The sequence below is a fragment of the Mytilus trossulus genome, chromosome 14 (genome assembly GCF_036588685.1).
Source record: "Mytilus trossulus isolate FHL-02 chromosome 14, PNRI_Mtr1.1.1.hap1, whole genome shotgun sequence".
NCBI lineage: Eukaryota > Metazoa > Mollusca > Bivalvia > Mytilida > Mytilidae > Mytilus > Mytilus trossulus.
Genome location: NC_086386.1, coordinates 66,053,964 through 66,154,923, shown reverse-complemented (window position 1 = coordinate 66,154,923; position 100,960 = coordinate 66,053,964). Strand labels below are relative to the sequence as shown.

Sequence of the window (100,960 nt, the reverse complement as noted above, 5' to 3'; positions counted from 1 at the left end):
ATTTTCTCATTGATACATATTTTATATTTACATTGCGTGGAGGTGTAATTCATACAAAATTATTAACTCAAGCTATTAACAATTAGCTTTAATACTATAAAAGTTCTTAACAACATTATGTTTGCTTTAAATGAATGTTCAAATCATACATATCGCTTATTCCAGCTACACTTACAGTACTAATGTCTGTATCATTACTTTTCAATGTATGTTCATCAGTGTTCATAGTTACAGAAAAACGCAAATCGGAAGTCTAATCTGACTTAAAATTTCGCCCAATGACGGAAACATATCCGGACGTCTTTTTTCTCGTTTTTCACCCAAAATAACTCAATCTGAATAATCATATGAATAGATGACAAATGCGATTATGCACTGTACCCATAGGACACAGAGGCATGATGATTAATTTATTGTGGAAAGAAGAGAAGCGACCCCAAAATGAGGTCTTCTCGTTTAATAGTATAGATTCACACGAAGCACATTCTGATCATATCCATTCTCTTTCGTGGACCCTTCGTATCATTGACCAAATACGTACAATTACTTTAACCACTTTTGGTCTGTCAGTAGTTTTTTCCTTGCATACGGACATATAGACAGTCATTAAAAAAATGTAAAAAGACTAGGGGACACATAGAAAGACTGTTGATCAGAAAGCCGACAGACTTGTTGACTCATAGACAGACTGATTTTGTGTTTTTATAAATAAATCTAATTCTAACACTGTTCAGTTTAATTTCCAGACTCTATATAAACATAGTGAAATCCATAACGGGGAAAGATTGGCATGGGGGGAAAGTTACTATATGTATACGTATTGTCAACTTTCCGCAGGGGAAGAGTCACAATGATCCAAAATTTCCCCGGGGGGGAAAGATTGGCTCATGCCAGTCTTTCTCCCGGGGGAAAAACTGGCATTGGGGAAGAATGACTATATAACACCGGCTTAATAGCAAATTTGCTATTTTGCCGGTGCCGGTCAAATAGCCACTGCCATATGATTATTATTCTATATGAATCGATCATACGTCCCTTGTCCAACAGTACTACACTGTAATCACCATATTTAAAGAAAGATAAAAGGAAATTCTTAAAGATCTAATTCTCTAAGAATGTTAAAGATTGAGAGCCTTGGGCCCTCCAACACTTATCATTTGGTGTGGAACGATTCTTCAACTGCTTCCTCCTACGCTTATGATGGTGCTCCTTAGAAAGATGCTTATTCAGAACTTACAATTAACGATCTTTACATTGATATCTTTCCAATACACCTACATGCCCCAAATTTGACCTGCAACGACGTCAAGAAGAAGATAGTTTGACAGGAAACTATCCATTTGTTTAATATTGTAGTTTACTTTTAGCGTAAGATTTATAGCATCAGGGAGTAATTTTAAAAGCTTTGGTATTAAACCGATTTTACTAGGTGTTATTCCTATGCCATGACAAAATTCATTGATATTGTACAGGTTTAGACCCAATAAATGTGTCTCTTCTGTGGCTCTAGTCCTATAACATATGACCTCGGGGCATTATTTACTATTTCTATTTGCTGTTATGATTTTTTTTTACAATCAATGTGCCACCTGAGCATTAGACAAAAAATAAAAAATGAAAATATCAGCATGAAAATGTTGAATAGTGAATATATAATGCGAAGGCATATATAGACGTATTTACACTTGTATGCAAATTTGTCCGCCATTACATAACATCACACAGATTCCCTTAAACTTTGACTTCATAATTCAAAATATTTGACGTCAAAAATAAAAAGTGATTGTTGCTTGACGTCAAAAGGTTATTCAGAGGTGATTTAAGGTCATTGGAGGCAAAATACAGCTAAATACCAAAAGTGTAAATACGTTTATTATAGGACTAGTGTGGCTCCATTTGTCATTTCATATTTTCTTTTTATCATTTGGCTATTTATTATTATATTTTTTCGTGTCCAAAATGACAAAGTGCTACCGTATGAACAAAAAAAAAATTAAAAAAAATAAATAGCCAAATGATAAAAAGAAAATATGAAATGACAAATGTAGCCACACAAGAGACAGAGTATTCTGTCTAGTACAGGTTAAGCACAAGCATTACAACAGTTTTCTGTGGTTATATAATCCCAGTTAACAAGGACTTCCTTTTTCTATTTCATTTTATGGCATGAAATTTACAAAAGCACATGTTTTAACTGTATCAGTAGTATTTGTAATACTTGAAGTACTTCTGGAACAACATCACATGTTTTAACTGTATTCAGTAGTATTTTTAATACTTGAAGTACTTCTGGAACAACAACACATGTTTTAACTGTATCAGTAGTATTTGTAATACTTGAAGTACTTCTGGAACAACAACACCTATAGTGAAGCCTTGTCATTTCTTGAACTCGAAAACATTCAAATTTGTTGTTGAAAAAACAATCTTAATCTATCAAGCTGCATCATACCTGTCAACTTATGCAAATGAAAATCCATTGCATTGAAGAACGAAAACTCAGGTCATAATACATACATGTACAACCTTTTTCTAGCTGTACTTCAGGATTTAGGGGACATTTTTCTTATAATTTAAATCAAACAGTTTCCAAAACATGTTCACATGGTCAAGTAATTAAAAACTGTACATACTATAATTTCATTGCATTTGAAGGACATGGATTGATTTGTGTTTAATACACTGCCAAAATTCTGTTTCATATTTATACTATAAAACTGTATAATAATCATGATAATACCATGAAAGTAATATTGAAAGGAATAAGTTCAAATGTCATCCCTTCAAAGGTTTCATCTGCGTAACCGCTCATTTTTCGATAACTCGTTAATTGGTTTAATATTTGGCATGGAAGTTGATTTTTCGCATGTGATTGATCAAATCACTGACAGACACTTTTCAGTCATTTTCATGTTCACCCTTAATAGTTTCAAATGACAACTATCACATATGAAATTGGAGAACAAGGCTGAGTCATTATCAATTTTAATATTTACAGACAGTTTAAAGCCTTTCCATAAGTTAAGAAGAGAATTGATTGTACAAAAAATATGTTTGCATGTAGTCTAGTCAATTTAGCGAACAACCTGCAACTAATTGCAACACAAGGTTTTTCTCTGAAAAACAAGTGTGTTACTATCTATAAACAACATACTAAAACTATACAAAAATATATTTTGCGGAAAGTGGTTTAATTCACGCAAATATTTTGTAGTAAAAGTAAGGTAAAATGAGTTACTTCCCCTTATTTGCCAAAATTGAAAAAAATATTTTTTATTCAAAAACAGATCTTTATTTTTTAAAACAGTTCAAATAATACAATACAATGCATAATTATCTAAATTCAAAAGAATAATATTACAAATGCATCATTTTCCCATCTCAAAATGTGTATATTTAAATAAAGATATAGACCAAGATTGTGTTCTGCTATTTTACAATTCGAAGATCTAATTCTGCACAATAGTGATGGTATGTAACCTATAACAGAAGACTATTTTGAGTTAGATTAACCAACATATTCACAATCTTACTAGGTTTTTGAAAGAAATCTACCCCTGTGTTTTAAGTTTATTTTACTTGGGGGAGGTGTTCTCGAAACACATGTCTTTGGCCATTAATTTTTTTTTTTTGCAAGACTAAATTTTGAAATTCAAACTTTTCAATTTATTTTTTTACCACAACTTTCACATGTTTTGAAAGAAAACATTTTTTTTCTTTTTCTTCTTGAACAAACATGTTAAAATTTAGAATTGAACAATTTTTTTCAGAGGAAAAAAATGATGAGTGTTAAATGATTATATATATATATGTTAGAATGAAAATTCCAGGCTCCTGAAGCAAATAATAAATTACTCATGTAACTAGCAACAATCTCAATACTTCCACACCATATAAATAGAGCTTTGGTTGTAGCACTGAACCCTTAAGAGTGCCATACCAGGAAAGTTGCCTACCAAAACATCAATATAATACATGTATATAATAACACTGAACCCACTTTTCACTGGTTAAAGGTTTATAATTTTATATGCTTAGTAAAAACTTAGACTCTGAAGGAGTATACTCCTGGTTTACCTATGTTATAAATATTTTAAGTGAACTTAATATAGATATAGCACAAATTCAACAAAATACGAGTTCAGACAAAAAAATAAATAATTCATTTAAAGTTTATATAAAAACAAGCTCTAAAAACTTCTTTGAAAATTTGATACATGATAAGATGCAAAACATAGATGAAAAAAGTAAACTTTATTTATATAAGAATCTTAAACAAAATTTATGTTTTGAAGACTATTTAAGAACATCAAACTTTACTTATAGAAAATTAATAACAAAACTAAGAATAAGTGACCATAATTTAAATATAGAAAAAGGCAGACATACAAATATTCCTAGAGAGCAGAGATTATGCCTTAAATGTAAAATATTAGAAAACGAAAAACATTTTATATTAGATTGTAAATTAAATATGGAACTAAGAAATAACTTTTTTAACAACTTGGATTTTAATTTTTCTGTTAAAGATTTATCTGATGAAGAAAAGTTGATTTCTATACTCAATCCATCAACACCATCACAAGTAAATAAGTTAGGGTCCTACATCAAAAGGTCATTAAAACTGAGGACAGGGGGCACTGGAATAGTTACTGTAAATGGATGATTGTGTATATATATATATGTGAAATATAGTTATATTGTTTATTATTTTATATGTCACAAACTTAATGTTTCAAGTTTATATGGCAATAAATATTTGAATTTTGAATTTTGAATTTTATAATCGGATGTATACAGATTTATATTTTAGTTGGTGCCAAGAGTATTTATTCATCAACTGTAATTAGCTTTGAACTAGCTATTATAACTCAGTGTCATTTTGTTAATTGGTTTAGTATATACTCTGTGCTGACTTTGTGAGTTTTACAATTTGCACTTATGTTGTTTTCTATTTCACAACTGTTCCTTATTATGAGAGAGCTGAGTGCATGCTCGAACATGGTTAACCCTGCACACTATGAATATGATTATCACAAGTAAGTGACCCTTGAGTACATGGTGGTTCTTGTTTGCTGTCTGTCATATTTATTTTCTATTCATTGTCTTAACAGTTTTATATTTTAACGATGAGCTATTGTAGTTGTTAACATCCACACACTCATCATTATTATCTCTTGTGGACATTTTTGTCATTGCCAATCATACAACATCTTATGTTTTTAGCATGTGGAGATTTTACAATAAATCATGGTTTCAAACATAATACCAAGAGATCACTGATAAAGTTTAGTGGACCTTAAAAGCTTAACATTTATATTTTTTAGGCATTAGGTGTATTTTATTTGAATATTTTTTTAGTTTCGTTCAAATGAGAAATATCTGAATAATTATGAATAAAGAGAGGTTTGAGATTTTTAAAGTCAATTAGAAAGCAACCTTAACAACTAACAAAAATTTCAGATTGGACAGGACTATCTTTGGCCAATAAAGTCGACAACATTTTTACTGTTCTTATGCTTAAGCTTATTTCCTTTTAAATTAATTTAACGAGATATCTTAAAGAAAGAACTTGATAATACTTTCTTTTATATGTACATATATATCTTTGACCATAATATTTCATACAGCAGACAATCCATGTTAGTTCTTTGTCATTATCAATTGGTTAATGTTTCAGACCACCACATACAGGTTTACAGGGTACACACAAAAGGCGCTGCAGGGACGGATTCAGCCATTTAAAAAATGGGGGTCCCAACCCAGGACAAAGGGGGGTGTTCCAGCTATATGTCCCCATTCAAATGCATTGATCAGTCAAAAAAGGAGGTACCAACCCCGTAACCCCCCTGGATCCGCCAATGCGCTGTTACTATTAACACTTCCTCCAGGAAGTGATCCCATCAATTCATTCAACAGTCAGCTTATCTCATTTTCAACATCTAAAATTTGACAATTTTGGTACAATTGCTATTTAAATTTAAGCTCTTGAGGTAAAATTATAATCATATTGACAAAGCTTCTCTTGAAATTAATTGCCTTCAGCAATTTCTACATTTCATGCTGATTCAGTAAACTAGTATATGTTTCAAAAAATTAAAAAGCTTACATATATCAATCTACTTAAAATGAAATCTCTCACTCGCTCATTTTTAATGCTTAGTCGCTGCGAGTGAGAGATTTAATTTTAATTAGATTGTACATATCTGAAATTACAATGTAAACCTGGATATTGATAGAGCTTACTAAGTAAAATTGGTTTGTGTTTAACTGTGACTTTATGCAATTCAAATGTTGAAAAAGTAGCTGATGAAAAAAATACACAAAAAAGGACTACAATCAATGACGATGCAAAGACACTAGAAAAATATCTCTCCCAGCAATTAACATGACAAAATCAATTTACGCAGTAACCAAACTGATCCACAGTTATTTTTAACACAATCATAATTTTTGGTTTAGTATACCTACATATTTAATTACTATAAATACATACCAGTTATATAAGATAACAATTTCAAACTTTCACAAAATGCACTTCTTTAAAACTGAGTTTTACTGTGTGTTTATTTATTTTACATTGCCTAGAGAATCTATGGGAGGGTTGAGTTCTCACACAACATGTTTTTCTCCCAGATACATTATTACACTTTCACTAAGTCAGGAACCCCTAGCCTTAGTTTGTCTTGCATTTATGGGTTTTTTTGTTGATAATTTTGGTTCATGTGTATGTATTGGAGTTTCAAGAGTGGTTTCCATTTCGCTGAACTAGTGTACACAGTAATAAAGGGGGTCAGCTGAAGCCCACCTTCGTGTGCCGAATTTACTTACTATGTTGGAGAACGATAAAAGGGGCCTTGGTTTCTCTTTGGCACATTTTCTGTTTCCATTCTCAATGTTACGTTTTTAAAAATCAAGCTGGAAGTAACCAAGATTTTAAAATGTTCATTTGTTATGCTTCTCACTTAGGGGTACTATGTTTTTCTGTCTGTGCGTCCGTTCATTCATTCTTCTGTATGTCCTGCTTTTATTAAAGTTTTTGGTCCAGGTAGTTTTTGATGTTGAAATTGAAGTCCAATCAACTTGAAACTTAGTGCACACGCTTCCTGTGATATGATCTTTCTAATTTTAATTACAGTTTTGACCCCAATTTCATGGTCCACTGGACATAGAAAATGATAGTGCGGTGGGGCATCCATGTACTTTGGACACATTTTTATTTTGTAATTAGTTTGTAAAACAAAATATGTTTCACACAACAAATTGGTTATTATTGATATCGATAGCAAGAGGAATACATATGCATATAATTATAAGATAATAAAGCCTGTCTATAAAGATCCTATGTTAAAAGTTTTCACCATGAATAACCATGAATAACCGAGCTTTTTATTTCTGTACACATCATATTTTACACAAGTATGTTCTTTTTTCTATGCAGATCAAATTTCAAAAATATTAACCACTAATAACTGAAATTTTCTGCATTTCCAGTTTTCAACGTTTTTTCACTAAAAATCACTCATTTCACCTCAAAATTACTTCAATATAAATAATAATAGCTGATGGACTACTTTATAGTCTATTTAGATAAGATTGAATGTCTTCCACAAGCTTTAGGTCTAAAACTGCAACAATAGATAATAATTTTTCTTCTTTTCCAGTTTTCAGCATTTTTTCTCTAAAAACCACATATATCACCCAAAATGACCTTTTCCGCAAATCATATCAATGGATAGTTTTAGTATGTTGTTAGTACAAGGCTATGTTATAATTTTCACTAAAAAAAGCTTGTGTTGCAATTAGTTGGAGGTTGAGTGATTTTAGTGCTAGATTGACTAGGCTAATGAACCTCCTTTTATTAAATACGAATAATCTTTGTCTTTCATGTATTAGACAATTAGAATATTCACAATTCTAAACAGTTCTTTCCTTTAATTTATAGTTCTTTATACATAAACTAATTTGTTTTCTCCTTTGAATTGTTTTACATTGTCTTATCCAGGCCTTTTATAGCTGACTATATGCGGTATGGGCTTTGCTCATTGTTGAAGGCCGTACAGTGACCTATAATTGTTAATGTTTGTGTCATTTTGGTCTTTTGTGGATAGTGGATAGTTGTCTCATTGGCAATCATACCACATCTTCTTTTTTATAATTTGTGTAAAATTAATTTGCCGTAAGACATATAGCGTCAAGCTCATTTTGTCTATTTGTTTTAAATTTGCTGTAGCTTGTTATATTAATACAAGTATTCCACAATAAACACTTTTTAAAAAAAAATATATTTACGAACATATTATCCCAATTTTAGTTGTCCAGTTTCAATAATGTACTCAATGACATTTATCATTATGACATATATACATAAATTTAGAATACTTTAAAGTAAATATATCCTTTTTAAGCTCACCTGGATTAAAAGGCCATGTGAGCCTTCTCATCACTTGGCGTCTGTCGTTGTCGTCGTCTTTTGTCGCCGTCTGTTGTCGTTAACAATTTTTCAAGCATCTTCTCCTCTGAAACTACTGAATGGATTTGAATGAAACTTAGCATGATTGTTCCTTAGATTATCCTGCACAAGATCCGTCAAAAAACATGGCCGCCGTTACTTAAAATAGAACATAGGGGTCAAATGCAGTTTTTGGCTTATATCTCAAAAACGAAAGCATTTAGAGCATATCTGACACGGGTAAAAATGTTCATTAGGTCCAGATCTATCAGCCCTGAAATTTTCAGATGAATCAAACACACCATTGTTGGGTTGCTGCCACTTAATTGGTAATTTTAAGAAATTTTGCAGTTTTTGGTCATTATCTTGAATATTATTATAGATAAAGATAAACTGTAAACAGCAAAAATGATCATCAAAGTAAGGTCTACAAATAAGTCAGTATGACCAAAATTTTCAATTGACCCCTTAAGGGGTTATTGTCCTTTAATGACAATTTTTCACAATTTGTTCATCATATTTGCTAACTTTAAAAAATCTTCTCCTCTAAAACTACTCAACCAAATTCAACCAAACTTCAACTGAATGATCAATAGGGTGTATAAAAATAAAGTTTGTGTATTATTTTCTATTTCTTCAAAAAACATGGCCGTCAAGGCTAAAAATAGAACACAGGGTTTTTGGCTTATATCTCAAAAGCTCTAGCATTTAGAGCAAATAAGACAAAGTATTTATTAGGTCAAGGTCTACCTGTCCTGAAATTTTCAGCCGAATTGGGTAACTGGTTTTTCAGGTATAATGCCCCTGAATTGATGATTTTAAAGAAATTTTGCAGTTTTTAGTTATTATCTTGAATATTATTATAGATACAGATAAACTGTTAATAGCAAAAATGTTAAGCAAAGTAAGATCTACAAATAAGTCAATTTGAACAAAATTGTCAAATGACCCTTTAAGGAGTTATTGCCCTTTAAAGACTTTTTTTCACAATCTGTTCATCATGTTGACTTGCTTTAAAAATCTTCTCCTTTGAAACTGCTGTATCAATTTTAGCCAAACTTATTCTAAATGAGTTTCAGAGTATCTAGTATAAATTTTATATTTTATTTCCTTGTATGTCAAGAAACATAGCTCCTATGGCTAAAATAAAACATAGGAGAAAATGATTTTTTTTTTTTGCTTTTGAAGAAAATAGGACAATTCAAAGAACATTTAAATAAATTGAAAAGCCAAAATAATCATTGATGAGAGATTTAACAAAAAAAAATAAGGTGAGCTATTCAGGCTCTTGAGAGCCTCTTGTTTAATTCTCGAACTTTGCACAGTTCAACGGTAACAAAATCTTTGTCTAGATCTGTCTACATTATTTTGTTAAACATCATGCATATGAAACCTGATCATTTCATCAGTATTCAACTTTTACTCGAGATACGCTTTTAACAGGAAAATACTTTTAGAACAGTTTAAAACAAACAGTAAAAGGCAAAAATATGCTAAATTAAATACAATTTTCCATGCTAAACTGTTTTAGTTTGAACAATTCTTGTCTGTTTTTCAAGTTTTTTAACATCATACGACTTCTTTCTGAAGGTAGAAGTTTTATATGATACAGCGCCACCTTGTTAATTAATAAACCTCAGATTTCACACAGGCATGACAGGTGCTATATAATTACCAGACTCGATAAAATCATGTGACTGATAAGAAATTTCAGATGCCATTTTACAACCGAGGTAACGCAAAGTAACCAAAGGGAAAAAGGGGTAGTAACTCAAATTGTTTTTAAAACACCTGAAATACACAAACTATTTTGATTCTGATTAGGACAATTAAGGTTATTTCTATGTCCGATGTGTATATGTGTAGAACTTTTGTGCAGGGTTTTCCATGAACCTTCCATTTTTGTTTGTTAAGAAACAAAAGACTGGCACTGATTTTTCAGAGGAAGGAGTTTTTAACAGCCAACATGAACGGTTTTCGTATCTACATGTAGGTCAAATATGTCAATTTCGAAATGCAACACATTACAGTCATACATGTAATAAATGAATAAGAACAACATGTGCATCCTTCAAGAGTTTGGAAGTGTTATAAGTTAATAAAATATATTAAATGCATGCCAATTTGATATTCTTTATTCTGCAGTAATCAATATGCAAACAAATTTTATTAGATTTAGAACATAGGTTTATTCATAAAGCAAAAGAATCACATAATACTAGAATGTTTATTTACAGTGTGTTTGACACCAAAGCTGTCAAGTGAAGACATGCATTGAAATGGGTCACTTAATTTGAGTTTACACAACTTAAGTTGAACTTCTTGTCCATGGAGAATTACCAATTTGCCAGTTTTTAAGGAGAATCACTTATGAAATTTCTAATTCTTATGAGTTGTTTATTCATTAATAAGTACACTGTATTATTTTTTTTAGAAAAAAGGGAATTAATTATGAAAATCCATATATTTTTTTTTTTTTTTTACAATACAGAATTACTGAGAAGAAAATCTGAGTATACACCACATAAACATGCAGTCATTTGTAAGAGTAGGATATGATGCATGTCAATCAGTGGCAAGACAAATGACCAAAACACCAAAATTCTGCAAATTACAACATATCAGGGTAAGTGTAGCATACTGAATAACATGAAATAGAGAACAAATGTCCAAACATTGTACAAATACAGAAATGCAGCTGAAAATCCCCCTCCCCCCCTCCCCCAACACACACACACACACACAATTAATGACTTTCAAATAGCGCATTTATCTTTACATTTCCTATGTCACAATGCTTAAGTTATGTATTCACTTTGAAGTTCTGTAAATGAAGTTCCTCCCTCATGCTAAAAATTATGATGAAAATATGTACATTGTAAGATTTTAACATTCCCCTTTTAGTTGGACTGAAATTGCTTATACTATTAAGTATACTGTATTGAATGTTTATTAAAATTTGTACATTGGAAAATTCAATCATTAAGATATCATTTTAGCCAACCCGATCTATATACATATGAAGCACTGTGAAAACCTGGGTTTTATTGGGCAATACTGGGTGGTAAAGAATAAAGTCCTCATATTTGAAGATGATTGGTGATTGAACGAATACAAATACTATATATGATGCCCGACAAGCAAAAACAACCCTTATGGCAAAAATTATGTATCATCAGATTTTTAAATAATTATTGGTAAACAGAAAAATCTAATGCCAACTCAATGTAAAAGATTTGACAAGGATCAGTGAAAAACTAGTTGAGAAATTTTAATTTTAATTACGCATGAAAATGTGTTCTAACGTAAAATTCAATATAACGTTGGTACTAGGCTTATTTTCTTATACTGTCCAGTTAACCAGTTAACACACACAAAGCAAGATAGTCAGTCATTTAAACATTTTTTTTCTCCTATAATAACAGAATAATAAATATTGAAATACTTTTATTTGTTGGATTTTAAATATAAGTATTCTTTTTATTTTGGTAGCGATTTCATTTATTTTTCAGTTTTAATTTTAATATAACAAAAAAACACTGAAGTGTGAAATCCTGATCCTTCCAGGACACTATCTGTTTTTCATGGGCTTTGTGACAAAGTTTGTGTTGCTCAAATAAAAAAAACTCTTTCTCAGGTTCAGATTGAAATACTTCAATTTGCCAATTGAAACAGTTTGCTCATTTAAAATCAAATTCACATAAAATTGGAACTGAAATATAATACATGTAGTAAAGGAGCTCATTGTTGGTATTTGTGGTCAGTGTTTTGAATCTTTAATTAATCTAAAGGAATGGAATATTTTGTTAATAGGGCATTTAAGTAAAACTGGTATAAATTTTCTCAATTTAATTGTTTCATATTTTTCATATAGGGGTCTTTTATATCTGACAGTACGGTATAATTTATTTCATGGTTAAAGGTCTGTAAATGCTTACATTGTACATCAACTTCATTTTAACTTTGGTGAAAGTTATCTTACTAGCAATCATATCGTATCTCCTTATTTTCATATTGGTAAGAATTTATTATTAAACGCCACCAATCAACAGAAATAAAAGTGAAAAAACCCCGTACCAGGATAATTATAACAAGGTATTCAGCCTCAATCAGACCTTATTACTCTTACTAGTATGATCAAACATAGTCATTATTGTGTTTGGACCCAGCTTTGTATCGGCACAATCTATTAAATCTTTATCAACCAAATAGTTTTATTGTTTCCGTTTTACTTCCATAGATACACAAAAAACTTTAACCTTTCTACAGGATAAATAACATATTTGTCAAGCTTGATCGCTATGAGGCGGCAAACTAATAATTTGATCAAATTCAAGTGTAAAGTGAACATTTAAAAATAAAATCGTTATTGATTATAATTTCTATATTTTTTTGGCACTCCATTTTGACAACCATTCATATGTTCATTGTACAGCTCTTGTTCTTACATATGTGGTATGTAATTTTAGGAACTTTCATTTTTTTTCTCATCTGTTTGTGTCAATGTAACAGACTCATATTTTTTTTTACAACTACAACACACATCAGAATAATAACATACATTTTAGATGCAAAAAGTATGTGTGGACAACAAGGCAACCAGATATTTGATCATTCTGTTAAGTGGACACATATAGTTTATAAAGGCTCCATGTTGAAGACCGTACTTTGACTTATAGATAGCTATAAGGGTTAACTTTTATTAAATTCTCCCTCGCCCTGCTCGTCCGAATTTCAAGCATTTAATCTCTAATTCAATAGGGTATGAACAAGACAAACACAGATATAGGATTAGTTGCTTGCAGTAACATCTTATTTTATCTTGCGATACAATATTTTATTTTACTTTATTGTACATATTTCTTCAATCGAAACAATATATAAACACATGACATATAACATTGTTCCTCTTTCGCATCGTTTCTTTTTCCCCGGCTAATGCCTCCAACGCCTGTACGTACAATTAGCATAGCAGCAACTGTACATATACCTATGTAACCAACTTCAATCCGACATAACTGCGAGCACCTTCGATACTAAAACATTTAAATCCCAAACTTTATATAGTACCTTTAAACCCCACCCATAAATAAATGCAAAACTTTCCTCGTGCCTCCTGCACCTAACATCAAACTTATAAATAGTACATACTGTTACAAAAACAGTATCCGAACTAGTTATACTAGTTCCCATCTATAAATAATAACTACAAATAGCAAACGGGAAAACCCTATTTCAAATGAAATAAAATACATTAAATTGTGACTTTTTAATTGCCACTCATACCACATCTTCTTATATCTACATCCAGTTCCATTTGCCTGAAATGATGATGCATGTGTCAAAACCCAACTGTTTAAATTCACAATTTGAGGTTCAGAGTCATTTCTGTTAGGAGGGAATGTTTGTGGTAAACTGTGTAGACTAGCATAATCACAAATATTGTACCATATTTGAAATTTGCTCAAATCGGCCTCAAATGAAAATGCATTTTTCAGATGTGTATCAAAATTTCCCTATTTTCTTGGTAGTTTTATTAATGTTCATGTGTTTGCTCAAATATTTTAAATGCAATCTCTAATCATGGGTAACAGAAATACCTTTGACAATCTTATCTGTCGTCACGTCAAAAGTATATGTAAATTGTGTACGCTTTCACTCTCCTATCTAGAACGGGATTTATCTATGCCTTTTGATTTTAATTGAACCAATAAATACATGTCTTTGCCTTGTTTGGATAGTTCACTTTTAGAGAGCATATGCCTTATTTTTTCATTCTGATCCAATTGGTTGATACAACAACAATACAACCCCATGAATCTCAAGTTATTTTTGCCATATTCAAATGTTAAAGTTATTTATATATGTATTATCTTCAATTTTAATGTTAAACTAAAGCTGCAGCTGTGTGTGCAATAACATCCGTTTTAAACATATTTCTTGCAATAAACATATGCATGTACCGCATGTAAATGTTTACAGATCAAACTTAAATGCTGTTAAGCTAAAGTGATTTAAACAAAAAATAACATTTGAAAACATTATTAAATAACATTACATATATATCTCGAGTGCAAAATCTCAATCTCTCCATGTTCCTCATAAAAATCGACTACGTGTATGTATGATTATAAAAAGTTTCGCCTGGATATCCCTTATTAGTTAAAAATCATTCGAAGTCAACTTGAGTATTTCAATATTATGCAAAAGTAAAATAGATTGTTTTTTAATATCTAAAGTATGACATTTCAGGATTGAAAAAAAAAATATAAAGAACAAAAAGATAACTTGATGTGATCTAATTGTACATTTTTCAGCCTATGCTGCCTCAATTAGTCATTGCCACCTATTTAAAGATATTTTTTTATATCCAGTGTCAACTTTTTGAAAATTAACTCAACATTGCATTATTGCTGTTTTTTTCTTCTTTTTAGCTCACCTGGCCCAAAGGGCCAAGTGAGCTTTTCCCATCACTTGGCGTCCGGCGTCGTCGTCCGGCGTCGTCGTCCATCGTCGTTAGCTTTTACAAAAATCTTCTCCTCTGAAACTACTTGGCCAAATTATACCAAACTTGGCCACAATCATCATTGGGGTATTTAGTTTAAAAAATGTGTGGCGTGACCCGGTCAACCAACCAAGATGGCCGCCACGGCTAAAAATAGGACATAGGGGTAAAACACAGTTTTTGGATTATAACTCAAAAACCAAAGCATTTAGAGCAAATCTGACATGGGTTGTTATTGTTAACCAGGTCAAGATCTATCTGCCCTGAAATTTTCAGATAAATCGGACAACCCGTTGTTGGGTTGCTGCCCCTGAATTGGTAATTTTAAGGAAATTTTGCTGTTTTCGGTTATTATCTTGAATATTATTATAGATAGAGATAAACTGTAAACAGCATTAATGTTCAGCAAAGTAAGATTTACAAATAAGTCAATATGACCGAAATGGTCAGTTGACCCCTTTAGGAGTTATTGCCCTATATAGTCAATTTTTAACCATTTTTCGTAAATCTTAGTTATCTTTTACAAAAATCTTCTCCTCTGAAACTACTGGGCCAAATTAATCCAAACTTGGCAACAATCTTCTTTGGGGTATCTAGTTAAAAAAATGTGTGGCGTGACCCTGTCAACCAACCAAGATGGCCACCACAGCTAAAAATAGATCATAGGGGTAAAATGCAGTTTTTTGCTTATTACTCAAACACTAAAGCATTTAGAGCAAATCTGACAAGGGATTGAATTGTTTATCAGATCAATATCTATCTGCCCTGTAATTTTCAGATGAATCTGACAACCCGTTGTTGGGTTGCTGCCCGTGAATCGGTAATTTTAAGGAAATTTTGCTGTTTTTGGTTATTATCTTGAATATTATTACAGATAAAGTAAACTGTAAACAGCAATAATGTTCAGCAGAGTAAAATTTACAAATAAGTCAACATGACCGAAATGGTCATTTGACCCCCTAAGGAGTAATTGTCCTTTGTAGTCAATTATTAACAATTTTCATAAAATTTGTAAATTTTTATTAACATTTCCACTGATACTACTGGGCCAAGTTCATTATAGATAGATATAATTGTAAGCAGCAAGACTGTTTAGTAGAGTAAGATTCACAAACACATCACCATTACCAAAACACAATTTTGTCATGAATCCATCTGCTTCCTTTGTTTAATATTCACATATACCAAGGTGAGCGACACAGGCTCTTTAGAGCCTCTAGTTTAGCTCACCTGGCCCAAAGGGCCAAGTGAGCTTTTCTCATCACTTTGCGTCCATCATCCGTTGTCATCGTCGTTCTGTCGTCCTTAACTTTTACAAAAAGCTTCTCCTCTGAGACTACTGGGCCAAAAGTAAACCAAACTTGGCCACAATCATCATTGGGGTATTTAGTTTAAAAATTGTGTCCAGTGACCTGGTCAACCAACCAAGATGGCTGCCATGCCTAAAAATAGAACATAGGGGTAAAATGCAGTTTTTGGCTTATAACTCAAAAACCAAAGCATTTAGAGAAAATCTGACATGAGGTTAATTTGTTTATCAGGTCAAGATCTATCTGCTCTGAAAATTTCAGATGTATCGAACAACCCGTGTTTGGTGTAGTGGTTAGTGCATCGGACTTCTATCACAAAGGTTCCTGGTTCGATTCCCTTTTGGGATGAAAATTTTAGGAACTCAATTTTCGGCTCTTCCTTGACACCATTTGCGATTATGGTCTTGAGGAAACGATGATAGTCTGTCGGACGGGGACGATAAATGGCTGACCCATGTTAAGAGAGAGCCACATCTCTTGCACGTTAAAGACACCCTTGTAGATTTCGAAAAAAGAGTAGGCTAATGCCGCTACAAGGCAGAACTCCCACCCGCAAAGTGGAGAGGGATTGATATAAGTTGCAAAACTTGTTTCCCAATCCACAATAAATAAATATGTTTAAACTAAACCGGTTGTTGGGTTGCTGCCCGGAATTTGTAATTTTAAGGAAATTTTGCTGTTTTTGGTTATTAACTTGAATAATATTATAGATAGAGATAAACTGTAAACGGCAATAATGTTCAGCAAAATAAAATTTACAAATAAGTCTACATGACCGAAACGGTCAATTGACCCCTTTAGGAGTTATTGCCCTTAATAGTCAATTTTTAACCATTTTTCGTAAATCTTAGTAATCTTTTACAAAAATCTTCTCCTCTGAAACTGCTGGGCTAAATTAATTCAAACTTGGCCACAATCATCTTTGGGGTATTTAGTTTGAAAAATGTGTCCGATGCCTTGGCCATCCAACCATGATGGCCGCCATGGCTAAAAATAGAACTTAGGGGTAATATGCAGTTTTTGGCTAATAACTCAAAAACCAAAGCATTTAGAGCAAATCTGGCGGAGTTAAAATGTTTATCAGGTCAAGATCTATCTGCCCTGAAATTTTCAGATGAATCGGACAACCCTTTGTTGGGTTGCTGCCCCTGAATTGGTAATTTTGAGGAAATTTTGCTGTTTTTGGTTATTATCTTGAATACTATTATAGATAGAGATAAACTGTAAACAACAATAATGTTCAGCAAAGTAAGATTTACAAATAAGTCAACATAACCAAAATGGTCAGTTGACCCCTTATGGAGTTATCGCCCCTGTTAGTAAATTTTTGACAAAAATCGTCTCCTCTGAAACTATAGACAAATTTAACCAAATTTGTCCACAATCATCATTAGGGTATCTTGTTTAAAAAATGTGTCCGATGACTGTGCCCACAAACCAAGATGGACGACATGGCTAAAAAAAGTACATAGGGTAAAATGCAGTTTTTGGCTCATATTTCTGACACAAAAGCATTTAGAGCAAATCTTACAGAATGAAATTGCTCATTATATAAAGATCTATCTGCCCTGAAATTTTTAGACCAATCAGGCAACCCATTGTTGGGTTGCTGCCCCTGAATTGGTAATTTTGAGGAAATTTTGCTGTTTTTGGTTATTATCTTGAATACTATTATAGATAGAGATAAACTGTAAACAGCAATAATGTTCAGCAAAGTAAGATTTACAAATAAGTCAACATAGTTGACCCCTTATGGAGTTATCGCCCCTTTTAGTCAAATTTTAGCAAAATTCTTCTCCTCTGAAACTATAAAGACAAATTTAACCAAACTTGTCCACAATCATTATTAGGGTATCTTGTTTAAAAAATGTGTCCGATGACCCTGCCCACAAACCAAGATGGCTAAAAATAGTACATATGGTAAAATGCAGTTTTTGGCTCATATTTCTCACACAACAGCATTTAGAGCAAATCTTACAGAATAAAATTGTTCATTATATAAAGATCTATCTGCCCTGAAATTTTCAGACCAATCAGGCAACCCATTGTTGGGTTGCTGCCCCTGAATTGGTAATTTTAAGAAAATTTGGCCGCTTTTGGTTATTATCTTGAATATTAATATAGATAGAGATATACTGTAAACAGCAATAATGTACAGCAAAGTAAGACCTACAAATAAGTTCACATGATCAAAATGGTCAAATGACCCCTTAAGGAGTTACTGCTCTTTATAGTCAATATTTAACAATTTTCATAAATTTTGTAAATTTTTGTAAATTTTTACGGAATATTTTCCACTGTAACTACTGGGCCGAGTTCATTATAGATAGAGATAATTATAAGCAGCAAGAAAATTCAGTACAATAAGATCTAAAAACATATCACCATCAACAAAACACAATTTAGTCATTAATTCATCTGTGTCCTTTGTTTAATATGCACAATGACCAAGGTGAGCGACACAGGCCCTTTAGAGCCTCTAGTTTATATGCCTTGTTTTGACTGCACCATGCTGCTCTTTTAGTGTTACCTTTGACCATTGTTGGAAATGTCTAAACCCTGTCTACCAGAACAGGTGTTGCCGATTTGTCTTTGTGATGAGGAATATTTTCTGCTTGATCTGCTGCAGTTATTGTGGAGCATTTTTGCCCAGTCTCGATTCCAGCCTTACTGATTTTGTTATATTTTGAGTCTCTGAGAGTCGTTTTAAGTCTGTCTTTGATACCTTGTATTTAAAGTTGACAAATTTTTACTGTTCTAGAGTAATGTCCCTTTACAGATGGAAAAATTGCTGAATTTTTTGTTTCCGTTTTTTGTCGAGCCTGCAACTTTTGTTGCAGAAAGCTCAACATAGGGATAGTGATCTGACGGCAGCAGCGGTGTTAGCTAACTTCTTAAAAGCTTTATATTTTAGAAGGTTGAGAACTGGATAGTTCATACTTTGAATATATCCCATTGTTACGAACTTTCCTTCAGTCACATGTCCAAGGTCCTTGACCTCATTTTCATGGTTCAGTGACCACTTGAAAAAAAAGTTCAGATTTTTTGTAATGTAATATTCTCTCTTATTATAAGTAATAGGATAACTATATTTGGTATGTGCATACCTTGCAAGGTCCTCATGCCCTTCAAACTGTTTTCACTTGACCACGACCTCATTTCATGGATCACTGAAGTTTTGGTGGTCAAGTCCATATCTCAGATACTATAAGCAATAGGGCTAGTATATTTGGTGTATGGAAGGACTGTAAGGTGTACATGTCCAACTGGCAGGTGTCATCTGACCTTGACCTCATTTTCATGGTTCAGTGGTTATAGTTAAGTTTTTGTGTTTTTGTCTGTTTTTCTTATATACTTTATGCAGAAGGTCTACTATATTTGTTGTATGGAATGATTGTAAGGTGTACATGTCTAGTTGGTAGATGTCATCTGACCTTGACCTCATTTTCATGGTTCAGTGGTCAAAGTTAAGTTTTTGAGTTTTGGTCTTTTTATCTTATACTATAGGTAAACTATATATGGTCTATGGGAATATTTTATGGTCTAAATGTCATTCGCACAGGTTTTATTTGACCATGACCTCATTTTCACGGTTCATTGCACAGTGTTAAGTTTTTGTGTTTTTGTCTATCTTTCTTAAACTTTAAGTAATTGGTCAACTATATTTGTTGTAAGGAAGCATAGTTAAATGTACATGTCTGTCTGGCATGGTTCATCTGACCTTGACCTCATTTTCATGGTTCATTGGCTTTTGTTTAGTTATCTTGGTTAATGTTAAGTTTATGTGACAGTTTTAATAAAGCTTTAGACTATCAACATAATATCAATGATTAGTAAAGAAGGCGAGACATTTCAGCGTGTGCACTCTTGTCTAACTAAATAATCAAACTTTACAAAATTTAAACACAATACTCATTTCCACAAAACTCAGATCAGGTACAAATTTGCATAGCATTACTTTTACCATTCTTCAGTTATGTCCCTTTACAACTTTATATACTATGCAAGCTGGGGCATCATCGGTGTCTCATGGACGCATTCCCCATTTATTTTCTATGGATTCGACTGTTGTTGCTGTTGTTACCGTATTCGGCCGTGTATTGTCCGCATTTGTGTATAGTCCACACCCCTTCATCATCCCCAAATATTGAGGAAAAAGTCTAGTTCGCTTGTATAGTCCGCGGCAACTTTTGACAAGATCTGTTATTTGCTACTTCGTACTTTATTTGGCCTTTTTAACTTTTTTGGATTCAAGCGTCACTGATGAGTCTTTTGTAGATGAAACGCGTGTCTGGCGTATACTAAATTTAGTCCTGGTATCTATGATGAGTTTATTCATAGATGATAAGAAGCCATGGCTGCATATGATAGACACTTTAACTAGCAAAAAAGATAAGCAAGACAATATTTACAAATGACTAAAATTTGTAAAAACCATTACTAGACTCTTTTTTAGAGGTGACTGCCCTTTAGTGACTTTTTGTTTCCCCTTATGTTTGTTTTGGACAAAAACTAAAAAAAGATGGAGAGAAACTGTAATTCATAATTGTTTGCTTTCATATTGTTATCATGTGAGATTTTTAACTATTTTGTATTTCAGAGTACCTGTGTTTTTGATCATGAGAACTACACACCTGAGCGTAGAAGGGGAAGTAATCCAATTTTTGACCAAAAATATGATGTGATAAAACTGAAAGAAAACAAACATCAGATTCCACTGCCTGATATAGAATGCCTACTGACTAAAGTAGTTGATGGTAAGTCATACGATTAAGTCTGACATCTTAAACTACAACACCAAATCTTACAACTAAATCAATGATTATTTGGGGACACTTTACCAAAAAAATATCTTGTTTTTTTATGGTTTATGTGTGGCAGTGGCAGATAACCTTTACTGTCAAACTACTGATTACATTGGGCAAGTGAAAGTAACCTCAGGACAACAAAAGCCCATTTCAAATCATGCTTAACTTTTACTTTAACATGTTTAACACTTAAATAGAATTATTAAACTTTTACTTTAACATGTTTAACACTTAAATAGAATTATTAAACTTTTACTTTAACATGTTTAACACTCAAATAGAATTATTAAACTTTTACTTTAACATGTTTAACACTTAAATAGAATTATTAAACTTTTACTTTAACATGTTTAACACTCAAATAGAATTATTAAACTTTTACTTTAACATGTTTAACACTTAAATAGAATTATTAAACTTTTACTTTAACATGTTTAACACTTAAATAGAATTATTAAACTTTTACTTTAACATGTTTAACACTTAAATAGAATTATTAAACTTTTACTTTAACATGTTTAACACTTAAATAGAATTATTAAACTTTTACTTAAAAATGTTTAACACTTAAATAGAATTATTAAACTTTTACTTTAACATGTTTAACACTCAAATAGAATTATTAAACTTTTACTTTTAAAACATGTTTAACACTTAAATAGAATTATTAAACTTTTACTTTAACATGTTTAACACTCAAATAGAATTATTAAACTTTTACTTTAACATGTTTAACACTCAAATAGAATTATTAAACTTTTACTTTAACATGTTTAACACTCAAATAGAATTAGGATCAGGCCTCATTATGATTGTTACTTAAAGTCACTGGTCTGTAGATTATTATAGTACTACCTAGGGTTACCTGGGTATATCTTAAAGTCACTGGTCATTTCTGTAGATTATAGTACTACCTGGGGTTACCTGGGTATATCTTAAAGTCACTGGTCGTTTCTGTAGATAATAGTACTACCTGGGCAAGGATCCGGAAATTTTTTCACCTAATTTCGGTCATTTTCATACAACTTAAAAGTTGATGCCCCTTTTCAAAATATGATTGTCAAAATCACATTACTGCATGAGACTCATTATGAGTATGCTCATACTCGATCGTCATGTTCGTAGCATCAACAAACTTGTTTCACTGTTGCATCGCATTTACTTCATGATTTGTCCTACCATTTTCCTAAAATCTTTTAAGAGCAATGAAGGGAAGGCAACAGTTTAAAAATAAAATGATTTTAATGACTCGAAACGATAATATTCTCAGTTATAGCTCACGTTTCCTTTGATTCTGAAGTCAAAATTCAAACCGGATGTACTACGACAATACTAAAACGAACAATTCCTGACTCATTTCCGGGATTAGTTTTGTTTATCCAAATCACAGGAAATCATCAGCTTTTTAATATTTTACCTTTAATAGTGTAAGAATATTAATTAAAATAGTTGCACTAGCTTTATTTAGGATGAAATTATTTTAAATTTACAATTAATTGTATAAATCTGTGGAGGAGAATTTCAAGCATGCGTATTACATGTATTACATAGAAAACAAAGCACGCGTGTTAGAAGTAAAAAAATATTTTTTTCTACAAAATTAAACCAAGTTTTAATTTAATTGTAAATCATAATTGACAATTGTCTGACCTGTTGAGTAATTAAATAATGAAGCCAGTTGGTATGGAATTCTTATTTCTTTATAATAATAGTTTGGAGCTTGTGATTAATTGCCAGGTGTGAATTAAAAACACAGGTAAAGAGATAAGCAATCATTAGCCAATAGCTCCCCAAGGCATTAATATAGTTATTAGGAGGGCCCTCAGGATTATAACACTTTATTGAAGTGGCAGTTTAATTACAGGAAGTCGATAACAATACAAAAATATGTTCAAAATGGCGATTTTGAAAGTCGATCTCAAGGAAATGACAGAAATTGTTACGATCGAAAATAAAATTTGACCTAAATCCCAATTAAAAGTTTAGGACATTATAGTTTCAGTTTAGGACATGACTGGCAAATATGACCATTTCCGGACCCTTGTACCTGGGGTTACCTGGGTATATCTTAAAGTCACTGGTCTGTAGATTATAGTACTACCTCGGGTTACCTGGCTATATGTTAAAGTCACTGGTCATTTCTGTAGATTAAAGTACTACCTGGGGTTACCTGGGTATATCTTAAAGTCACTGGTCGTTTCTGTAGATTATAGTACTACCTGGGGTTACCTGGGTATATCTTTAAGTCACTGGTCATTTCTGTAAATTATAGTACTACCTGGGGTTACCTGGGTATATCTTAAAGTCACTGGTCGTTTCTGTAGATTATAGTACTACCTGGGATTACCTGGGTATATCTTAAAGTCACTGGTCTGTAGATTATAGTACTACCTGGGGTTACCTGGGTTTATCTTAAAGTCACTGGTCTGTAGATTATAGATCTACCTGGGATACCTGGGTATATCTTAAAGTCACTGGTCGTTTCTGTAAATTATAGTACTACCTGGTGTTACCTGGGTATATCTTAAATTCACTGGTCATTTCTGTAGATTATAGTACTACCTGGGGTTACCTGGGTATATCTTAAAGTCACTGGTCGTTTCTGTAGAGTATAGTACTACCTGGTTAACCTGGGTATATCTTAAAGTCACTGGTCGTTTCTGTAGAGTATAGTACTACTTGGGGTTACCTGGGTATATCTTAAAGTCACTGGTCGTTTCTGTAGATTTTAGTACTACCTGGATTTACCTGGGTATATCTTAAAGTCACTGGTCTGTAGATTATAGTACTCAGTGGCGTAGCTAGGTCATTTTTACGTGTACGCCCGAACCTAGGAAAAGGGCCTGAACGGGAAAGCGATTCCATGCCAAAGAACCTGCTGGAAGTTGATAAGCACGGACAAGCCTCCGGAAGTTTTAGAGTTATCGAGAATGTCATAAAACTCCTGTCATTGAAAACTCGTCAATAACAATATTTTTTAGATTCAAAATTATTCATTTTCTATGTTAAATCTATTCATTGTGTTTAAAATTTGTTAGAATCTAATGACGGCCTTTGGCTTAATTTGGAGTAAACTTCCAAACCAGTTATCTTAGAATATGATTAATACCCTTCAATCATTACCGAGGCAGTATGCGTTGTCTTTTATTTAGGATTATTTTACTTTATGAAAACAAGATGGATCAATCCCAGAAAAGAGTTCTCGACTTCTTTCGTAAAATCGGAAATTGAACCTAACAGAGCGATGGCTTCTGCATCTGATGTAGCAACGTTACTAGGTCTAACAAGTATTTGAAAGCTTGCCTCTCTGTGCAATATGTTATTTAACGGTGGCCAGATCGTCTGACTTAAATTGCGCAAAATCAGAAAAATTAACAAAAAAAAATGGCTTCTGAAATTAACCATGAAAAAAAAACACTTCAAGGAAGTTTATTGAATTCGACGAAGGTTTAACAAAGTAATTGATACGTGTATGTAATATATTTTAACATAAGACTGTAAATGCAAACGGATTTTTTTTTCTATAAAATATGGGAAAACTTATCATGTATAAGTTCGTCATTATGCTCTGGATACTCGTTTGGGCATACACAGTGTTTTTTCCAGCTACCGTAAAATTTCACAAATGTTTGACAAAGTTATATTGATATCTTTAAACTAAAACAACATAATGAACCTGCATGTAGATAACTATCATTTTGGCACCGCCGAAAAAAATTACGATCAAAATAGCTCGCTTTCGCGACATAATTGTCAATGGCTCGACAAAAATTGAAAACCACATATCGAATCTTAGCTCATAATGAATTTCTTTAAAAAAAAAATTAAGGGAGATCTCGAGAGAGTATAGAATTAACGGTAGACTTAGAATTTGACAGAAATAATTTTCGTCACTTTTATTCGCATTTGCAAGCCATTGGAGAAAGACTTAAAAGGTTGATGTACTGTTAACCAATTTTATTCATATGATTTTTTTTTTTTTACCAAATTCAAGTGTACGCCCGGGCGTTTTGACGTAAACGTAGCTACGCGCATGGTACTACCTGGGATACCTGGGTATATCTTAAAGTCACTGGTCGTTTCTGTAAATTATAGTACTACCTGGTGTTACCTGGGTATATCTTAAATTCACTGGTCGTTTCTGTAGATTATAGTACTACCTGGGGTTACCTGGGTATATCTTAAAGTCACTGGTCTGTACATTATAGTACTACCTGGGGTTACCTGGGTATATCTTAAAGTCACTGGTCTGTAGATTATAGTACTACCTAGGGTTACCTGGGGATACCTTAAAGTCACTGGTCGTTTCTGTAGAGTATAGTACTACCTGGGGTTACCTGGCTATATCTTAAAGTCACTGGTCGTTTCTGTAGATTATAGTACTACCTGGGGTTACCTGGGTATATCGTAAAGTCACTGGTCATTTCTGTAGATTATAGTACTACCTGGGGTTACCTGGGTATATCTTAAAGTCACTGGTCTGTAGATTATAGTACTACCTGGGGTTACCTGGCTAAATCTTAAAGTCACTGGTCTGTAGATTATAGTACTACCTGGGGTTACCTGGGTATATCTTAAAGTCACTGGTCATTTCTGTAGATTATAGTACTACCTGGGGTTACCTGGCTATATCTTAAAGTCACTGGTCTGTAGATTATAGTACTACCTGGGGTTACCTGGCTAAATCTTAAAGTCAGTGGTCTGTAGATTATAGTACTACCTGGGGTTACCTGGGTATATCTTAAAGTCACTGGTCATTTCTGTAGATTATAGTACTACCTGGGGCTACCTGGGTATATATTAAAGTCACTGGTCGTTTCTGTAGATTATAGTACTACCTGGGGTTACCTGGGAATATCTTACTTTTTTACTTTTAATAGGAATCGCTCTACTTTTGGGTCCGTTAAGAATGTCATACAAAGTAATGATAATGAAAGGATTTACCCATTTTATGCTAGAATACACTGGGGTTCTGTATTGTAATAATGTTGATTCATTATTGTTGATTTAATACATGGTTACAGGTAAACCACAAAATCAAACATCTTCCAAAACTAATGAGTTCATAGTACACATAAAGAAAATAAAAAAATTACACACATCAATGTATGAAATCAAATGTTAGCACAAACAAATTATTTAAATAAAACTATTTTTTTTATAAAAATATTGCTTTAAGGTGGTATGGGAGTCTAAAATAAAGATGATAGAATTTATTCATACTTTGCCAAAACATAGTATCTATTGATATGTTGAAAAATATAATAAAAATGAAAGGTCACCACGCATTTTCTCAAGCTACAGGACGTGACAAAATGACAAATTTTGTATGGATTATACAGAAAAAAACACCATTTTGTGATTAGAAACTAAACAAATGATAGAATTGTTCATTCTTAAGGAAAAGATAGCTTTCAGACAATTCTTTGAGAATATCAACAAAAAATATAGGGTCACCGTACGTTTTTATGCCCCACCTACAATAGTAGAGGGGCACCTATGATAGTAGAGGGACATTATGTTTTCTAGTCTGTGGCTCCGTTTGTTCGTCCGTCTGTGCGTCCTTTCGTCTGCCCACTGAACATAGAAAATGAAAGTGGGAGTTTCAGGTTAAAGTTTTTGGTCAAGGTAGTTTTTGATGAAGCTGAAGTCCAATCAACTTGAAACTTAGTACACTTGTTGCTTATGATATGATCTTTCTAATTTTAAAGCCAAATAAGACTTTTGACTCCAATTTCATGGTCCACTGAACATAGAAAATGAAAGTGGGAGTTTCAGGTTAAAGTTTTTGGTCAAGGTAGTTTTTGATGAAGCTGAAGTCCAATCAACTTGAAACTTAGTACACTTGTTGCTTATGATATGATCTTTCTAATTTTTAAGCCAAATAAGACTTTTGACTCCAATTTCATGGTCCACTGAACATAGAAAATGAAAGTGGGTGTTTCAGGTTAAAGGTTTTGGTCAAGGTAGTTTTTGATGAAGCTGAAGTCCAATCAACTTAAAACTTAGTACACTTGTTGCTTATGATATAATCTTTCTAATTTTAAAGCCAAATTAGACTTTTGACTCCAATTTCATGGTCCACTGAACATAGAAAATGAAAGTGGGAGTTTCAGGTTAAAGTTTTTGGTCAAGGTAGTTTTTGATGAAGCTGAAGTCCAATCAACTTGAAACTTAGTACATATATTCCCTATAGTATGATCTTTCTAATTTTAAAGCCAAATTAGATTATTACCCAATTTAATGGTCCATGGAACATGGAAAAGGATAGTGCAAGTGGGGCATCCGTGTACTTTGGACACATTCTTTTTTCCGGCTAAAATACAAAATAGGAAAATTTCATGTAGAATCCTTCAGAAAATTCACTATTTTGGAGTAAAATTCCCTTGAAATGCCAATTTAAAAAAAAATTAAAAACAACCAAGACTAATCAACATTTGCAAAAAAATAAATATTTGTAAGTTATATTCTTATAAATTGGTTCTTTAAAATGAAAATTCACATTAAATATCTGCATTTCTGCATCACATTTTGCTAACTTGATAGAAAATATGGACCTTTGGTTCTCTGTTTTTTACAATCCAAAATGGATGAAGACACCCATACCACCTTATTAAAGTACAAATTGCTTCACAAATCTGTAGATCATTCCATAGACTTATGCTTGATCAACAAAAGAAAGTTTATAATACATACTCATTTTCAAGTTTGTGGTTTACAAAAAAATATGTTACTTCAACTACATGTATGTCTGATAATTTGGAACATAATTTCTGTGAATTCATTTATTCCCAATTTTCATTGATTAAGGACAACTTGCTTGTGGATGTTTAATTCAGTGGTGTGTATACAATTCTATAGAAAATTTATTATTTGTTGAACATTTAATTTAATGGTTCGCCTGTACCCATGAAATCCACGAAAATTCATATCGAAAGAATAATAATGAATCCACAGTAAGCAATGGAACTTATTGGATAATGAAGCCAAAAACTTTCTGCTTTAAACAGCCTGAACTATTTAAACAAAACTATACATTGACCCATTAGGGACGACATCAAAAGTTCAATGAAGGATGAAAAACTTAATTCACATAGTTTTTTCACTGACCCCCCTACCCCCCTCTTAACTTAATTTGGGAAAAATTGATTGACCCATATAGATGTATGTAAAAATCAATGTCGGATAACCAAATCTTGCAGCAGTTCAATCCCCACACCCCCAAACTATTTGAATTAAGATTTTTATCTTACATTGATCTTTTGATGTCGTCCCTTACAGTGATACCTTTTGTTTAAAAAAATGTATTGTTTACTGAGCAATAAGGTTCTATTGGGACTCCATGATAATAAGATAGTACACTGTAGGTTAAACTAGAATTTATGTTGTTTTTCAGATTGTTGATTATAAGCTTATGTTATAGATAACAATAATGTTAAATCATTTACAGGTGTAGGATACCCGGGCCAAGTTGTAATGGTGAAAAGATCTATTTTTAGAAACTCATTATTGCCATTGGGACATGCACTTTATCCCACACCAGAGAACATTGCTGAAGTCCAACAGAGACTTGAGGTAAATGCAGGTTTCTTATCTTATAGAAAACAACCTTATAATTATGTAGATAAAGTGTCTTCTAATATTTTGTTTTAAGGTTAAGGAACAGTAAATGGGCTATGTTGCAGATTTTGCCAACATTTTGCATACAGCATTGGCTTGGTGAAAGTTACCTATTCAACACTGTAATAAGATCATTGAATATTGTTTTTATGCCCCACCTACAATAGAAGAGGGGCATTATGTTTTCTGGTCTGTGCGTCCTTTCGTCCGTCCCTTCGTCCGTTCGTTCGTCCGTCCGTTCGTTCGTCGTTCTGTTTGTTCGTCCGTCTGTCCCGCCTCAGGTTAAAGTTTTTGGTCAAGGTAGTTTTTGATGAAGTTGAAGTCAAAACGACTTCAAACTTAGTACACATGTTGCCTATAATATGATCTTTCTAATTTTAATACCAAATTAGAGATTTTACCCCAATTTCACGGTCCACTGAACATAGAAAATGATAATGCGAGTGGGGCATTCGTGTACTGAGGACACATTCTTGTTATTGGTATAAAAAATTGATTTTGTTATCAGTAAATTAAAAGCTAACTAAATATTACTAGTATGTTACATACATATATACATATTCATGGATCTACAATCTGTTGATACCTGTAACTTGGCATTGCACAAGGTCATGTTTTTCTCTGGCTGTTTATGATGTCTTTACACAAAATCCATTGGATGTTGGATGTGTACCAATTGATAGTTTAGTCTTAGATGCCTGATTTTTTTATTGGTTGTTAGTGGCTTTAAACTAGCTGTCAGATAACTGTGAGTACCCTCAGATCTGTTCATTGTGTCTTTTTGTGTCGGGATGTATAAGTACTCGGCCACGTCCACTTGTATTTTTGTCCATCTGATGATTTAAGCCTTATTAACTAAATTTTTATAGTTCCTTCTTATGTTGTACTGTTATACCACTGTCCCAGGTTAGGGGAGGGTTGGGATCCTGCTAACATGTTTAACCTCACCACATTATTTATGTATGTGCCTGTCCAAAGTCAGGAGCCTGTAAATTTAGTGACTGTTGTTTGTTTATGTGTTTTCGTTCATTTTTTTACATAAATAAGGCTGTTAGTTTTCTCATTTGAATGTTTTTACATTGTCTTATCAGGGCCTTTTATAGCTTACTATGCGGTATGGGCTTTGCTAGTTTTTTAAGGCCGTACGGTGACCTATAGTTGTTAATGTCTGTGTCATTTTGGTCTTTTGTGGATAGTTGTCTCATTAGCAAACATCTTCTTTTTAATACAACTGAAAATCTTGCATATAATCGGGATATTTGATTTCTTGGTTTTGCCAATCTCTGTATAAATAGCCTATTGAAAATATCCTATTCGTGGAACATTTGAATTCGTGACTCACCTGTACCCACGAAACCAACAAAAATTGGTATCCAACAAATAATATTAGTTACATAGTGTGTTAGTGACCTAATACGATATATACGGGGTTAGTAAATTCCATCCACACTACTGTAACAAATTTATCTTACCGACTATCTTTATTTGTTGAATTTTGACTAGAGTTGTCTCAATTACAATCATATCAGGTCTTATTATTTTATATCAAAGTGTTCAAATCTATAACTTTAAGAATCTACTTTCATTGGTCTTATTTAAAGAGAAAAACTAATGTCAACAAATAGTGTCTTAGTCATCATGCAACTAATTTTTAGCTCACCTGGCCTAAAAGTCTAAAAGTCGTTAACTTTTACAAAAATCTTCTTTTTTGAAACTACCGGGCCAAATTTAACCAAACTTGACCACAACCATCATTGGGGTATCTAGTTTAACAAATGTGTCCCATGACCCGGCCAAACAACTGAGATGGTCACCATGGCTAAAAATGGAACATGGGGGTAAAATGTAGATTTTGGCATATAAATCTGTAACAGAAGCATTAAGTAAATTTGACATGGGGGTTAAATTGTTTATCAGGTCAAGATTTATCTGCCCTGAAATTTTCAGATGAATCGAACATCTGGTTGTTGGGTTGTTGACCCCTTAAGGAGTTTTTTTTAACAATTTTCATTAATTTTTATACGACCGCAAAAATTTTAATTTTTTGGTCTTGTATTGGTATTATGTTGGCGGCGTCAACATAGTCCTCTTCCTCGTCGTCCAAATACTTTTGGTTTTTGCACTATAACTTTAGTTTAAGTAAATAGAAATCTATGAAATTAAACACAAGGTTTATGACCATGATTGATTTTGTAAGTTTTGGTCCCAACAGTTTAGGAATTAGGGGCCAAAAAGGGCCCAAATAAGCATTTTCTTGGTTTTTTGCACTATAACTTTAGTTTAAGTAAATAGAAATCTATGAAATTTTGACACAAGGTTTATGACCATAAAAGGCAGGTTGGGATTGATTTTTGGAGTTTTGGAACTGTTTAGTAATTAGGGGCCAAAAAAGGGCCCAAATAGGCATTATTCTTGGGTTTTGCACAATAACTTTAGTATAAGTGAATAGAAATCAATTTAAACACAAGGTTTATGTTAATTTAATTACTACCACTGGGTCGATGCCTCTGCTGGTGGACTATTAGTCCCTGAGGGTATCACCAGCCCAGTAGCCAGTACTTCGGTACTGGCATGAAAATACGGATTTTTTGTGTTATTAAAATTTGCTGTTAGAAAATATTATAAATTATTATAAATTAAGGAATGTATCTCCCTCATGCAAAGCTCTGATTCCTTTCACGGATTTGGCTATACTTTTTGGACCTTTTGGATTATTAGCTCTTCATCTTTTATATAAGCTTTGGATTTTAAAATATTTTGGCCACGAGCATCACTGAAGAGACATGTATTGTCGAAATGTGCATCTGGTGCAAGAAAATTGGTACCGTTAATTTAATTACTACCACTGGGTCGATGCCTCTGCTGGTGGACTATTAGTCCCTGAGGGTATCACCAGCCCAGTAGCCAGTACTTCGGTACTGGCATGAAAATACGGATTTTTTGTGTTATTAAAATTTGCTGTTAGAAAATATTATAAATTAAGGAATGTATCTCCCTCATGCAAAGCTCTGATTCCTTTCACGGATTTGGCTATACTTTTTGGACCTTTTGGATTATTAGCTCTTCATCTTTTATATAAGCTTTGGATTTTAAAATATTTTGGCCACAAGCATCACTGAAGAGACATGTATTGTTGAAATGCGCATCTGGTGCAAGAAAATTGGTACCGTTAATTTAATTATGAACACAAAAGGAAGGTTGGGATTGATTTTGGGAGTTGAGATCCCAACAGTTTAGGAATTAGGGGCCAAAAAGGGCCCAAATAAGCATTTTCTTGGTTTTTTGCACTATAACTTTAGTTTAAGTAAATAGAAATCTATGAAATTTTGACACAAGGTTTATGACCACAAAAGGCAGGTTGGGATTGATTTTTGGAGTTTTGGAACTGTTTAGTAATTAGGGGCCAAAAAAGGGCCCAAATAGGCATTATTCTTGGGTTTTGCACAATAACTTTAGTATAAGTGAATAGAAATCAATTTAAACACAAGGTTTATGTTAATTTAATTACTACCACTGGGTCGATGCCTCTGCTGGTGGACTATTAGTCCCCGAGGGTATCACCAGCCCAGTAGCCAGTACTTCGGTACTGGCATGAAAATACGGATTTTTTGTGTTATTAAAATTTGCTGTTAGAAAATATTATAAATTATTATAAATTAAGTAATGTATCTCCCTCATGCAAAGCTCTGATTCCTTTCACGGATTTGGCTATACTTTTTGGACCTTTTGGATTATTAGCTCTTCATCTTTTATATAAGCTTTGGATTTTAAAATATTTTGGCCACGAGCATCACTGAAGAGACATGTATTGTCGAAATGTGCATCTGGTGCAAGAAAATTGGTACCGTTAATTTAATTACTACCACTGGGTCGATGCCTCTGCTGGTGGACTATTAGTCCCTGAGGGTATCACCAGCCCAGTAGCCAGTACTTCGGTACTGGCATGAAAATACGGATTTTTTGTGTTATTAAAATTTGCTGTTAGAAAATATTATAAATTAAGGAATGTATCTCCCTCATGCAAAGCTCTGATTCCTTTCACGGATTTGGCTATACTTTTTGGACCTTTTGGATTATTAGCTCTTCATCTTTTATATAAGCTTTGGATTTTAAAATATTTTGGCCACGAGCATCACTGAAGAGACATGTATTGTTGAAATGCGCATCTGGTGCAAGAAAATTGGTACCGTTAATTTAATTATGAACACAAAAGGAAGGTTGGGATTGATTTTGGGAGTTGAGATCCCAACAGTTTAGGAATAAGGCACCAAAAAGGGGTCCAAATAAGCATTTTTCTTGGTTTTCGCACCATAACTGTAGTATAAGTAAATAGAAATCTATGAAATTTAAACACAAGGTTTATGACCTTTAAAGGAAAGTTGGGATTGATTTTGGGAGTTTTGGTCCCAACAGTTTAGAAATAAGGGGCCCAAATGGGTCCAAAATTAAACTTTGTTTGATTTCATCAAAAGTTGAATAATTGGGGTTCTTTGATATGACGAATCTAACTGTGTATGTAGATTCTTAATTTTTGGTCCCGTTTTCAAATTGGTCTACATTAAGGTCCAAAAGGTCCAAAATTAAATTAAGTTTGATTTTAACAAAAATTGAATCCTCAGGGTTCTTTGATATGCTGAATCTAAAAATATACTTTGATTTTTGATTATTGACCCAGTTTTCAAGTTGGTCCAAATCAGGGTCCAAAATTAAGCTTTGTTTGATTTCATCAAAAATTGAATAATTGGGGTTCTTTAATATGCCAAATCTAACTGTGTATGTAGATTCTTAATTTTCGGTCCCGTTTTCAAATTGTTCTACATTAAGGTCCAAAGGGTCCAAAATTAAACTAAGATTGATTTTAACAAAAATTGAATTCTTGGGCTTCTTTGATATGCTGAATCTAAACATGTACTTAGATTTTTGATTATTGGCCCAGTTTTCAAGTTGGTCCAAATCAGGATTTCAAAATTATAATATTAAGTATTGTGCAATAGCAAGAAATTTTCAATTGCACAGTATTCAGCAATAGCAAGAAATCTTCAATTGTACAGTATTGTGCAATAGCAAGAAATTTTCAATTACACAGTATTGGTCAATAGCAAGAAATCTTCAATTGCACAGTATTGTGCAATAGCAAGTATTTTCAATTGCACAGTATTGTGCAATAGCAAGAAATATCTAATTGCACAATGTTGTGCAATAGCAAGAAATTTTCAATTGGAGTTATCTTTCTTTGTCCAGAATAGTAGTTGAATCAACTTAAATCATTGTTTTATACAATATACAATGTATTTTCACTTTTACTACCAACTGATAAATTAACACAATCTTTATTATTCAGTGATAACAATCACTTTTTTTTACATTTTAATATTTTATGATGTATTTAAATGAGCAGTTATTGTTGCAAACTCCATTAGAAATTTGAATTGAGATCAGTTTTGGAATAAGGGAAAGGGGAATGTGAAAAAAAATTGGGGGGGGGGGGGGGGGGTCAATCTTTCTCATTTCAGATTTCATAAATAAAAAGAAAATTTCTTCAAACATTTTTTTGGGAGGATTATTATTCAACAGCATAGTGAATTGCTCAAGGGCCAAAAAAAAATTGAGTTCATTAGACCATTCAACCTATGCCAACATTTGATAAAAATATATTCAACCTATGCCTACAAACAAAATACAATAGATGTTGTTATAACAATTATTAATTAAAAAAAGGTAAAATACAGTCAGTATATTTTAGCATTAAATATTACGACATAATTAGTTAAAAATTCAAAACAAAAATAAAGTAATTTGAAAAATTGTAGTAAAAATGGAAATATCAAAAAAATTCTAAAAGACAAATTTGTAAAATAAAACCCTTGATACTAGAAAAATTGAGTTAAACTAAATATTATTATAAAAATTATAAAAAAATAGACAAAATTTCTAAAATTTAACATTTAAATATAACAATACTTGAGAAAAAAAGAGAAAAAAGCTATTTCATTTGTGCAAATTTTTAATTTTTGTTCATTATTTTGTTGTATCTAATATGAAGCATACTTGATAATTAGATAATAATAAGATAATTTGCAAAACTACTATATATAATGAGTAATTTTTATAAACAAACACTCATGGAGTCATTACTTTGTGACCAACATTAAAAGATGCCCAAATTAAGGACCACTTTGTAAAAAAACCACTAAAGACTAGAATATGCCGTTTAACCATCCTAAGACATGTCTTACTCCCGAGATAGTTTTGTGAAACTGGTGCTAGAGACTCAAGGATAAAGTTGAACATGACACCAGTTGATTGTACAGATGCAGCATCATATCTTATAGTGTGACTATTGAGACAATCATATTAGTGAAACTCGCTTTATTCTCTGTATGTGTTGAAATTAATAGTGAACATTTAACTTAGATATTTTAAATGAGTCAGTCTTTATGAAATACCCAAACTAATTCCTTTGTGAAATAGAGATCCTCATCACACTCAATTACCTACCTTTTCACTAAACTTGACTTGTAAAACACAATGTATATTGAGTATTCTTTAACGCTAGGTTTAAACTGGTTGTAGATTGATTAGCCCCTAATTAATTTATGTTTTTATAACACTTAATCTGTAACAAATTATTCAACCTATGCCAACATTTTTTCACACAATTTTATAACTAAATTTCAAAATGTTGGCATAGGTTAAATGAATCCTTAAGCTGCAGATTGAAGTTACTCATATTGTTAATACTGTGAATTCATTGGATACTAATTTATCATGGATTTCATGGATAAAAAGTAAGAATGTTGTAACAAAAATAGTTACTGATTATTCCTAAAACAAATCATAGGATTACCTCAGACTGACATTAACATCTATTGTCCATTTCAGGAAACAGGAGAAATTAGGAAATATAAAAACTTCACACCCTATACAAGAAAGGTAAAGAACATAATTAAAGGATGTAATAGATAAGGAATACTTGAAAAAGAAAACAAAACTTCAAATATACATATGTTTTTGGCCAATTGCAAATAATTCAAAAATTATCACTTTTGACACAAGCATAAAGTTAGTGGGTGCCATTTATTGTCTTGAATGCTATATATCAGATAAACTTTATTAATTTCTTATCTTTATCTTGCTTAAACTAGTTATGGCACCTCAACGGAAACGGCACAAATGTGAAAAAAAAAATCCAAATCCAAATCTTTCATTATAAGACTCAATTTGATGAAACTTTATGGAAATGTTACCTGGTATGCCTAGATAAAACTTTAGGATTTAGAAATTCCAAAATGGCAGCCATTTTCATGGAAACAGGGTGAAAGTTTAACATTGGCCCTATTGGAAAACATACAAAAGCTGAATTTTCTTAAAGAAAATAAGATTAAAACCAATGCAACTTAATTGGTATGTAACATGTAATTAGCTGAAGTGGTACCTGTCTTTGGAATTTTGAAAATGGTTACTTACCATGGAAACCAAAAAAAATCAAAATGCATGAATCTTGATACAAATGATAAGTAGCATACGCAGAGTTGATGCCTGATTGGAATTTTCAAATTGGCTGCCGTTACCATGGAAACGACAAAAAAGTAAACAATTTCAAAATGATTCAAACTGTCTAAAAATTTACAGTTATGATCACTAACATGTCAAGATGCGATGTTCCACTTTTGAATGTTCATAATGGCTGCTGTTTTCCTGGCAATGGAGGGACGAGGGTGCCATCCATTATTGCTAGCAATTACAAATCTAGTTACTGGTGATATTTGTTTTTCATTTCAGTATTTCAATGAAGAAATCTTCACAATGTTGAATTACTAATGTATTTACTTTTTGAACATCAATCAAAGATTGTAAAAATACAAGTTTGTAATGTTTAAACATTTTTTTATGCTGCTTTTTATTGGTTCTTACTGATTTGACTGTTTACTTAAAAAACTTGGAAATCTAGAAGTAAAAAAAAAGCAAAATAATTCATTTGCATTTATTTCTTTGTAAATAGATATTTTATGTAAAGAACCTGCTATGATGCTATGACTGTCTATGATGAAAAGTATTTATGTCAAATGGTTTTATCATTATAGTTTTTGAAGGAAATATCAGAATTACACCTTCCCATACCAATGAATGGAGACACCAAATGGCAGCTAGAACAGTCACATGTCAGAATAGCTCTCAGACTTTTGGTAAATATCAAAAGCACAAACCAAGCATTTTTTGGGGCACAATGTTGTTTTTTAAATGAATTGTTACTTGAAAGAGATTGTGTGCTTAAGAAGGAAAGTGAAAAGATTATGGATCAACAGTTTGTTTAAGAAGGGAAACAAAAAAATATTGTTTATCTTTATTGAAAGCTAAAAAAAATATTTCTTGTTAAAATTGAATACAATTATTTGTCTCAAGACAAAAAAAAAACCAACATTTTAACAAATTGATACATTTTACAAAAAAATCATAATCAGATGAAAAAGTGTGTTTTACATCTGTTGGTAGCAATGTGCTTTGGGCAGGAAAATATTGAAATTTTTCTTTATCAAGAACAACAGTGTATCTGATATTTATAGATGGGCAGGAATTCACTAATGCTACTTTAGTGTGACATTGTAAGAAAAAAATAAAAATCATTATAAGCTTCTAAATTTTTTACAAATTATTGCTACAAATGGTGTCCTTCTATTTGTAACCAAAAAATCATTTTCAAACTTGCGTCAGTTTGGATTACCAATGCAAATAATGAATTTGGAGCATGTAACATGGACACTTTTTCCAAATTGAGATTAATGATTCCTTAACTTATTCAACATTCAATATCATATATATTGATCACAAAACATTGTCTATCATCAAAACTCTAAAATGTATATTTTCATTTCTTTCAGAAATTTTGTGAAAACAAGTTTCCTCTACTTTTCTGTCAATGTTACATGCAATGTTTAAGAGATAAATACAGTAAGAATCATTTTCTTTCTGAACATGTAAAGGCTCTTTTTCATTGTGTTACCCTCACATTAAAAAATTATATTAATATTTTTGCAATTATCTCATTTCTGTCATAAAATAGTGACTTAAATGTTGCATGTAACGTGGACACAAAATATATGAATAATGAACCATGCCAGAATTGACCTTAAAAGATATAAAAAGCCTCCAAACAACCATCTGAATGTAAATTATACAATTATACTGCCACATTTCTCATATATGATATTATTTAAATAGTGGTTAATACCAAAACCATTCACCTAAATTTCAGACAGCAGACATATTTTTTAACTATACCAGTAGTTATGCTTGTTCATGGTGGTACACTATGGAAGGCTAAATTAAAAGATATTCAAATGTCAAAATAACCAGAAAAATCAAATTAAGACCAAAGATAGATCAATTGATGAAGGAGTCATCCAAAATTTCCACAACATGAAACATTTTTATATCAGTAAGTTTAAGCAACCCGTTTTTTTATGCACAGGGATGAGATTGATAAGAAGACAACCACACAACCATCAGCATCCACAAGTGTCGCACTCAATAACTAATACTGACAAAGTAAGGGTACAAAATGATTACATGTATCCCTCATTCATGTAATAATAATAATAATAATAATAATAAATTCTTTATTTAAAGAGGGTAAACTCAGTTAGTTACAATAAACTAATCTTCCCTGAGGCCCTCACATACAAATTACAATACAATCAAAACAGATATTTACACATAGTTAGTTTACAGTCATGTAGTTCAATGTATTGTTATTAACATAAGATATAATGCTGTTTAAGAAGTATACATGTAGTCAAAAAAATCAAATGAAAATAAAAAATATACATTACAAATGCATTGTCATGATTGTAGCAAATATTTCTTATCAGGATTGTGTTAGGTACTTCTTGATACTTTGCTTAAAAGTAAAAGTGTTTTGAGCCTTACGCATTTTGTGTGGTAGTCCATTCCATAATACTGATCCAGAATAAGCAAAGGATTTCTTAAATAGTTCAGCTTTTGGCTTAGGAACTATCAGATTACCTTGAGTGACACCTCTTAAGGAGTAAGGATTATTATCTGATTTCAGTTTAAACTTTTGAACTAGGTACATTGGTGCTTCCATACGCATACATTTATATAGAAGTAAATATTTGTGGTAATTTATTCTATTGTCAACTGTCATCCACCCAAGTTTTTTAAATAAGGGGGCTGAGGGGGATAAAGGATCTGCATCTAGAATTAATCTTGCTGCTCTTTTTTGGAGTTTTAAAATTCTTGTTTTCCCTTCATTTTTACATTCACCCCAAATAATACAGCAGTAGTCAATTAAGGGAAGAATATACCCATTGTAATATGTTTTCCTTGCATTTATATCTAAAAACTTCTTTATTTTAGAAAGAAGGTATATTCTGGATGATATATTAGCACAAACTTGGTCAATTTGATTTTTCCAGTTAAGTGTGTTGTCAATTTTAACACCTAATAATTTTTCACATGAAGAATTTTGTAAAACTTTTGAATTTATTATCAAGTTTGGTTGATAAGTCTGAATTGATAGTTTCTGTTTTGTTCCAGTAACCAAACATTTTGTTTTATTTGCATTAATGAACATGTTGTTCATTTTACACCACTCTTCAACCCTGTATAAATCTTCTTGAACATCATCATGTATGTTTTCTATGTTTTTCCCAGATTTATGAAGAGTGGTGTCATCAGCATATAGGTCTGTTTCACAATTTTCAATACATAAGGGAAGGTCGTTTATAAATAGTACAAACAATAGGAGACCAAGTATAGAACCTTGGGGGACACCAAATTTTATATGTTGTTGTTCAGAATAAACATTACAAATGTTTACCTGCTGTTTTCTGTTATTGAGGTATGACTTAAAAAAACTAACATGTGACACAGTTACACTTAAAATTAATAGTATGAAAAACCAAGACAAAATATGGACAAATATACGAGAGGTTGATACAGCTGCATTTATTGAGAATCTTATTTTCAATCGTTTACATAACTTCTATAAAGAACAATTTGGGTTTCATCTTTGAGGTTGTTGTCTGATAGACATATTACCCAATATCTCGTTTTATTTCTGCTGGTAAATCTTACATTTATGATAACTTTTTAAGGTTTAAACAATAAATTTTATTTCAAACATTCAAAACAAGTTTCTTGTTTCTTGTTTTCTGTCTCCAACATTTTCAACTATCTATCTGAAAAAAAACAACAAAAAAAAACAATTAATCTACCCTTAATCAGAACCAAAATCCATGCATAGATTATAAAATTTACAATAATATAGAAACTCTCAAATATCTTGTTTCGATTTTTCAATGCCATTTCATCTTGAAAACTTGTTACCTAAACTACAGGAAGCCACAATTTAAAGGGCCCCATAATGACCAGTGTAAAACAATTCAGAAGAGAAAACCAACACCCACTAGACCATAGTCCTGTTTTCAACTTTATTTGGCCTTCTTTTACTTTGTTGTTTTATAATTAGCGTCACTGAAGAGTCTTTTGTAAACGAAAAGCGTTTCTGGCCTACAAAATTTCAATTCTGTTATCCATGATGAGTTTATTATTATTATTTTGAAATCAGAAGGAGCCTGAACCTCTTATAATGCAAAAGATATTCTGGAATGTCAATTATTGGCATAACAATTAAAAAAAATATGTTACAAATGGAATTTCTCATGATTTCTATAATGAGCATCAGTAAATACACATGATACATGTGTTGACTGGTGATTGAAAAGGGATAAATAAACAAGATTTTGAAATAACTATCTTCTACACTGCTGTAGAATGGTCAAATTGGAGATCACTAGTATGTCTGCATACACAGTCACCATCATCTGGTTTTCTGACACAGACAAACACTACTATCTGACTGGCTTAAAGGACCGTCACCACCTGACTCACTAATAGGGACCTTATCAGACTGGCTAACACAGACATCATAATCTGCCAGGCTGATAGCTAGGGTTATCACCATTTGACAGGCTGAAAGGGATATCACCATCTGACTGGCTGACAGGGTTATCACCATTTGACAGGCTGAAAGGGATATCACCATCTGACTGGCTGACAGGGACATCACCATCTGACTGGCTGCCAGGGACATCACCATCTGACTGGTTGACAGGGACAGTATCTTTTTGCAGCATCTTCCTGAGAGTTTTCTTCATCACATTTATTGCTGATCAACTTTTTCCTTTTTAGGTTTATATTGCCTGTAGATTTTTTTTATTAAAAATTGCATGTAAATTTTCAAGACCGACACCAATTTTGTTGTCAATGAAGAAAATACACTTCTAAAAAGAATGTCTAAATTTAGAAATAAAGATGAAGTTTGATGGTGGTAAAACAAGTTAAATTATCAATAATCTCTTAATAGAGCAAAGGAGTTAGTAATTGTTATCAGTTCTGTTCATGCATGTAACATTGACAGAAAGTAAAAGGTTGTATGTCAATGTTACATACATGAAGACCAGAAGATGAAAGTGGTGTGCTTAATAGTCAACTTTGGAGAAATAATAAAATTGCTGCCCAGTAATATCTAATTAATCATTTAGGTTATAAAATGTTATATAAATGTCTGACTTTAAGAAAGTAATACCTTTGCATGTAACATAAAAAAATCTGGACACAAAATATTGTTGTCAATGTTTCTAACTAGTGTTAAAAGACAAATTAAACAGGAAAACATAAAAACGCTTTAATTTTGTAAAATAAAAAAAAAGATAATAGCTCCATATGGCAGTAAGTTTTGTTTACGCATGTAACACTGGCCTGAACATGTGAAAGTCTAAATAATAGACTCTGTCAATGTTACATACACAATTTCTTAATGAAAAAAAAGTTTAATTTGGGTTTACTTTATACATTATTTTTTAAAATAAGTATCATAATAATAACTTCGAATATTAAAAATTAGATTAACTGTTGATTTCAACACAGTAAAATCTTCTCATGTAACACAAAAAAGACCTGATACAAAAATCGTAGTCCATGTTACTCATAAAGTTATCATAGGAGCATCAAAGAAATGTGTGATGACAATATTTCAGATGTTAGTCATTTATAAACTCAGATAAACTCATTTTAAAGCTCATAACAGAGGTTTGGAAATCAATGCTTTTAAAACATTATAATTCTGGGTTATGTACAAATGATGAGGAAAAATTGCTAGTCAATCAGGAAAAAATAAACACAAATAATTAAAACTCATTTATTTCTTTAATATCATTTTAATGAAGCAAATTTTAAATTTCAACAAGATTTTATTGATTGAATAATTGTATGCACATTTATTAGGTTGTAGCATGTAACCTGGACGCAGAAGATGTGTCAATGTTACATGCCTTTAAACGATAAGAATTACAAGTAAATATTGTAAAGTCTAGAAATCAAGAAAGATTAACATCTTCTCTGTTAAAAATTCAGCATAAATTTACATTTGATTTAATATTATGCACTGGCCAGTTATGCTTTAAGTGTAATAAAGTAATATTGTTTTTATTCTGGTGTCAATGTTACATTTTATGTTTTCAAATTAAGTGGCCAGTTATCTTTATAATGCTGAGAATGAATACAAGTACTAGTTAATCAAATTGGCAATTAATCTGTGGTATTTCATGTAAAAAATTAGATTGATAAGGCAAACTGTACAAAAAAAAGCTTTTGCATGTATCATAGACACTTTTCCTTGGTAAATATTTTCGTGTCAATGTTATGTACAGAAATCTCTCCAGCAATAAAATGAATATCGTAAGGGTCAAACCTGTTTAAATACAAGATAAACTTATATTTTTTGACAAAATTGCAAAGCAAGTCACACATCATTATCAAAGAACCTAATTTACACAAAAAGTGCATGTAACACTTCATTGTGAGGTCAAAATTAACCTGGTCCCACTCTTTTATCATCTGCTTGATCACTGGTAGATGCCAAGTGTGAAAGATGACAAAGCCACATTTTAATGTAATTATCAGTGGGTTGAAATTTGAAAAAAATAGTTATGTTAATGCTTACTATAAAAAGTATACAACTGTTATAAAAAGATGAGTATTATTGGGCAGTATTGACACGAAAATGAAATAAATTTTCTTACCTTCTATATTTTTCAAACTTCAATTGATTGATAAAAATCATGAAATCCAAATTGTAACCATTGTTGACACCTTTCAAAATTTGCCATGCTGGACCAATAACTTGCTTCCAAAGCTAATCAGCTAATGAAAAGGTGCATGTAACATTTGTTGACCCGAAAAGTTACATGCACTTGTCCATTTTCAAACGTATTTTATTTGCAGCAATAATCGGATTCTGTACAAAATGGGGTTTCTAAATGATAGACCGATCATTTTGCAGTTGATTTTCAACTATTATAGTAGAACAATTCTTCAGGCATATTCTAAATCTGACTAGGGGTTTTGCCACTGCAGAAATGTCACACTTTTTGTCTACAGTTTTCAACTGCCAGCACATAACAAGTGCTGATTTTTTATTTTTTTTTTTAATTGGATCCATTTTTTTTGCATGTGGCAATAAAGACTAACCCACTTTGCTTTTAAACAATGTTTATTCTCCATATTTGCATGATTTCTTTATTTTTTAATTGGATAAACACTATTGACCCTAAAATTTCACTAGTGAATTCCTGCCCATATAGTAATGAATTTCAATCTGTTTTATAGCTGAAATGGGAATGCCATTTAAATTTGTTTAAAGAATGAGGATTATCTGGGGAATAGAGTGAAACTGGAAATATTAGTATATACTTACTTTTATATGAGTTTTTGGTAATGATTGCATGAAAAACCATATGATACTGACTTCTATACTATTAAGTAGGGATGTCAAGGTTACTGGAATTAAATTAATTGACAAATAACATTTTGCCTTTTAACCATTTAATCGTCTTTTTTTTTTAATTCAGAATGTAGAAATATCAGACGAAGGCTGCATAGAACTTCCAGAAGAGCCTGTAACTACACCAGGAAGATTAACACTTGGAATAACTGTAAGTAGACAACTTCCTTTTTTATGAGCATTTTGACATATAGAAGTCATTTGGTTGTGCAACAAAATTTTCTTACTGCTCACACAACTGACCTACCAACAACTGTCATGCAAGTAGGAGATTTAGGTAGCTGTAAAACAAGATTTAACACGACATTTTCTTCGCAAAATTCATGTACCAGGTCAAAAATATTGGTTCATATAGTCTTATGTTTGAATTTGCGAGGTTTTGTAGACATTATAATTTTTAGCTAATCTGGCCCAAAGGGCCCAGTGAGCTTTTCTCATCACTTGGCGTCCGGCGTACGGCGTCATCGCTCATCATTGTAAACTTTTACAAAAATCTTCTCCTCTGAAACTACTGTGCCAAATTTAACCAAACTTGGCTACAATCATCATTGGGGTATCTAGTTTAAAAATTGTGTCTGGTGACCCTGCCAACCAACCAAGTAGTCGCTATGGCTAAAAATAGAACAGAGGGGTAAAATGCAGTTTTTGGCTTATAACTCAAAAACCAAAGCATTTAGGGCAAATCTGACTGAAGTGAAAATGTTGATCAGGTCAAGATCTATCTGCCCTGAAATTTTCAGATGAATCGGACAACCTGAATTGGTAATTTTAAGGAAATATTGCCGTTTTTGGTTATTATCTTGAATATTTTTATAGATAGAGATAAACTGTAAACAGCAATAATTTACAGCAAAGTAAGACCTAAAAATATTCAACATGACCAAAATATTCAATTGACCCTCTAAGGAGTTATTGCCTTTATAGTCAATTTTTAACATTTTTCATATAATTTGTAAATTTTTGCTAACATTTTCCACTGAAAAAAACTGGGCCAATCACTAAAGATACAGATAATTGTAAGCAGCAAGAATGTTCAGTAAAGTCAGGCCTACAAACATATCACCATCACCAAAACACCATTTTGTCATGAATCCATCTGTGTCCTTAGTTGAATATTCACATAGACCAAGGTGAGTGACACAGGCTCTTTAGAGCCTCTAGTTTGTAAATCTTAGTAATCTTTTACAAAAATCTTCTCCTCTGAAACTACTGGGCTAAATTAATCCAAATTGGCCACAATCATTTTTGGGGTATTTCGTTTAAAAAATGTGTCTGGTGACCGGCGATCCAACTAAGATGGTCGCCACGGCTAAAAATAGAACTAGGGATTCAATGCAGTTTTTGGTGAACAACTCAAAAACCAAAGTAATTATGAGCAAATCTTTTGAGGTAAAATTGTTCATCAGGTCAAGATCTATCTGTCAGGTCAAGATCTATCTGCCCTGAAATTTTCAGATGAATCAGACAACCCGTTGTTGGGTTGTTGCCCCTGAATTGGTAATTTTATGGAAATTTTACTGTTTTGGGGTTATTATCTTGAATATTATTATAGATAGAGATAAACTATAAACAGCAAAAATGTTGAACAAAGTAAGATTTACAAATAAGTCAACAGGTTCAAAATGTTCAGTTGACCTGTTTTGGAGTTATTGCTCTTTATAGTCAATTTTTAACCATTTTTCTTAAATCTTAGTAATCTTTTTACAAAAATCTCTTCCTATTTGGCCACACTCATCATTGGGGTATCTAGATTAAAACTTGTGTCCGGTGACCCTGCCAACCAACCAAGAAGGCTGCCATGGCTAAAAATAGAACAGAGGGGTAAAATGCATTTTTTGGCTTATTACTCAAAAACCAAAGCATTTAGAGCAAATCTGACTGGGGTTTACTCGTTTATCAGGTCAAGATCTATCTGCCCTTAAATTTTCAGATGAATCAGACAACCAGTTGTTGGGTTGCTGCCCCTAAATTGGTAATTTAAAGGAAATTTTGCTGTTTTTAGTTATTATCTTGAATACTATTCTAGATAGAGATAAACTATAAACAGCAATAATGTTCAGAAAAGTAAGATTCACAAATAAGTCAACATGACTGAAATGGTCAATTGACCCCCTAAGGAGTTATTGTCCTTTATAGTCAATTTTTAACAATATTTATAAAATTTGTAAATTTTTACTAATATTTTACACTGAAGCTACTGGGTCAAGTTCATTATAGATAGAGATAATTGTAAGCAGCAATAATGTTCAGTAAAGTAAGATGTACAAACACATCACCATCACCAAAACACAATTTTGTCATGAATCCATCTGCTTACTTTGTTAAATATTCTCATAAACCAAGGTGAGCGACACAGGCTCTTTAGAGCCTCTAGTTTATCAAGTCAAGATCTATATGCCCTGAAATTTTCAGATGAATCAGACAACCCATTGTTAGGATGCTGCACCTGAATTGATAATTTTAGGGAAATTTTGCTGTTTTTGGTTATTATCTTGAATATTTTTCAGCAAAGTTAAGACCTGAAAATAAAATAAGTCAACATGACCAAAATGAGTCAATTTTTAACAATTTTCATAAAATTTGTAAATTTTTACTAACATTTTCCACTGAAACTACTGGGCCAATCATTATAGATAGAGATAATTGTAAGCAGCAAGAATGTTCAGTAAAGTAAGATCTACAAACACATCACCATCACCTAAACACAATTTTGTCATGAATCCATCTGCTTACTTTGTTAAATATTCACATAAACCAAGGTGAGCGACACAGGCTCTTTAGAGCCTCTAGTTTATCAAGTCAAGATCTATCTGCCCTGAAATTTTCAGATGAATCAGACAACCCATTGTTAGGATGCTGCACCTGAATTGATAATTTTAGGGAAATTTTGCTGTTTTTGGTTATTATCTTGAATATTTTTCAGCAAAGTAAGACCTGAAAATAAAATAAGTCAACATGACCAAAATGAGTCAATTTTTAACAATTTTCATAAAATTTGTAAATTTTTACTAACATTTTCCACTGAAACTACTGGGCCAATCATTATAGATAGAGATAATTGTAAGCAGCAAGAATGTTCAGTAAAGTAAGATCTACAAACACATCACCATCACCTAAACACAATTTTGTCATGAATCCATCTGCTTACTTTGTTAAATATTCTCATAAACCAAGGTGAGCGACACAGGCTCTTTAGAGCCTCTAGTTTATCAAGTCAAGATCTATCTGCCCTGAAATTTTCAGATGAATCAGACAACCCATTGTTAGGATGCTGCACCTGAATTGATAATTTTAGGGAAATTTTGCTGTTTTTGGTTATTATCTTGAATATTTTTCAGCAAAGTAAGACCTGAAAATAAAATAAGTCAACATGACCAAAATGAGTCAATTTTTAACAATTTTCATAAAATTTGTAAATTTTTACTAACATTTTCCACTGAAACTACTGGGCCAATCATTATAGATAGAGATAATTGTAAGCAGCAAGAATGTTCAGTAAAGTAAGATCTACAAACACATCACCATCACCTAAACACAATTTTGTCATGAATCCATCTGCTTACTTTGTTAAATATTCTCATAAACCAAGGTGAGCGACACAGGCTCTTTAGAGCCTCTAGTTTATCAAGTCAAGATCTATCTGCCCTGAAATTTTCAGATGAATCAGACAACCCATTGTTAGGTTGCTGCCCCTGAATTGATAATTTTAGGGAAATTTTGCTGTTTTTGGTTATTATCTTGAATATTTTTCAGCAAAGTAAGACCTGAAAATAAAATAAGTCAACATGACCAAAATGAGTCAATTTTTAACAATTTTCATAAAATTTGTAAATTTTTACTAACATTTTCCACTGAAACTACTGGGCCAATCATTATAGATAGAGATAATTGTAAGCAGCAAGAATGTTCAGTAAAGTAAGATCTACAAACACATCACCATCACATAAACACAATTTTGTCATGAATCCATCTGCTTACTTTGTTAAATATTCTCATAAACCAAGGTGAGCGACACAGGCTCTTTAGAGCCTCTAGTTTATCAAGTCAAGATCTATCTGCCCTGAAATTTTCAGATGAATCAGACAACCCATTGTTAGGATGCTGCACCTGAATTGATAATTTTAGGGAAATTTTGCTGTTTTTGGTTATTATCTTGAATATTTTTCAGCAAAGTAAGACCTGAAAATAAAATAAGTCAACATGACCAAAATGAGTCAATTTTTAACAATTTTCATAAAATTTGTAAATTTTTACTAACATTTTCCACTGAAACTACTGGGCCAATCATTATAGATAGAGATAATTGTAAGCAGCAAGAATGTTCAGTAAAGTAAGATCTACAAACACATCACCATCACCTAAACACAATTTTGTCATGAATCCATCTGCTTACTTTGTTAAATATTCTCATAAACCAAGGTGAGCGACACAGGCTCTTTAGAGCCTCTAGTTTATCAAGTCAAGATCTATCTGCCCTGAAATTTTCAGATGAATCAGACAACCCATTGTTAGGTTGCTGCCCCTGAATTGATAATTTTAGGGAAATTTTGCTGTTTTTGGTTATTATCTTGAATATTTTTCAGCAAAGTAAGACCTGAAAATAAAATAAGTCAACATGACCAAAATGAGTCAATTTTTAACAATTTTCATAAAATTTGTAAATTTTTACTAACATTTTCCACTGAAACTACTGGGCCAATCATTATAGATAGAGATAATTGTAAGCAGCAAGAATGTTCAGTAAAGTAAGATCTACAAACACATCACCATCACCAAACACAATTTTGTCATGAATCCATATGTGTCCTTTGTTGAATATTCACATAGACCAAGGTTGAATATAGATTTTGGCTTATAAATCTACAACCAAAGCATTTAGAGCAATTCTTACGGGGTTAATTTGTATAACAGATCAATATCTATCTGCTATGAAATTTTCAGATGAATTGGACAACTGGTAAAATGTTTGGTTGCTGCCCCCTGTTGGTAATTTGTAAAGAAATTTCCGGGTTTTGGTTGTTATCTTGAATACTTTTATAGTTAGAGACAAACTGTAAACAGGAATAATGTTCAGCAAAGTACGATCTCATAATAAGTCAACATGACCACAATAGTCAGTTGACCCCTTAAAGAGTTATTGCCCTTTATAGTCAATTTTTAACAATTTTCATTTAATTTGGTAAATTTTTTGTAAATTTAAAAAAAATATTTCCTCTGTATCTAAAATGCCATGCAAGTCTATATAGATAGAAAAAATTGTAAGTAGCAATAATGTTCAGTAAATAAGTAAGATCTTCAAACATATCACCATCACCAAAACACAGTTTGTTATATGTTGAATATAACTGATCTTTATTCATGAATTTGGATAGCGTGATTTGCACTTTTGTTAAATTACCTTACTTGGTTGTTGGTTAACAGTAATAATCTATCTGTGTCCTTTGTTAAATATGCACATAAACAAGGTGAGCAACACAGGCTCTTTAGAGTCTCTAGTTTAAGCATATGATAAAAAGATCATACTTTGTCATTTTGATATCAGAGGTATTATCAGCCCTCTGTCATTGGGATGGTTAATGGGGATCAGGGGCAATTTGCAACAGCAAAGTGTATAGTGTATTGCACAAAAGCAAAATATTTGATATACATTCAAATCATTTAACCAATTCTGAGTTCTTTGACTACAGTTAACTATTCTGTGTTAGAAACCTATTATGTGTCAAATATTTAATTACGATCTAAAATTCAGACCTGCGTCAATGCGAATATTGTGTCAATTTTTGCCCTAACTGTTCAGGGTTGGACCAATGGGGCCGTAACCAGCTGCGCTTGGCAAAGCAATTTTTTTTTTAAACTTTATTTGTCCTATTAGAATCAAATAAGCCATAGATTTGTTGTAAATTTACGCATGGACTGGACTCATGAATAATTTTTTGCATAAATATAAAGAATTGAGAATACCATACATAGGATAGCTCACTTTGTGGTTCTATTATGAGGAATGGTCTTAAAATAAAAATAAAATGTTTTCTTCCTTTCAATTTCAGATAAACAATACAAAATCAGTGAAGTTTAGAAGTACAGTATACCTTAAGTACAAAGATCCAGTGAAACAAAGGAAGCATCCGGAGCCACAGATAACAGTATGGAGAAATGAACCCCTAGAGCATGATGAATTGATACACTCTAATTGAATAAAATAAAGTTTACTTGATATTCAAGTTTATTGGTTGTTTCTTTTGATTGTTCTGCACATACGTATGTAACTTTGTCACATTTTAAGGTCACCTGACCCATAGGTCAAGTGAGCTATTCTCAACAATAACTGTTGTCTGTTTAACTTACAACTGAACCAAATGTAGGCAAATCTAGTTACATTCATTATTTGGTATCTTGTTTCAAAACTTGCCTGTTGATGCTGTCTGCCTACTATTATTTTCAGCCATGTCGACCTTGTTTAACAAGGTCGACATGGCTGAAAATAGAACAAAAGGGTAACACATGTTTATGTTTATAGCTTGCTATTTTGGTGTGAGCCAAGGCTCCATGTTGAAGACCTTTCTTTGACCTACAATGGTTAAATTTTACAAATTGTGACCTAGATGGAGAGTTTTCTCATTGGCAAACCAGATTTTCTTATATCTATTTGTCTTTTATTTTGAAAACCACTGAAGATAAAGAAATTCTGTCAGATGATTTTATTGTCAAGATCTATCTACTGTGTATATTCATCGATTCTTCTAATAAAAAAGTTATAATTGTCCTTGAATGACACATTTTTATACTACGGTCAAAAAAATTGCTGATGTATATTGGAATCATATTGTCGTCGTTTGCATAGTCCGAAAAAATTTGGATAGTAAATATAATGTAATTTAAACACCAGGCTTATGACCACAAAAGAAAAGTTGGGATTGAAATTGGAGGTTATGGTCCCAACAATTTTTTTATAAATGAAAAAGAAAATTTCTTAAAAAATTTTATTTTATGTGCCATAAAAATGAGATGGGGAGGGGGTCAATTGGCAACAGCATAGTGTATTGCACAAAAGCTAGAAAAGGAATATAATTTCAAATCACATAACCAATTCAAGTTCTTTCACTACAGTTATTCTGTGTCAATAGAGACAATACTTTATTAATAAACCTCAGACACATAGGTGTACAAGAGGACATCATATATACACATGTTTATTCATTCACACTAAACATAATAATGCTACATACATGGTAAAATATAACAAAATGTCAATTTACAAACTACCATAACATTCAACTAAAAAAAAGGACTAACATAAATCACAAGTATCGTGAAAGAATTTAAAAAAATATTATTTAGTTTTTGTAAAGTTCTACATGACAAAATGTTAAAAGCTGTTTCAATCTGTACTCCGTTGTATTTGCAGTATAATATTGTGGTATATATTTATTTCTAAGCAGTTTTATTTCCTGTTTTTGAAATTTAAAAAGATAATGAAATTCATCTCCTATTCCATTTCCACAGAGATGACAAATAATGTGTCAGAAACATATATTGTGTCAAATATTTAATTACAATCCAAGTTCCGACTTGTATCAAGTGCAAATATGGTGTCCATTTTTGCCCCAAGTGTTTTGGGTTGGACTTCTGTGGTCATATCCAGCTGTGCTCGGCAAAGCAATTTATTCTTCTATTATCTGGAAAACTATATAAAAAAAAAGAAACTTTTAAAAGAAAAATTAAAATTATCAGCAAGTTTTTAAAAATGTAACATAATGCAACAATATCAAAATCTTCAGACAAATCCTTAAAGGTATTATCTCCCTTATAATTTAATTTTTGATGTAACGCGTCTTCTGATTGGCTGACGTTATTTTGTTATGAGCCCATAGAGTGGCATAGACATAATTTAGTCATATGACCGTGATGTCATCAACGTTTTTTCATGGTTTTCTACGGTTTAAAATGGAATTAAGAAATAAATTATAAGAAATGACTGTAATATTTTTTTCTGTCTATTTGAAATAACATAAAAAATGTGGTGCACACTTTTAAATAACCTGCTATGCGTGTTATTCAGTGTGCACCAAATTTTTTATGTTATTTCTTCATAGATAGAAAAAATATTACATACATTCCTTAAATACACTGGGTAGAATTGTTCAGACAAATCCTTAAAGGTTTTATCTCCCTTATACACTGGGTAGAATTGTTCAGACGAATCATCAAAGGTATTATCTCCCTTATACACTGGGTAGAATTGTAAAGTTTTGTCTATACAATTCTATACCCAGTGTATAAGGGAGATAAAACCTGAAAGGATTTGTCTGAACAATTCTTCCCAGTGTATAAGGGAGAATTCAGATAAAACCTTTAAGGATTTGTCTGAAGAATTTTACCCAGTGTATAAGGGAGATAAAACCTTTAAGGATTTGTCTGAACAATTTTACCCAGTGTATAAGGGAGATAAAACCTTTAAGGATTTGTCTGAACAATTCTTCCCAGTGTATAAGGGAGATAAAACCTTTAAGGATTTGTCTGAACAATTTTACCCAGTGTATAAGGGAGATTAAACCTTTAAGGATTTGTCTGAACAATTCTTCCCAGTGTATAAGGGAGATAAAACCTTTAAGGATTTGTCTGAACAATTTTACCCAGTGTATAAGGGAGATAAAACCTTTAAGGAATTGTCTGAACAATTCTTCCCAGTGTATAAGGGAGATAAAACCTTTAAGGATTTGTCTGAACAATTCTACCCATTGTATAAGGTAGATAAAACCTTAAAGGATTTGTCTGAGGAATTATTCCCAGTGTATAAGGGAGATAAAACCTTTAAGGATTTGTCTGAACAATTCTACCCATTGTATAAGGTAGATAAAACCTTAAAGGATTTGTCTGAGGAATTCTGCCCAGTGTATAAGGGAGATAAAACCTTTAAGGATTTGTCTGAACAATTATTCTCAGTGTATAAGGGAGATAAAACCTTTTCAGGATTTGTCTGAGGAATTCTACCCAGTGTATAAGGGAGATAATACCTTTAAGGATTTGTCTGAGGAATTCTACCCAGTGTATAAGGGAGATAAAACCTTTAAGGATTTGTCTGAACAATTTTACCCAGTGTATAAGGGAGATAAAACCTTTAAGGATTTGTCTGAGGAATTCTACCCAGTGTATAAGGGAGATAAAACCTTTAAGGATTTGTCTAAACAATTCTTCCCAGTGTATAAGGGAGATTAAACCTTTAAGGATTTGTCTGAACAAATCTACCCAGTGTATAAGGTAGATAAAACCTTTAAGGATTTGTCTGAACAATTCTACCCATTGTATAAGGGAGATAAAACCTTTAAGGATTTGTCTGAACAATTCTACCCATTGTATAAGGTAGATAAAACCTTAAAGGATTTGTCTGAGGAATTCTTCCCAGTGTATAAGGTAGATTTAACCTTAAAGGATTTGTCTGAGGAATTCTTCCCAGTGTATAAGGGAGATAAAACCTTTGAGGATTTGTCTGAAAAATTTTACCCAGTGTATAAGGGAGATAAAACCTTTAAGGATTTGTTTGAACAATTATTCTCAGTGTATAAGGGAGATAAAACCTTTAAGGGTTTGTCTGAACAATTCTTCCCAGTGCATAAGGGAGACAAAACCTTTAAGGATTTGTCTGAACAATTCTACCCAATGTATAAGGGAGATAAAACCTTTAAGGATTTGTCTGAGGAATTCTACCCAGTGTATAAGGGAGATAATACCTTTAAGGATTTGTCTGAACAATTCTTCCCAGTGTATAAGGGAGATTAAACCTTTAAGGATTTGTCTGAACAAATCTACCCAGTGTATAAGGGAGATAAAACCTTTAAGGATTTGTCTGATCAATTCTTCCCAGTGTATAAGGGAGATAAAACCTTTAAGGATTTGTCTGAACAATTTTACCCAGTGTATAAGGGAGATAAAACCTTTAAGGATTTGTCTGATGAATTCTACCCAGTGTATAAGGGTGATAAAACCTTTAATGATTTGTCTGAACAATTCTTCCCAGTGTTTAAGGGAGATTAAACCTTTAGGGATTTGTCTGAACAATTCTACCCATTGTATAAGGGAGATAAAACCTAAAAGGATTTATCTGAATAATTCTATCCAGTGTATAAGGGAGATAAAACCTTAAAGGATTTGTCTGAACAATTCTTCCCAGTGTATAAGGGAGATAAAACCTTTAGGGATTTGTCTGGACAATTATTCTCAGTGTATAAGGGAGATAAAACCTTTAAGGATTTGTCTGAACAATTCTATCTTTAAGGTTTTATCTCCCTTATACAATAGGTAGAACTGTTCAGACAAATCCTTTAAGGTATCATCTCCCTTTTTACATAAAAAATGTGGTGCACACTTTTAAATAACCCGCTACCAGGTTACATGCTACTGTGGTGCATTGTAGTTGTGTTTCTCAGGACACCATGTTACTTGTTACTGTGGTGCATTGTAGTTGTGTTTCTCAGGACACCAGGTTACATGTTACTGTGGTGCATTGTAGTTGTGTTTCTCAGGACACCAGGTTACATGTTACTGTGTTGTATTGTAGTTTTGTTTCTCAGGACACCAGGTTACATGTTACTGTGGTGCATTGTAGTTGTGTTTCTCAGAACACCAGGTTACATGTTACTGTGGTGCATTGTAGTTGTGTTTCTCAGGACACCAGGTTATATGTTACTGTGGTGAATTGTAGTTGTGTTTCTCAGGACACCAGGTTACATCTTACTGTGGTGCATTGTAGTTGTGTTTCTCAGGACACCAGGCTACATGTTACTGTGGTGCATTGTTGTTGTGTTTCTCAGGACACCAGGTTACATGTTACTGTGGTGAATTGTAGTTGTGTTTCTCAGGACACCAGGTTACATGTTACTTTGGTGCATTGTAGTTGTGTTTCTCAGGACACCAGGTTACATGTTACTCTGGTGCATTGTAGTTGTGATTCTCAGGACACCAGGTTACATGTTACCATGGTGCATTGTAGTTGTGTTTCTCAGGACACCAGGTTAAATGTTACTGTGGTGCATTGTAGTTATGTTTCTCAGGACACCAGGTTACAAGTACCTGTGGTGCATTGTAGTTGTGTTTCTCATGACATCAGGACACCAGGTTACATGTTACTGTGGTGCGTAGTAGTTGTGTTTCTTAGGACACCAGGTTACATGTTACTGTGGTGCATTGTAGTTGTGTTTCTCAGGACACCAGGTTACATGTTACTGTGGTGCATAGTAGTTGTGTTTCTTAGGACACCAGGTTACATGTTACTGTGGTGCATTGTAGTTGTGTTTCTCAGGACATCAGGTTACATGTTAATGTGGTGCATTGTAGTTGTGTTTCTCAGGACACCAGGTTACTAGTTACCACGGTGCATTGTAGTTGTGTTTCTCAGGACACCAGGTTACATGTTACTGTGGTGCATTGTAGTTGTGCTTCTCAGGACACCAGGTTATAAGTTACTACGGTGCATTGTAGTTGTGTTTCTCAGGACACCAGGTTACATGATGCTGTGGTGCATTGTAGTTGTATTTGTCAGGACAAAAGGTAACATGTTACTGTGGTGAATTGTAGTTGTATGTCTTAGGACACCAGGTTAAATGTTACTGTGGTGCATTGTAGTTGTGTTTCTCAGGACACCAGGTTTCATGCTACTGTGGTGCATTGTAGTTGTGTCTCTCAGGACACAAGGTTACATGTTACTGTGGTGCATTGTAGTTGTGTTTCTCAGGACACCAGGTTTCATGCTACTGTGGTGCATTGTAGTTGTGTTTCTCGGGACACCAGGTTACATTTTACTGTGGTGAATTGTAGTTGTGTTTCTCAGGACACCAGGTTACATGTAACTGTTGTGCATTGTAATTGTGTTTCTCAGGACACCAGGTTACATGTTACTGTGGTGCATTGTAGTTGTGTTTCTCAGGACACCAGGTTACACATTACTGTGGTGCATTGTAGTTGTGTTTCTTAGGACATCATGTTACATCTTACTGTGGTGCATTGTAGTTGTGTTTCTAAGGACACCAGGTTACATGTTACTGTGGTGCATTGTAGTTGTGATTCTCAGGACACCAGGTTACACGTTACTGTGGTACATTGTAGTTGTGTTTCCCAGGACACCAGGTTACATGTTACTGTGGTGCATTGTAGTTGTATTTGTCAGGACAAAAGGTTACCAGTACTGTGGTGCATTGTAGTTGTGTTTCTCAGGACACCAAGTTACACATTACTGTTGTGCATTGTAGTTGTGTTTCTCAGGACACCAGGTTACATGTTACCGTGGTTCATTGTTGTTGTGTTTCTCATGACACCAGGTTACACGTTACTGTGGTGCATTGTAGTTGTGTTTCTCAGGACATTAGGTTGCATGTGACTGTGGTGCGTTGTAATTGTGTTTCTCATGACACCAGGTTACACGTTACTGTGGTGCATTGTATTTGTGTTTCTCAAGGCATCAGGACACCAGGTTACATGCTACTGTGGTGCATTGTAGTTGTGTTTCTCAGGACACCAGGTTGCATGTTACTGTGGTGCGTTGTAATTGTGTTTCTCATGACACCAGGTTACACGTTACTGTGGTGCATTGTATTTGTGTTTCTCAAGGCATCAGGACACCAGGTTACATGTTACTGTGGTGAATTGTAGTTGTGTTTCTCAGGAAACCAGGTTACACGTTACTGTGGTGCATTGTAGTTGTGTTTATCAGGACACCAGGTTACATGTTACTGTGGTGAATTGTAGTGTTTCTCAGGACACCAGGTTACATGTTACTGTGGTGCATTGTAGTTGTATTTGTCAGGACAAAAGGTTACATGTTACTGTGGTGCATTGTAGTTGTGTTTCTCAGGACACCAGGTTACATGATGCTGTGGTGCATTGTAGTTGTGCTTCTAAGGACACCAGGTTAAATGTTACCGTGTGAATTGAAGTTGTATGTCTCAGGACACCAGGTTGAATGTTAATGTGGTGCATTGTAGTTGTATGTCTCAGGACACCAGGTTGAATGTTAATGTGGTGCATTGTAGTTGTATTTGTCAGGACAAAAGGTTACATGTTACTGTGGTGCATTGTAGTTATGTTTCTCAGGACACAAGGTTTCATGCTACTGTGGTGCATTGTAGTTGTGTTTCTCAGGACACCAATTTACATGTTACTGTGGTGAATTGTAGTTGTGTTTCTTAGGACACCAGGTTATACATGTTACTGTGGTGCATTGTAGTTTTGTTTCTCATGACACCAGGTTACACGTTACTGTGGTGCATTGTAGTTGTGTTTCTCAGGACACCAGGGAACACGTTACTGTGGTGCATTGTAGTTGTGTTTCTCAGGACACCAGGTTACATGTTCCTGTGGTGAATTGTAGTTGTGTTTCTCAGGACACCAGGTTACATGTTACTGTGGTGCATTGTAGTTGTGTTTCTCAGGACACCAGGGAACACGTTAATGTGGTACATTGTAGTTGTGTTTCTCAGGACACCAGGTTACACATTACTGTGGTGCATTGTAGTTGTGTTTCTCATGACACCAGGTTACACGTTACTGTGGTGCATTGTACGTAGTTGTGTTTCTCAGGACACCAGATTACACATTACTGTGGTGAATTGTAGTTGTGTTTCTCATGACACCAGGTTACACATTTCTGTTGTGCATTGCAGTTGTTTTTCCCAGGACACCAGGTTACATGTTACTGTGGTGCATTGTAGTTGTGTTTCTCATGACACCAGGTAACACGTTACTGTGGTGAATTGTAGTTGTGTTTCTCAGGACACCAGATTACATGTTACTGTGGTGCATTGTAGTTGTGTTTCTCAGGACACCAGGTTACATGTTACTGTGGTGCATTGTAGATGTGTTTCTCAGGACACCAGGTTAAATGAGGTTACATCTGACCTTGACCTCATTTTCATGGTTCAGTGGTTATAGTTAAGTTTTATCACCAGATTACACATTACTGTGGTGAATTGTAGTTGTGTTTCTCATGACACCAGGTTACACATTTCTGTTGTGCATTGCAGTTGTTTTTCCCAGGACACCAGGTTACATGTTACTGTGGTGCATTGTAGTTGTGTTTCTCATGACACCAGGTAACACGTTACTGTGGTGAATTGTAGTTGTGTTTCTTAGGACATCATGTTACATGTTACTGTGGTGCATTGTAGTTGTGTTTCTCATGACACCAGGTTACATGTTACTGTGGTGCATTGTAGTTGTGTTTCTCATGACACCAGGTTACACGTTACTGTGGTGCATTGTACGTAGTTGTGTTTCTCAGGACACCAGATTACACATTACTGTGGTGAATTGTAGTTGTGTTTCTCATGACACCAGGTTACACATTTCTGTTGTGCATTGCAGTTGTTTTTCCCAGGACACCAGGTTACATGTTACTGTGGTGCATTGTAGTTGTGTTTCTCATGACACCAGGTAACACGTTACTGTGGTGAATTGTAGTTGTGTTTCTCAGGACACCAGATTACATGTTACTGTGGTGCATTGTAGTTGTGTTTCTCAGGACACCAGGTTACATGTTACTGTGGTGCATTGTAGATGTGTTTCTCAGGACACCAGGTTAAATGAGGTTACATCTGACCTTGACCTCATTTTCATGGTTCAGTGGTTATAGTTAAGTTTTATCTTTTGGTCTGATGTTCGTATACTGTATGCAATAGGTCTACTTTATTTGGTGTATAAAATGATCATAAGGTGTATATGTGTAGCTGGCAGGTGTCATCTAACCTTGACCTCATTTTCATGGTTCAGTGTCAAAAGTTAAGTTTTTGACTTTTTGTCTTTTTTTCTAATACTATATGCATTAGGTCAACTAAATTTGGTGTATGGAAATATTTTATGATCTTTATGTCAGTCTCGCATGTTTTATATGACCTGATGTTTAGGGTTCATTGCTCAGTGTTAAGTTTTTGTCGAGCCTGCGATTTTGTTGCAGAAAGATCGACATAGGGAAAGTGATCCGGCGGCGGCGTCGGCTTACTTCTCGAAAGCTTTATATTTTAGAAGGTAGAAGACCTGGATGCTTCATACTTTGTATATATATGCCTCATGTTACGAACTTTCCGTCAGTCACATGTCCAATGTCCTTGACCTCATTTTTATGGTTCCGTGACTACTTGAAAAAAGGTTAAGATTTTTTGTAATGTTAAATTCTCTCTTATTATAAGTAATTGGATAACTATATACATACAATTCATGTGTTTATAATATCAATCTCAAGCTAAGGGGTTAAATTGAAGTTCACATGAATATGGATTCAATGAGGTCGAATTATTCAATTGCAAGTGAATAATACATAATCAATGTTTTTTAGCTTATTTTGACAAAATTGGACCGGCTGCTAAAAGCTAATCATTATTTATTAATCATTGATTTAGCAAAAAAAAAAAGATATCAGATTTTTAGCTTACCTATCCCGAAGGGCCAAGTGAGCTTTTCCCATCAATTTGCGTCCGGCGTCCATCGTCCGTCGTCGTTGACTTTTACAAAAATCTTCTCTGAAACTACTGTGCCAAATTAAACCAAACTTAGCCACAATCATCATTGGGGTATCTAGTTAAAGAAAATGTGTCCGGTGTCCGCCATCCAACCAAGATGACCGCCATGGCTAAATATATATAACATAGGGGTAAAATGCAGTTTTTTGCTTATAACTCAAAAACCAAAGCTTTTAGAGCAATCTGACATGGGTAAAATTGTTTATCAGGCCAAGATCTATCTGCCCTAATATTTTCAGATGAATCTGACAACCCGATATTGGGTTGCTGCCCCTGAATTGGTAATTTTAAGAAAATTTTGCTGTTTTTGGTTATTATCTTGAATATAATTATAGATAGAGATAAAACTGCAAACAGCAATGCAATGTTCAGCAAAGTAGGATTTACAAATAAGTCAACATGGCGGAAATTGATCAATTGACCTCCTAAGGAGTTTTTGTCCTTTATAGTGATTTTTGTCGAGCCTGCGACTTTTGTTGCAGAAAGCTCGACATAGGAATATGGATCCGGCGGCGACTACGGCGGCGGCAGCGGCGTTAGCTAACTTTTTAAAGCTTTATATTTTAGAAGGTGGAAGACTTAGATGCTTCATACTTTGTATATAGATGCCTCATGTTACGAAGTTTCCGTCAGTCACATGTCAAATGTCCTTGACCTCATTTTCATAGTTCAGTGACTACTTGAAAAAAAAGTTCAGATTTTTTGTAATGTTGAATTCTCTCTTATTATAAGTAATAGGATAATTATATTTGATGTGCGTACCTTGCGAGGTCCTCATGCCTGTCATACAGTTTTCACTTGACCTCGACCTCATTTCATGGATCAGTGAACAAGGTTAAGTTTTGGTTGTCAAGTCCATATCTCAGATACTATAAACAATAGGTCTAGTATATTTGGTGTTTGGAAGGATTGTAAGGTGTACATGTCCAACTGATAATTTCAATGAATAAAATTTCAAACTTTTATTTATCAGTATTTATGATGCCTATACAAAATGTTAGTGGTAAGATTTTCTATACAAGCCAATCATACAGATCTTGTCATTTGGAGAGAAAAAAGGAACAATACTAATGCTTAGCAAAAACACATTTTAAAAATACACATTTCAAAACATACAATGCAAAAACACATGCTGTGTACACATAAAAACAGTCCTGTGTTTAAACAAAAACATATGTCATTTATAAACACTTAAGAGTGTTTTATAAGGCAGCAACCATTTGATTTTCTGGGGGGCTATGTTTTTTTTTGGAAAAATTTTTGTTTCCAGTTTTTGGAGAAAAAAATAATTTGTTTTTGATTCTGAGAAAAAAAAATGTTTGTTTCACCCTCAGCTGCCACTATATGTAATGCTAAAATTGAAAGAAAAAAAATGTTTTCGACTGGTCGCGAAAAAAATATATTGTTTTTCGCCGCAGGCGAGAAAAAAAAAATTGTCAAGAAAAAAACCCATAGCCCCCCCCCCCCCCCAGAAAATCAAATGGTTGCTGCCTAAGTGTGTCTGCTTCAAGTGTTTTATATTAAACACTGAAGTGTTTTAGGTAAAACATTATAGTGTTATTAACAAAACATGTGTGTTTTGAAAAAACAAACATTAGTGATTAGTGTATAAAACATTTCAAACGTTTTATATAAAACATGGAGTGCTTTGAATTAAACACTTAAAATTGATTAAAAGCTGTGTCTGATATGTGTTTTGAAAGTGTTTTATTTTGAAACACTTGTTTTACAGTGTGGTTAAAGTTAAGTTTTTGAGTTTTGGTATTTTTTTCTAATAATAAATGCAATAGGTCAACTTTATTTGGTGTATGGAAATATTTTTTCATCTTTATGTCAGTCGCACAGGTTATATTTGATCTTGACCTCATTTTCACGGTTCATTGCTCAGGGTTAAGTTTTTGTGTTTTAGTCTATTTTTCTTAAACTATATGCAATAGGTCAACCATATTTGTTGTATGGAAGAATTGTTAGCTTTATATCGTGTCTGCCTGGTATGGTTTGGTCACAGGCACTTGTCTCAGAAAAAAAAATCCTATATACCTTATTATAACTTTAGGTATATAGGAAAAAAAGTTCTGAGACAAGTGCCTGTGGGTTTGGTCCATTGGTCAATGTTTAGTTTTCTTGGTTTATGTTAAGCTTATATGACAGTTGTTATTGATTATCAAGGCTGAGTTATTTATTTTCAAAATCCTCCTGGCCCCCCCTAGAATATCAAATGGTCGCCCCCTAAAGAAGGCGAGACATTTTAGTGTGTGCACTCTTGTTTCTTTTAGTTTCTTGTGTATAATTCGGAGTTAAATATGACGTCCATTATCACTGAACTAGTATATATATTTTTTATGGGCCAGCTGAAGCTGAAGCAGCTTAAGGTCAGAAGGACGCCTCCGGGTGCGGGAGTTTAAGTCTCGCTACATTGAAGACCAATTGGTGGCCTTCGGCTGTTGTCTGTCGCTCTATGGTCGGGTTGTTGTCGCATTGACACATTCCCCATTTCCATTCTCAATTTTATACATTTATCTTAGTGATATCGTCAAATGTCGTTTAAAAATAGTAAATGTGCTTGATGAATTATATCTCAACCCTTAATAACATGATAATCGTTATCATAAGGCAAAGTTTTGGTAGGGAACTTCAAACAAAAAGAGGGTGTCCAACCATGAATTCAAAAAGAGGGTTTCCAACCATGGATTTGAAAAAATAGACAGGACAGGAGTACTGAGTAAAAAAAATAGCCAGGAAATTGAGACAATTAGCAAAAAAAGTCAGGATGACAATTTATATAAAAAAAAGTCAGGATAAACTTTAGAAAAAAGAAGGCAGGACCGAATATATATATATACAGTGAATAATAAAAATTCAAGACAGAGATTAAAAAAAATGCAGGACAACATTTTTCATTCTAGCCCCCCCCCCCCCCCCCCCAAAAAAAAACCCAACCCCAAATCAAATTGCAGTTCCCTTACTTTAAGTGGTGCGCACAGACCTGAACATAGAATAATTTATAATTTCATAACTTCCATGTAGTATTACAACTGAACATGTTTTAGAAATAGTCATATTATGTTAATCTAATAATCTATGTTTTTGTTTTTCTTTCAATGCTACATGATTGTAGTGTTTAATGACTATCGTTCTGTAATTTTAATATGCCTGTCTGTTTGTTTGTTTTTGTTGTGTATTTTAGTAACAATCCTATTGTTTGGATTTCAAACTAATAAAATTCTTATTCTTTTAGTTTAGTTCTAAATTATTTTTAAAATTTGATATTTTAATTGATAACCAGAATTGTCAACTATGTAGAATGAAAGATACCTTTTTCTGTAAATGGTAATAGTAAAGATTTCTCAGAAATGGGACTAAAAATTAGGATAAATCATAAAAACATCTCAATTTCAGCTGGAAATAGTTACTGATTTATTATGTCTAACGTGACGGTACCCAAATTGCACCTATTTTGACAGTTTTTTCACCTACGTTTTTTTATGATCAGGAAAAAAATGTCCATACTGTGTTTATTTTGTAGCCCTATCCTTCTTTGTCATATACGTACACCAATTTAATTTTTAGTCCATATTGAGTCATTAAAAAATGGGTTTAAATCAACCTCCAAACTATCCATGATTCTGTAATGAGGAGTACCCAGATTGCATCCATGCTTAAATTTACATCATCAAAAGTCTAATAACCGAGCTTTTGTTTAATTTCTTCAAATATTTTGAACAATTGGATATTTGTCCATGCTTACTATTCATATTTTACGAAATGGATACTTATAATATATTGTATTTGCCAATTTTAAAAAGATGACGTTTTGATGACGTCGCATGGTGACGTTTTCGTACATTTTGTTTTTTTCAGTAAACAGTCCACATCTGTTGATAAATACTGTGAACGTTTTGTGTATATAACTAAATATGTTTACCTATGTTGAAAGACGGGCATAGTATCAAATCATAAAAATACAACTTGTTTAGTCTCTAGGAAATCTTGCAAGATTTTTATTGCTATTTTTTTCTAAATAGGTGCAATTTGGGTACTCGGTGCAATTTGCCTAAATTGGGTACCCTTACGTTAATGCTTTAGGGCGGCTGTATTTTTAATTTTCATCTGTATGGCACCAAGGATTTGTATAGTTAGAAGGAAATCCTTGATGGCACACACAACCATATGATATTTATGAAAATATGTTTCCCTTTTATACCATGGACATTTTAGTTAAACGAAGAAGTTTACTGAACTGAATGCATACGACTGGAAGAGTGGGTCGAGTTGTCATGAGGCCGAGTTGTTATCTATCCAAAGCACGTCGGCATATAATGAAAAATTTGCATATAAAAGATAGGTGAAGGTCGTCATTCGAATTTCTCTGGACTTATTATCAAATTTTGATGACAAGTCTCGAGACTGTTATGAAAGTTTAAAGGTCATGTTACTAATTTATGACAAATATCTGTTGACGAAAAAATCACCCCATCTCATACCACATTTTAATTGGTTGAAAACTCGTGGCGCTATCGAACAACACGAAAAGGAAAACATGGCAATGTAGCGAAGAAGTAACCTCATACTAAAAATGGAAGGTTTACAAGAGAATGGAGTGGAAATGATTTGTGAAAATGATTTAGATAATGTTGCATTAAATGATATTGATGGTAAGTGGTTTTACATGCCGTCTAATTCTAAGGCGAAACTTAAAAATTTCTAACTCCAGTATCAAATCCCGTGCTTACCAATCAATAGTGAGACCAAAACTTGAATATGCCTGTAGTCTATGGGATCCACACACAGCAGATTATAAAAATAAGCTAGAAATGGTACAGAGGCGTGCGGCCCGATATGTATGTAACAATTACCACAACACCAGTAGTGTTACATCCATGTTAAACGAACTACAATGGCCCTCACTCTGTGAGCGCCGCCTCAAAACCAGACTTATCATGTTCTACAAGGTCATCCATGGACTCATTGCAATCCCATCACTAGTCCTCATACCATCAGATACTAGAACAAGAAAATTACATACTCAAACTTTTAGGCAAATATCCACCTCTAAAGACAGCTACAAATGGTCATTCTTTCCGCAAACAATCATTCAATGGAACTTGTTGCCACAAGTTGTGGTAGCAAGTCAAACCATTGAAATTTACAGAGATCAGTTGACACCAACTGTTCTCCACAACATAATTTAATTCTATAAATAACAATGTACATATTTTTTAATCACTTGTTGTTTTCTTTCATGTAAATATCACCAAGCATTCTAATAAGTTAAAGATAAATTTTTGTTCATATTTTTTTTTTTTTTTTTTTTTAATCATATACTCCGCGCATGCAACAGTTCGTAATCTTCAATAATAATGAAGCTGTAACTGTATATCAGAAGAAGAAGAAGAAGAAGATTCAACAATTACCTGCCATTGTTTACTTTTTTGTAGGGTTTTGTCATCTTTTGCATGAACTGTTTTTCGTATAAAATCAGCTGTTTCAGCAATCTCTGTATTGCTGTGGAGGGCATCCAAACTTTTAGTCCAATTAATTATGACGTCTTGAAAGGCTATTATATTTCGTTTCTTTGACGCCTTGGCCAAATTGGGTGACACTAAAGATTTGTTCAGGACTTGTAAATATGAATTCAGAGGGGAAGAGGGAGGGGTGTTTTCCTTCAGGTATATTTTTTCTATAAGTCGTCAAAGAAAAAAAATGATGTAAGGCGTAAAAGAAAAAAATATAATAGAGTGGGGTGCTCATTTTCGCCATATCTTTCAATGTTTTCTTCAGTTTATGTTCAGGTCTTTATGATTTTGAAGTATACTGATATTTCTATATAAAGATAACTTCAAATGCAAAATATTCTTAGCTTGAAAACGTGTTTTTATTGAGTATAATCATATGAAAAGTTTGATTAAAGGGTGTTTGAAATTTCCTTATTTTTAGTCAATGGGGGACACATATTCGCCGTTTTTACATATCTATTTCAAACCAAATAACTGCAATTTAGGGCAATCAGTCAAAGAATTACTAAGGAATGCTTCTATGAAATCGTTTTTGTCATTCAGGAAATTGGCTGAAAATCGTTGTCCATTTTCGGTCCTTTGCCATCAGTGCCGAAATTTAGTCTCATTTTCAAAAATAATCATATTTGTTATAAAAATATTATTTAACGACATATTTCTTCCATTTCAACCATCCTTTGAAGTTTTTACACCTCAAAATCATAAAACGGCGAAATTGTGTCCATGGCAAATATGAGCGCCCCACTCTACTAGCCTTTCAAGATGTCATAATTATTTGGACTAGATTCATTTTCAATGAAACAAGTAACATTTACATATTGAAAACAATGTATGTTTTCTTTATTCTCCAGAGACCAGTTACTGTACTATAGCTACAAGCATCATGCATGGCTCATCGAGTTCTTGTTGGCTGCACACATTTATTTACATGAACTGCAATGTGAAGCAATTATTATAGTAATTTTTTTATCAGGCTAGAGTGGGGCGCCCATATTCGCCAGGGACACAATTTCACCGTTTTATGATTTTAAGGTGTAAAAACTTCAAAGGATGGCTGAAATGGAAGACATATACCGGTAAATGATATAATATAACAAATATAATTTTTTTTTAAAACTTGAGACAAAATTGCGGCCCCTACTGTAAAGGACTGAAAAACGGTTTTGGCCAATTTCCTGAAGAAAAAACACGACTTCAAAGAAGTATTTCTAAGTAATTCTTTGGCTGAATGCACTAAATTTCAGTGCTTAACACCTATGAAATGTCTGCTATTCATCTTTAATGAAATTTATTTGATCAATGTTGTTTAAAGCTGCGTTTTTTTTGGTTTTAAATAGATGTGTAAAAACGGCAAATATGGGTCCCCCATTGACCAAAAATCAGGAAATTTCAAACACCCTTGAATCTCACTTTTCAGATGATTATATTCAAACAAACATGTTTTCAAGCTTAAGAATATTTTGCATTTGAAGTTATCTTCATGTAGAAATATCAGTATACTTCAAAAACAGTTAGACCTGAACATAAACTGTAGAAAACATGAAAAGATGTGGCGAAAATGAGCACCCCACTTTACCTGCATTTTAAGGTAATCAACAGGTTTCAGGTGTAAATTATTGGAGTTGTGTTGAATTTTGAATATAAACCACATTATTCTTCATTTATTTTGTTATTTTATCTGCCATGTAATAAAGAAGACACCAGTCACTCCATACATAACACATTGCACCATACACAACATATACACAACAAGCTATCAGGGTAATCTCCGACAAGACAGAATATGTCTCAGGTGCACCTCAAATGAAGTTGATGATGAAAAATATTTTTTATTCTCATGTACATCATCTCAAGATGAGAGAAATTATTCAAATATTCCACTATTGACTCACTATGCCCAAACTTTAAGCATTTGATTCCTGGCCAAAAACTGATATGGCTTTTGAATGTAGAGAATCTTGATATCTTGATCAAGGATCCGGAAATTTTTCACCTAATTTCGGTCATTTTCATACAACTTAAAAGTTGATACCCCTTTTCAAAAGATGATTGCCAAAATCACATTACTGCATGAGACTCATTATGAGTATGCTCATACTCGATCGTCATGTTCGTAGCATCAACAAACTTGTTTCACTGTTGCATCGCATTTATCTCATGATTTGTCCTACCATTTTCCAAAAATCGATCAAGGGCAATTAAGGGAAGGCAGCAGTTTAAAAATAAAATGATTTTAATGACTCAAAACGATAATATTCTCAGTTATCACTTACGTTTCTTTCAATTCTGAAGTCAAAATTCAAACCGGATGTACTGCGACAATACTAAAACGAACAATTCAGGACTCATTTCCGGGATTAGTTTTGTTTATCCAAATCACAGGAAATCATCGGCTTTTTAATATTTTATCTTTAATAGTGTAAGAATATTAATTAAAGTAGTTGCACTGGCTTTATTTAGGATGAAATATTTAAAATTTACGATTAATTGTCTAAATCTGTGGAAGAGAATTTCAGGCATGTGTATTACATAGTAAACAAAGCACGTGTGTTAGAAGTAAAAAAATATTTTTTTCTGCAAAATTAAACCAAGTTTTAATTTGATTTTAAATCATAATTGACAATTGTCTGACTTGTTGAGTAATTAAATATTGAAGCCAGTTGGTATGGAATTTTTATTTCGTTATAATAATAGTTAGGAGCTTGTAATTAATTGCCAGGTGTGAATTACAATGAATTAAAAACACAGGTAATTAAAGAGATTAGCAATCATTAGCCAATAGCTCCCCAAGGCATTAATATAGTTATTAGGAGGGCCTTCAGGATTATAACACTTTATTGGAGTGGCAGTTTAATTACAGGAAGTCAATAACTAAACAAAAATATGTTCAAAATGGCGATTTTGAAAGTCGATCTCAACGAAATGACAGAAATTATTAATGTAGAAAAATAAAATTTGACCTAAATCCCAATTAAAAGTTAAGGACATTATAGTTTCAGTTTAGGACATGACTGGCAAATATGACCGTTTCCGGACCCTTGATCTTGATATCTGTCTGTGAGTTAATTGCACCCCTTTAGAAGAATATTTCAAAAAAATGACCTCAAAAAATTTTTGCCTCGCTCTGCTCTCCAAATATAAACATTGCCCCCCCACCCCCCCAAATCTGAAATCCTGAATCCACCCCTGGAAGGTGTCAAATGCAGAGCTGCGTTAGATGACAAATTTAATAGGTTTTCAGTAGTTAAAGTAAAAACAAATGTTACATTATATGTGTGGTTTTTATAATCAAATTCTTTGATAATCGAAGTTCCAAAACATCCCTTACTCACTTTGACAATTTCATTATGACAGGGTTGAGAAAACAGTCGACAGGTGAGATTCTTTCATAATATCCGTAATGAAAGATAGAAATACAGTTTCAGGCAAAAGGCTAGTTTATCAATTTGTATTTATGTCTATGTTTATTTCTCACTTGCAACCTAAACATTTAGCCGAATTATGTACTGTATTACTTGCTTGGGATGCCAAGAAAAGAAGCAAAACTTCGTAAATGCACCTCATTCTGATTTTAGTTATTTGTGGCGAACACAGTAAAGTAAAAAAATAATAGATATCATGAAAGGACAATTAAACATTGCTGGTTAAAGTGGAAATTTTCGTTTGCAAAATATAATACTAGTATTGGCCAGGTGAGCAATTGTGATCTGTCTTGTCTCTCTTTACGTCCGTCGGTCCGCCTGTCTCTGTTAACTCTTCACATTTCAATCGTCTTGACTAAGTTTGCATGCAGGGCTGTTGTTATGGAGTGTTAAAGTAATTCTTAAGTATAAAGGCAGTTAAATTTCACCTTATTGAAACCAGGTACAATTGGCTAACACATATTGCATTGACGATGTGCAAAACAGTTATTTATTTGTGGCCGTGTTCTGTATTTCTTTATGTCACAACTACCAGCACCATGTCTTTCAAGGTTTAGTTAAGATATTACCTGATATTGCTTTATAGATAATTTTACAACAAGTGCTGGTGTCTTGATTGTAGATTGGGTTTTGCATGATCTTCTGACAGCTTCTGTTTGTGGGGCTGCAGCTTTATAACTGTAGCTTTATAAACTCGCTCATATATATGCAATATGAATCCCTTAGTAAGTAAATTAGGAGATTTTGTAGATTTATAGGAGACCTTGCCATCGCGCATATATCACAAATCTGTGGTTCTCCGCGGAACAGGGACATATTGTTTTACCTCTGTCCGTCCATCTGTCGGTTAGTCACTTTATATTTGGTTCGGAGGATCCAATAGGAAGCATAGAAATCTATTACTAGTACGTCATTATTGCATTTCCCCCCTGAAGATATTCGATTGACTAATTTGAATGCAACACCAATTTTCAAGCAACCATTGAGATAACATTCGCTTCAATTTTAATTTTTTATATGGAGGGTCAGCTTGTGTACTCCGGATTAAGGTCTGTATCTATCCTTATTGACTTCAGTCCCGTTTTCTGGGAAATGAATTGGGGTAGTCTCAATGGCTAGAAGCTCATATATTTCTTGTTAATTATGGTGATAGTAGATTGTTGTCAGGTGAGGATGAAGGTGGTTTCTCGCTCATTTTACCACACAATAGTTCGAGGTATCTACATTTCACTCCTTTAGAAGAATATTTCAATAAATTTACCTCAAAAAATTTCCATAAAACTTTGCGCCCCCCCCCCCCCCCCCTAACTGGAAATCCTGGATCCGCCCCTGCTGTCAACTTTTATTGGGGGCTGTTGTTTCAGTAATTAAAATTTCACACCTTGCAATGCCAGGTGATAGGTAAAAAGACACATGTAACTTTTTTACCTGTGGTTTTATTTACCTTTAATTTTAATTACCTGTAAAATCATACATTTTGAATAAAAAATATATTGATTTATGAATGTTGATATTATATATGTAAATTGTAATATCAAGTATACAATATCATAATACATAACTAAATTTTAAATCAGTAGGAATAAGTGTTATAAATGAATAAAACATATCAAATTAATGAATTTTATAAGCGCAGACACATGCATAAAAATTAAAGTTTAAGTATATTTAACTATTTATCAAGTTTTTACTTCAATTAATAGTAAAAACAACCATGAAAATGTCAATTGACCAGTATTTGCCAGTATTGACCACTTGGGGAGTATTGTCCAGGGCGGTAAATACCACTGGTAAATACCGGGGTAGTATTTACCGCCCAACCTTGCTTTTTGGTTGTGATTCAAAATTTTATTTTAGTGATATTTAAAAAAACAGGGTGGGGGGTTTCTCACCATGTCTCCGAAAACTACATATGGGTATTGCTTAAAAATTTCTCAGAAACTATTTATACTATGCGTATCATGCGCTCATGGCGCAGCTGTTTATTGGTCCTGTTTTCAAATTGGTCGACATTAAAGTCCAAAGGGTCCAAAATTAAACTAAGTTTGATTTTAACAAAAATTGAATTCTTGGGCTTCTTTGATATGCTGAATCTAAACATGTACTTAGATTTTTGATAATGGGCCTAGTTTTCAAGTTGGTCCAAATCAGGATCCAAAATTATTATATTAAGTATTGTGCAATAGAAAGAAATTTTCAATTGCACAGTATTGTGCAATAGCAAGAAATCTTCAACTGCACAGTATTGTGCAATAGCAAATATTTTCAATTGCACAATAGCAAGAAATTTTCAAATGGAGTTACCTTTCTTTGTCCAGAATAGTAGTTGAATCAACTTAAATCATTGTTTTATACAATATACAAGTATATTCACTTTTACTACCAACTGAAAAATTAAAACAATCTTTACCATTAAGTGATAACAAGCACTTTTTTTACATTTTAATATGTATTTAAATGAATAGTTAACTTATTGTTGCAAACTCCATAAAAAATTTGAATTGAGATCAGTTTTGAATAAGGGAACGGGGGATGTGGAAAAAAAATTGGGGGGGGGGGGGGGGGGGTATTAAACTTTTTTCATTTCAGATTTCAAAAATAAAAAGAATTTCTTCAAACATTTTTTTGAAAGGATTAATATTCAACAACATAGTGTATTGCTCAAAGGCAAAAAAAAAAAAATAAGTTCATAAGACGTGTTAGACCACATTCTGTGTCAGAAACCTATGCTGTGTCAACTATTTAATCACAATCCAAATTTAGAGCTGAATCCAGCTTGATTGTTGTGTCCATACTTGCCCAACTGTTTAGGGTTCAACCTCTGTGGTCGTATAAAGCTGCACCCTGCGGAGCATCTGATTGAAATAACAGTGATTTAGCCTTCTGAAAGGATAGAAAAGAATAAAATTGATAAGTTAATTAGTTAATTTATAACGGCAATCCCTAGATTTACCATATTTAGCCAATTTCCATTAATTAAAAAAATTACATCATGAGATAATTTTCTTTTTTATTTAGTTCAAATTTTTATCAGAATGAAATAAATTTTGCACTACATCCTTGGCAGTGTGTTTGGCTGTTTTATGAATGCTTTCTCTTATTCAAAATAAGCTATTTAAGGAAGAAGTGTGGGAAATCACCCGACAATTGCGCAACTCTAATTTTGGACACACATTTCACAAAATCTTCAGGGCAAAACCATACAAACAAGATTTTATGTAAAAACAAACTGTTATGAATGTCTTCACAAAATAATATCCAATTATTGGTTTTATCAGTTGAATGAAATAAAGTCAAAAGTCCTAGGTGCACGGATACATTGGATGCACATATGTAGGTCCGAATGTTGGTTTCTGTTTTCTAACTTTAGTTTGCCTAAACCAAATTTTATGAAACTTTTGTGCAATGCTTATAATTACAAAACACAGATAAAACTTCAATTTAAGTGGTGTCTCATAAATCATTCTAGAGTTATATGCATGTTTATAAATTTATGGAAAAATTCTGCACTTATTTTGTTTCCATTCTCTTAAGTTAGCGTCAACCAAATGTTAGAAGACTTCTACCCAATACTTATTACCACAAAACTTTCCGAAATCTATTATTTTTTTTGTACTGTATATTTTTATTTGTATTGCTGAGCACATGCACTATGAGTTTAGTTTTTTTTTAATATAAAGAAAGATTTTGTTTTGCAGATATTGTAAAATATATGTTCCAAGATGATGCCACTAACAATGATCCTTTTGCCAACCAGCTTAATAGTGGAATAAAACAAGATCAAGATTTTCTTAGTGAGAGTCAAAATTTTAGTGATTTGTCATATCTGGATGATCAGCTTGGCTTATCAAATGTTTCCGACAGTTCAAATGTACTTCTTAATGATACAAATCTGCTGTCAGGAACAGCAGACAATTTAGGACTATCCATTGACAATTTAGATCTTTTAGAAGTAGACATTAATAAACAGCCTGTGGTTAACATTTCTCATCCAACTCTTCAAGTCCAGCAGGCAGCATTGAGATTGCAGAGACAAGCGCAGGTTGTGGCCCTTGCCCAACAGCAGTTGAAACAACAACAGCAAGCTCAATTACAACGACAACAGCAGGCTCAGTTACAACAACAGTTGAGGCTGCTGTTACAACAGACAAGCAGTCAACAGCAGACATTGGGTGTGATTCAGAATACTCAGCAGCAGACCACTCAGAACATCATTCAGACACAGCCACAGAATATCGTTCAACAGCAAACCATTAGTCCTGTCAATTTGCAACAACTGCATCAGGTTTGAAAGTTTAATGCATTTTAAAATTTATAGTTGAAACACATGTACATGTACGGAAACAGAAATCTGGTTCAACATTAACTTGTCTACAACTTGCCCTTCTGCAAGTGACCATGTCCAAAAGTTAAAACCACACATTATAGAATATGCCTTAATTTATGCCTCCCGCCAAAGCAGAAGGAGCATTTAGTTAACTCCCCTTCTCTTATCTTTAGTTTGCCTCAACCTAATGTTATGAAACTTGTACAAAATTCTCATTACATGAAAATACAGATTTATATATAAGTTTAAATTTTGGTGGTGTCACTTCAACTGTTTTAAGAGTTCCAGATCTGTACCTGTTCAATTGGAAAAATTGCTGAATTATTGTTTCAGTTTTCTAACTTAAGTTTGCCTCAACCATATGTTATAATATTATACACAATACTTGCTTATTTCCACAAAACTCAGATCAAGTGCAAATTCGGATAGCCCCACTTTAACCATTAGGCCATGTAGGTGCAGTTTTTGAAGTTTTTGAAGGCCTTGTGCAATTTAAATTACCTCAAGATTTTTGCCAGTTAGTTTCTTTGCTGAATTAATGAGACAAAATGTTGAACCCTACATAAAAAAATTATGACCTTACCAGAAAAAAAATGTTTAAGGCATGTTTATACATCCAAAAACTTGTGAACATAAGGGATTATAAATAAAAATTTGAGAATATTAAGATTATTCAAACCTGAAAAGAAAATATGAATATATAACAAATTTACAAGTACATTTTGTATATCAATAATGTAAATCTAATAAATGATTACTCTTGAAGTTTTCCTCTTGATGGAAATGGAATGGATATGACTGTACTTGATCCTGTATTTTGTGTACATGTATATATATCATGTTTATCACTGGGCTTAATTCATCTTCTTTGTCTTGAATCTTGTTACATTTATTTGTATTTCTAAGGATATAATTGTTGGTGACAGTTCAGTGGGTGTTCTGATCACTTTAATATGTTACTCTGTAGGAGATGTTGTGTATGATACATAATGTTATTTACTATGGAGAATATGTTACTCTGTAGGAGATGTTGTGTATTATACATAGTGTTACATGTATTTACTATGGAGAATATGTTACTCTGTAGGAGATGTTGTGTATTATACATAGTGTTATTTACTATGGAGAATATGTTACTCTGTAGGAGATGTTGTGTATTATACATAGTGTTATTTACTGTGGAGAATATGTTACTCTGTAGGAGATGTTGTGTATTATACATAGTGTTATTTACTGTGGAGAATGTGTCAGCCAATGGGTAACTTTTTAGCAATTGAATGAAAATTTGTGCTAAAACTGTTAATGTAGGAAAAGTATCGGAATTTAAACTTCAAAGAAAACTAACATTTAATGACAAATTATTAGTAAATTCAATCATTTTCCTCTTCATTTTCAGCTTTTATTGCAAGCACAGCAAGCATCAAAACCGTCCCAAAATGTTCAGTCGAATGCCAATACTACCAGCACCACCACTTTCAGCACCCATCCAACCATCATTCCTACTGTTACCATTAGCACTCCAGTCCCTTCCACCAGCGTTAGTCCATTACAAACTGTCGTCACTAATTCTGGTACAATATTAACAACGGCAAGCATTCCAATACAGGTGGTTGATGGGGACAAAGTTCCTATAAACAGACTTGGTACCATAGTGAAAGCTCCCAAGAAAGAGAAACGTACTACCCATAATGCAATAGAAAAGAGATACCGTTTGAGCATCAATGATAAGATACTTGAATTGAAGGATTTGGTTGCAGGAACTGATGCAAAGGTATATTGAAATATTCTGAAGTGTAGGTGGTCAGAAATCATTTAATTTTGGTAATACCACAAAATTTTTGTGGTCGTATATATTGGTATCTCTTCGTCGCCAGTGTTGTCGGAAGAGTCAAGACAGATGGTTTCCGGATAATAACTTAAGAATAAGTAAATGGAAATCAATAAAATTTGACTTCAATGTTTATAACCACTAAAGGAAGGTTGGGATTGATTTTTGGGTTATGGTCCCATCGGTTTAGGAATTAGGTGCCAGAAGGTGCCCAAAACATACATTTATCTAGTTTCAGCCTTCAGGACAATAAGTTGTGTATAAGTATTTCAATTACTCTGAAATTGTCCCACAAGGTTGGGATTTATTTAAAGGGTTATGGGGCAAACAGTCTAGAAATTAAGGGCCAAAAAGGGGCCAAAATGAGCATTTTTGAAGTTTCGGGACAATAACTTCTGTTTAATTGTATGGATCTCTCTGATATTATACCAGGGCTATTCCAGAAAAAAATGTAGGGGGGGAGGTGTGTTGGAAGGCACATTGTATTAATAATACATGGGTGATGTGTATCAGAGCAATTTTTCACACTATAATGCTCAACTGCAATTGTCTGGGTGGAGGGTGCTGACAAAAACTGCCTTCCAACCCCACCCATACTTTTTTTTCTGGAATAGCCCCCACAAGGTTCCATATAATGAAGGGAAGGCTTGGTGTCAGTTTGGGGTTAATATCCCTGTACATTTAGGAATAAGGGCCAAAAAGAATATTATATATACTGTATATGTTTCCATGGACAAAAAATTTGAGTTATCATCAGCTGTTTCCACACATTATTTGAAGAATATTTAAATTGTATATATACATGTATGTATTGAATAATGCCTGCAGTAAGTTGAAGTCTTTACAGGAATTGCTTAATTTTACAGTTAAACAAATCAGCTATATTGAAGAAAGCGATAGACTACATCAGGTTCCTTATTAATGCTAACAACAGACTAAAACAAGAAAATATGGCTTTGAAAATGGGACAAAAGCATAGTAAGTATAAGTTTGAATATACTCAAGTCTTAAGTAAATTATAAAAAGTCAGGCAAACTATCAAGTTTTGATGCAAAAACATTAATGAATGGCTTACCCTTGGCAAGTAAAAGTTTACTAAGACTACTATTATTTTTTTAGTTTGTATATTCTTTTGGTAGATATTTACTATATATTTATCTTTTTTTCTCAATTATAACTATGCATTTTGAACTTGTTTCAGATGTTGAAGACTTGCTAAAGACTGGAATAATAACTCCTCCCAATTCACTGAAAGGTTCTCCTGTACCCAGTCCTCCAGGATCCTATGACTTTGACATGACTCCAAGCCCTAGTTCAGATTCAGATTCATCAGACTCCGGTTCTGTTGTAGGAGGAATGGCAGACAAATCTAGATTTGCTTTGTGTGTGTTTATGTTTTCCATCCTTGCTTTCAATCCTTTTGGGTCTTTGATAGGATCTATAGGATCAGATGGAAGTAACCGTGGTTACCATCATGGAGGAAGAACACTGTTAGCATCAGATGGTAAGACAACAAATTATTGTTCACAATTTGGACTATATCATCCAGAGATTTTTAAATGTAGAGCTTTTAATTGACCAAACATTTATACTTAACATGCTAATTAACTACAGACATGACAGATGAAAATCAGAAAAAAAAATTGCTATTAAAAATGGACACATAAGAAAGAAAAAAAAATTGAATTGAAAATTGTCACTTAAGTTAATAGAAGGAATGTACAGGGACCGCGCTGTGCATCACCAATGTTGCAATTTGCGAATTTTTATTTCATATGGCGACAAAATACTGCTGCTGGCGATATTTCTGGCGGCAACATTTTCCTACGTAAATTTTTTTATTTGTTGACAATATATATATTGATTTTCATTTTAATTGGTAAAAGTTTAAAAAGAATTGTACAAAATTTTACCTGGCACCAAGTTGATGACTGTTTCGACCCAAGCTAATCAATGGTTACAACAGGTGTAATAATCTGTTGTTACAGATAATCCATTTATCTGATGGGTTATTTATTAAATCAAAAAGAATTGGTCAGTCGGCATTTTGTCTATTTCATTTGAAGAAATGTTCATAGGACAACACAATTTGCAATGTTAACCGTAGTTGCATGAAGAAAGAGAAACTGACAGGAAGTCGAAATCATAATCAACTTGTTAAAAAAATCGTTTTACTTTTTTTCTGTTAAAAGATAGCAAATTCAGAAGAAATTTGTCTTTGACTGCCCTCAGTTATGATATGACAATGTCAAATGACAAAATCAACCGCCATTGTTAATAATATTTTCCTCTTCTACATACTGTGTTTAATCCTCCAAAGAAGGAGCACACTTGTATTACAGACTAGGAGAATAGATCTGGTAGCATGGATGGAGGTGATACATATGGACACATAAAAAACCACATCAGCTTCCATTTCTACATTTTAATCTGACAAAGATGACGTCACAAACAAAAATACAAATAACAGGCAAAAGGGGAACAACTCACTCTTATACACAGAACCATAACCCGACCATACATACTAATGTACAACACCCAAATAAAGAAAGATAACTCTTTTTTTTTTTATGATTACGATACCTACTTTAGACATGTCTATGATATGTCTACATAATTCTAGCTTTAGAATTTAAATGTTTAGGTCTTTTGAGTTATTGGAAGTTAAAGAGGGTCTTAATTAATAACTGTTAACAGTATCGGTAGGATGGTACAAAATGTATGTCATCTTTTTCTGTATTCTTTATTTTTAATACAAATTTTCACTATTCTGTAAATTTAAACACCTCTTGTTTAGTTTTTTTCATTCAATTACTATTTTTGTTCTATTCTTTATATTTTTATACGACCGCAAATTTTGAAAAAATTTTCGTCGTATATTGCTATCACGTTGGCGTCGTCGTCGTCGTCGTCGTCCGAATACTTTTAGTTTTCGCACCCTAACTTTAGTAAAAGTGAATAGAAATCTATGAAATTTTAACACAAGGTTTTTGACCATAAAAGAAAGGCTGGTATTGATTTTGGGAGTTTTGGTCCCAACATTTTAGGAATTAGGGGCCAAAAAGGGCCCAAATAAGCATTTTCTTGGTTTTCGCACTATAACTTTAGTTTAAGTTAATAGAAATCTATGAAATTTTGACACAAGGTTTATAACCACAAAATAAAGGTTGGGATTGATTTTGGGAGTTTTATTTTCAATAGTTTAGGAATTAGGGGCCAAAAAAGGGCCCAAATAAGCATTATTCTTGGTTTTCGCACAATAACTTTAGTTAAAGTAAATAGAAATCAATGAAATTTAAACACAATGTTTATGACCAGAAAAGGAAGGTTGGTATTGATTTTGGGAGTTTCGGTCCCAACAGTTTAGGAATTAGGGGCCAAAAAGGGACCCAAATAAGCATTTTTCTTGGTTTTCGCACCATAGCGTTAGTATAAGTAAATAGAAATCTATGAAATTTAAACACAAGGTTTATGACTATAAAAGGAAGGTTGGTATTGATTTTGGAAGTTTTGGTCCCAACAGTTAAGGAAAAAGGGGCCCAAAGGGTCCAAAATTAAACTTTGTTTGATTTCATCAAAATTGAATAATTGGGGTTCTTTAATATGCCGAATCTAACTGTGTATGTAGATTCTTAATTTTTGGTCCCGTTTTCAAATTGGTCTACATTAAGGTCCAAAGGGTCCAAAATTAAACTTAGTTTGATTTTAACAAAAAATGAAACCTTGGGGTTCTTTGATATGCTGAATCTAAAAATGTACTTAGATTTTTGATTATTGGCCCAGTTTTCAAGTTGGCCCAAATCGGGGTCCAAAATTAAACATTGTTTGATTTCATCAAAAATTGAATAATTGGGGTTCTTTGATATGCCAAATCTAACTGTGTATGTAGATTCTTAATTTTTGGTCCAGTTTTAAAATTGGTCTAAATTAAAGTGCAAAGGGTCCAAAATTAAACTAAGTTTGATTTTAACAAAAATTAAATTCTTGGGCCTCTTTGATATGCTGAATCTAAACATGTACTTAGATTTTTGATTATGGGCCCAGTTTTCCAGTTGGTCCAAATCAGGATCTAAAATTATTATATTAAGTATTGTGCAATAGCAAGTCTTTTCAATTGCACAGTATTGTGCAATGGCAAGAAATATCTAATTTCACAATATTGTGAAATAGCAATTTTTTTTTAATTAAGAGTTATCTTTCTTTGTCCAGTATAGTAAGCAAGAAATATCTGCAAGAATTTTTTTTAATTGGAGTTATCTTTCTTTGTCCAGAATCAACTTAAATCTTTGTTATATGCAATATACAATGTATATTCACTTTTTACTACCAACTGATAAATTTAAATAATCTTTACCATTCAGTGATAACAAGCAGTTTTTTTACATCATGTATTTAAATGAGTACTAATTGTTGCAAACTCCATTAGAATATTTTAATTGAAATTAGTTTTGGAATAAGGGAAAGGGGGATGTGAATAAAAAATTGGGTTAAATTTTTCTCATTTGAAATTTCATAAATAAAAAGAAAATTTCTTCAAACATTTTTTTGAGAGGATTAATATTCAACAGCATAGTGAATTGCTCTAAGAGAAAACAAAAATTTTAAGTTCATTTGAATACATGAACATTCATTCTGTGTCAGAAACCTATGCTGTGTCAACTATTTAATCACAATCCAAATTTAGAGCGGAATCCAGCTTGAATGTTGTGTCCATACTTGCCCCAACCGTTCAGGGTTCAACCTCTGCGGTCGTATAAAGCTACGCCCTGCGGAGCATCTGGTTTAATTTAAAGACATTTTCTGTTTTCTGTATGACCATAAGCTAATTTATATTCTTCTACATATTAATACTGACAAAAAGCAAATAAAGTACACATGTTGTTTTATTGTATGTATATAAACCCTATGCAATAACTTACTTAGTATTGCATGTTAAATGATGTAAAGTGCAGGCGGAGTGCAAGGAAAATTAAATGGATCATAGTTTAAATTTTGGTATAAAATAAAGACTATCTGTTTCTAGAGTTTGCTCCAAGTTTTCAAAACTGGAGACAAAATATATGAGCTGGTGATTTTTTCTGGCATCAAAGTTTTGGAAGCAGCAGCCCCTGATCTCCCTTTCAATTTTCTTAATTTTCTGATATTTCCTTCCAAAGCTACATTTTATTTTATTTGTTGAACTTAACTTAAATTTCCTTAGAATGTTTACATGAAATTTCACCAATTGTTGAAATTGATTAACCATTGTACAAAATGTACACTGTCAAATATTTTTTTCGACAATTGTCACGATAGTGTTCTGAGAATTTGACCATCAAATAAAGCATTTGTGAATGACAAGCACTTTGCTCTAGTAGTAGTAGGCCTACAAATGTAACACTGTGGATAGGATTGGTGAATGCAGATTTTCTTTTGCTTTTGATAAAAATTTTGGTTTGTCATTCCAGAGTTTTTAACAGTCAAAATTGTACATCTAATGATAAATTATAGCCATTTTGATAACTTCTGATTAAGTAAGTTTCACTGAAAGCTACATTTACCGTCTTGAATTGTACAAGATTTTGTACAATAAATTACAAGAACGCAATTATTTGTTAACATAATAAAATAAATCGACAAGTTTTTAACACCAAGATTGTACATGTACTTGCATAAGAATCCTGTATGGCTTCTGATTGGATAATACAGGATTGGAATTACTGTTAATCAAACCAATATCCAATAGACCACTTTTGAGTTCATCAGTTACAGGAAAAAACTCGTCAATTATACGCGCATTTGTGACGTCATTTACCAGATAGAGGGGGTCGCCTGTATCCCTGCACTATTTATGTTCATCAAGCGTCTTAGAGATCGTCATCGTGCAGGATATTCCAATAAACTAGAAATAATGGTTGTTCTGTAGGTACTAAATGACAATTCCCTAATGATAGCAGTGCTGATTTTCAATTTTGAGAATTCAATTTGCCGAATAATTTGTACAATTTAGAATTATAGTTTTCTTACGACTCGCTCAACATTGGAATGGATGTAATTACACCCCTAAATGCACAAATGACGCTCACTAAAACCAGAGTTTTTGATGGAAATGCATCGAACTCGAAAGTTGTCTATTAGGTTTTTATAATTCCAGAAAATCAAATTCACATTTTTTAAAGAAAATATCTTCCATTTCTGCATGTTGCCTTGTTGGATCTATTAAAAATATACCTTTTTCACTACATGTATTAACAAGAGAAATTTTTCAGAGTTTTGGGAAATTTTGACAAAATTGAAACAAACTTACTTGTAATCATGGTCAATGATGGTAATAGAATGAAAAGAGAAATATTTCGAAAATTCTGCTATTATTAATGTTGGGAGAATTTAAAGAAAGCACACCATCAGGGTGAAATAATCATATATTAAGAACCAGGGGTCGGTTTCACAAAAGAACTTACGACTAAGATTAATTTTAAGTATACTGAATTGTTCATAACTTACAATCAATCTTGGTCGTAAGTTTTTTTGTGAAACCGTCTTCAGAGCTGTAGCATTATATAAGGACCCAGTCACCCTTTCTTTTTGTAGGTGTTGTAGCCCTTATCTTATTTCTTAATCAACAACTCATTAAAAGTAGCTTGAATTGAAGGAAATATTTTGACATGACCTAGAATTTTAAATATACCTGTATTATAACATTTTTTTCCAGAGTCTGATTCTGCTACATTGGACTGGATTTTCCCAACACTCTTTATGTGGATGATGAATGGTATAATTTGCATAGGAGTAATCACAAGGCTGTTCATATTTGGTGAACCAGTAATTAAAAAGAACAGTGAAACTGCCATGGTTTATCTACGTCATATCACACAAGGTGACCTCTATCTGTCAAGGGTAAGTGGATCCTTCATACTTTGTTTATAGATGTCTTATGTTATGAAGTTTCCGGTTGTCATATGTCCATTGTCCTTGACCTCATTTTCTTGGTTCAGTGACTACTTAAATAAGTTCAAATAATTAGAGTAAACTTAATTTCCCTTATTATGAGTAATAGGTTAACTATATTTGCGTACGCTGCAATATCTTCATGCCCGTCAGACAGTTTTCACTTGACCTCATTTCAAGGATAAGTGATCAAGGTTAAGTTTTGGTGGTTAAGTCAATATCTCCGATACCATTGTCCTTTTTTGTCTGTTTTTCTAGTACTATAGGCAATAGGTCAACTATATTTGGTGTATGGAGTGATTGAAAGCATGGTAAGGTGTATATATGTCTGTCTGGTAATTATCAACTGACAGTTCATGGTTCATTTTGTCAAACTTTAGTTACGGAATTGATATGAAATTGCAAGGAGCTGTATTAAGAGTGGTAATATTTGCTGCTTGACTTCAATCAATGACTAAATATTTTGACTTGTTTTTCTATACAATTTTAGGCAGAATATTCCTGGGCTACTGAACAATACAGAAAGGCATTGCAATGTATTGGCAGACCTTTGCCTACATCAAATTTAGATTTGTTCTCTTCTCTTGCATGGAATTTATTCCGTCAAATTTCTCATCAGCTGTACCTTGGAAAATGGCTTTGTTTGAACTCTGGGTCAATTCGGAGACGTTCCAATGATGATGTGATGTTGTCTGCAAAATATGCTGCAGTTGTCTACCACAAGCTTAACCAGATGCATATGACAGGTCAGTTTCACCAGTTATGTTGTTGAAAAATGTAGAATTTTCTCAATCAAATTACAAATATTATTACATAGATATAGGAAGATGTGGTATGAGTGTCAATGAGACAACTCTCCCTCCAAATAACAATTTATAAAAGTAAACCATTATAGGTCAATGTACGGCCTTCAACACGGAGCCTTGGCTCACTTCAAACAAAAAGCTATGAAGGGCACCAAAATTACTAGTGTAAAACCATTCAAATGGGAAAACCAACGGTCTAATCTATACAAGAAAACGAGAAAGAGAAACACATATAAATTACATAAACAAACGACAACTACTGTACATCAGATTCCTGACTTAGGACAGGTGCAAACATTTGCAGCGGGATTAAACGTTTTAATGGTACCAAACCTTCTCCCTTTTCTGGAACAATAGTATTACATGTCTTGAAGTGCTATTTTTTTGCAATTTCTTATATCTATTGAAGGTCATATTGCTGGTGGGAAGTGGACAGGTTTACATATTGGTCTTTGTGCCGTTAATTTGGCTGAAGCAAGTGGTGATTCCATGTCCATGATTCAATTATCTGAAATATATGCCACGTCAGCACTCAGACTGCAAGTTAACCCACTATGGAAAACACTTTTTCTTTCGGTTAGTATATAATCAGTATTAACTTGGTTTGAATATAAAGAACTCTAAAAAAAGACCTACCTATAGTAAGAGTATAACAAACATTGTCTGTTCCTGACTTGATACTAGGAGTATAACAATTATTGCATGTTCCTTATATAACTAAGATAGTAAGGCCAGACTTTTTTATCATCTGTTCAACGAGAAAAGTTCTATAAAATTAGGGTCAATGTGACAAATTTAAAAAAAAAAGAAGGGCAAAATTATCCAGTTGACATTAAAAATAAAAATAAAACCATTAAAAGTGATCTTTTTTGTAATTTTTTTTTAGAATTTCTTAAAATACAAGAACAATGAAATTGAAAACAGGACAGTTTATTTACCCTTCTATTAATATGAGCATAAAAAATATTTTTATACCCCCACTTTAAAAAAGGGGGGTACGTATACTGTTTTACCTCTGTCTGTCCTTCCGTCAGTCAGTCCTTCCGTCCGTCCCATGAATATGTTTCGTCAAATTTTTCTCAGGAACCACAATACAAGGATTTCTGAAATTTGGTTTCATGGTTTATCTAAGTCAGCTAAACCCTGTGATGCGTTTTCAGATTGATCACTTGACAACTTCCTGTTTACCGAACACTTGTATGATTTTACACATGATAGCCAAGTTGAAAATTTTCGTCACATTTTTCTCAGGAACTACAATACAAGGATTTCTGAAATTTGGTTTCAGGATTTATATAAGTCAGCTATACCGTGTGATGCGTTTTCAGATTCATCACTTGACAACTTCCTGTTTACCGAACACTTGCATATTTTTACACTATTAATATTATCCACTTGCGGCGGGGGTATCATCAGTGAGCAGTAGCTCGCAGTTTCACTTGTTTCAGTCTGTATTTCCTCGAATTTGGATTCAGGCATATATACTAGAAATGTATATTACCAGTCAGGAACCTCTAAGTGAATGTTTGATAACTATTTACATGTATATATATACTGTATATATACAATTCAATTAAAGAAACTACTCTGTTATCATGTTCAGGAAATTAATTATTTCTCATTAAAAAGATATATATACATTTATCTGTTAATAATAATTAAAATTGACAACAACACTTCAAAAGATCTGCAATTTTATTATCTATGTCTACATGTTTCGCCTGCAAGGCAGGCTTCATCAGGACAATTTTTATACAGAAATTGAGCCCCTGAAGTACTCAAAGTGGTGCATTGAATTTGACGTTGTCATGGTGAGAGAAACAATGAAAAGTGAAAGTAGCAATACAGAGTTATAAATAGATAAGATAAATATAGAAAATTAAAGTTTGTATACAATGTAACTTGAGTTCGTTTTACTATTATATGATACATGAAATTGTTCTAAAGGCTTGGCATCTAATAGGACGAACTTCCCATGGTTCCTACCACTTCGCAAGGCTTCTCTTCCAACCTGGCCATAGTTGGAGGTTACTACTTCCCGGCGCGTCGGCAACAATAGGAAGATTATGATCGCCGCTGTGGATAATAAAATTGTCAAAAACTGTTCCTTTGTTAATTATTTGGTGACTATATAATTTTTGGATCGTCTGCAGTAGTTGGTCTGTATAATGGCATAGTTGTGAATTCCTAGTTCATTTAAGATCGGCGCCCGTGGTACGTTTCTTCTGCAATCATTTATATCTGCTATCATTTATAGATGTATAGGTGGTATCGGACATCTTGGTCATCTTGATTCAGTTGTTATTTCGTTGTAAGTATGGAATATTCCTTGGTCCATGTATATGCTGGTGGCCTGTAGATCGGCGCTGTTAGCTTGGCGGTTCCTTTCGGATGCAGGGGTTCACGATTAAATAATAAATTAAATTCCGCGAGGTGAACCAACGCCTGTGAAATCGTTTTGGTAGAGTCCCTGAAGTGGATACCTTGGTATGCCGGGTTGTCAAATCATGCAAACGAATGCAATCCTTAACAAAGGAACAGTTTTTGACAATTTTATTATCCACAGCGGCGATCATAATCTTCCTATTGTTGCCGACGCGCCGGGAAGTAGTAACCTCCAACTATGGCCAGGTTGGAAGAGAAGCCTTGCGAAGTGGTAGGAACCATGGGAAGTTCGTCCTATTAGATGCCAAGCCTTTAGAACAATTTCATGTATCATATAATAGTAAAACGAACTCAAGTTACATTGTATACAAACTTTAATTTTCTATATTTATCTTATCTATTTTTAACTCTGTATTGCTACTTTCACTTTTCATTGTTTCTCTCACCATGACGACGTCAAATTCAATGCACCACTTTGAGTACTTCAGGGGCTCAATTTCTGTATAAAAATTGTCCTGATGAAGCCTGCCTTGCAGGCGAAACATGTAGACATAGATAATAAAATTGCAGATCTTTTGAAGTGTTGTTGTCAATTTTAATTATTATTTAAGGATTGCATTCGTTTGCATGATTTGACAACCCGGCATACCAAGGTATCCACTTCAGGGACTCTACCAAAACGATTTCACAGGCGTTGGTTCACCTCGCGGAATTTAATTTATCTGTTAAGCTTAGAAATAATTAATTATTATTATTATACTCCCGCTTTTAACCCACTTTCAAAAAAAGGGGGGTATACTGTTTTACCTCTGTCTGTCAGTCTGTCCGTCAGTCCTTCCGTCCCATGAAACTTCATCGCATTTTTCTCAGGAACTACAATACAAGGATTTCTGAAATTTGGTTTCAGGGTTTATCTAAGTCAGCTATACTGTTTGATGCGTTTTCAGATTGATCACTTGACAACTTCCTGTTTACCGAACACTTGTATGATTTTACACATGATAGCCAAGTTGAAAATTTTCGTCACATTTTTCTCAGGAACTACAATACAAGGATTTCTGAAATTTGGTTGCAGGATTTATATAAGTCAGCTATACCGTGTGATGCGTTTTCAGATTCATCACTCGACAACTTCCTGTTTACCGAACACTTGCATATTTTTACACTATTAATATTATCCACTTGCGGCGGGGGTATCATCAGTGAGCAGTAGCTCGCAGTTTCACTTGTTATAAATATTAGTGTTATAGATTTGAGCAACTTTAACTTATAATTTGAAACAATGCATTAAAAAGGAAACATAACATTAATTATAGAATAACTAATGGAAGAATTCAAATAAGAGAAAAATATTCAACTAGTGACTGAACAACACATTAATTCATGAATGCACTTAGCGCATGAGTTAATTATCAGTGTTGTCGGTCACGAGTTGAATATTTTTCGATTTTTGAATTCTTTAATTAGTTATTCTTTTTATTACATTGGCAAATGGCTTTTTGAAAGAAATTAATGTAAAACATGTAAGTAACTATATCTTTTTTCTATGCATTTACAATTTGTTCTGATATGCCGTTATCGACGTCTTGACAACGTTATTGTTGTATGACGTCAGAGAGTGAAAGTGGTTTTAAACAAATTGTTTTTATGAAAAAACATGCCATGCCCACCTGCTTACAGAATCATTGCTTTAGCCTCTTTTTTTACTTCATAAATCATTTATGCCTTTAATTTCTTTACTTTGAAATTGCTGTTTCATGGACTTGGTAAAAAATAAATAATACTGATGATCATAGGGGGTATTGTAAACACTGGTAAACCACAGATTTTATTTTTGTTCTGATGATTTTGTAACAGTCGGCAGGATAAATAAAAATAAGTAACACTTCCTTTTTTTTAATTTTGAAATCGGGGAAATTGTAGTGAGCAGATCTCTTTCAACAGATAATAAAAAAAAGTCTGGCCTAAGAGTATAATAAATATTGCCTGTTTCTTAAAATAGTCAGAGTTAAACAAATATTGCCTGTTCCTGGCTTGATAGTAAGAGAATAACCCCTTTTTTTCAGAGGTACTTTCTGGGCCGAGCTAGGAAGTTCTGTGTTTTGAGTCCAGATCATGTACCAGCTTCATTACAATGGCTCTCCCATCCAGAAGGACACAGGTTTTTTGTTGATCAGAAATGGCAGCTTGGAGGGAAGGACAGTCTCTTTACAGCATTATGCAATCAAGGTAAATTAATTAGAATGTTGATTTTTTTTATATTAAGTTATACTTGAATAGGGAATTAATATGTAAATTTATGAGAAATATAAAAAGGATGAGAAATGAAAAGGTTTTTATACTGTTGCATAGATCTATGCCAACCATTACGATTTTTATACGCCCATCGTCTTTTAGACGAGAAGTATTATGGTATACCGTTGTCCGTCCGTCCGTCTGTCGTCCACACTTCCGACAATAACTCAAAAACACTTTCACCAATTTTCATGAAACTTAAGTGAATTGTTCATTACTATTGACGTAAGCTCCCTTTCATTTTTTTTTAATTTCAGATTTTAAGTTTTGGATTTATGGGGCTTTATTCATAAAAAAGGGGGATTTTCAACACTTCGGACAATAACTCTAAAAGGCTTTCACCAATGTCCATGAAACTTTGGTGAATTGTTTATATCTATTGATGTAAGCTCCCTTTCAATTTTTATAAATTTCAGATTTTACATTTCTGTGTTATCAATTTTTATGCTTAAAAAAGGGGGGATTTTCCAATTTTGGGACAATAACTAACACTTTCACAAAATTTTATGCAACTTTGATAAATTGTTTATATCTATTGACATAAGCTCCCTTTCCATTTTATAAATGTTAAAAGAGCAACGGGCGTATCATGCTATAAAGCGCAGCCCTTTAATCAATTTTGCAATCAAAACTACGCTATTACTGTCCAATTTGAATAGTTACGGATTCCCTGTCATTGCCGTTCAATTTTTTAAAATGCGGATTTTTATCATTTTTTTCCGGCCTGGTCCTGTATTTAGAAAACGCCAATGTAATGCTTCCAGTTTCTCAACCTATCGCTTGGTAACTATTAAACTGACTTCCGAAGAGGCAAACTTGCTTTTTATGAAGTAGCTTTCCCCCTTTCTGGAATACATACTTTAGATAACATGTTTAACGAAACATGTTTTTGCACATCACTTTGCAACCATTTGTCAGTATTTTTTGGGGAAATTCATGTTTTTGAATGATTACTGAAAAGTTTTCAAAATTACTGAAAATTTGAATGATGTTATTAATGACTTAAAAAAATAGTTTGTTTTTGATAAGATAGATAGAACTTATTCTAAATCTTCACTAAGGCACTGGCCTCCCTAACAACACAACAGGTTAGCTACTGTTACTAAATGTATTCAGACTGAAATATAGTTCCCTATATAGTTCTCATGTATGTGCACATAATACACATATTAACTGAAAAAAATGGTATATTTTTGGAGCAGTTCATCCAAGAATGTATGTCACTAAGGTGTGTTGATGTGCAGGCTTTTTTATAACATTTTGATTAGGTAATTTGGTATTGATACAATACTATAATGATTGACAATTGTCAGTATCACCAAACAATCAGAGACAAGGTAGACCTTTGATTACAATGCCCCACCTCCTAAGCTGCCAATCAAATTGACCACATTACTTATCAACCTCAGTCTTACATAACTTCAATCTGCAGTTCAATATACAAATATTTGACCTCATAATTGAATACACAAATGTATATATTAGATGTTAGATGTTTGATATATAGATATAAGGATGATAGATTTATTTATTGCCTATTACTTTTGATCTACAATACATAAAGTGATTCTGTAAATTATGTCTGAAAGATAAATAATCAATGAATAAACAAGATTTAAAAAAAATGAGATATGAATATAAATATGAATATATATATAAAAGCTATTCAAGTAAGCCCTTTAATTTACTTGATAAATTTCCAATAATCTGTAATTAATCAACAATTTAGATTAGTTCACTTATTTTTTTTATCATCAGGAATTGGGTTGAAACAGTTTTAAAACTTAAGTTAAAACAAGCCATTGTTTATTATTTTATTCCCCATCAATCATAATGTCTATTTTAGTCATTTTAATTTTTATTAGACATGTTAGAAGTGAATATATATATTTCTGCAATCAAAAAAGATTCCAAATTTTAAAAAATTAAGTTTTATTTAATTTGTTTATGTTGAAAAAGTACATTTTCAATGCCCTGTTTTGAGAAATACTTCAAAAATTGATCCAAAGGCACTCTACAACTTTTGATCTTCAATGTCATATATCCTTTGTTTCAACTTACAAAATGTCCTTAAACAACATATCTAGATTATTTTTGTTGACACTTTAAAGTTCTTAGCTGTTGGTCTAGATTTTAGGTCTTACAATGATAGTTGGAAGCATTTACTCGAAGAATTTTTTATTTGTATTAGAACATTATTTGGAAAAGATATAAACTGCAGTTTAAATAAAATAGTGCTAATTAAGAGACCCATATTATTTAATTGAATGAGCTAATTTTATTTTCATACTGGAAAAGCAATTTTCCTTCTAAAAACCTGCTGTTAATGCAATTTTCAGAAATAGTGCTTTATTAATGAACAACAAATGGAAGTTTTTAACGACCTTTGACTGACTATACAACCCTTGCACAGTTAGTTCATTTTTCCCCATCATACCTTAACTAGAAATTTTTCAAACTACTCTTCTAATTTTTCCATGAGTGACTTTGATTATTTTTCTCATGGGACTATAAACCAGGGTAACTTTTAAGGTACTGTCAACAACAAAGTAAAATGAAGGCCTTTCATACCCGATGTAAATTGGAAAAAAAAGATGTCTAGACTAAGAGTAAAAATTGGGCTTTGACAGAACATCAAATATGAAAATTTGTATCTACATGTACTACCATAATTGATCATTTTATTTATTTTGAAAAATAGAGAAATAAGTATTTCTGATTTATAATCAGAAATTTTAATTCTTGCAAAATTAAGTCAACACTGGCAATGAATTAATTTAATGCCTCCTAGGAGGTCCCTTACTTTGATGAATCTTGAACAGCCCTATCAATATGTTCTGAGGATGCATCTACTGTCTATTTTCAGCTAATCCATTAGAACATGTGACCCAGGCTTTTAGAGAGTTTTTGGTAGAGAGGGCTCTATACTGTTTACTGATGCCTGAGAAAAGACTGCCTGGCAACATGACACAGGAGTCTGAAGTTCTTTTATATACCCAGTTACTGTCAGAAGCTGCTGCTGGGCCATCATCAACACAGCTGACTGGGGAGTCTTGTACACAAACAGACAATATTTCAAAGTGGTGGTCGGCAATTATAACAGTTGGTATATTTTGGCTGTCGGGGGACGAAGACAATGCTGAAAGGAGCTACTCCCAATGTGATACCTTCCCTAGACAATTGCAGCAATCTGAGTAAGATTAAATTGTTACAAAAATTTCATGGACATTAATTGATAATAATCCACAGGGCCATACAAGTTTCTAGTTGATGCACTCAGCCATATAAATATTGGGTAAATGCTTGCTAATTTGTGGGAGGACATTTTAGTGGAAAAAAATCAGGGGTTTCAGAACCAAAGTATTACCCATTTGAGCAAAAATTGTGATAATCAATGCCCATTTTAAAGCAAAATTTTAACCCATTTTTTAATAAATGATAAATAATAAATAAATGTCTTGATTCTATTAAAATTATAGAATCAAGACATCTTGAAACCTTGTGGTTACTCCAAAAAAGAAAAGTAGCAAGAGCTATGACATGTGTATAAGTATTTTGATTGCTCTGATATTGTATCGCAATGTTTAATACCACAAGTATACGGTTGGGTTTCATTTTTGGGGTTATGGTGCCAACAGTTAAGAAATTGAGGACCAAAAATAAGCATTTTTGTAGTTTCCAGACTATAACTTGAGTGTAAGTATATGGATCTCTCTGACATTGTACCACAATACAAGTTTTATAGTTTGCTACTGACCCCCTACAGATCCATAGAGGGTTAGTAAAATCCATAGGAGGTGAGGCCTCTGTGGTTGTATCAGGCTGCTCTCAGCGAAGTATTTTATTGGTTCATATGCAGGCTATAATAAACATTTGAAGTACATACAGTCCAAGACCTTAATTTGTTAACACATAGATATTTCTATTGTAGCGATCCTCTTCCTAAGGCTTTGTTAGTAGCTTTCAGGGCTAAGCGGAATGTTTTGATAGATAGTCATAGCTCATCCCATTACATCAGACAGTGTGACCGAGCTGGTCGTCTCCTGAGAGAAAGTCTGAAGTTGTTATATACTAAAGAAAACAAAGACATTGTTAAGGTATGTTGTTTACATGTAATACAACTTTATTACTGTTCTTGTTTTTTTTGGGGGGTTTCAATCGGTTGGTTTTTGTTTAGAAGAAGCAATAAGAGATTTATTTTTAACTTATTGGAATATCACTTTATATAAAAGTTGTAATATCTTTTAAATACACATCCAAGTTGATGTAAAAAAATAATGAGCAGAAATTCTTTGAAACTACAGTTCTGTAAGAAGATAAATTTGATATTACAGCCACCAGAAGTAAACAACCTTTAGTTTAAGAGATGTATTCTACTTGCTGTTTCTCAGGACACCAGGTAACATGCTACTGTGGTGCATTGTAGTTGTGTTTCTCAGGACACCAGGGAACATGTTACTGTGGTGCATTGTAGTTGTGTTTCTCAGGACACCAGGTTACACGTTACTGTGGTGCATTATAGTTGTGTTTCTCATGACACCAGGTTACATCTTACTGTGGTGCATTGTAGTTGTGTTTCTAAGGACACCAGGTTACATGTTACTGTGGTGCATTGTAGTTGTGTTTCTCAGGACACCAGGTTACATGTTACTGTGGTGCATTGTAGATGTGTTTCTCAGGACACCAGGTTACATGCTACTGTGGTGCATTGTAGTTGTGTTTCTCAGGACACCAGGTTACACGTTACTGTGGTGCATTGTAGTTGTGATTCTCAGGACATCAGGTTACATGTTACTGTGGTGCATTGTAGTTGTGTTTCTCAGGACACCAGGTTACATGCTACTGTGGTGCATTGTAGATGTGTTTCTCAGGACACCAGGTTACATGCTACTGTGGTGCATTGTAGTTGTGTTTCTCAGGACACCAGGTTACACGTTACTGTGGTGCATTGTAGTTGTGATTCTCAGGACATCAGGTTACATGTTACTGTGGTGCATTGTAGTTGTGATTCTCAGGACATTAGGTTACACGTTACTGTGGTGCATTGAAGTTGTGTTTCTAAGGACACCAGGTTAATGTTACTGTGGTGCATTGTAGTTTCTAAGGACACCAGGTTAATGTTACTGTGGTGCATTGTAGTTGTGATTCTCAAGACACCAGGTTAATGTTACTGTGGTGCATTGTAGTTGTGTTTCTCATGACACCAGGTTACATGTTACTGTGGTGCATTGTAGTTGTGTTTCTAAGGACATCAGGTTACACGTTACTGTGGTGCATTGTAGTTATGATTCTCAGGACACCAGGTTACATGTTACTGTGGTGCATTGTAGTTGTGTTTCTAAGGACACCAGGTTAATGTTACTGTGGTGCATTGTAGTTGTGATTCTCAAGACACCAGGTTACATGTTACTGTGGTGCATTGTAGTTGTGTTTCTAAGAACATCAGGTTACACGTTACTGTGGTGCATTGTAGTTGTGTTTCTAAGGACACCAGGTTAATGTTACTGTGGTGCATTGTAGTTGTGATTCTCAAGACACCAGGTTACATCTTACTGTGGTGCATTGTAGTTGTGTTTCTCAGGACACCAGGTTACATGCTACTGTGGTGCATTATAGTTGTGTTTCTCAGGACACCAGGTTACATGTTACTGTGGTGCATTGTAGTTGTGATTCTCAGGACATCAGGTTACACGTTACTGTGGTGCATTGTAGTTGTGTTTCTAAGGACACCAGGTTAATGTTACTGTGGTGCATTGTAGTTGTATTTCTAAGGACATCATGTTACATGATACTGTGGTGCATTGTAGTTGTGTTTCTCAGGACACCAGGTTACACGTTACTGTTGTGCATTGTAGTTGTGTTTCTCAGGACACCAGGTTACACGTTACTGTGGTGCATTGTAGTTGTGTTTCTCAGGACACCAGGTTACATGTTACTGTGGTGCATTGTAGTTGTGATTCTCATGACACCAGGTTACACGTTACTGTTGTGCATTGTAGTTGTGTTTCTCAGGACACCAGGTTACATGTTACTGTGGTGCATTGTAGTTGTGATTCTCAAGACACCAGGTTAATGTTACTGTGGTGCATTGTAGTTGTGTTTCTCATGACACCAGGTTACATGTTACTGTGATGCATTGTAGTTGTGTTTCTAAGGACATCAGGTTACATGTTACTGTGGTGCATTGTAGTTGTGATTCTCAGGACACCAGGTTACACGTTACTGTTGTGCATTGTAGTTGTGTTTCTCAGGACACCAGGTTACATGTTACTGTGGTGCATTGTAGTTGTGATTCTCAGGACACCAGGTTACACGTTACTGTTGTGCATTGTAGTTGTGTTTCTCAGGACACCAGGTTACATGTTACTGTGGTGCATTGTAGTTGCATTGCATGTTTAATGATTTTGCAGTGCTTCTGCAATGCAACCATAGTGATTTGTTTTTCCATCACTTTGAAAGGAGAGGGCAGCAATGAGCCTCGATGTTGTTTTGGAAAGATGGCAGATAATGGGAATAGGCAAAGGCAAAAATAGAATTTGCAATTATAGAAAAACATAAAATTTACAAGAAAGGTCTTCATCCCCGTCAGACAGTTTTCACTTGACCTGGACCTCATTTCATGAATCAGTAAAGAAGGTTAAGTTTTGGTAGTCAAGTTCATATCTCAGATACTATAAGCAAAAGGTCGAGTATATTTGGTGTATGGAAGGACTATAAGGTGTACATTTCCAACTGGCAGGTGTCATCTGACCTTGACCTCATTTTCATGGTTCAGTGGTTATAGTTAAGTTTTATCTTTTGGTCTAATTTTCTTATACCGTACGCAATAAGTCTACTATATTTGGTGTATAAAATGATCATAAGGTGTACATGTGTAGCTGGCAGGTGTCATCTAACCTTGACCTCATTTTCATGGTTCAGTGGTCAAAAGTTAAGTTTTTGACTTTTTATCTTTTTTTCTAATACTATATGCAATAGGTCAACTACATTTGGTGTATGGAAATATTTTATGATCTATATGTCAGTCTCGCATGTTTTATACGACCTGATGTTTAGGGTTCATTGCTCAGCGTTAAAAGTTTTTGTGTTTTTCTTATAAGCACTACTGCAGGTCAACTATATTTGTTCTATGGAAGAAATGTTAGCTCTACATGTCTGCCTGGCGTGGTTCATTTGACCATGACCTAATTTTCATGGTTCATTGATTAATGTTTAGTTTTCTCGGTTACTGTTAAGTTTATGTGACAGTTGTAATAAAGCTTTATATTTAGTACTATCAGCATAATATCAATGATTAGTAAAGAAGGCGAAACATTTTACCGTCTGCACTCTTGTTATTTAATGATAAGAATTAAGGGGCTTAGCTTCATCATCTGGTGAAAGTTCTAGGTTAAGTCTGGCCAGAAAATATGCCAAACTGATAGGTGAGCCTTGAAGCAAGATTCCTCTGAAATCTAGTACATGTCTTTCTTTAGTATTTGATCATGAAATGAACTTAAATTAACTGAAATAATACAATGTTTTGCATTTTTTTCCAGTTAATTCAGTTATTGATATGTGATTGGTTATTGACATCAAGAACAGACATATGGGAGAAAAATAAATTATCTGATGAAACATATACTTGTTCTCAAACAGAACTGATAGCGTTCCAGCAAGATCTAGCCAGCTTACGGAGAGTAGCCCAAGATAATAGACCAATTTTATCAAAGGTAAGAATGATGATACATATTGCTATTATTTGAAGGCTACAAGATCATTTAAAAAGACTGTTGATCAAAAAACTGTCAGAAAAATTAAAATGATCTCTCTAACAGTTCAAAATGCATACAAATTCCATTCAAATTTGTGAGGTTACTGATTTACTATCTTTTAGACCTTTCAAAATTCTTTTTAGCTGTTAAATTTATGAAATATGTCCTATAACTTTAGATCTTGCCTATAAGTCTATTCCCTTTCCCAAATCAATTATTTCATTCCCAAAATTACTGACTTTGCAAGTGCCGACTATAAACTAGATTGGACAATAAACATCAATAAACTTATTCATTGGTTAAATGATACTTTTTTTATACTGGGCTTGTCTGACAAAAGTAGTAAAAGTCCAACATTTTGTCCAATAAAAGTCTGTACTTCTTATATAACTAAATTAAATGACCATCAAAAAATACTTCATTCAGGTTACATTAAACACAACTTATTCAATTGAATTTATCTGGACCAAGTGTTAGACAAAACTTTGTAATGTTTATCAGTGTTATCACTGTATAAGAATGAATTTTTGTTGATCAAATCAGTCAATCAAATTATTTATCTTTGTTTCACTTTCAATGTTGACATTGCTTTATTTAGATAACTTTACACATACAATTCATGTGTTTATATCAATCTCAAGCTAAGGGGTTAAATTGAAGTTCACATGAATATGGATTCAATGAGGTTGAATTATTCAATTGCAAGTGAATAATACATAATCAATGTTTTTTAGCTTATTTTGACAAAATTGGACCGGCTTCTAAAAGCTAATTATTATTTATTAATCATTGATTTAGCAACACAAAAAAAAGTAAGATTTTTAGCTCACCTATCCAGAAGGGCCAAGTGAGCTTTTCCCATCACTTTGCGTCCGGCATCCGTCGTCGTTAACTTTTACAAAAATCTTCTCCACAATCATCATTGGGGTATCTAGTAAGACAAAATGTGTCAGGCGTCCGCCATCCAACCAAGATGGCCGCCACGACTAAATAACATAGGAGTAAAATGCAGTTTTTGGCTTATAACTCAAAAACCAAAGCATTTAGAGCAAATCTGGAGTAAAATAGTTTAACAGGTCAAGATATATCTGCCCAGAAATTTTCAGATGTATCGGAAAACCCGTTGTTGGTTGCTGCCCCTGAATTGGTAATTTTAAGAAAATTTTGCTGTTTTTGGTTATTATCTTGAATATTATTATAGATAGAGATAACCTGTAAACAGCAATAATGTGCAGCAAGGTAGGATTTACAAATAAGTCAACATGACGGAAATTGGTCAATTGACCCCCTAAGGAGTTATTGTCCTTTATAGTGATTTTTTAACAATTTTCATAAAATTTGTAAACTTTTACTAACATTTGAAAAGGTAATAGCAGTTTCACCATACTTGATAGCAACGTATAAGTAACATTGGTTACCCTTTTTTCAGATATTTTTACATGAAGCAACAGGAAGAATGATGGCAGGTGCCAGTCCAGGTAGAACACAACAGCTGTTAGACAGAAGTCTTAGAAGACGACATAAAACAGGAGGTAAATCAGATTTTATGTGGACTATTATTATTTTCCTTGCGTTGTTTACAACATCTTCTTGGGGAAACATGTCCACCACAGAGCAAAATTTCTGAATTAAAAACAGATGTGGTATAATTGCCAACAAGAGAACTCTTCACAAGAGACCAAATGATACAGATATTAACAAATATAGGTCACAGTACAGGCTTCAACAATGTACATAGCCCATACAGCATAGTCCGCTATAAAACCCAAATCACAAATGTAAGACAATTCAAATGAATAAACTAATGGCCTAATTAACAACAAACAATAACTACTGAAATACAACCTTACCTCCTGACTTTGGACTGGCACATACAGTATATGGCAGGCTTAAACATGTGACCTTACCTTACCCTCACCTGTGATATGAAACATTATCTGATAGTAAGTCATGTTCTGTATAAGAAATGTAGATCCTGACGATTTCCTCTTCATTACACAATTGTACTTATACTGATCTCTTCTGATTTAAATTCATGTTGGATCACTTCCATGTGTTTCCTTACCTCCTGGTTCAAACCACTATTGCATATGCTCAGTTAAAATAAAGTCACCACATTTAAACAAAAAAGTGTTTTACAAGGGGCGTTTAACCTGGAGGAAAGGGGGAAAATGACAATATTCAGGTACAAAACTAAAAGAAATCCTAAAGTAGGAAGGCCTACAAAGATAACAGGTTATTAAAAAAATTCAGAGCTGTTTTATTCTTGTACAAATTGTTTATATTATATACAGAATTAGTTGACAAAATACACATTATGGTTAGCAAGTGAAAATCTATGTACTGGGAAAAAAGCTTTGCTAGGTTAACTTAATTTCAGAGAGAATTTAACCAGGGTTGAAGGATACTTGTATAATTGAAATCATCACTACTTGCAGCATTTTCACCTATTGTTTGTTAAGAAAATAGAAGTAGTGATTAACACCTGTAAAACATTTATGGATGTGTCAATTATGTCCTCACAGACAATAAAACTATACTTAATTGATATTCCATTATTTTTCCAGGTTTTTTGTGAATTAGGCAGTTGGTTCAAATTTGTAGAAAAAACAAAGTGATATCTTTTACAAAAAGAAAGAACACTTGTCTATAGCTATGTTATCAAATTCCTCATGTTACTCTGTACTTGTCTATTTCTTTTGAATAAGATTAATTAATGATGGCTTTAAAAAAAATAACCAAAATTAGCTTTTTTGAGAGGATAAAAAGTTATTAGAAATTCTTTAATATTTCAATATACAATGTAATCATAAGTAATCACAATGCCACTGGACGTTAAGCAATCAACAATCAATAAGTAATCACAAGTTACCATGATTACTTTAAAGAAAAGTAATCAAATGTAATCAATTACATTTGAAATAAGGTGTAATTGTAATGTAATCAATTACATTTTTTAAGCAAAGTAATTGTAATTTAATCGATTACACTATTAACTAATCGACCCCATCCCTGCAATATGAATCAAGTTATCGCTGGAACGTACCAAGCTGGGTTGGTGTGGTCTGCTTTCATTATGAATCAAGTTATCAATGGTAAATCGCAAGCTGGGTTGATATGGTCTGCTTTCATTATGAATCAAGTAATCGCTGGTAAATTTGCAAGCTGGGTTGATATGGTCTGCTTTCATTATGAATCAATTTATCAATGGTAAATCGCAAGCTGGGTTGATATGGTCTGCTTTCATTATGAATCAAGTTATCGCTGGTAAATCGCAAGCTGGGTTGATATGGTCTGCTTTCATTATGAATCAAGTTATCACTGGTACATCGCAAGCTGGGTTGATATGGTCTGCTTTCATTATGAATCAAGTTATCAATGGTACATCGCAAGCTGGGTTGGTGTGATCTGCTTTCATTATGAATCAAGTTATCGCTGGTACATCGCAAGCTGGGTTGATATGGTCTGCTTTCATTATGAATCAAGTTATCAATGGTACATCGCAAGCTGGGTTAGTGTGATCTACTTTCATTATGAATCAAGTTGTCGCTGGTACATCGCAAGCTGAGTTGATATGGTCTGCTTTCATTATGAATCAAGTTATTGCTGGTACATCGCAAGCTGGGTTGGTGTGATCTGCTCTCATTATGAATCAAGTTATCGCTGGTACATCGCAAGCTGGGTTGATATGGTCTGCTTTCATTATGAATCAAGTTATCACTGGTAAATCTCAAGCTGGGTTGATATGGTCTGCTTTCATTATGAATCAAGTGATAGCTGGTACATCGCAAGCTGAGTTGATATGGTCTGCTTTCATTATGAATCAAGTTATCGCTGGTACATCACAAGCTGGGTTGATATGGTCTGCTTTCATTATGAATCAAGTTATCGCTGGTACATCGCAAGCTGGGTTGATATGGTCTGCTTTCATTATGAATCAAGTTATCAATGGTACATAGCAAGCTGGGTTGATATGGTCTGCTTTCATTATGAATCAAGTTATCGCTGGTACATCACAAGCTGGGTTGGTGTGATCTGCTTTCATTATGAATCAAGTTATCACTGGTAAATCGCAAGCTGGGTTGATATGGTCTGCTTTCATTATGAATCAAGTTATAGCTGGTACATCGCAAGCTGAGTTGATATGGTCTGCTTTCATTATGAATCAAGTTATCGCTGGTACATCACAAGCTGGGTTGATATGGTCTGCTTTCATTATGAATCAAGTTATCAATGGTACATAGCAAGCTGGGTTGATATGGTCTGCTTTCATTATGAATCAAGTTATCGCTGGTACATCACAAGCTGGGTTGATATGGTCTGCTTTCATTATGAATCAAGTTATCAATGGTACATAGCAAGCTGGGTTGATATGGTCTGCTTTCATTATGAATCAAGTTATCAATGGTACATTGCAAGCTGGGTTGATATGGTCTGCTTTCATTATGAATCAAGTTATCGCTGGTACATTGCAAGCTGGGTTGATATGGTCTGCTTTCATTATGAATCAAGTTATCACTGGTAAATCGCAAGCTGGGTTGGTGTGGTCTGCTTTCATTATGAATCAAGTTGTCGCTGGTACATAGCAAGCTGGGTTGATATGGTCTGCTTTCATTATGAATCAAGTTAGCGCTGGTACATCACAAGCTGGGTTGATATGGTCTGCTTACATTATGAATCAAGTTATCACTGGTACATAGCAAGCTGGGTTGATATGGTCTGCTTTCATTATGAATCAAGTTATCACTGGTACATCGCAAGCTGGGTTGATATGGTCTGCTTTCATTATGAATCAAGTTATCAATGGTACATTGCAAGCTGGTTGGTGTTATTGTCTCATTTATCTTCTTCTATCTCAGAGCTCTTTGATTTATATTGTAAATAAAAGTAATTTTGTTTTATCTTCAGAATCAAGTGATACAGATGTTCCTGACAGAGAACAAGCTAAAGCTTTAATGATGGCTGGTTGTCATCTGCCAGATACAGGAGATAGGCTGACACTTATAAGTGAAGCTAGCAAGATATATGAGGCCATGGGGGACAAAAAATCAGTACAAAGTTGTCGTAAAATGTTGATGCAGTGTGAGGATCAACAGATCTCTAGCAGTGTTCCTGTTCAATGCTGAATGTAATTCATAAACTCTTTGGGGACTCGTCAAAATTCATGATGTACATATTGACATTTATTTATTTTTTATGGCAACTTTAATACATTGTAAGAAGATATTGTAAAACTATCAGATTGAATGCAGTTTTATAATAATGCCAAAATATTTCTCAAAATGGTGGAAATTATCATTTAAAATGGAAATTGTAAGGAGTTAATTGTTTATGTATGATAGTTGTAATCACTGTCTTCATTGAAATGTGTCTTGTGATAAGTTTTTTTTTATATATATTAAATGATTTTTTGTAGTTTCTATATTCATTTTATTTTCATTATTGTCATTTTAAGACAAGAATTAGAATGCTTAACTATGTTACTTAAAATTAATTATACAATATAATTTAGAATGCAAATGGGGAATTTGTCAAAGAGACAACAACCCGACCATAGAACAGACAACATCAGGTCACCAATAGGTCTTCAATGCAGCGAGAAACTACAGCAGCCAGAGGCGTCCTTCAGCTGGCACCTTACCAAATATTTATACTAGTTCAGTGATAATGGACGTTGTCATACTTAACTCTGAATTATAGGCAATATGTTACTTCAAATGAATTACACAAGGCAATGTGTTACTTCAAATGAATTACACAAGGCAATGTGTTACTTCAAATGAATTGCACAAGGCAAAATGTTACTTAAAATGAATTACACAAGGCAATATGTTACTTCAAATGAATTGTACAAGGCAATATGTTACTGCAAATGAATTACACAAGGCAATATGTTAATTCAAATGAATTACACAAGGCAATATGTTACTTCAAATGAATTGCACAAGGCAAAATGTTACTTAAAATGAATTACACAAGGGCAATATGTCACTTCAAATGAATAACACAAGGGCAATGTGTTACTTCAAATGAATTACACAAGGCAATATGTTACTTCAAATGAAGTACACAAGGCAATATGTTACTTAAAATGAATTACACAAGGCAATGTGTTACTTCAAATGAATTATAGGCAATATGTTACTTCAAATGAATTGCACAAGGCAATATGATACTTCAAATGAATTACACAAGGCAATATGTTACTTCAAATGAATTGCACAAGGCAATGTGTTACTTCAAATGAATTATACAAGGGCAATATGTTACTTCAAATGAATTACACAAGGGCAATGTGTTACTTAAAATGAATTGCACAAGGCAATATGATACTTCAAATGAATTACACAAGGCAATGTGTTTCTTCAAATGAATTATAGGCAATATGTTACTTCAAATGAATTGCACAAGGCAATATGATACTTCAAATGAATTACACAAGGCAATATGTTACTTCAAATGAATTGCACAAGGCAATGTGTTACTTCAAATGAATTATACAAGGGCAATATGTTACTTCAAATGAATTACACAAGGGCAATGTGTTACTTAAAATGAATTGCACAAGGCAATATGATACTTCAAATGAATTACACAAGGCAATGTGTTACTTCAAATGAATTATAGGCAATATGT

At 33.1% G+C, this 100,960-nt stretch overlaps 2 protein-coding genes across 3 annotated transcripts; both read left to right on the top strand.

The window, feature by feature from the left end:
* The first annotated feature begins 1,243 nt into the window (after positions 1-1,243).
* LOC134696273 (large ribosomal subunit protein bL9m-like) lies at positions 1,244-49,787 on the top strand. 2 transcript variants are annotated; one of them, XM_063557972.1, is made up of 8 exons: positions 1,244-1,368; positions 10,944-11,078; positions 20,868-21,024; positions 28,526-28,650; positions 35,578-35,628; positions 36,780-36,881; positions 43,629-43,712; positions 49,609-49,787. In XM_063557972.1, exons 2-8 carry the CDS (start codon positions 10,983-10,985, stop codon positions 49,753-49,755), a joined length of 762 nt encoding a protein of 253 aa, XP_063414042.1. In that variant the 5' UTR covers positions 1,244-1,368; positions 10,944-10,982; the 3' UTR covers positions 49,756-49,787. The 2 variants fall into 2 exon arrangements, with proteins under 2 accessions (XP_063414042.1, XP_063414043.1); XM_063557973.1 differs by lacking the exon at positions 1,244-1,368 and adding an exon at positions 5,021-5,039.
* A 13,719-nt stretch (positions 49,788-63,506) lies between these two features.
* Positions 63,507-99,739, top strand: LOC134697285 (sterol regulatory element-binding protein 1-like). The gene is made up of 14 exons (XM_063559462.1): positions 63,507-63,719; positions 71,701-72,287; positions 73,726-74,100; positions 75,024-75,135; positions 75,359-75,661; positions 80,849-81,033; positions 81,575-81,830; positions 82,300-82,466; positions 86,342-86,504; positions 89,437-89,764; positions 90,502-90,667; positions 94,109-94,282; positions 95,754-95,856; positions 99,233-99,739. Exons 1-14 carry the CDS (start codon positions 63,641-63,643, stop codon positions 99,448-99,450), a joined length of 3,216 nt encoding a protein of 1,071 aa, XP_063415532.1. The 5' UTR covers positions 63,507-63,640; the 3' UTR covers positions 99,451-99,739.
* Positions 99,740-100,960: the final 1,221 nt, after the last annotated feature.

What these genes read in the sequence shown, in the direction of transcription:
- LOC134697285 (XM_063559462.1), top strand. Translation starts at nt 63,641, where the DNA reads ATGGAAGGTTTACAAGAGAATGGAGTGGAAATGATTTGTGAAAATGAT. An exon ending in TGCATTAAATGATATTGATG is followed by an intron (nt 63,720 to 71,700) that starts GTAAGTGGTTTT and finishes TTTGTTTTGCAG; the next exon opens with ATATTGTAAAATATATGTTC. An exon ending in TACAGCATTATGCAATCAAG is followed by an intron (nt 86,505 to 89,436) that starts GTAAATTAATTA and finishes GTCTATTTTCAG; the next exon opens with CTAATCCATTAGAACATGTG.
- LOC134696273 (XM_063557972.1), top strand. Translation starts at nt 10,983, where the DNA reads ATGCAGTCATTTGTAAGAGTAGGATATGATGCATGTCAATCAGTGGCA. An exon ending in TCACACCCTATACAAGAAAG is followed by an intron (nt 35,629 to 36,779) that starts GTAAAGAACATA and finishes TTATCATTATAG; the next exon opens with TTTTTGAAGGAAATATCAGA. An exon ending in GAATAGCTCTCAGACTTTTG is followed by an intron (nt 36,882 to 43,628) that starts GTAAATATCAAA and finishes TTTTTAATTCAG; the next exon opens with AATGTAGAAATATCAGACGA.